Source organism: Miniopterus natalensis, chromosome 4, assembly GCF_054644295.1.
Source record: "Miniopterus natalensis isolate mMinNat1 chromosome 4, mMinNat1.hap1, whole genome shotgun sequence".
Lineage (NCBI taxonomy): Eukaryota > Metazoa > Chordata > Mammalia > Chiroptera > Miniopteridae > Miniopterus > Miniopterus natalensis.
In genome coordinates, this window is record NC_142084.1 from 44420949 (window position 1) to 44565127 (window position 144179).

Genomic DNA, 144179 nt, shown 5'->3' on the forward strand with positions numbered 1-144179 from the left:
TTCCATATTCAGCTGCAATCTCTGCTTTTTTCTTTCCACTTTCTACTGCGTTTATAATGTCGATCTTCTCTTCAATGGATAGACTTTTCTTTTTTTTCACTGTTGCAGGGAGAGTTGAGGCATCTACGGAAGCTTCTGCCATCTCAACCAGTGCTTATTCAGAGATTTCTCCTCTTCCTGGGGTCTGTTTCCTTAATTAAATGTCTTTTCCAGTGTGACACAAATTGTTGCTTTCTTTCCCACTTTATATGTTAAAAGTTGGTACGTGTATAATAGTCTTATTCCTCAGGAAATTGATGACTAAATATATATATTTAAAAGGATCTAAATAAGAAAAATGTTATATGTAGCTAGAATGGTTTAGAAAAGAAACCTCCTTCCCAGGACCTTATGTAGCTCAGTTTATAGTTTATTCAGAGTTCCAGAAGTCAAGCTAAAATAGAAATCTCATTATGTCAAACCTGTCCAGTCCTGTTGATATATTTTTGGAACTTCAATCCTTTAAGACGATCCATTTTATCCATTTGTACATTCAGCCTCCTATTAATTCTCCACAGAAGGCCTCAAGAGATAAGAACAAATAGCATTCAGAAATTTTCATGCAAAATGTTACCCATTAATTTTCAAGTCTCTTCAAGGTAGAGAAGAAAACAGTAGAATCCTTCTAGGGTTTGACAGTGTATCTTCTGCCTCTTGAAAATGTAAAAACAAACAAAACAGCATTTTTAGCAATGATATGTCAACTGAATATTAAAAAAATATTTATTCTAATTGGTTATGCCTTTAATAATAAAAAAGAATAGGAACATGTTTCTGAAAATACAATAACCAAAGCAGGAGAAATGCTTACCTTCTGAAGGGCCTCTGTAAAAAGCTCTCTGGCTCTGCTCTGTGCATTTGAATTTTCACTTGCCTTTGAATGCTTTGTAATATATACTTCTGAAATAAACCAGACAAATTTAATCTGTTTTGAAAACGTGGGCTTACCAAAATTAAAGAACTAAAAATGATGCTGGATATATCTTTGGTGGCTATTTTTTACATGAAGTCACAGACTGCCCCTCTGACTTCTCTAAAAGAAAACATAGACAGCAGTCACAAGGTCCAACTTTTAATAGCACATGAGAGACAGTGTCTCCTTTATAGGAATCTGGTAGAAAATGCTTCACTGAAAATTAAATCAAGTGATTTCATCACATAGTTTAAAAATCGAAATCTAATTCTATCTAAATGTGTAAAAACCTCCTAACTTTTGTATCAATTTGACACATTAGCTAGATGCACAGAAGCCAGCAATGCTTGACAAAATGCATAGGAATAGAAAAATTATTAAGAGTATATAAGAAAAAGACCTAGACTAAGAGAAAGTGTGACCCTGGGTTGTAGCCTCTCCACTTCCTTATCTGTAAAATAAAGGGCTTATCATAGTGTAAAGATACGGGCTTTGGTGCCAGACACACCTGAATTGACAAGTGACTGCCACTTAGTACTTATGTGATCTTGGGTACTTTACTTAAGTATTTGACCTCAATTTTCTTACTTGTAAAATAGAGGTTAACTATAGCACCTGCCTCATAGGATTATTGCACATTCAGTGGGATTCAATGAGCTAGTATAAAGCTCTTAGCAGAATAGTTCGCACCTTACAAGGTGTTCAATACATGCTTGGTGATGATCTCATCATTTTTCTCATCTCTCTAGTGTCTCTTTCGTTGTGTCAGTCTATAAACTTCAGAGATTTTATAATATAGGGGTAGGTAAAAGTAGGTTTACAGTTTCACATGGAAAAAGACAAATAATACAAATAAATAATATAATAATTAATAATAATACAAGAATAAACTGTAAACCTACTTTTGCCCACCTCTGTATATACGGAAAGCCAAGTTTCTTGAAACAAACAGTACTGAAGCTACAGGCTTTAGGCTAATCTGATGTGTGGCGTTACTGCTGTGTGAAATACTGTGGGTGCGCCATCCCTCTAGTTTTTCTCGCTGTCCTCCCAGGTTTCAAGATGACACTTGCATTTTTTTTTGGACAAAATTTTTTGAAAAAACTTTTTGTCAGAATTCCTTTGCCTTTCTTGTCCAAATCAAAGAAGTAATTTTTATCATAGGAATTACAACCAGTGAAGGAGTTTACTGTTGTTACTGCAAGAAAGATCTTGGTTATAATTATGATAGCCTAGGCTTTAGATTCCAAACTGCTTTACTTCCTATATTCCAAAAAAACTCAGCAGGAAAGTAAAACTGGATTTCAAAGCTCATACAGTTATAATGTGGTTGAGTACAGTCTGGAATCCAGGCTTTCTAATGTCAAGTCTACCATTCTTTTCACTATATTACAGTGTCCTTGAATCACACTGGTGTGGCCCCCTCTGATAACAATTACACATTCTATGCCCTCAGCACCAAGCCAAGTCAGTATTTCCAATGCCTATCCAAACCTAACAACAACAACAACAACAAAAGCAGTATCAGACCTCCATAGAAGAATAGGCCATTATGCATTCTGTGAATACAAGCAGCAACCAAAGGAGGGATAACCTTTCTAACTAAATAAGATTTGACCATTCAACTGAAAATAAAAATTTTGCTTATACATGGGATCTCCTGTATGTTTTTGTGCAATTTCCTATAAATCTACAATTATTTCAAAGTAAAAATTTAAAAATATCTTGCTCTTATTAGGAAGATACCAGCCTTCAAAAATTGAGATGGCAAGAATCAATTTTTAAGACACTACCAAGCAAAATGACTCTTTAATCTCCCAATTTCTCTCACTTCTTCCTTTCTTCTTTTCTTTTGTCCTTCTACCTTATTTCACTTGTCAGAAAAAAACCCTATTATCTCAAATCACAAGGATTACAGGAAAAGTAATTTGAATTTCCTTCCTTACCCCATCCTGAATAAAGCAATATAATATACATAATCAGAGATTACTGGTTATCTTGATCAAATTGAAAAGTGACATGTTTATTTAGGAAGATGTTAGTTATTTTTTCTGATAGGTAATAGTATATATTTCCTTCTAAAACAATAGCCAAAGTTACAATTTTCCCTGGTAAGATACACTATATCTTTATTCCTGAAATAACTGCATTTCAAATGCTGAATCAGACAAGCTAGACTTTTTCCCTAGACAAGAATAAGACACCTACTGCCTAATCAACAAAGCTGACACTTTCCCTTCTCCCACATTATTACGTCTGGGAGACTGGCAGCAGCTAATATTTCTCAGAAGTACTCATTCTCTCAGTTAAGCTCATTAATCATTCTACGCCTTGAAAATATTACAGCAGAGAAATGCTGTACTATGTGTTGGGGACTATTTTCTCTATGTGAACAATAAAGCCAACTAAAGAATAAAAATAGGTATTCACTAAAAAAGACTTACTAACTGAACCCCAAATAAAGAAACGTAAATCTTCTTTCAAAATAGGAGATACGTTTTGTTTTTGTTTTGCCTGTCAGAATGGTAGTATCTAGTGTTTGCCAGAATGCAGTAACATAGGTTATTAGGAGGCACATAAATTGGTATAAAGTTTATGGAGGGCAAATTAGCAATATGATACAAAAACCTTAAAAATGTGCATAACTTTTATTCAGCAAGTCCATACCTGGGATTTACTCTCCCCAAATAATTACAGATTTAAAAATAATCTAGCCTACAAATGTATTCATTTTCTATTGCTGCATAACAAAATTATCCCACATTTAGTGGCTTAAAACAACAGCCATTTATTATCTCACAAGTTCTGTAGGTCAGAGTCCAGGTGAGCTCTACTGGGTCCTCTGCTTAGGGTCTCATAAGGCAGAAATCAAGAGGCCAGTCATGTGGGACTCTTATCTGGAGGCTCTGGGGAAGAACTGGCTTCCAAGCTCATTCGGGTTATTTGCAGAATTCAACTCCTTGTGGGTGTAGGACTGAGGTCCTTGTTTTTTGTTAGCTGTCAACATGCTCTCAGCTCCTGGAGGCCTATGTCAGGTGCTTGCCTGTGGCCCTCTTCATTTCAGCAACAGAGGACCTTCCTCATGTCGAATCTCTCTCATGATTCCAATCTCTCTGACTTTGTCTGCTTCCACCAACAGGAGAAAACTCTCTGCTCTTAGAAGGCCCATGTAATCAGTTCAGGTCCACCCAGATTATTATCTCCCTTTTGATTAACTCAAACTCAACTGATTAGTAACCTTAATTACATCTGCAAAATCTTTTTTGCATATAACATATCATGGGAATGATATCCTATCATGTTCACAGGGGAGGGAATTATACAAGGTGATGATCATTGGAAATTATCTTAGAATTCAACCACACTATAATATTCCTCACTTTGTTTTATAATTATAGACAAGACTAAAAATAACCTGAATGTGCAACCAAAAGGATTAGATATAAGTAAATTAAGAAAAATCTATATGTTAAAATACTACTAACAGAGTTACTAAAGGAGAAAATTTAATGATATGAGGAAAATTTCATACTATATTAAGTAAAAAAAGCAAAATACAAAACTGTATGCCAGCAAATACAACATATACTGAAAGTTGCATGAGGCCAGAGGCTCATGGCTATTCCTACAGTGCTTAGTGATTAGCAAACAGAAGGTTCTCAATAATGATTTGTTAAATAAATGAAGAAAAAATATATATATAGTACGCATAAAAAAAAGATATTAACCAAAATGCTGAATGTTAACTCTAGGTAATGGAATTATAATAAGTTCAGGTTTTTTCTGTTTGTAGTTAAAACAAAGTCTACTCTTCTGTTCTACTCATTCTACTATTCATGGGCTCCTTTAAGTGTTCCATTAATCAGTAAATTCTAATAAAGAACTTGTTTCCAGAGAATTGTACCATGCAATCAGTAGCTATCTCTCCATGAAAAGGGAACTGCTAATAAGAGTGATAAAAGTATTACAACATTACCAGAATTCCCCTAGAAGAGATCTGAAGGTAGCACCTTCCCCGTTCTGTTGAGGAAATAATATTGATAAGCAGTATACAATATTCATCACCTAAAGCAAAGAGAAAAGGTCATATTCACACTTACTTCATTCAGAAAGGAATCATCATAATATCCTTTAACCTGTGCCTCCTTTCCTTCTGGTCAGTAAATGAAAGATAGGCTGCCAGACTTCCTCACAAGACAAATGAAAACATGGTGCCTGATTTTTTTGAAAGCTGAATAATAGCCAATAAAAGTGCAAAGATAAATAAGTAGAAAATCTCCCTGTCATAAGCATATATGGCAGGCAGCTATTTCCTTTTTCTTACCACTCCAAACATAATTACCAACTGAGAGAAAAGCAGTTATCATCCATGCTTCCTAAAAATGGACAAGTAGAATTCCCCAAGCCCTAGCAGAGGGGAGGGAGAGAGAGGAGGAGGGGGGGCAGGAGGAGGGTGGGAGAGACCGAGGGGAGAAAGGAAGTAAAAGGAAAGAAAGAAAAGGGAGGCAGGGAGTGGGGGAGGTAAGAAAGAAATATAGGAAGGAAGGAAAAAAGGAAGAAAGGAGGGAGGGGAGAAAGAGGGAGGAACAAATGTCTCCATCTAAGCAGGGTTAGGTTTGAAATAAGATCTTTCAGTTAGTATGAAAAATTTCCCCCAAATCCAAAGAATACCTGTTATTGCTCCCTTTACCCAAAGAAAGTGCATAGAATTTCACTGTTTTCCATCACCAGCTAAAGCGGCTACCAGTATTTTCTTCAAGCCAACTCGTATTCTGGTTTCCCTTGGGGCAGCAGAAATCACTGGGAAGATTAACCCTGTACATAGCCTTGCACACTATGCATGAGGACTAATCATGCAAAGCATCAGAATCACACTAGACTAAAAAGTAACTAACATGATTAACAGCCATCTCCACCAAGCAGAAGTCAGCGTTAGTTCCAAGTCCATCAGAGTCCCTATCAAAACCCTCAGCAGCTTCCAAGGACACCGTCCAGCTAAGGACAAATAACTAAAGCCAAGTGTCCACCTTTCTAATCTAAGAAAAACCTGAGTGTGACAGACTAATAGACTAACTGTAATGAAGCTCTATGTCCCCAAGCTCAAGACAGCTAGCAGGAGTCCTTAAGGCGGCAGCCGGCTCAGTTAAGCACACATCCTCCCAGCGCCACCTGCACTGCAGGCACCTCCTCCTAGGCCCGCTTTGGAACCCCAAGGACACTCGCACTCAGCTACTCAGTTCCATTCGGTTCCTGTACAATAAGCAGAAATGATTCTAATTGGGGCCCTTTTCCTATAATTGAGAAGACTAACAGGATGGCTTTGAACAGAAAAGCCCACAGTAACCTACAGAACTTAAGTTACAGTTGGAGTGAATTGGCATATATATTTATATATATTTGCTTTTTTAAGAACAGAGCCACTTCCGGTAAGGGCCCTTTCTATACAAATTGATGTTTTGGGATTTCAGTACTGTGTCTGTTAGAGGAAGATGTTCTGGGGAGCTCAGAAAATACTGTTATTTTACCCTCGAAGCATTTGTGGTGCCGTGGGTCTTTACTGATTCACGGATATGGGGAAGGTATCTGTACAGGGGTACGCTGCTCGCCGGAGCGCCCTAGAAAGTTGCAGGGGCAGAGCCTGCCTTTGGCTCCAGGTTACTGAACCTATCTTGCTAGCTGACGTGACCGGGAAAGGCGGGCGAGAAGCACGGGGTAAGGAGGGGTGAACCCCACGGGGCGCACTGCTGGTTTCCCTTCGCACTTCTACAGGCGAAATGGCCGTAAAAAGGAGCAGCCACGGCTGTGAACGGAAAAGCAGCCCCGAGCCGTGACGGGGAGCCGCGCGGATGAATCGCCCGTGTGTACAGCGTGGGAACGGGCCCCCGGCCAGCCCAGCACCGCCGCGCGCCAGACGCCCTCCGCGCGGGCCGGGGCCGGGCCGGGGCCGGGGCTGGGGCGGGGCCGGGGCCGGGGCGAGTGTCCGGCGAACAGTTCGGGGCCTCCAGCCGGGAAACGACGAAGGGCTCTGAGAAAAGGGGTTGTCCAGCGGCATCTGCAGACAGGGCGGTGATCGACTTAAGGAACGGCGCGAGCGAAGAAAGGAGAAATCGGTCGTAGGGATAAAGACAGAGGCGCGGGAAAGAGAAGCGTCGGGGACCCGCGGCCAGCGAGCGAGCAGAGCGCAATTCTAGTGGTCAGAGCGACGGAGCCGGCGACGGGGCTCCGCGTGCGGGCGTGGGCGGGCTGCTCTTCCCCGCGGGGGGCGTGAGTGACGTGGCGGGAGGGGCTCTCCCCGGCGCCGAGGGAGCTGGGGGGAGGCGCCCGCATCCCATCTGCTCCCTAACCCGCTATCCCCTCCACCCTCCCACCCGCCGCGGGACTGGAACAGCCTCCGTGCTCTCCCGCTTCTGAGAAAGAAGCTTGGGCTCTCCGGTGATCTGCGTGGCGGTGAGCTACGGCCACCTCCACCCTCCCGCCGCCGGCTCACCGTCTGTAGGGGGGACGCCTAACGCGTGAGGCTGGGGTGTGTGAGTGAGAAAGGGACGCTGAGGGCTCCTGGAGACCTCCGACCAGTCAAGATGAGGCTCGCGCGCCCTCCCGCAAGCTCCCAGCTCTGGCAGGTGCCTCGGAAGCCGGGCACACACCCCTCTGTGATCCCGCGGAAGCCAGAAAATTACCCGGGCAACCGCACCGGCGGAGCCCCGGATGTGGTTGCTAAGGCCGCAGCGGGAGGGGCGGGGCCAGCCTCTCCGGGAAAGGGGCGGAGGGGGCTTCGGGGGTGGTGCGCTGGCACCATAGAGACGTGGCTCGGCCGGGCGAGATTGAGAGAGAGAGGCCGTCCAGAGCCAAAGACAGCGCTGCTTCCGGTTTCCTCACTTCCGGCCCCGCTGCTCTTCTTGTTGGTGTCGAAGGCCGAACTGGCAGGTCCCGGGTCTGTTTCCTCGGCGGTTGGTCAGTGAGGGGCTGTGACAGCTGCATTAGCAGCCCGCCCCCGAGGAGCCGAGGTGCGTTGGGGGAGGAGAAGAAGGAAAAGGCCCAAGTTGCTTTTCCGCTCACTTTTTCCAAGTATTGAGACGATTCCAGAGAGCAGCTGCAGGGATCATCCTCGACGTGAGACCTGCCGGGCTCCCAGCGGACAGGTGAGGGCGGAGCTGGCCCACCTGGAAGGAGGCGGGGAAGGCTAGTCTGAGGGGTTGGCTGTGGCGGACACGTTGACTTTGGGGTTCCGGACTTTTTCACAAGGCACTTCTATCCTTAGTCTTTCCATATCTGCCCAAGTATTCGGCCTTTGGTTTCTTACCCTTCGTTCCTACTGACCCCCTGAGTGTGTCCCCCGAAACAGCCGGTGTAGAGGGAGGGCGGCCCTTCCAAGGTGGCACCTTCTTGGCATTGCATGCATTGCGTGGGAAAAGGGGTTGCAGGATCCAGGTCTTTCTCGATTGAGTCTCAGAGTTGGCCACCTTCAGGTTCGGTGTCCAGCCTTTACTTCGTTCCCCTCCCTGCATCCTCCACGTCCTCTCTCCCGCAGTGAGAGGCAGGGAGACAGTGATAGTCCCTCCGAGAGGTACTTTGGACAGTGGTGCAGAGGGAGGAGCCTTGCTTACGTGGGAACGTCCGAGGAATGCTGGAGTTTGGGAAGGAAGTTGTGCTGTCGTCTTCTCGGCCGTTCCACTTTGCCAAATTACTACTGTTTACGTGTCTAGGAAAAGGAAAGAGGTTTTTGTTTTGTTTTTTTAAAGAACAGTCTGTAGATGCTTTTTCCTTTTATTTTATTATTTCATCCTTTGCTTTGTTCTTATCTCTCTCTTGAGCCCTTTGATCTCAAAAAGTGTAATTTACACTTCTTGCAAATCCTTTAGCCACCCCCTTTGAGGATTTCTGTTCCCCCTCCCTTAGTTTTCTCCTAAAGTATATAATTTCTCTAACTCGGTTCTTATTTTATAAGGAAAATTGGAAGATTTGTAAGAATTTTCATAAACTTGTGCTTTCACCTTGCAAGGGTTTGTTCACCTTGCAAGGTGAAGTTAATTAACTTCATTGGCATGGAAACGTGCACCAGAATTGGTTACTTTAAATCAGTCCTGTGTTGAGGCTGCAGAAATTGGCCATTTAATTGCTGCTATCTCAGTGATTATAACACAATATGTTAGTACTGTTTTAGTTACACTTTTTTTCCCATTTGTCCTGTTTGTTTTCCTTGCTAGACATGGCCAACACCCTCTTCCTACTACTATGTCTCACACTCATTATCTGAGACAATAGAAAGTATTTCTAATCTTATTTTATTTTATGGATTAAAAATCTCTGCCTCACTTTCATTCTTTTTAAAATTATCTTAATCCTGGCTTAAGTCTTAGGATCCATCTTTTATGAGGTTTGTGACTCAGCTGCAACTCTGAAGTTATGTGCAAAGTTTTGTTTGAATGCATTTTGGGTAGGGGAGGGGGGAGAATCTTTTCTTTTTATCAAATTCTGAAAGGAGATAGAGAACCTCGGGATAGTGTATGTGTATGTGTATGTATATTAAAATATATATATGCACACATACATATATATATATGAAATGTATATATGAGATATATAACCTCCAGATATATAATCATGTCTTAGTGTCTTGTTGAAGTTAATATAAACTTTTTTTGTGGGGCTGTTATTTTTCAACTTGTAAATACTGTAGCTTGTTTGGGGAGAGTAGAGTGCTGAGATTCTAGCTGAAATCTCTCTACTTCAAAACGTCAGTGTTTCTAAATTCCTTCCTACACCTAGAGAAGGAAGGAAGACTGCTTACTTTATAGTTCCTGATTTGTGGTTTTGAGGTTTCTTTTTAGGGATAGCTGTTTGTGGCCAGTGCTGTGGAAATCCGTGGACTTATAAATTAATGTGTTTATTAGTTTTTAAATACATATTAAATATCACCAACCTACTAGGATGTTTCAATAGTATGGTCTATAACTTTCATTATGTTGCTGCTTATCTTAACATCCCCTTTCCCACTGTTCTATATTAGGTATATAATGATGTTCTCTCTTGTGAAGAAGTTAGTAACCTTCCAAACTTAATGTAAGTTTAGAGTGCATATTTGAACTTAATTGATTTGGTTGTGAAGTGTTTGTTGATCAAGGATTTAAGTTCTAAATGTTTGACACTTGTTTCATAGACTGTTAGAACTTGAAGAGACCTATACAGTTCATCATAGTCTATATACAGTAACCAGTTTCTTCTGCTCACAAAATAAAATAATTTTCCTTCTGTCTAACATCCTCACTTGGGGGGGAGCAGAAAACATAACTTTATGAAGAGTAAATTATTGCTAAATTAGTTTCCTTCTAATGTAATGACGAAGTCAGAAGATAGATTATATCTAACACCATAGCAACAATTAACATTCATTTACTTACTGTGTGCCAGGCATTATGCTAAGTGCTTTACATGATTATCTCATCTAATCCTCACAGCAACCTTATAAGGTAGCTAAAATTCCCATTTTTATAGATGAAGAAACTAAGTGATTACTAATGAAACCAAATGATTGACAGAAGCTAAAGTAATCTGTTCAGAGTCACACAAGTGGAGCCAGGATTGAACATAGATTGTCTTGCTCTAGTTTGTGAGTTCTTAGCTAGTGCTCTAGACTGCTTCTACCATGTATTCTTTACACCTTTTTTGGCCTTAGTTGGAAGTATCTCACCTGATTTTCTATCAGACATTAAGAAAAGAAGATCTTTTATTAATCTACAGTGGATGAACACCTGGTTGAATGTCATACCACAAAACAGGACAAAAAGAAATAAATTTGGAGTGTTATTTGGTAGACTTTTCCTGTGAGGACGGATATAAATCTCTCTGTGTATATATTATGATGTATGAGGAATAGAAAAATGTGAAAATAAAGATTTTAAGTAATAAATAAACTCAACATTGTGAGAGTCTAGAAGTGTAAATATATTCCAGAATGATAAATTTGGGATAGAGTAAGGAATGAGTTCAGGATGGAGGAAGGAGTAAATTCAACACAAAGTTTAAGGTAATATGGCTAGAGATGAAAAACTGTATGTACAGACTGGGAAGAGTAGTTCTACATAATATGAAAGATGATGACTTAGGGGCAATGACAGTCTAAAAGTCAGATATGCACCAGCATTGGTTCTAGGATGTATGAAAAATACTATGAAACAAAAGAATCTGAAAATATTCTTATCTTTGGTCTCTACTAGCTTTAGGCAGTCATAGAAGCCACTGAATAGCTCTTGCAGATTATCAGCCATTTTCTACAAGACAAAAGTATATGTTTTCTTTCCTTGATTCCTTTTCTCTTTCTCTCCTCTATCTTATTATGTATCCCTTTCTCCTCCATTACTTCTAGGCCTTTGTCTAGAATGGCTACAGGCAGGTGTTGCTGGAAATTGCTCAAATCTTTTGTGAAAATATAGCAATATCTTTGCCATATTCTTACCAAAGAATTTTTATTTTGTTTCATTTTTGTATGTCTATATAGCATTTGGCTAGCAGCTCCTTGATGGTCAGGCTGATCCTCTTTTATCTTTTGGGAAACTGTGACACACTGTCTTTGGAGCAGGATCATAAGAACAGCAGAGATTAGTGGTGAATCCTAAATCATCCAGGGGAGGGAGTAAATTGGCCAACTAATTTCTGCTAACATGAGATAGTGTTTTAGAGCAAGTTTTCCAGATTTTTCTGCATCGTGGCACACATGGAAAATGATTACAGTATATATTTATGACAAACTATAGCCAGGCCCTCCCTGGCTCCCTGAAGGCTGAGGGGGCGGGGAGAGTGGGTCAGTATTTCAGCACATCTGTAGTCCATTCTTGGCACACTGGTTGGAAGGAAAGCTTTGCCCTAGAAAAGAATATGTTACTCTTTGTTTAATACCTTCTGTTTATTTAGCATATAATGATTTACAAAGCACTTTCACATATATACTCATTTTTATTCCAGTTATGTCAAGTAGATAGAGCAGATAACATTACCATGTTAGAAATGAAGAAACTGAGATTTTAGATCAAGTGCTTTATATGAGGTCACATACCTAATAAGGGATGGGTCAGGAATTCAAATCCCAGGTGAAAAGAGTCCTTGGGGGCATGCAGTGGCATGTGACCTTCAGGATGGCCAGGACCCTATATGTTTTGTTTCAAAGTGCTACCTTCAGCATCTAGGGCAGCTCTAGGCACATAGAAGTCCATAATAGTTGTCATTTATTGAGGGCTACTCCGGCTAGGCGTTATGCTTTATAAATGCTACCTGTGTATTAGGAATTCTTATTTTCTGTTAACCAGTGAAGAAACAGGTATAGAAACCAGCAGGAATAATTAGTCCAAGATCACTCAAGAAGTAAAAGGAGAGCTTCAGGACTCTTTTCACTATAGTGACTAAATGATTTCAGGACATTGCAGGGTAGAGATTGGATTCTAATTAAAGTGTGTGACATTGGTGACAAGAGGGTGATGGTGAAAGGGAGATAGGCAATGGAACTGTTAAATGTTTATTTTTAGCAGTTTTGAGGGAGAGTTCTGGAGATGAAGCTGCCTAACAGGATTTCCAAGGTGTTTTAGAATGGGGAGGGGTAGAAGCAAAATGTGTTAAAACTCAGAGAGTAACTTGAATCAGTGGTGCTACAGGTACTACTAATACTCACAAAAGGGTTAAAAATGCAGATCCTCTTAATATATGGCTAATGTTATTTGTAGATTATTTCTTAAAGGTAGGTTTACAGATTATTTTTATCTTCCTCTTTTTGCATTTCACAATTTTTCTATATGACATATTAATTATACAAGTAATATATATTCTTGAAATAAAAATTCAAGTAATATAATAAGCAGATGGAATGAAAATTTCTACTTCTCTAATCCCTCTAGCCCCGACACCCAGTCTTAGTTAATTCACAAGGTAGTTGTTGGGGATTAGATGAACTACACAAGGAAGCACTAAACCCATGCTAATATCATGTAGCTATTTAAATTAGTTAAAAATAGGATTTTAAAAACTCAGTTCCTTGTCACACAAGGCACATTTCATGTGCTCAATAGCCACATGTGGCTCATGGCTACTTTATTGGACAGTGCAAATATAGATCATTTCCAATAACATGGGCCAGTCCTGCTAAAACTTTAAAATACTATACAATTAGTGACATAGTTACTATACTGTTGAACCAAGATTTAAAAAAAATACCTGTCTAGCAGTTTTTGTTTTAGCTGATAAAATATTGCCATGTTCTCTCTCAACTTTTTGTTTTAATACAGATGGTCGAAGTCTAATGTTTTCTTGGATATTTGGGGATTGTAGTTAACTGCTTTTCTAGGATGAAGATGTGAGCTTTTCCATGAACATGATGAGTGTTTTCTATTCCCTTTGAGCTCTAGACCTGTATATCTGGCTTTGTAGTTGGCACTTTCTTGAATATAGTAAAGGTATCTCAAATACAATATTTCCAAAACCAAACTGATTTCCCTCTTACTGCCCCCCCAAACTTTCTGTTTGTCCTCCTTTTCTGTTCCTTATTTCATTGAACAGACTCCACTATCTTTCCAGGTGTAAAATCCAGACAACTAGGAGTGATCCTTAATAACACTCTCACCCTGATATATCCAGTGTGTTAGATTTTATTAATCTCTTGAATCTGTCTCCTTCTTCCCATTTCTACTGCTGCCACTTCATTTTGTTACCATCATCTTGCCTGAAAGCCTCCAGTCCTGTCTACCTACTTCTGTTTGGGCGCTTTCTAATCCGTTATTCATCCTGAAGGCACAGTGACTTATTTCGAAACACACACCTGATTGGCACTCTCCACTCCTCTTTTTATGGCTTCCCATTGCTTCTAGGGTAAAATGAAACTCCTTAACAGTGCTTAGCCCTCTGAGCTTCATCTTTTACCATGTTCTGCCTTCCTTTTTTTTTCTTTCTTTCTTTTTTTTTATAATTTTTATTTTTGTTTAAAGTATTACAGATGTCCCTTTTTCTCCCCAATGACCCTTTCCCCCCGTTCCTTCCCCCTTCCCAGTCCCTCTCCCCTGCCTAACTTTCCACGCCAACCAAGCTGACTTTGTTTTAGCCCTTGTAACTGCCTTGCTCCTTACCTTTACAAGGCCTTTCCTTACACACGCTTTTCTCCCTGTCTGGACCACTCTTTCTTTACTTTACCTTCATGCCTCATCTGAAGTTTTGCTTCCGTAGGGAATACTGTAACCTTCTAGATTAGGTAGTAACATCATACATTTACCACAGTTGCAATTTACATTTATTTGTGTGATTATATGATTGTCTTTCTCTTCCACTGCCTCCAAACTCCATGAAAACAGGAACCACATCTTTTTTTTTCTTTTTTTAAAGATTTTGTATTGATTTTTAGAGAGAGAGGAAGGGAGAGGGGGAGAAAGAGAAAGAGAAACATCATTATGAGAATGAAACATTGATTGGCCGCTTCCTGCACGCCCCCCCACTGTTGATCTAGCCCCAAACCCTGGGCATATGCCTTGACCTGGCAGCGAACCAGCAACCTTTTTGTGCCCGGGACAGTGCCCAACCAACTGAGCCATACTGGCCAGGGTGGGACCATATCTTATTTATTTTTTATTTTTTAAAAATATATCTTTATTGACTTCAGGGAGAGGAAAGGAGAGGGAGAGAGAGATAGAAACATCAGTGATGAGAGAGTCATTGATCAGCTGCAGCCCACAACCTGGGCATGTGCCCTGACCGGGAATCGAACCCTGATCGCCTGGATCCTAGGTCGACGCTCAACTGCTGAGCCACGCCTGGCCGGGTCTTATTTTCTTTTTTGACTTAGAATTGAATCCCTAAGACCTAGCTCAGTGCCTGACACCTAAATATTGATTGAATTTCCAAGTTGATGTTACTAAAGATTTCAGTTCATGGATTTTTGCAATATAGGAATTTGAATATTAATATTTATAAATATAGTAGTTAATATAGTCATAGTTAAACTGCCAGTTATACTGGGTTTTTTCCCAAGTGTATGAAAGCAAATTAGTATTTTAATAATGTAAACTTATTAATTATTGAAAATTAATTATTATAAAATATAGCACAGTATTCTTAGATTATTTTATAATAAACTCATATTTTAGATCAGTTTTAGATTTACAGAATTATTACAGAAGTAGTATAGAGGTTCCTACATACACCATGCCCAGTTTCCCCTGTTAATAACATGTTACATTGGTATGGAACATTTGTCACAATTCATGAACCACTATTTATACATTATTATTCACTAACATGTGCTCAGATTACCTCAGTTTTTTCCTAATGTCCCTATTCTAGTATCCCATCCAGGATACCACATTACATTTAGTTGTTATGTGTCCTCTTGGTTTTAAGACGCCTGGTTTTTGATGAAAACTTGATAGTTTTGAGGACTGCAGGACAGGTATTATGTAGACTGTCCCTCATTTGGGATTTGTCTGATGTTTTTCTCATGATTAGACTGGGCAATGCGTTTTTGGAGGAAGACCACAGAAGTCAAGTGCCATTCTCATATCAAGAGTAAATACTGTTGCCTGGCCAGGCGTGGCTCAGCAGTTGAGCATCGACTTAGGATCCAGAAGATCACGTTTCGATCCTGGTCAGGGCACATGCCTGGGTTGCAGGCTCATCCCCAGTCGGGGGTGTGCAGGAGGCAGCCGATCAATGACGACTCTCTCATCATTGACGACTCTCTCTCTCCCTCTCCCTTCCCCAATCTGAAATCAATAAAAGATATATTTTAAATAAATAAATACTGTCAATATTTCTTAGCACTGTTGATGTTAACCTTGATCACCTGGCCTGAGATACTGTTTGTCAAGTTTGTCCTTTGTAAAGTTATTTTTTTCCTCTCCTCTTTTTGCATGTTGTGCTTTTATAAGAAAGTCACTATGGGAAATGCACATTAAGCAGTGGGGAGTTCTACCTCTTAACAGTGTAGTAGTATATAAACTTTTATGATTTTTTCTAGAGAGGAGATTTGCCTCTTTCCCCCCACTTATTAAATTATTCAGTCATTTATGTATATCAGTACTGACTCATGGATATTTATTTTGTACTTTGAGGTATAATCCAGTACTACTTTACTTATTTTGTTGCTCAAACTGTTCCAGCTTTGGCCACTGGGAGTTCTTTCAGTTGGTCCCTCTATTCCTTTGACATATCCCCATCATTGTGAGTTTTTGTTGTTGTTTTATTTTTTTTAAGCACCTTTTTACTTTCTGGCACTACAAGATGCTCCAGGCTCATCTTGTATATTTCCTGCTCCAGTCCGAGAATCAGCCAATTCTCCAAGGAGCGTTGCTCGTCCCCTTTATTGAAGAATGATATTAGAAACTAAAATCTGGGCACTGTATGTGCTTATTATTGTTGGGGTTACTTCTAAGGAAATCTAAACTAACTCATGTGTATACATATCTATAAATATTTCTATATGTAACTATATGTATATTAACCTATATTCTTAGATTATTTACCCTGAGCTTTTTTACATTGAAAAAAATTACCTGTGGATATTGAGGGGTTTATTTTAAATGGTTTTGGGAATTTAGTAACAGAATTAAAGCAGTTCTCCAGTTCACTTGGTTCTTGGTTGGCTTCACTGCTAATGTTCTGGAATTTAGCTAGCCATCTATGAAGAATGAGGCCACCGGACACTGAATAATTTAGAGTTCATTTGCAGCTAGCTTTCTTTCAGGGAGTAATTTAGTTTTAAGAGTCTTATCATTTTACTTCTCATTAGTTTCTTTGTAACACAATCTGAGTGGGAAAATAAAAAGACTTCTCCAAACAGTTAATTTATTAGTTACTTGGTTAAAAGGTGGTAATGATGGTAGGGATGGGAATGGTTGAATATTAGGTTAATTTTTAAATTGTTTCCCACTACTATATGTAATTGAGAATTATCTATATTTTGCTAAAGCTTTCTGCTTTTGAGCTATCTAGACTGATGTGTTTATCTTAATGAGCAACCTGAACTTAATTTATCACTATCTAAAAGGACTTATAGGTGTCTAGCCTTAGAATCAACCACTTCTGCTTAAAAGCTGTGGTCCCTTTTATTGGGTGAATGGTGTGTAGAGGCCAAGGTCTGAGCACCAGGTATATACATTGTTACTGGGTATCACTGCTTCTAGGCCCTCTCAGTGAACTAAGCTAGGAAGACTATACATACAAGTGTGTGTATTATACACATACACACACATTAAAAACCATGAGTTTAACAGATAATTGATTCCAGTGCAACACCACAGGTTTTATTTTAGCATTTCTCTTTTTTTTATTTATATATTTTTTTCTCCAACAGTGAGAAATCTAGTTCTCTGTATCTATATGCTATTTACTTATTTGTTTAATTTTATTATCCACATAACGTAATTGCAAAATTATTAATCTATATCCCTGTGAAAACTTTTACTAATTATATTAACAGTATTTATGTACAATTATGAATACAGTATATATTAATAGATATTTTAGATTCTGTTTTATATCTAAAATGATTTTATCAAATTATTTTTTAATCATTGAGGTACATATTCTTACAGTCTGCATATTTTTTCTGAATTTTTGGTTGTGTTCTCTTGTTATAATCCATAGATGCTCATATGTTTGTAGATAGTTTTGCAAAGCAAATTATGACTGAAGTAAATCAGTTATGTTGTGAAATATTTGTAAAGATATTGGTGAGGTGATACAGCTTTTAACTAAATCATTTAATGTGTTTAACACATTTAACTGTTAGGTATGTCTGACTGCAGCAGTGATACTACTACTCTTGGTGCATCTAAACCAGCCACAGAAGAAGTCAAGCCTAAATCTGAGGTGACTGGGTGGCATTTATACTGTTACTTAAAGTCAGCCCACCTCAATCAAAGTTTTAGACTGTCCAAACTGGCTTAGTTGGTCTAAACATGTGCCATTCTAAATAAACTCTTTTACACACATAGACACAGGAAAGGAGTAGGGGGGGGAGAGATTTCTTCATAATAGTAAGTTACCATTTGCTTTTCACATAAAAATGAACATAAAAGTTGGTGTCAAACTATAGTTTCTGGTTTAAATATGAAATGAGGTTTCTGTTGAAATAATAATAATTATAGGTTCACATTTGAGTTCATCTAATGTCATGTGCTATCTTTAGTTAGGTATGCATCAGAATTCAAATTTTGTTTGTTTGTTTTTTCAATACTGAGTTCTGGATTTCAGACTCACTAAACAATCTACAGTGATAAACATGGGGCCATGTGTATTTTTTTTTCTTTTGGAAGTTCTACAGATGATTTTAATATATACCACCTAAGGACCATTGTTCTGGTTCATTAGAATAAAGAAAAATATATTAAGAAGTTAATTTTATATTGAAATCAAGTCACCAGATATTTTTTGATTACCTAATACTAGTAATACCTCTCATATTTAAAGTGCTTAAAGATGTACAGAGTCGTACTTTCATATTGTCCATCTTGATCCTTAGGACAATTTGGTATAATTCATTTAGGTAAGTAGAGCAATTATTATTTTCCCCATTTATTTGTTGAATAAGTTTCAGAGAGGCAGTGACTGACTTTTAGGAATTGGCAAGGCTGGAACACAGCATGGGGTCTTCTGACTCTAGTTGCAGTGTTTCTGAACCAATTTGCCATCTGTACATGTGGCACAATGCTGTGCACAGTATTTCTTCAATCAAGCCAAGACACTGTGTGTCAGTGTGACAAGCTTTAATATAGGATTTAGAGCTAGATAATTTATTTTTAGTCCAAAAGTCAAAGATGAGTTCTGGTTGGCAAATTATGTATTAACTTTGAAGGATTCAGCATTCTTTGTGATTTAAAATAGCTTGGCTTTTACCTTTTGTCCAAGCAGTATTTAGTTCTGAGAAACTAGGGAATTATGTATACTGTATTTATCTTTACTCATGGATTTGATTTTTTGCTGGTCAGATCTCTGAGTCAGTATTGTTGAGTGATGATCAATGGAAGTTTAATGCATGTGAGCTATAGGAAAGATTAGTGGCTGTTCTGCAGGGTGGGGCAAAAGTAGGTTTACAGTTGTGAAGACTCAAAACACAGTTTATTCTTATATTATTATTTATTAATTATTCTATTATTTTCCATAGGAACAACTATAAACCTACTTTTGCCCCACCCTGTATTTATGGTTTACCACTGTGAGTTTTGTCTTTGTGAATGTCACTTGGATAGATGCTAAACTAGAAGTTTCCTGATGAATAGAGCGTTAAGCTTGGATGATGATGATCTGAAGGAAACTACTGCTAAGTGATTGTTGAAATTTGTCTGTAAATTAATGATAAAATTCACATTAGGCATTCCCTGTGTGTTTAGCCATACCCAAATGTGCAGCATCCATAGGGAATACTTTTTTTAAAAAAAGACCAGGTATACGAGTGTAGTATGAATTTATGCCCAAATTTAAAAGCATGATATGAGTTCACTGTTAAGTAGGAGTTAGGAATATTTTGTGACTTTAAAATTTTCCATTTATTAGTATTCTAACTTAAATCTGCTTTTTTCAAAATCCATAATAAAAACATTTTTGGGGGTCATATTTGCTTATAAGAATTATTATTTTAATGTATTATAGCTCTGTATATATTTTGTCTATTCTCTTAATTTTAAATGTTCTATACATCAGAATTTTTAGCAATTCAGACTAATCCTAGCAAGCTTTTCACATCACTGGTGGTCAATTTGATGAATGAATTAATTTTCACTTTACTAGTGTAAGTGATCTGGATATTGTATTTTTAGGAATAGAATAAGATGACTTGGGTGATAGTTTTCATTTTCTTAAAAGCAAAACAAAACAACAACAAGAACTCCAGCATTTTGAACTGAGCCAAAAACATTATCAACCCTAAACAAGAAGAGACTTAAAGTTCATCTAGGTTCTGTAAAGTGGATTGCCTTGCTTATGGTCACTTAGCTCGTTAATTGCAGAACCCAGGGTGGTTTCCTAACTCTCGCAGTCAAATGCTGTTTCCATTAAAATGTCTGTCTCATCAGTGACCATAAAAATGCTTTCTTCTTCTACATGTTGTGTTTTTGTTTTTTTATGAAATCAGGGTTTTTTTCTTTTTGAATTGAAAACAGAAAAAACATGATCTTGGCTTACTTTGCACTCCAGTCCAATTTTGATTAGAGCAGATACAGGTAGATTTTGTTCTTTGTATTTTTAATATTCAAACTTTATATCTTAAAATGTGTTTAAACTGCTGGTTCTATATCTGTAGAAGAAATAATATCCTAATAGGCACCATTCACTGAGAGCCTATTAGGTGCCAGGCTGGGTTTTACAAATATCTTATTTTTAATGCTATAGTAACCCTGTTTGCAGTTGAGGTTTTCTACCTCATTTTATAGATTAGACAAAAGAGACCTGGAAGGGTTAACATAGCTAATGAGGAAAAGAGCTGTGACTTGAACCCAGAGAAATTAGGAAAGATTAGTAAATGTAAGAAACTAATTAGAAAAGTTTATTTGAAGGTAGAAGTAAGGAAGTTTGGAAAACAAGCAAATAAGCTGTATTTTTAGCAAAAAAGAAAACAAGCAAATTAACTGTGTCAGGTACTTATTAGCATATCCTGAAATTATTGACTGAATTCTTCTTTTCTTTCTGCCCTTCAATATAGTAACACTAATACATATACCAATTTCTAATATCCAAGAAAACATACAAATATTTGCATCCTTCTTTTATGTAAGTAACTCAGATCTAAAAAGTGAATTAAGTACAGATCCTGCACTCAGGGTGCATGTTGATTAATATAGGAAGTTTTTAAATAAATAAAATGTAGAATAGTAATGCCTTTAGAGTGGTACAGATGAAGAATTGTAGCAGTTCAGAGGAGTATCAGCTAGGAACATCAGTTAAGGTGGCATTTAAACTGAGTCTTACAGTGTAGGTAGAATTTGAGCATGTGAGTGATGATGGTCACTGTATAAAGACATAGAAAAATGAAATTGAGACACATGTATAAGAAAATGTGAGTAGTTAAGTTGGGTTAGTAAGATACCTGAAGAAGTATAATTTGTAGAAAGATAGTTCAGGTCATGAAGGGATTTTGAGTGTCAGGAGGAGTTGGCTTTTGTTTTGTAAACATTGGGGAGGGACATAGACATGTTAAACATATGCATAAATTATTTTATGATATAATGTTAAGTAGTCCTTACTACTCTAAAACAAGATAAGGGCTAAAGAATATTGAAGGGTGCTGATTTACATCAATTGGTCGGGCTTCCCTTCTTAGATGATGTTTGAGCAGAAACCTGAATGACATGAGGGAGAGTCATATGAAAATCTGGGAGTAAGAACCTTCAAGAAAGAGGAAACAGTAAGGGCAAAAATAAGATGAGTGTGTTTGAGGAACAGTGGTGAGGGGTCTGTGACTGGAACTAAATGTCAGCGAGGAGAGAGTGGGAGGAAATGCCGGTCAAGGGGTAGGTAGCAGCTGAGACTGGCTTAACATGGAAGTGAAAATGACAGGCAGAAGATGAGAAAGTTGGGAGATTTGAAATGTCGTATTCAGGTAGCGCGTGGTTGAAAATATAAGAAATTAGGTGTTGACACTAATTAAAATATTAGTTAAGAAAAATTTGCAGCATAAGATAAAAGTTAAAGAGTAAATTAATTTCCAGGTACTTACCATCCAGATTTAATAATTATTTGGATTTTACATTTCCCTCATCCATTCATTTATAATAATACAGTAGGTTTGAAGGTCATCTTCCTTTTAAAACCGTAAATTGCCAAGATAGTTAGAACAAAGAAAAAAATGAACAGGCTACAAACAATAAAATTTGTAACCATATTTCCACTCTGTCTTGATATTGTTCTGTTTTAGAAAAGTATAGTTAGGGTACCTACCTGTAGTGACAAAGTTAGGAAGAGGAGCTGTACTGGTGAATACTAGTGTTGCTAGAACTACTACAATATTTGTCATCTTGGTCCTGAGCTGAAATTAATGTACTGTAATTATAACTTCTTCATATAGCATTTTCAGTTTTCCAGTTTCACATTTGATTCTTACAGTAGCTGTATGATATATAGGTGAGGTTAATAATCTTATTTTATAAATGAGGAAATTGCAACTTAGGGAAGTAAAGTAACTTCTATAAAGTTATAAAAAGGGGCAGAACTGGTCCTTAAGTTCAGATCTCCTGATACCTTGGTTAGTTTTCAGATTCCGTGTAGTAGGCTTGTTCACCTAATACTTTTGAACCATGTGGAATTAACCCTTTATAATAAATAACCGTTTTTAAAAGAAGGTCATATTTTACTAATACAAAGGCAGTTTCAAAGACTATTTGAATTATGAGTTCAATAGAATTGCTTTCTTTTTTTGTAGGCAAAGAAAAATCTAAATAATTTCATCTGACACAGAAAGCATTTATGCTTTTTGGTATTGGAACAAAATATGGCCTCTGTTAACATGCATAATTAGTCCACTAAGCACTGCGACCTTCATTGTCTGAAGCCATAACTATAACAGAGTTGAATATTTTTGGCTGCTTCTTTCACACTGATTACTTTCTATACTGCTCTTTTGTCTGGAATTGATTGAAATTAAGAATTTAGTTCTTTAAATTAGAAGAAAATGTTACTTCTATTTGATAGCAGAACAAAATACCAGTTAAATATATGTAGCCAGTGAACTGAGCACTGGAAACATTTCACTGTATTTTTTAATGAATTTTCAAATCACTTTAACATGGTAGATTTAAGAAACAATTGGAAAACCTTTAAGCTTATTATTATACCACTTTATTTTTGCTTGCTCAGTGGTAGATTAGATTAAAGAACAATGTTAAATTTGTGTTTTAGAAGACATAATGCCGTGTACAATTCCAGAAATCTAATTAAGACTAAGACACATTCTTTTACGTTCTTTCTAAAAAGTTTCTACCTTGTTTGTAAGCATTTTAGAATTGGGTTTTACCATTAATATTTCCATATGCCTTCTCTTGCATTATTAAGATAAATTTTTAGTCTTTGGTTAATGTTACATCTTTTATTTTCCATGGGGCTTTCACCTATAAATGCTGACTGTCAAATGTAAAGCCTTTTTAAATATTATGTCAAGGTATATTTTCAGGATTTGAAAAACATAAGTAGTGCCAGAAAAAATTACTTGAGCTTTTTCTTTTAGCCTAGGTCTTGGGCAACTACAGAAAAGGATCTAGACTAGGAGTTGAATTGACAGGGAGGAGTCACTGTGCATTCTGAGGGTGAAGATGAAGTTAATAGATATTTGGTTGCCTAATTGGCCAGTATGGAGAGACTTAGGGGGAGAGTGTGGTATGAGAAACAGCTGGAGAAGTAGGTAGGGGTCAGATTGTTAGCAGTTTAGGAGCCATGTGATAGCTATTGCAGTATTGAGAAAGTTGATTGATTATCTGGTATTTTGAGCTTTTACATAATAAGACACAGGCTCTGCCTTTCCCTAGCCTCATCTTGTGGGGGCTTTCCCCAGCACTAGAGGAGAGCTGTGGCTGGGCAGCCAAAAAAATAAGATAGATGTCATACTTGGCTAAAGCCTGACTTGGCAAACCAAAAAGAGGTTTGGTATTTTAAAAGACCTAGGATGAGGGCCACTGGATCTGAAGAACAGAGGGATTTTTTTTTTTTTAATTCTCTGCCATTCTTTAGATGCTCTCTTAAAGGCAAGTACTTGTGATTTTCAGACTTGGATCAAACAGGGAAGATATATGTAAGTGACACTTAGGAATCTGCAGTACTTTTTATAGTGAGGGGGTATTGGTCTAATTTATTTTTGTCAAGGAGACATATTTTGGAAAATGACAAACTTTGTTTGCTACTGAGTTACAGAGCTGCAAGTTAGTCCCTCTTTATATGTGATCAGGGCCATACGCCTCCCCTCACCAGACTAGTGTGGTCTCTGTGGGTGGATTTGGGGCTTGCAGAAAAAATAGATCCTCTGCCATTAAAGATGATAGAATGGAATTTTACCTTTAAAAAATATCAACAGTTTGTTGAGGTAAAATTTACATATAATACAGTCCAGTGAGTTTTGACAAATGCATAAACTTGGGAAACCAAAACCACAATCAAGATACAGAAGTTTTCATCATCCTAAAGTCTTCCGTATCGTTTGCAGTGAATCCTCCCTACCCAGCCCCTACCCAGGCAATAGCTGATCTGTCATGATAGATTAATTTTGTATGTTCTAGAGTTCTGTTTAAGTAGAATGATATAGCATATACTATTTTGTGTTGTGACTTTTTGTAGCTCAACAATGTTTTGAGATTAAGCAACAGTTATTGCATACATCAATAATTCATTATTTTTATGGCTGAGGAATATTCCATTACATGTATGTTGCACGGTTTTGTTTATCCATCAACCTGTTGGTGGACATTTTTTTAGTTTTGGGCTCTTATGAGTAAAGCTGCTATGAATATGCATATACAAGTCTCATCAGGACATTTGTTTTAATTTCTCTGGTGAATGCTTAGGTGTAGAATGGCTGAGTCATATTTACTTTTATAAGAAATTGTTAAACAGTTCTCCAAAGTGAAGTACTTTTTTACATTCCAGCAGTGTATGCAAGTTCCCAGTTACTCTTTACCAACGCTTGGTATTGTCAGTCTTTTTAAACTTTAGCCATTGTGGTGGGTATATAGTTGTACCTTATTGTGGTTTTAAATTGTATTTCCATGGTGATTAGTGATGTTGAATATCCTTTCATGTATTTACTTGCCATTCATATATTTTCTTTTGTGAAGTGCCTATTAAACTTTTGGCCATATTTTATTTGGGTTGTTTTCTTATTGTTGAATTATAAGACTTATTTATTTGGAACACCAGTCATTTGTTGGATATATTCATATATTACATCTCTTTTCTCCCAGTTTGTGGCTTGCCTTTTCATTTTTTAATAGTGTCTTTTGAAGAGAAGTTTCTAGTTTTGATGAAGTCCAAGTTATCAGTGTTTCTATTTTATTGTTTATGCTTTTGTGTCCTGTCTAAGAAATGTTTGCTTACCCCAAGGTACTAATAATCAAAGGCAGTCTTCATTTCTGTTACAGTGATTTTGATCTCTAACATTTCATTTTGGTTCTTTCTTAGGATTTCTATAACTCTGTTTACATTGCCCATCTGTTCATGCATGCTGTCTACTTTATCCTTTACAGCCCTTAGCATATTAATCAGAATTGTTTTAAATTCCCACATCCTTGCCATGTCTGGCTATGATGCTTGCTCTCTATCTTTAAATTGTGTTTGTTTTATTTTGTTGTTTTTTTTACTTTGGAAGACCTGGTAATTCTTTCTTGATAGCCAGTCATGATATATTGGGTAAAAGGAACTGCTCTAAATAGGCCTTCAGCAATGTGTTGATGAGGTGCAGGAGGAGGGAAGCATTCTCTAGTTTCAGTCTTTAGTGTGCTTGTGCCTCTGGTCTGGGAACTTCACAATTGTCCCTCAGTTTTTCTCTCCACTCTCTCTTAGGTGTGTTAGGATAGCCAGAATAGGCTGGATTTTGGTATTTCCCTTCCTCGGGTCAGTTAGGCACTGATTGTACCCAAGCAGGTTAGGTCCTGGTTTCTTCTGGGTAGGCCTTTTTAAGAACACAGTGCTCTGGTGTACTTCAAAATGGTTCCTTTTCTCCTGCCCCGCTGGAACAACGAGGGGATTTTTCTCCAGTATTTACTGTGATGACCTGATCCAGCTCCTGGAGGTAAAACTCACAGTATTGTGGGGCCCTCCTTATTCTCCCTGGAGTTTGTAACTCTAAGAGTCGTCCACACTGAACCTCCCACAATTCTTTAGGTTTCCCTATCCGAGCACTGGTTCCTGAGGGGCTTTCCACTGGTGAGTCTTCGCTCTGGTAAGCCATGCCCATCTGTCTCTCCAGTTTTGTGGGTATCACTTGGTCCCTATGTCCTCCCTTGCTTATGAATCCAAGAAGAATTGTTGATTTTTCAGTCTGTTCAGCTTTTTACTTGTTGTTAGAATGGAGTGGCAACTTCCAGCTCCTTACATTCAGGAATGGAAACTAGAAGTCTGCCCTCAAAGTCCAGGCTTAGTATTTCCCCACCCCAAGGTAACCACTATTCTGCCTATAGTCATAACTCATTGGTTTCTTTTTTAATTGAATCATATAGTAGGTACTCATTGACTCTGGCTTCATTTGTTCAACATTATGTCTGTGAGATATATTTTAATAAGCCTTTTTATGTTTTATAGAAGTAGAGACTAGATCACAAAGCAAAACTATTTGCATTAACACTTGCGTTTAGTAATATGACAGCCTGTAATAATCCCCTAAATTAATGCTCTTGGCAGTAGGTTCTCAGGCCTATGGATTAAAAATGCACACACATATTTTAGTAGTTTGATTTAACTTTGGCAATTCTGTACAGTGCAGCATCAGGAGTAGCAACTAGATTCAGGTCTGAGCTTTAGAGAATACATATTGTTAGGTGTTGATACTGTTGCTAACATACATCTCTGTCAAGGCCTTTCTCCTAGTGGGCACTATTGTTAAGTGTGTTTGAGGAGAGAGAGAGAGAGGCACCTGTTCTCTGTGAAAAGTGGAATAAATTGTTAACTTATTTACTCTGAAGTTTTTTATTTTTAAAATAAGGAAAAATAGATTATTTTAAAGATTCTTTACAGATGTGAAATTCTCATTTTAACTTGTAGCTACACATGTTTCTTTTAAATCACATATGATTAGAGCAAGAAAGTTTTTTACCAACCATAATTGATGTTCTATTAGTGATTAATCATATTTAGTCCCTGAAAGAAATTTATATTTTCTATGGTTATAAAATTAAGGAATGTATTTTTAAACATTATTTTACTTTTAGAACAGTAAAGTTGGAGTGTAAAACTTAATTCTCCTAGTATAGAGGTTTAAAATTTTTTGTTATATCAAGGAAATTCTTTGGACAAAAGCTGACTTAGAAACCCATTATATACAACAGGAAAAGTAGAGCTACTTCAGTTGAATTAATAATCAAGCTTGGCTTTCTGTGATGTTTTCCAGTTATAAGTGGTAGTCTATCATAACACTATTTACAAGGCAAGGATATTGCCCCCTGGTACTTGCAACAAGTAACTTATTTTTTTAATTAAGAAATTAAAGTTGAGTGCAGTTTTAAAAGCGAGTGCATTTTTATTGTATTAATACTATGTTTACTATATAAGTATTAGGTAAGTTGAAATTATTCTTAAAAATGCTATAATGATGGCTTTTAAGTGCCTGAAACGTGAATATAGTCATTTGAATTTTGCCTTTTATGATTTGGTGTTATTTATGACAATTTTTTTCTCCTTTTTTTAGGAGTCTACCATGGCTCAAGAATCTCCCAAAAATTCAGCAGCAGAAATTGCAGTGACTAGTAACGGAGAAGTTGATGACTCTCATGAACATGGCTTTAATAGGGTAAGAACACTTTTCTTTCTCTTAATACAAAGGATCATGGTAAGCCTTTAAATGATGAGACAAAAGTAATAGAGTTTAATATAGGAATATTTCTTAGATTAACAAAAATGCCAGTTATCTACTGTTATCATGTAGGGATGACTAGGTAGGTTTAATGGTAATTTGTCAAGATTAAGCCCCAGGCCAGTAAGCATTTAGGCTTTGATGTTATTATCAGTAATTCTGTTGCATGACCAGAACAAGAGTGTGTCTGACACTTCTGGCATATAACTTTATAAAACTACTTAATTTTTTTTGTTGTAAGAAAAAACTATTAACTATAGATTATCCTTTCAAACACCGCCACTGTCTAATTCTTTTTTATGTGTCCTTAGTACATAATTCTGAAGTAGACTACTTCTGACTTTGCTGTTTGCTTTCTAAAGTGAACTTTCTAAAACATACTTGACTCAGTGGAAAAATGAAACTATGAAACTGGGGTGCTTTTATTTTTGATCTGCCTCTCATTTGAAATAGAAATTTAATGCATTTTAATGGAAACACTATGGGTTTGGAGGTGATCTGGGCTCAAATTTCAACTATGCAGTTTCTTGTGTTGTAACCTTGGGCAAGCATTTAATCTCTTCTAGTTTTTGTTTTCTAATTTCTATAAATGAGAATCTTACTTTCCTGGGGATATTAATATTAAATGGGATAAAGTAGGTAATATGCTGAATATAGTCCTAGAAATGATAGTGATGATTACTATTTCTGGAGATACTTTCATTAAACATCCCTTCTTATGATATTTAGTACATGTGTACAACTTTAAATAACTTTTAAAATATAGTTTTTGTATTCTTGAAAATGGTTGAAAGATAAATCATTTTTACAGTCTAAGTAGGGCTCTCTTTACTTTACATATGTTTAAGAATAAAATAGTTTAACAGAAGATGATATTTTAGATCAGGATTTCTCAGTCTCAGCACTATTGACATTTTGGACCAGATAAATTCCTTGTTGTAGAGGGTTGACCTCTGCATGTAGGATGGTTAGCAGCAGCCCTGGCCTCTACGAGGTACCAGTAGCACCCTCCAGTGGTGACAAGCAAAAATGTCTCCAGACATTGCCAGATGTCCCCAGGAGTGGGGAGAAACTCTCCTCTGGTTGAGAACCACTCTTTTAGATAGATTGTTTCAATCGACTTCATTTTTTTTCGCCTCAGCAGTCCTTTGGAGGGAATGAATGTGTTCAGGCTTGAGGTTTATTTTAATTGCAAGTGCTTTAACTTGGTTTATAAGCACATAAGGCCCAATATAGAGTGACTCATAAGAAAGAGACCCTTAAATTTTGAACACACACAGGAAATTTTCGTTTCAGGTTTTAGTCTTCCTGGTGTTTGAAAACACTAAGACACACCTGCATAATAAGGAAACTCAAGTTACTATCATTAGACTCTACCTATTCCTTTACAAGCTTCTGTTAATTCAAATAACCTATTAATTCAAATGCCAAGATTTTAGTTAATGGTTGCTTCATCTTATTTTTAGTAACACCTCCTTTTGTAAATTTATGCTGCAAATACTTATTATATGCTGTATACCAGGTTCTGGGGATATAGCAGAGAATAAAAATACCTGCCCTTGGGGAATTGATATTCTAATATACAGTTTAATGAAAACTAAAGACCTTTGTTTAAGAAAAATGCAGTACACACAAAATACTGCATTATTTTGGAGATTCACCTGCCGTATTAGGCCTCTTCTTTTTCTTGTTGCTGCTGTGTATTTTTTGGTTTTGTTTTGTTTTGTTTTGTTTTTTTGAGCTTTAGCTTATACACACTTAAAAGCACAAATGTTAAATGTACAGCTCTGTGGAACCACCACCCACATCAAGATTTAGAACATTTCCAGGACCTGAGCTGGCCTTCTCTTGCCCTCTTATAGGCAATACACCTCACTCCTTCCTAGGGTAATCGATACTATTCTAACTTTACCATCATAGATTGCTTTTGACTGTTTCTGGACTGCATATAAATGGAATCATAATATGTGCCCTTTTTTTACTAGCTGTCACTCATTATTATGTCTGGGAAGTTTATCCATCTTGTTGCTTGAGGCAGTATTTAATTCCTTTTCATTGTAATATAAATTTCCACTGTGTTAGTATACCAAAATTTGTATATCCATTGTTCAGTTAATGGATACCTTAGTTGTTCGAGTCTGTGACTGACTATGAATAGAGCCGCTGTGTCCATTCTTGTGCAGGTCTTTTGGTGTACATGATCACCCATTTCTGTTGGGTATATACCTAAGAGTGGAATTGCCAGGTCATGAGTGTGTGATGTTTGGGTTTGGTAGATATTGTCAACTAATTTTCCAAAGTGGTTGAGCCAGTTGACAATCCGACTAGCAATGAGTGAGAGTTCTAGTTTTTCCACATCCTTACCAATTCTTGGTATTATCATACCTTTTAATTTTAGCAATTCTGATGGAAGTATAATGGTATCTCATTGTAGTTTTGATGTGCACTTCCCTGGTAACTTCCTGGTGATTAATGATGTTGAGCATATTTTCATATTCATATTGATCATTTGGATGTTATCTTTTATGAAGTGCCTTTTCAAGTCCTCTGGCCATTTTTCTATTAGGTGTGTGCCTTTTCTAATTCATTTGTACAAGTTCTTTATATATTCCAGGTGTAAGTCATTTGTTTGGATATGTGTGTTGTAAATATTTTCTTCCAGTCTGAAACTTGCTTTTGCATTCTATTAATGGTACTTTTGATGAACAAAAAGTTGTTAATTTTAATGAAGTCAATGTTTTATCAATGTTTCCTTTTAGTGGTTTTTGTGACCCTTTTAGGAAATCTTTGCCTACCCAGTATGATGAAGATACTCTGCTTTCTTCTCAAAGTTTTATCGTTTTGCTTCTTGCACTTAGATCTGTGGTTCATCTTGAATTAAAATTTGTGTATGGTGTGATGTAGGGGGGGGTTCAGGATTTTTTTTAATCATATAAATATCTAATTGGTAGTAACTGTTTATCGAAAATACTCCATTCTCCACTAGGGGGTTTTTACTGTTAATCAGGTACTCATTTACGTATGCGTCTGTTACTAGACTATTTTATTTCTTGGTCTTTTTCTCCATCCTTAACTGCATTATCTTTCTTTCTTACTTACTACTGTGATTAAGTCTGGAACAAATATTAGCATTAGCTTTGATACCTGGTACTTAATTCCTCTGCCTTTATTCTTTTTCACAATTGTCTTGTACCTTAAACTTATTTGTGAATTTTTAGTTAAGAACCTTTATTTACCTTTGGGTAACATTTTGGGTAACACTGAAAAAAGTTTTTGTTTTTTTTAATCCTTTCAAATTTTAACTTACGAATAGAGTCTTAATAGAGTAAAGTGCATTAAACCATAATATATCTATATGAATTCTTTGCTTATGCAGTGAAAGCTGTTTCACTTTATGCTTTTTAGGTTTACTCAATGGTTAATGTCAAATTCTCTTTTTGGAGATTCCCCTGCAATGTTATTTCACTTTCTATTGAAGGTAGAGAAGGAAAAAAGGAGATGTTGTCCCAGAGGCTTTCCCTAATTGAATGTAACTTTATCAGTGGGAAGGGCTCCTTAGAGGCAATAATCCACTTCAACCAGCACTTCGCCTCCCCAAAAGAATTTCAACATCATAAAATTTGTTTCTGTTTGTACATGCTCTTATGAAAAGTATATGCATGATGAGAGTTTCTTATGTGTTTAGTATGCTTTAATTAAAATAAAAATTGCCTGTGTGATCCCTTTTACCATGAGTGAAAAACAGTATTTCAAAAGCATATTTTGATTGTGTTGAATAAATTACACTCAGGATCTATTAGGAACATATAGGGTGGGGGAAAAATAGGTCTATAGTTGTTTGTATGAAAAATAATGTAGTAATTAATAAGTAATAATACTAGAAATAAACTCTGTTTTGAGTACTCAACACTGTAAACCTAATTTTGTCCCACTATTTACCTAAATTTTGGCACACTTTCTTTTCACTATTTTCTGAGCAATAAAAGGGAAATTGCATTTAATCTCAAATTCACATTTCTATTTTAATATAAATAAAAGTTCATAAAAGTGTTAAAATGTATTTCTTAGCATTAGACTATATTTTATAGACCAGGAAAGATCTCATGTAAAACTGGATCATAACCAGTTTTCTGAAGTATTTTATTTATATACATATTCTTTTTATACCTGCTTGTTGTCTGAAATTATAAAATGGCTTTTATTTAATGCATACTGCATAATGCTCTTTTTAAAATGCAGTCTTATAAAATTATGACCATAGCTTATTTAGTTGTTATAACTTGACTGGCCTGTTGGTGTCACTGTGGCACAGGCAGTGAAATTATAAATGTTTTTGTGTCTCATTGCAGATGTTTCATTTTTCATTTGATTCCCCTTCTTAGTCGGACCTCAGAGAGGCTCTGGTTAAATTCTTCACATTCATATAGAGACTTTAATGGAAGAACTTGCTGTAGGGATCCTCTGGCAGCAGTTTAACATATGTTAATGTTTTGAGGCTTATTACTCTCTTTATTAAGATGAGGTGCATAGGATAATGATCTTAGTATTATTGCAGTTTGATTACAGCGAAAATATTTTTACTTCTTTTTTTAAAAAAAATATATCTTTATTGATTTCAGAGAGAGGGAGGGAGAGAGAGAGCTAGAAACATCAATGATGAGAGAGTCATTGATCGGCTGCAGCCCGCAACCCGGGCATGTGCCCTGACCGGGAATCAAACCCTGATCGCCTGGATCCTAGGTCAACGCTTAACTGCTGAGCCATGCCCAGCCGGGCTATTTTTACTTCTTAATAAAAAGTAATTCATAGTTTTTTCAAAGATTAGTAAAGTTCTTGTCTAAGAATACAAATTGATCTTTGACTTGTAAACTGCATATTATTTGTAGTTTATCATTGTACTGCTCGTCAAAATATTAGATTAGAAATGTGCAGTTTGTGCAATAAAATAAAAGGAGAAGCAAATATTAGCTTCATTTGGTTGAAATTTCTTGTGCATTAAGTTATATTTGACAGATTTAGAGACATGACCTTAGTAAGTATAACTGACAGGAAACTTTTCTTGTGGTTGGCCCATGACTAAAATCCACAATTCAGATTTTTCCACCTATGGACTCTTTCCTCTAGAAAAATTTACATATACACAAGATATCAAATTTTGTATTCAATTTTAGGGAGTTTAGGACCTCCTAAACCCTGTATTTGGATCCTTAGTTTCCCTGGGTCTTAAAAACTCCTGGTCTACAAGTTTTGAGTTAAATCGCAGGATTTTAGTTGAGTGGGAGTAACTTAGAGATCCTCAAGTCTCACTATTCTATTTTAAACTGAGGAAAAGGGCCCTTGAGTTTGTGATGGAATTATTCATATTAACTAGCTGTACCAAAAGCTTGTGTGATTTGACTATAAGTACTGTGAGGGCAAGAACATTCCCATTCATTACCTTATCTCCAGGGCCTGGGAACAGTGCTGGGACACAGTAGATAACAGAGGCTTTCATTAAATGTCTGATGAATGAATGAGTGAACCAGAAACAGGTTTCTAGACTTACATTTAACAACAGGGAAGAGATATTGTACTCTTAGGCTTGATACATCTTGTGTCCTTAATTTCCTAGCTTGTATCATCTTTGCTGCTGCTGTTGGTGGTGTGGAAGTTTTGGTGTGTGGCATCTTTGTTGTTGGTGTTTTATTCTTAATGCTTTTGTTGAACTAAGTAGTTTCTTCATTCCCCTGTACTTATCAGTCTGAGTGAATATGTTCTAGCAGTCTGGAGAAGATATGGAAGGAATCTAAGAATAGAAATTGGACATATTTCATCCCCTTGCCGCAATGTCTTATCTGTCCATTTATTTATCTACTTTTCCCAAGAGACTGGAATCACCTTTAGAGCAGAGACAGCATAGCACACAACATATGGTTAACAGTAGTTGCTCAATAAATGAATGAATTCCAGTATAAGCACTTAAAATTTAACGTTTTCTACTTCCGTCATCCTACCCTAGAGTTTGAATAGAATGTGATGAGCCTGTCTCCATAATATATAGTAATATGGTGTAATATTTCTGCATTACATCAAAACATTTAGTAGCTCAGTCAATGGCAACATTGATTTGTTGGGGGTGTTTTCTGAAGGCCAGTTTTTACCAAATGTGCGTCTTGGACCCTTTTAGAGGTATGACAAGTGTTTTGCAAATGTTTTTCATTGTTTAAACCATGCAAACCTAGATTCATTTTAAATATTCACTTTTCAAGTGTAGAGTATATTCTTACTACTTTTACCACAAAATAAGTTTTAAAATATGTGTTTATTATAGATACATCTATTAAATTAACCCTGGGTTGGGATATCTGTTAAAAATTGTGAATAAATATAATTTTTAATGAAAGGCTGAAGCTTATCTATCTGAATTATAATCCATAAATTGTGCCTTTATTTAAAACAAATGCTATCATAAATAAGTTTTTGATCTCTAGGAGGACTTTTTGGAATGTAGATACATACAGGTTTTCTCAGTGATAGTCTTTGAGTGAATTCAGCATTTCCGTGATTCGAACTGGTACATAATTTCATCCTATCAAACTTTAGAGGGTAGACTGAGGGAATGCAGGGTAGGGTGAGGTGACAAGGCTAGGCAGTAAAACGCCACAAGATAGGGATACTATAAGTTCTTGGTAAATGTTTGTTGAAAGAATAAATGGGGACTGGGATAGAGAGAAACAAGATTAAGAGTGTGTGCATGTGTGTTGATAAAATGGAGAAAATAGATAAATCAGGGGATTTACTATCTTGATCAAGTGGAATAACAGATATAGAATGAGATTGTGATCATAAAGTTAGTTATTAGACTTGAGTCTCCAGAAGTGTTGCTTCCTGACTGATGACAAGGTCCAAAGAGTGGCCATGGGAGTTCCAGTTGCCTAAGTAGAATGGGGCATGAAAGGTAAGAGGTGTTAGAGATGAGAGGTTAATGAAATCTGAGACTGAAGTGTAGGTTGGGTTGTACTATAGTAGTCTAATATATCTTTTATCTGCCCTCAATTTTTGTTGGCTCCTTTTCAACTACAAATTACCAAACCTGAATCAAACTACCAACTTGAGGTTTTCTAGAAATATATGGGGGGGGGGAGGTATCATACACCTTTACAGATTGTTATTACTACAACCAGCCATTCTACATCAACATAGGTAGACAGGCTCATGCAATTCATTTTATTGCATTTTAAATATTTCATAATTTGTGTTAAAAATAATAAAGCAACAAACTATATACCATGCCATTAATAGGCTATGTTCTTGATGAATGATGAAAATTCAGCTTATTAGATACCTTATGTATCATTTTGGGAGGAATTGCAAACTGAACATAGAATCATTCCCTGAAAGTGTGCCCAATGACATGCAAAAGGTTCAAAACACCCAGGATAATGGTAAGAGGTGGGATAGAGCAGAAGACTTGGATATGCCTGAGCCCTCGATAAATGTTTGGCATTGACTGGAAAGACAGTAGAGGACAGTGTTCAGTGGTGAGGAGGGCAGTGCAGTTGGGTGGCCCACAAGGAGGTGGGGGCGTGGGCTGTATTGCACAAGGATAGGAAAGCAGTTCTCTACAACAGGTCTTCAAAATGTAGGCAAAGGATTCCCTGCATCAGAATCACAGGGCTTGCTTATTTGAAATTCTGACTCCTGGGCTCCACACTCCAACTTAATGAGAATCGGAACAGGCAGCTAAGAAGAATCTGCATTTTTAATAGGTTTCTCAGGTTATTCTTACCCAGACCTAAGTCTGAGAACTGGTAGTTTAGAAGTAGCTGAGAAAGCTCTGCTGACCCTGCCTTCTACCTCCTTGATAAGTAGTGTTGGAGGATAATCAGCTTTGACTCAAGATAGTGGTGGAGGGGAGGCAGAGAGGGCACTGTGAGGAGGTTTGCGGTATGTTGACGGTAGAACTGGACATGTGGAGGCCTGTTTGAATAATAGCTTTGTTTCCGGCAAATATTCCTTATAGGCAGCTAACCGTCATAACAGAGGGAAATGTTAAATGATCAAAATTCACAGAACATTTAACATAGAGTTTTCAATTTGTTTCTTTAACAGTTATATAAATGCTTTGGAAGATTTTATCCATTTTGAAGAATGAGATAAGATGTTTAAGTTGAGAAAATTTCTTAGTAAATGAAGTATTAGTAGTATAACTGCCAGATGCTAGAAATACTAAAGGGGAACAAGATGGATATGCAGCCTGGTCTTAGCGAATTTCCAGCCAGCAGGGAGAGTGGATGTAGGTAAGTTAATTTTAATACCACATGAGGTATAGTATGGGCTGGGAGCTGGCTGGAGTACAGAAAGGTCACCTAAGGAATTGCTGTCCAAGCGGAACTGTAAGGATGAGCTGGCCAGATGAAGAAAGGTGAAGAATGTGCTCATCAGAGGCAACTCTAAAGCCCTGAGAATGGTGTGAGACCATAAAATTGAAAATTCTCTTTTGCTGAAGTGGAGAATACAGAGGCAGATGTGTGAGAAGTGAGGCTAGAGAGGTAAGTAGGGACCAGGTCCTGAAAAACCTTAATACCATGTTCAGGAGTTTGGACTTTACCTAAAAGGCAATAGAGAACAGCCACTAAATGACATAAAAATGGATCTGTCTCAGTCCGATTTGCATTGTAGACAGTTGTCTCTGCCTACAGTTTGAAGAATGAATTTCAGGAGTGACAAGACTAGAAACAAGGGGGACAGATCAGTTAGGCCACCAAGGGAGGAAGGGAAGTAGTAAGACTTAGGACTTTGCTCCTGTAGAGAAACTAGAACCAGTAAAGAACACCAGGCCATTTTAAAGATGTAGATAGGAGGAAAACTGGGAGAGTGTAGTGGAAGGAAACTAAGGGAGAAGAGAGTTTATAGAATACTTGGGGAATCCTTACAGGTTGCTGGTAGTTACAGTATATGTTTTGAGAATTGTGCCTTTATTCAAGATTTCTCCTCACCCTAAGTAAAAGGGGAGGATTAATTAACAAATCTCTAGTTCTGCTTATCTCTTGTAGTGTTGTGCATAGTTTTAAGGAAATGTATTTTAAAGCAAATTTGCTGAACATTTTGTGTTCTTTATGTGTTGGTCTTGCACTAACTTTAGTTCAAAAGCAGATTACCATGCTAAATTATAAATTCTAAACTTAGATTTTTAACCTCATTCTTGTCTTACCTCAGTTAAAACAGGCGCAATGGAGGCAAATTATTTTGGTTGGAAACAAGCACCCCCTCACAGTTTTATGGCAGCTGTTATTACAAATGTTATTTTGTATCCTTTAAAAAATGACTTAAAATATACATGAAACTTATTTGCCAAAAGCATTATATTTTGTTTTAGCTTAATTATTTGAAAATTTATTTTTAAAAGCGATTAAATGCTGCAGCACTGTCCTCATAGCTTCAATAGGAAGTTAACTTCAGGTTTATTCCATTTTATTGTACAGTTGTTAAGCACAGCTTTGCAAAGTCTTAAACTTTTAGTTGAGTGTCAATGACATAAAAATGCAAATAAGGGATTTTATGTTGTTGGTTGTAAATGAGATCATTGTCTCTCAAATGTATCTCTCAAATGTATTCCAGAAACTATAGGAGTGAATGCAGTAGCAGATATTTAATATATTACTAAGCTAGACACAGCTTATAACTGAGATACTTTTAAAAAAAGTAAGAGCCATACTGGCGTTTGACTCAGTAGTTAGAGCATCAGCCCTCGAACTGAAGGGTCCCGGGTTTCATTCTGGCTAAGGGCACGTACCTCAGTTGCAGGCTTGATCCCCAGCCAGGTTGGGGCGCGTGCAGGAGGCAACCAATCGAAGTGTCTCTCTCACATCAATATTTCTCTCTCTCTCTCTCTCCCCCTCCTTCCCCGCTCTCCCCCTCCCCCCTCCCTCCCTTCCACTCTCTCTCAAAAGCAATGAAAAAAAATATCTTTGGGTGAAAATTAAAAAATAAATAAATAAAATAAGGGTTAATATAAAGGCACATTTAAAGTTTTTGTGAGCTATGAGGCTAAATTCTATTACTTAGAGACTATATCAAAAAACAGTCAACAAGTTCATAAAATACTGTTATATAACAAGTCATATATTCCTGTCACATAGCAAATATCATTTTGTGCTTCACTTAGTTGCCAGACCACTCTCAAAATGATAATTCTGTTCAGAATGTGAATGGACCCATTGGTACTATTTTTGGTTAGAATCCCATTAGTAACAGTTTAGGCATAGGAAGGCCTTAGTGCTTTTCAGATTTTGCATCTGTTTTACATAAAGAACACGGATGGGTGTTTTTTTCTGGAAGCACTTTTGTTTGTTGACTAAAGGACCACTGGGAGACCATTGGGCGAGATGTCATATCCTCAGACAACTGGAAGTTGTTTCTTCTGGAGGCTGTGTATGACAAGATGGAAGGTGTCTCTGTAACTTCTTGAAAACTCAGGTGATCAGAGATATCCATTATGTTTACTGTTTAACCTATTACTAATTCCCCTCTTTCCAACTACTGCTACTATTATGTCTCTTTTCTGGAAATTTACACATTTTTGTGACAGGACAGATGATTTAAATGAGTATTGTTCTCTCAGGTAGGTTCCAAGAACACAGTAAACACAACTGTCTTAGACCTAATGTGCCATTTGTATGTTGTTTGTGTTCAGAACTAGTAAGTTCAGTAAAATTTCAGGATGTAAAACTCAACTTTATTTCTATACACTAGGAATAAATAATCCAAAAATAAAATTAGGAAAACAATTACATTTATAATAGCATCAAAAATAAGAATATACTCAGGAATATGTGCAAGATTTTAGAACTGAAAACTATAGAACATTGTCCAAAGAATTAAAGAAAATCTAAATAAATGGATCAATATTCATGGATCAAAAGGCTTAATTTGTTAAGGTGGCTGTGCTCCCCAGATTGATCAGATTCAGCAGAATCTCTATTAAAATCCCAGCTGGCTTTCTATAGAAATTGACAAACTGATTATATGCAAATGCAGTGGATCCAGTATAGCCAAAATAATTTTGAAAAAGACCAGAGTTGTAGGTCTTACTACTTCTGATTTTGACACTTACTACAAAGCTACAGTAATCAAAACAGTATGGTACTGGCATAAAAAAGACATATAGATCAATAAAACAGAATTGAGAGTACAGAAATAGACCCTTACATTCATGGTCAGTTGAGCTTCAACAAGGTACCAAGACAGTTTTCAATGTGGAAAGAAATAGTCTTCAACAGTGGTGCTGGGACAACTTGCTATACACATGCCAAGAATGAAGATGGACCCAAATCTCACACCATACTCAAAAATTAACTCAAAATGGATCAAGGATTTAAATGGTAAGTGCTAAGTCTTTTAGAAGAAAAACGTAAATGTGAGTTTTAACAACCTTGGATTCGGCACAGTTTCTTGAATACGATACCAAAAGCATAAGCAACAGCAAACAAAAAAATAGATAAATTGGACTTTATCAACTTGTAAAACTATTGTACTTCTAAGAACAACAGAAAGAAGAAAGTGAAAAGGCAGCCCACAACTCAACAGTAAAATGACAAATGACCCAATTAAAACTAGGGCTGAAGATTTAAATAAACATTTCTCCCAAGAAGATATGTAAATGGCCAATAAGTTCATGAAAAGATGTTCAACATCATTAGTCATCAGGGAAATGCAAATCAACACTACATTGAGATACTACTTCATAGGATGGCTATAATAAAAACATATAATAGCCTGGCCAGTGGTGCTCAGTGGTTGAGCATTGACCTATGAACCAGGAGGTCATGGTTGTGTTCCCTATCAGGGCACATGGCCAGGTTGTGGGCTCGATCGCCAGTAGGGGGCTTGCAGGAGACAGCCGATCAATGACTCTCTCATCATTGATGTTTCTATCTCTCTCTCCCTCCCTCTCCCTTCCTCACTCTGAAAAAAAAAAAGAGATAAAAAGGGTTGGTGAAGATGTGGGGAAATTAGAACCCTTATACATTGCTTTTGGGAATGTAAAATGGTGCAGCTGTTTTGGAAAACAGACAATTCCTCAAAAGGTTAAACATAAAATTACCATATAACTCAGCCAAAAACATGTACTATATGCTAATGTTCTTAGCAACATCATTTGTAATAGTCAAAAAATGGAAACAGTCCAATGATGATCCATCAGTTGAATGGATAAACAAAATGTACTATATCCATACAATGGAATATTATTCTACCATAAAAAGAAATGAACTGCTGATATACAGGGTGGGGCAAACATAGGTTTACAGTTGTTCATATGGAAAAAATACAATACTTAATAATGGAAGAATAAATTCTGTCTTTTGCATACTCACAACTATAAGCCTACTTTTGCCCCACCCTGTGTGCTGCAATATGAATGAACCTTGAACGCAGTATGCAACAAGACACATACTATATGATTTCATTTATATGACTGTCCAGAGTAAACAAACCTATGGGAACAGGAAGTAGATTAGTGGTTCTCAGGGGCTAGGGAAGGGTAAGAATGGAAAGTAGCTTCTAATGGGTGCAGAGTTTCTTTTTGGGGTGATAAAAATGTTCTAAAATTAGTGGTGATGGCTATACAATTCTGTAAATAAATTTTATGGCATGTGAATTATATTTTGGTTAAGTGAATTCACAGAATGGTGAATACCATTCAATTAAGAAATGAAACATCACTGTTAAATTTTACTTCTTGGTTCTTTCCCCACATAGCCACATGGCTCACTCCATCACTTGTTTGTTTAGCATTCTGCTCACATTTTACCTCCTCGAAGAGACCTTCACAGAGTACCCCACCTAAAGTAGCACCCTTTGCCTATCACTCTGTATCTCTATTATCCTGCCTTTAAAAAAACAAAATGAACAACTTATTGAGTACTTACTACTTATTTTCAGCACTTTTATTACCTAATATATTATTATACAATTATTTGTTTACTATCAGTCTGCTCCCTCCACCCCCCATGTGAGTAACATGGGCAGAGACTGTTTCCTACACTGCTGCACCCGTAGTGTCTAAAGCAGTAACTGTCATGAAGTTGGTGCTAAATGTTGGTTCCATTTGTAAATAAATCCTTACGTTTCAGAGCTAAAGCAGTACTTTCTTCTTTCCTAGTTGGTTCTCATGGACTGAGTCCCTATTCTGAAGTCCTCTGATATTTACTTGTCTTTACTTTGGTACTAAGTTCAACTTTTACGTTAATGTTTGCATATCTTGTCTTTCCAATCAGGCAAGGACTGAATCTCTTTTTTTTTCTTTTCCCAGAAAGTCTAACATATAGTAAGAGTAAGCAAATACTCATCAAATTAAATTTGAAAATAAAGCTATTGCTATAGCAGCTTTTTAATCTAATGGTGTTGGGTCATAAGTCCTTTAGTTCACTCAACAAATTCATTTATTCAACAAATATTTATTGAACATCTGCTACATCTCAGGTATTATTTAAACTGATAACTATATAGCATAAACAAAATAGGCAACCTCCCTGCTCTCATGAAGCTTACAGTATAGTGAGGGGAGACAAACATTAACAAATATACACGTAATATATTACTTAGTGGTAACTGCTATGAGAAAAATAAAACTAGTTAAGCAGAGTAGGGAGTTCCAGTGTGACAGTTGTGGGAGTTGCTATTTTATACATTGTTGGAGGGAAGCATCTCTGGCAAAAGGAGCAATAGAGGAGCAAGTCCTGTGGATTTCTGGTAGAAGAGCATTCTAGAAAGAAAATACAAAGCAAGTACAAAGGCCCTGAAATAGAGGTAGGTTTATTGTTTTTGAAGAAACAGTGTGGCAGCAAGCCTGATAAGCTAGTAGAGATGAAGTCAAAGTATGTAATATCTTGAGAACATTTAATTGTCTGCATTTTGCTTCAAGCAAGATTAGGGGCTGTTAGAGAGTTTTGTATAGGGGATAAAACTGTGGTTGATGTGTAGAGTTAGAGGTATATGTCATAGACAGAAGCAGGAAGACCAGTTGGGAGGCTCTTGGAATAATCCAGGTGAAATATGATGCTAGCTTAAACCAGGGTGGAAACACCCCACTTTCTGAGGGTAGATCTAATGGCATCTGATGATGGTTTGGATGTGGGTGGGTATGAGAGAAAAAGATGAGTCAGTCCTAAGGTTTTTGGCTTAGATTTTGATAATAGAAATGCCATTAACTAAAAGGAGTGGAGGTGGAGAGAATTGGTTTGATCCTGGAAATACAGGGTGTCCCAAAAAAATGTATACACACTTAATGGCTGATAGCTCAATTGACATTTCTTTCTTTTCAGATTTAACCCATTGAAATGAATAATTATTCAAAGTGTATATACATCTTTGGGGGACACCCCACTTTCTGAGGGTAGATCTAATGGCATCTGATGATGGTTTGGATGTGGGTGGGTATGAGAGAAAAAGATGAGTCAGTCCTAAGATTTTGGGCTTAGATTTTGATAATAGAAATGCCATTAACTAAAAGGAGTAAAAACTATAGGTGATGTTATTGATTTACTTAATTTTTTTGTGCTTTGGGGGGTTGTTATTTAGTGTTTAATCAATCAGCTGGGGACATACTGAGTTTGAGAATTCCTATTTGAAACCCAAGTGGAAATGACAGGTATGTGGTTAAATATATTGGAGTTAAAGAGAGAGGCCCAGGTAAGACACATAAATTTGGTAGTTGTCAATGTATAGATGATTTTTAAAGCCAGAAGAATTGATATGATCACCCAAGAAATGAGTATAGGAGAAAAAGTCCTTTGATTGAACCCTGGGGCACACCAGAATTTGGAGGTTGGAGAGATGAGAAGGAATCAGCAAAGGAGACAATAGGACATATCAGATGACATCAGAGGAAGATCAGGAGTGCCCTGAATCTGGGGGATGCAAGTGTAACAAGGAGAGAACATCACCTGTGTGAGATGCTGTTTGGTAAATCACCTAAGATGAGAATTGATCTCATTAGTTATTTAGGGTCCACCATACCAATCAAGTAATTGCCTAGGCAAAATTAATGAGCTTCTCAAGAAAAACCTTCTCAACACTTGTCAGTTATGAGAGACTGTATCTGTTAAGCTTTGAATTTTACAAATTAGAAAACTCAAAATGTTAGTTCTGAGTTTTCAGAGTATAACTATACATTATATGTGGTGGGGTTGAGTATTACAAAAGGATTTTAAAGACATTTGTCTTTTAGTGCATCACTAACTTGTCATTGTTGAAAATCAGTAGGATCTATTCATAGAATCTGATTATGAAAATTAGATAATTCCTCATATTCAGGCCAAAGGAAAGAAAGGACTTTTAATTGGAAATTTATGTTTTCTGGCTTTCTCTCCCTCCCCTTTTTTTTTTGCTATAAGGCTGAATGTTGAATAATTGTATTTATTAGGTTAAGTTCCAATTATAAGCTAATTTGCTTAATGTAAATTTAAAGAGCAGGAAATTTCCTTTTTCTCACCCTCATTGAAGCCAGAGAAGCCATTTACTGAGCTAAGCTTGAAGTCAAAGGAAAATTAATATTGCAAGTGGATGATTTGTTTATGCTGATCTATTAGCCAGGCTCATTATGGTTATATTACACATCAGTCAATTTTTTAAGATTAAATATGGGTTTTTAGTCATCTTAATTCTGTTCTCTAAAATGATTTCCTGATGTATCAATAGATTAGAAATTTGAAAGCTGAATTTTAATATCTACCTGCTGCTCAGTTCTAGAATAATGAAAGTATTTTGTATTTAATATATACCGTACCTCTTAGTAGCTAATCTTGCCGAGTTTGCTGCTATTACGCATTATAGAATGCTGAGACAGCATAAGGGAATACTACAGTGTAGAGAGAAAATTAGTTTAAGATGTGATTAGGAGGGCACTGTTATCCTAAACTGTTAGTGTGATGTGAGACTTTTTACAAAGATTTTTTTTTTTATTCAAACGTTGCTAAGGATTTGAAGCGTTCGTTACCAGCTGGACTTGGTCTCTCAGAAACCCAAATTACATCTCATGGCTTTGACAGTACCAAAGAAGGGGCTATTGAAGCAGGAGCATATCAAGGTAAGATCCCATGTATTTTTAAAGATAGCTGGGGTGGAGGATGGGAGTTCATCAAATGCTACCTTTATTAATAAAGCATAAGAATTGAGCCCTTTAATTCAATGATAAAACACCAATCATAAGCATATTCCTTTTTCTCTTCAATCTAAATGATTTAGGAATTGTTTTAGTAGTCTTCATATAAATAGTTCAGTGTGCATAATGTCACTGATTATTATATAGGAATTGGTTTTAAAATACTGAAATAAAAACTCAAAAATTATATCAAAATGCAGCTTTAGGTGATTTTAGCTTATAACCACAAAATATATAGCTATTAGTCAATATTGATTTGTAAATACATATTTCCTATTTCAAAGAAATTAGGAGAATGCAACTTTTATTTTTCCAACTGTACATGCTATATAGGAGGCCTCCAAGAGCACCATCAGACTTAGTAATTTGCTAAGAGGGACTCACAGGACTCAGTATATAGTCATACTCGCTGCTATGATTATTTCAGTATAAGTATACCAAGCACAGTTAGCAAAGATAAAGGATGCCTGAGGTGAAGTCTGGGGGGAACTAGGCATAAGCTTGAGAGGGTCTTCTCCCAGTGCAGTCACACAGGACATACTTAATTCCCCCAGCAGAGCTGTGACACATGTGTGAAATATTGCTGCCAGGAAAGCTCATTAGAGACTCAGTGCCCAGGATTTTTATTGGGTTGCTCCATAGGCATCCTCTGCCTAGCATGTACCAAGATTCCAGACACCCAGAAGGAAAGCAGGTGTTTAGCATAGACCACATTGTTTGCATAAACAATTTAGGCACACTGAGCCTGTCTTACCATTCTGGGGATAAGAAGGAATCTTACCCAAATTTAAGCTCCCAGACACCATCTAAGGGCTAGTCTTAAACACTGGTCTTTTTAAGACTAAGCAGTTAGACTTGCTGTGTTAATTCTTCTGCACACATCCCATATATATATGTCTATTTTTAATATAAAGGACAAAATTGCCTCCTTTTTTAAAGCTCTTGCCTATAACAACCTTTTTAAAGTGTTTTTTCATTTTCACATGAGTGAAAGAAACTAAAACCAAATGTAAACATTTGGATGTAAAAAATGGATTTTCTTCACAGAGCTATAGTTAAATTAGTTGCTATAGGTTATGTTCAATGAAGTATATTAATTTTAATACTACATTATAATTTCACAAATGAAAAAAGATTATCTCCATCCCTTTGCATTCCTTACCTCTTGTAGTAATACTATTCTATATTTGAGTGCCTAAAATTATGAGTGCTTAAAGATATAAGGCTTAGTTTGTATAATGTGACACCACTATTTTTCGACCAATCACCAATTTCCAAATTTAAATGTAACATAGAATAAAAAAGTACTTTTACTATTAAGACATTTTAAGTATTTTCAATGTAATTATTTAGCTGACATTTATTTTAACCTTCTTCCCCTTTAGTGGAATAGTATTACACAATAATTGAGATCAACTGGCCATTAAAACTGTTCTGCATGAGCATGAAAATGCCAGTTATTTTCACTTACTTATAGATACATCCTAACTCTTCAAATTGGAATAAAAAATATGTTTCATGATAATGGCAGTAATTTATGTGTCTTTGAATTGACTTTATAAAACATTTTTTAACACAAACTGCATTGTTAATCAATGTATTAAAAAGATAATCATTCTGCCATACTCAGATTAGTTAGGCATTTATTGGAAAGTTGTAGTTGTTTTAAGTGACTTTGTTTTAAGACATGTATGGGTGAATTGGAATGCCCATGAGAAAAAGCAGTATGATTAAAATTTAGGAAATAGATCTTAGGGGAAAATATTAAAGGAGTTTGGACTGCATTAGCTCTCTGGAAAAATGACTGATTGATAACTTAATAATGACTCTATTATGTGAACAGTTACTGCAAGAAGAGTATTTAGCCATTTACTTTTCCATCTCTAGAGCAAATTTAGAAGACATTATACTTAAATTCAGCCTAACCAAAACAAATATTGAAATCTGCCTAAAACATATGTTGCAGAATTAATAATAGTAGAAATCATGAATAAACCAAAGGTCATAAGAGTGAAGTGTGTACTTGGTACCCAAGTTTTCTTTTAATGGGATTTTCATCATTGTATACATTTATTCATATTCCTAGATTTCTCGTGTTGAGATGAAACAAGCTAATACCCCAAATTTAGTCAATTAGCAAGATCCTAAAATTATTTTTATTGGATATAAGTGGATGATTTTAGTAATTAATTTAGTCTAAATTAGTGATTTAAAGAGTTTGAAAATGCAGAGAAGTGATAATTACCCTTGAAAATAAAGCAAAAACGGAAGTACCCAGTTACCTCAATAGTGTGTTTTTTGCTATTTTAGTTTAGAAAGTTCTGTATCATTTGTTACATATATTAAACACATCTCATGTTGTGTCGTAGGATTATTTCTTATGCAAGATTAATAAACAGTAATAACCAGAACGACAGAGCTCTGCTCCTGAGATCATCAAGAAACGGCACTACAGTAGTCATTTCTTATTTAGCGCTTCTATATAATAGAAAGCCTTGTGCCTTGGATAGTAGTGAGATAGTCTTTGTTTAAAATGGTGATTGGACTGGATAACCTATTCAAGTGCCTTCCAGCTCAACGAGTAACTTATGGATTGGTGTTTTCTGTATTGAATTTAATAAAGATATGGTTTGGATTCAGAACATCCGAGTCTCTAATAAGAAGCTATTTTAACCTCTCTGGGACTTGTTTCTCTTATAGTTTAATGTCAGACTGGTTGATTACCCTCATCTCTTCCAGTTTTAAATTTTGTGATTCAGCAGACTTAAAAAGACAGGTATCCATCACTTTGAAAGGTGGAACCAATGTATTTAGGTCTATTGCATGTTTAGATTTTAAATGTTAGATCCAGTCCAAATGATCCAGTCCAAATTAAGGTTTTCGTATTGTTAATTGCCAGGGCCTTATTAAGCCCTTATTAAGGGACAGAGCCTGAGATTTTTGCATTTCTAATGAGCTCCCAGGTGACATAATTGATAGTTCCTTGCATCCATACTATGAATAACAATGATCTACACTATATGACATTTGATTTATGATTTGGAAGTTTTAGCCATGATATTCTATGAAGGCTGTGATTCATTCACATTTCTATAAATTTAATTATAAATTTTATACAGTATTACATGCCCCTTGGATTTCTACTTAAAGAGCTTTCCTTCGTATGTAAGAGTAGCAAGTTATAAAATATTTACTTAAATCTGGCCAGAGTGGCTCAGCTGTTTGAGCTTTATCCTGTGCACTGAAAAGTTTGCCAGTTCAGTTCCCGGTTGGGGCACATACAGAAGGCAACCAGTCAGTGTCCCCCCCCCCGCCCTTTCTCGTCCCCCTCTCCCCCCCTTCTCTCTCTCTAAGCATGTCCCTCCGGTGAGGATTCAACAAAATAAATAAAATATTTTCTTAAGCCTTAAATCATTCAGCTATGGGACTTTAATCACATTCTAGTAGTTGATTTTAAAATAGCAGAGTCCAGGTAAAGTCCTGTTTAGATGTGATCTTACCAAGTTTCTTCTTATAGTTATATGTTTTGTTTGGTCTTAAGAGTTCAATGAAAAATTTATGCAACAAGAACTCAGCCTGGTAGCATCCATTTATTTAGTCCATTCCTGCAAGAAAACAAATATATCAATTCCTGTTTTTGATACTATTTTTTGAATATTTTAAAGGCAATGTCAGTAAATCTGTATTCAAAATGTACAACATGTGGAGGACGAAAAGGATTTTCACAGTTAAATGTCTACCCTTTCCAGGTTCCTCAGCACCACCACTGCCATCTGTTATGTCTCCTAGCAGGGTTGCAGCTAGCCAACTGGCTCCACAAGGAAGTGATTTAATTGTTCCCGCAGGTATTCACTGCACTGATTGGATAAAGCCCTTCTTGCTACTGCTGAAGCTAAACTAATTCACTCAATTTCATAATCACTTGCTTTATACTCTTAGGTGTGTGTTATTCTGACTTTTTTGGTGGCTGCTGCTTTTTTGTTTTTTTTAACAATAAGGGAAATGATCTTTCTAGCTATACCTATCTTTCTGGCTTTTAAAGGTTATTAACTATGTCTCAACCCTGAAATTTAATTCACTTTAAGATTTAAAAACATTGTAAATTTTGATTCATTTTAAATCATCCTTTCTTTGTTCTGGGAAATGTAGGTTTACTTTTTTGATCCTAGACTCTCAGCTTTGCAGCTCTGCTCTCTGTTTTCAGTTAAACAGGAAAGGAGCCTTCAACAGTTACGTTGTTCATTGTTTGGAATGAATCATGTGGAAAGGTCGTGTCTTCCTATTTTCAACCTCAGCTTACAGATAGTTTGCAGACTGTAACAAAATACTATGTAATTTACCAGTTATGCCCAATGAAAAATATATGGGAAAAATCCATTTCTTTGCATTGTATTTGCTCTGTACTTTAATATTACTGGACTATAAAAATAGGAAAAAACTGAACACCATATTATTTTTGATATGAAATGTTAATATTTTGTATTTTCTTTCTAGGAGAATTTTGTAAACTCTTAGATGTGTTTTATTTTATATATATCATTTTTTTATTTTAGATTACGGTAAAGCTGTAGTAAAAACTGGTCTGGCTATAGGAGTGAGAAAAGAAATTTTTGCTGACTTTCAAACCATTTTTAAACAACTTTTTCTCCTTTTAATTCATTGTTCTTTTAAAATTATTATAAAGGCCTTTCATACTGGTGATATTTTTAATGACTATTTGAAATTTCAATTGTATTTTTAAATCCTCCAAAATTATAGTAACATTCTATTGTTGTCTGGTTGTACGTAGTACAGTGAAAGCAGATCATTGTAAGGGATATATGGCCTTTCAGATTTTTACTGACACAGTTTTTTTTAGGGTCATTAGGTTATAAGGTTAATTGTGGAAATTTTATTTTTCTTGAAGTAAACAGCACATGTTTAGAAAAGAAGGCTGATTACAGCATTTTTTTTTTTTTTTTAAAAAAGACAAACCGCATGGGATTTGTGTTTAATAGAAATATTTTTTAAATAATAGGAAATTATCTTCAACAATTCAAGAAAGTTGTAGTCCTTCACTTTGTGGGAAACTTCTCATTTTTTAAATGCATGAGTAGTTTAATTTGAACAGCATCAGTGTTGTTTTCTTTCCCTACCCGTCTTTATCTGGTTTGTGTTTTTATCTGGTTTGTGTTTTTATCTTTTGTGTTTATGATCATGCAGGTGGCCAGAGAACACAGACAAAAAGTGGACCAGTTATTCTAGCAGATGAAATTAAAAATCCTGCAATGGAAAAGTTAGAACTTGTTAGAAAATGGAGCCTAAACACCTACAAGGTTTGTAGTTTTTTAATGTTTCTACCCTAACTGGCTCTAAGAATTTTTATTTGTATGTTATTCAAATTATTATTTTGCAATTATATGAACACATAGGAGAGCATAATGCCATCTAAACATAAAAATAGTTAGGAAATTAAGTATTTTGTTTTTTTATTGATCTTTATATAAGTGTAGTTTAAAAAGCCTATAGGAAAAGGGTAAAAAAAAAAAAAAGCTACTCAAATGCTTATTCATTGATAGATAAGACATAATTGAAGAAGAAATATATTGCCTTGGAATATATTTAGCTATAGAACTGCTATAGATATAATTGCCCCCACCTCCCTCTTTTTGATACTTTATAGCAGCAATTTTTAGCCTTTTTCATTTTATGGCACACATAAACTAATTGCTAAAATTCTGCTGCACACCAAAAAAATATATTTTTTGCTGATCTGGCAAAAAAAAAAAGTTTAATTTTGATTTGTTCCCACCAGATCGCTGTTGTCATTTTTTTTATTTGACAATCTAAGGGAAAAGAGGTCATTGCCCCTGACTAAATAATCTGTTATTTCATGTTTTAAAAATTCTTGCAGCGTGTACCGTGGCACACAGGAGGCCCTAGGCTACCTATCAAACTGTTAATAGGAGTTTTCTACTCTTTAGTGGAATTAAAGGAGGGAAGAAGAAATTCACCATTTCCCTCATTTTAATTTTTACAACAAATATTAATTCTAACCAAAACTTCGAAAGAGGTGATAAAAGAACAAACTTGCAATTTTGAAAATTTATTTACTACTTTTTAGAACTTTTTTCTTAACTTTAAATGATGAGGCGTATATTAACGCCTTTAGGTTATTCATAAAATATATTGTTGAATAGTGAAGTTGCTTATACTTTTTTATTTCTAACAAAAAATACTAGAAAATTTATTCTAGTATGCTCTGAAATTAAATATTTAAAAAAATTATAAGTTCCTTTATCATTATTTCTGAGGCAAAATGGAATAGCATAATTTAATACTATTTGAGCAAAAGTAAAAAAAGAATTCAAATCTCTAATCTCTCCTTTTTTCTCCTCCCCCCCTTCCTCCCCCTATATCTCTTTTGCCCAACCCCTCTTCTTTCCTCTTTTTTCTTCCTTCCTGCTATTCCTCCTACTCATACACATACACACAGTGATTTTAGGAGAAGATAGAAGGGGAAAAGCACATGAAACCAATGGGAGAGTATAATTTTGGTATTTTGTTCCTATAGTTATTAACAGTCCATTGCTGTTCTTAAATCAGTGCTAAGTATCTCAGTTGTCTTAAATAATCTACCAAGTGCATTAAGCTTAAAATATGATTTTGTGAGAGAGCTCATATGATAGTATATAAATCAGCTAGATAAGTCTTAAAAACTTCCTCTAATTAGTAATAGTTATTAGACATGTCTGGTAAATTTACTTTCTGAATCCTAATGAACTTGTAAAAGGGGACTGACAATTGTCAGTTTGTTAGGCTAGCTTGTGTGAAGCCAAAAATGGCATATGCCATATGCTCTAGCATTTGTACTTTGGATTGCTATATTGTTTTTTCTTTTGTTCTTTTTTTTCTTCCTAAACAAAGTGCATCTTTCCACTTTTAGTGCACTCGACAAATTATCTCTGAGAAGCTAGGCCGTGGATCAAGAACTGTGGACCTTGAACTTGAAGCTCAGATTGACATATTAAGAGATAACAAAAAAAAGTATGAAAATATTCTCAGACTGGCTCAGACATTGTCGACCCAGCTTTTCCAAATGGTGCATACCCAAAGGCAACTTGGAGATGCATTTGCTGACCTGAGTTTGAAGTCACTAGAACTCCATGTAAGATTATTTTACATAACTATTGGGGGGGGGGTGGCAATAGGAGTATTGTAAGAGATAATTTGTTACATTTCTGATTTGCTGAAGTCTTAATGAAATCGAAATCTTGAGGTGTTCAAGATATTTAATATAATTTTTGAGAAGGCCCAACTCACTTCTGTTAACATAGTGAAATAGTTATACTCTAGAGATGTCAGCTGGAGGCTTCAGGGGAAGGGAACCTGATTAGAGGAACGAAAAAGGAGTACTCAGCATGCCTGAGCCTAGAAGGAGTCATAGCTATATATAGCTGGGCATGGAGAAAAAGTAAACTTGGGCACCTATTGAAAACTCACTCTTACCTGCTCTCCAAATGTCTTAACAAATAGTAACTTGCTTGACTGAATTTGTGATATATTTTTACTGAATCATTAACATGAATTGTGAATTTTAGAATGAAATTATTTTTCTGCATATATCTCTGTTCAGCAAAACATTTCTAACAATTTCTTACAATATCTTAAGTGACTCCTTTTATGTCTTTTTTTTCTTACCTAAAGGTACAGAAATCCCCTGCATACAGACTTCTAACTTGAAGAGTTAGATAATGTAGAGTATTAAATCATTTGATAAAATCTGGAAACTTGAACAAAGAAAGCTGGCTAGAGATGGTGATATATATCATAATAGTGAAAAATATTGAGCTTCAATTCTGAGTCATTAGACAAAAAGAACTAATATTTAGAAAGAAGAGTAATCATAACAGCTTCGATTTTCAAGTGTCCACAATTTTAATGTAATGGACTGGATGCATTATGTTAATTTATTTAACAACACTGCAAGAAATCTATCCCCATTTTATAGATGAGGAAACTGAAGCCATGAGAGGTTTGGTAATTTTTATAAGATCACAAAACAAAAGGTAGAACTGGAATTTATATCCTGGTCTATATTTTTCCATGATCTCTTGCTATCTCTTTAAGTAGAATCAGATCTGTGACCCAGAGAGAAAGCCTCACAGTATAGAAAGAGGTAGCCAGGGTATAGGATCTAAGAAAGTGTTGTAGCAATTTTAGCAGTAATGCTATACTCAATAAACCCTATTAATTATAGTAGTTAACACAGATTGGGGCTTACTATATGTCAGATAGAGTAGTTCTAAGTGTCTTATATATGAATTAATTCAACTAATACTCAGTCTTAGCTAATAAGTACTTTTATTACATTTCTTTGTAGATGTGAAATCCTTTTTTTATAGAACTGAGAAGTTAATAATCCTCAGTATTAAAGTCCATTGGACCCAGTTTTAATTTTTGAGTTTTCCGTTTGAGCATTTCTAACTTTTGTTAACGACTAATATTTCATGACTTTTATTCTTTCTTCAAGATCTTCCAGTGAGGAAATTTACTTATTTTTTTAATAGAATAAAAGTTTTTTTATCTTGCAACTACTATACGGGTTCATTAGAAATCAGTGACACAACCTGGCCGGTGTGGTTCAGTGGTTGAGCTTCGACCCATAAATCAGGAGGTTGCCGTTTAGTTCCCTGTCAGGACACATGCCCAGGTTTCCAGCTCGATCCCCAGTAGGAGGCAGCTGATCAATGATTCTCTCTCATCTTTGATGTTTCTATCTCCCACTCCCTCTCTCAGAAATCAATAAAGATATATTTTGAAAAAAGAAAGAGATCAATGACACAGTATGTAATCTTAATGATCTTATCTTTCTGTATCTTAAAACATTTTGCTGTTTCATCATCATAGGAATTAATTTCATCATTACTCATCAGTTACTTCCAACGATGTTAAAACTGACTAAGATAATAAGAAAACAAAAGAAAGACACCATTGCCTAGAAGAATGATACAATAGTGAGAAAACTACTTTGTGTTGCTAAAAAGAAATCTGGAGAAACCATTCTGTGGCCTTTTTTTTTTAATGTTCATGCAATACAAGTGAGAATTTAGAATTTTCCATTTTCTTCCCATAATAGCAAAGAGAAGACAATACCAGAGGAATACATTTCACAATTATTAGACAAGTCAGAAGATGACCGCAAAGAGACAGCAGTGTTGACTCTAAACGATGATGGCAAAATAGATGATATAAGTGAAATCTTAGCCTATGAGCCTTCTGATGATATCCTAGAAAATCCATCCTAAATTCAAGAGTCAATGAGTAACAATGTATTATTAAGGACAAAAAGGAAATACGGTGTTAGTCAGGATTCTCCAGAGGAATAGAACCAGCAGAACATGTGGATATATTGAGATTTATCTTAAGAAACTGGTTCACGCCATTGTGAAGGCTCAGTTCATCCAAAATCTGCAGAGTAAACTGGCAGGCTGGAGACCCAAGGGAGAGCTGCAGTTTGAGTGCAAAGGCAGTCTGCTAGCAGAGTTCCTTCTTGCTCAGGGAGGTCAGTTCTATTAAGGTCTTCAGCTGATTGATGAGGCCCATTCACATTATGAAGGACAATCTACTTTACTTATAGTCCACTAATTTAAATATTAATCTTATCCAGAAACATCTTCAAAGAAACATCCAGAATAATGTTTGATCAAATATCTGGATGCCATGGCCTTGAAAAGTTGACACATAAAATTAACCATTGTAGATGTTTTTATCTAGTTAGTCATTCAGCAGGAATGACTCCATCTTGCAGTATTTTGGGACAAGAATCTGGACCATCCTGTTTTGCTAAAAGGACAGTATAGTCTTCTTTTATGATGTTTGTGCACCAAAATGTGCTTGATATGATTTGTTAGTGAACAAATAACGAAGGCAAGTGTGTATACAAAAGTGATTTGCAGTGTGGTGGTTGCCAGAGGAAAGGGCGTGGGGGCCAGGGTGAAGGGGGCCTAATATATGGTGACGGAAGATGCTTTGACTTTGGGTGGTGGGCATACAATGCAATATACAGATTTTGTATCATAGAAATGTACACTTGAAACCTATATGGTCTTATTAACCAATGTCACCCCAATAAATTTAATTTAAAAGTACTATATACTAAAAAAAAAAAAGTGATTTGAAGGAAATAGATAATTCATTGGCATAAACATTCTAATTAATGTCTATAAATATAAAAATAATGGTAAACTAGCCCTGACCAGATGGTGCAGTTGGTTGGAGCATCATCCCATACACCAAAAGGTTGTGGGTTCAATTCCCAGTCAGGGAACATACATAGGTTGCAGGTTCAATTCAGTCGAGGCATTTACAGGAGATAACTGACCTATGTTTCTCTCATACATCGATGCTTCTCTCTCCCTCTCCCTTCTTCTCTCTCTCTCTAAAAAAAAAAATTAATTTTAATTCAATTAAAAAACACATATCTTCACGTGAGGATTAAAAAAATAATAATGATAATGGTAAACTAGAACCTGTTGGGAGGTGTATTTGAAATCTGGAATCAATATTTACTGGATGGATGTTTTTTGTATCAGGGTTTTTCAGAGAAAACACACACACACAAAGAGGTTTATTTTAAGGAATTTCAGGGGTTGGTAAGTGTGAAATCCATAGGGTAGGCCAGCGGGCTGAAAACTCAAGCAGGATATCTATGTTACAGTCAGAAGGCAGAATTCCTTCTTCTCCAGGAAACCTCAATCTTTTGTTCTTAAAGCCTTCAACTGTTTGAATGAGGCCACCCACATTATGGAGGATAATCTCCTTTAAAGTCAACTTTAAATCACATCTCTTTTGTTTATCATTGTAAATGTTATTCACATCAACAAAATCTGTACCTTTATAGCAACATCTAGACTGGTGTTTGACCAAACAAATGGACATTGTAGCCTAAACAGGTTGACACATAAAATTAACCATCACAGTCCTCCCTTTCAGTGTAGCACTTATAGACATCTCCTTAGACTATACTTAATCTCCAAATAAAGACAATAATAAAGTCTTACCTACACCTAATGTGATACAACTATCCTGCATACTATCAAAGACACACTAACTCTTTCCCCAGAAGAGGAGGCAAAGTCCTTGGGTAACAGTCACTGTTTTCTTTGATACACTATAACTTAAATACTGGATGCTAAGGTAATATATACTTTGTGACATGATAAAGGGGTAAGAGGGAAGGAAAAACAAGAAGGAAAAAACAAAGGTATTTATACACACAAACATATTTATGACAAAATAAGGAAGAAATATGCATATAAAAATTATAGTCCTCATTTCTACAAATTGTCACGTGGCCATAGCTGCTTCTACTGCCCATTCCGTATTGCATTTGCTTTCAGCCAGCCGCTCAGCCTGCCATGGTTCTTTGCCTGGTGGGGTGACCCAAATCATTGATATTAGTCACAGGGCATGGGAGTACTAAGGGACGCCCTAAGGAATCACCTATATTCCAGACACAGTCTTCCTTACCTCCATTGCAGAGTAGCAGTTCATAGAAAATACTCAGCAGAGGGCCTGGCGCATAGTGGCACTGAATACAATGGGATGGCGGGATAGCTCTTGTTGGGATAACGGCATTTGGGAGTTGAGGAAGAATTTAAAGATTAGTCCAGTTTCTTCCTTTTTTAGAGAAACAACCAATACTTACCAGTAAAAAAGCAGATCTCCTAAAGGGGAAATGATATTTTATATTTTAACAAATACCTGTCCAAGTCTCTGTATTATTGTTTAAAACAACCCATTTGTTATCAATTGGGTAATAATTTATATTCCTAAAACTTGATGTTTTAGAATCAATCAGATGCTTCTATTATTTGGTCCTAACGTGTAAGTTTAATGGAAAGTGGTGATCATTTACATCTGGTAAGTTTGCATCTGGTAGATGTTGTAAATGATGTAGGAACTGCTAAAGAGTAAAAAAAATTCAAATGTTTTGAAACGTTGTCATCTCTCTATATAAAACAAGCAAATTTGTAGATCAGGGAATTGGATTAGCTTTCTTTCTTTGGTGGCAGATTAGAACCACAGCCCTGTTCTTGATGTATGTACCCTTTGATTATTTTGTTTAGTATTTGTAATTGCTAAAGCAGTTTACAGTAATGTGTAAAATGCCCGTCTCGACTGAGAATACTAGCATAACTTATCAACTAAATGAAGTTTAAGAACTATGTTTTATCATATTTTTGGTGCCAAAACATACATTTAATTATTTATGTATTTATTTATAATGCATATACATATGTATTGTTATTTCTTCCTAGTGTCCTAATTGTTTTATGTCTTTTACTGCTATGTCTCTTATAAAAATGCTTTTTTATTCTAGCCAGTTAAGTTTTTAAATTATACATTAATATCTTAAGTTTTATACACATTTTCGTTGCAAAATTATATGTGTGATTCATATTCATGAGGCAGAATAGTGTCAGTTTACTCTTCCTGTCTGCTTTGAACTTAGGCCTGTTTTTTCATCTGTAAATATAGGATCCCAATTCTGTATACCATTTCAGTCTGCTGCTGTTTCATCTTACTATATTCAAGGGTTTCTTTTGTTTGTTTGCTTTTAGTGAAAGCTCTATAACCCAGCCTTCTAGGTTATAGAGCTTTCTCAGTCCAGAGTAAAGAGTTACTGGACCTCTCTTAAATGGAAAATGCTTTTAGCATAATAAAGATAATTTTACTTTCCTGCTATTAATTATTGAATATTTTGTTTCCTAGAAATTTAATTATACCTATAGCACTAGCATTAAATTTGCATCTCCTAAGATTCAAGTTAATTTAATATTACATTCTCTTCAGCTAAATTAAAAAGTGATACATCTTACAATATGGTGAAATTTTTTATCTGGTCAGATGTGTTCCTGGTAATCTGTTAATTAATCAAAACTGGATTGCAAAGCTGTCTCTGCTGAAAATTTAGAGTTAGTCCTTGCCATATCTAAGGAGTCGTGTGTAATGTTGCTAGGCCAAGATTCAGTTTATTCAGAGAAATTAATTAAAACTGGTTTCGAGTGATCCTTCCTCAGCTGGATAGCTAGGTAGACCTAAGCCTGGGAGTCAACTGGTCACTAAGTTTACAAAGAAATGTGTATTATTAATATTTATACTTTGAGGAGATTTAGTCAAAACACAAAAACTGCAATCTATTTTATGTCTGAAAGTTTTAGCCAATTGTTACCTAATTTGGTTGTGAAAGTTATAGTTTCTCTGATTAATAATCTGCTATATTTTTCTTCCTAACAGCTGTGCTTACAGTATAATCGAAACAAAACGGAGAAATAAAAGTATTCTTTCTAGTACAAGTAGTTTAACTTTTTAAAATTATAATGCATATACATATGTATTGTTATTTCTGAACTGATGATGATTTTTGTTTACTAGACTTTTTTAATTATATAGCTAGTCATGATTTAGATTCCTATTTATTTAAACATTGAAAGAAAAATTCTATGGCTAAAGTTCTAAATCAAATATTTTCCCATTAGTGATATTTGAGGGGTTTTTTTTAGTGACATTTACTAATTTGTTACTAGATAAGTTGAGGTGACTTTCTGTTTTAGGAAGAATTTGGCTATAACGCAGATACCCAGAAGCTGCTGGCTAAAAACGGAGAGACTCTTCTTGGAGCCATTAATTTTTTCATCGCCAGTGTGAACACTTTGGTGAATAAAACAATTGAAGATACATTAATGACTGTGAAACAGTATGAAAGTGCCAGGTTGGTATAAATTTTCACTGTATTACCTGTTTTGCAGATGGTGTGCAATTCAGTTAAGGTTTTTGGTTACAAATAAGAGAAACCAACTCTGGCCAATAAGGGTAGTACATGGATGTATTAGGTTATAGGATAGCTGTGGAACTAACAAAAAGGCAGGGAACAGAAACCAAGATTATGCCTCAGAAGAATCTAGTTAGGACCCTGATGCTGGGTTCCCCTGCCACTTGGTACTGCACAGCTAACGTAAATAATTTCCAAAAGGCCCCTGAAAACTTTGCCTTGAGAGTGTCCAGTTAAATCTTGGTCATGTGCCCATACCCTGCCTGCTAGGGGACAAGGAGGCGAAGGATCTGCCGGCTCCAGCTTCCTGAGAAGGGGACAGGGCCTTGTGCTCCACACGCTGGATCCTAGGTGCCCTCTAGAGTCAGGCCGAAGCCGCCCTCTTCATGCTGTCGCCGCGGCTGCCCCCTCTAAGCGGTTCCCTGCTTCTGCAATAGCCAGACGCATCGTTTCAGTTGCTCTTGAATTCACAAGCTCATTTCTGCTTCAATGATTTTGTTCATGTTGTGGATATCAACTCCCTGACCTGCCATTTATCCAGATTATAACCAGCCTTCAAACTTTCGAATTTTACCTTTACATCAATTAAATATTTGCCTTATATTTCCATAACTGTTTATAATGCAGTATTTTCATACATCTTAGACAGACAGACACCCCCCCCACACACACACACACATGATTCTCCATCTCATTACCATCCTGTTAGGTAAACAAAGTATATTAATAAATACTTATAAATGTCTAAAAAGCAGCAGACCCATCATGATAGCATTTTTCAACCTTTGATTCCAGGCCAATTTCCCCCCCACACTCATTCCAGGCCCCTTGAAGTTTTTTTCTTCTGACCACTTGAAATCTTTATTTTCTGTTATACTTTTTGTAGCATAGTTGAAGTGCAAAGTCTACCTTCTAGAAGTTTAACTTTACTTTTTGGCCTCTTGCCCTAGTTTAATGATGTGAGAAATGCTTATGAAAACTCTAAATCCATCTGGTCTTTTTTTGCAATTCAGTGCTTGTTCTTAAGTATGTATTTTCTTATGCTTTACATAAGTTAAAAGCCCAGATCACTTGGAAAGTTAACTTTGATCTTTCTACAAGAATAGATGTGTCTATCCTATGCTATATTTGTAATTTTCAGTTTAGTATTAACATATGAGATTCTTAATGACTTGGAAATGAAGGTCAAGACAGAGAGCTATGGTTGTCTGGTGGGAGGAGGGCAGAGATGGGGCTCTTGTGCCATATTTAGGTTTTAGACTTGTCTTTTACTTTATTTTTTTAATTATTTACTAACATAGTATTAAAATCAGAAGGTGGAAAAGAAGAGGCAGAATCTATCAATAGGATATTCCTCAGTAACATTGAAGGAGCTTCTCAATAAGATATCCTTCAGTAGGAATCCCTTCAATAACATTTCTAGCAATTGGTTCTCCAATTTCTGTTTAAATCCTCTGGTGGCATTGACTGTATGTTTCAAAGGATTCATTTCTATAAATTCTATTTGGTTCTTTTCCAAACATGTCTGTTCCATCTTTATAAAGTCCTAACTTATTCATAACGAGTACTCTTCTTTTTATCTCTTTAATCATTTTAAGCATTCTTGTTTTAATATTTGTGGGTTTTGAAGTTTAAAATTCTTTTGTTACAAAAGTACCCCCAGTTAAGCACTACATGAATCTAGTTTCTGTTTCTCTACTTTATAATTGTCCACCTATTCTGAAATATATTTTAGTTACTAAAAAATATTTTTCAAAATACAAAATATGTTTTATTTTAAGTATGTGATATCTTTCTCTTCACCTTATTTCTAACATGTTTTTAAAAATATTAGCCCATACTAAACAAGAACAAATTTATTAGATAAGTCACTGTTCATACACAAACATTTTATATTTAATTTGCAGAGGAGAAAAATAAGCCTCTAGACATCGAATGATTCACTCATGTAGAGAGCTAATTTAAAGCCAAAATGAGAATCCATGAGCTCTCTACCTTCTACTTTTGATCATTAGGCCCCAAGCTTAAACTGGACTTTTTTAATCTCAATTTTTCACATCTTATTATAAAAAAATAATTTTCATCGTTTGAGAAATCTGACAAAGTACAATGTGACAGAAGATCTCAGTTTATGCAAAATATAGATTTGTTTGAAATTTGAACAAAATTATAAATCAAGTTATATGTACTTGGTAGCTGGTTATCAGGAAGCCTTTAGACATCCTCTGTGTGTGCTTTAAAAACTACCACAAATAATGACCTCACCCCATAATTTGTTCTTTTTATTGAAATTACAGTACATTATTTTATTCAAAAAGCTTAGCTTGGGGTTTGACTTTTCTGTGCTTCTTATGAAGTAGCTTAGGAATTGACTAGTTGTAACACTAAAGCGTTGCCTACTGAGGGATAACATTTAAAAAAGAGTCCCAGATTAAAAGTTTCTCAGTAGCTAAATATCTTCTCTGTCAAAACCAGAATTTACTGACTTTTAGGGCAAGGGTCAGTTATTTGATCTAGCACAAAAAGTGGCAATCTGGGCCAGTGTCCGGGTGGCCTTTTCATGCTCCCCATTATGCATTGTGTACAAGTATTTCCTAGCCCTCTGGTGCTTTGCGTATAGAAGACCTTTTAACAGCCCATTCAGCATTTCTCCATGGCAGCACCAACAAGGGAGTCAATTGTGGTTAAGACTTTTCAGATGCTGACACCTGTTCTCTAGAAGTTTTACATAAACCATAAAGTAACCAAGTATCACTAACTTTGTTGATATGGACTCAGTTCAGACTGGCAAACTTGAAGAGTTGCATTTTGAAAACTTAGTGTGCTTCTCTTTCTGGTTGTAATGAGCGCTGTTAGAGAAGCTCTTATGGAAAGTTTTACTTTGATACCATCTGCAAACTCTGGATGTAAAAATTAAAGGAATATAACTTTGTTATGTTTAAATTAATCACTACTGTTTTGAAATGTCCTCCAGGGCTACTGAAGGATATTTGTCTTCACATTAAACCACCACATATTACTATTTATTTTTGTTCTACTTTTTTCTTTTTTATTGTTTTTAATACCTTTGCTTCTGGCTATCTCACTTCTAATTTGGCCATAATAATAAGCTCTCTAAAGATATTACTTATTTACCTGGAGTCCTGAGTACTTTATATATATGAAGTTTTTGTGGAGATTATTATTCCCATTTATAGATGAAAAACTGAAGCAGAAAGAGATAAAATAACTAGCTGAAGACATTAGAACCAGCAAAGGACAGAGTGGCCATTCAGTTGGCTCGATAGAACCCATGGACTGTAAGCAACTTGTTACAAAGTCAGCCTTGCCTCCCAAGTCTTCAGTATCTGTCTCCTCCTTCTTAGCTCCAGTGCCATTGTCCTGATTCAGTGACTCATTTTTCTCTGGCCCATAGTCTTCTAATTGGTTTCCTTGCTTCTAGTTTCTTAGTTTTCACTCCAGTTCATCCTCTGTTTCGTACACTACCACTGTAACCATCTTTCTGTCCTGAACAAATTGAACACGTTCCTTTCTAGATCAGTTCTTCAGTGGCTTCCCATCACTTGTCCTACGGATTAAATCTGATCCCTTTAGCATGGCTTTAAAGTCCTGCTTAATCTCAATCCTGCCTACGAGTTTGACTTTAAATCCTTCCGTTGTGTTCCATCTTCAGGTTCTAACACACTGAATTACTTTCCAAAGAGGTCGTGGTATCTCAGAATGGACAAATACACCTTTGTCCATACTGTTCTCTTTCTGGAATGTTCTATCAATTTCCCTACCCAATCTACCTTGTAAGCTTTTACTGTCCTCTAAAATTTAATTCTAGTGTTTTAATTCCACTCTGAGATGCCTTTCAAATTTCTAATTATGTGTTTCTTCCTCTTGGTTTCCACGGTACCTTACCCTCTCTCTTGGCAATTTCCATTATATCATTTTGTTCTAGTTGTTTAAGAACTTCTCTCCCTGCAAACTGTAAGCTTCTCGAAGATAAACTTTTATCTGTTCATCTTCATAGCTCTACTTTCTAGCACAGTGCCTGGAACATAGAATGTGTTCACTTAATATCTGTTGAGTGAACCAATATATCAGTGAATGAATGAATGATCTTTTGGCTCTGAAAGATCGAGATTGTTAAATTTAGTACAAGTTAAGAATATGCCATGCCAGGCGTGGCTCAGCGGTTGAGCATCCAGGAGATCGCCTAGGATCCAGGAGATCGCCGTTCGATTCCCAGTAGGGCACATGCCCGGGTTGTGGGCTTGATCCCCAGGCAGGGGCGTGTGTGCAGGAGGCAACCAATCAATGAGGACTCTCTCATCATTGATGTTTCTATTTCTCTCTCCCTCTCCCTTCCTGTCTTTGAAATCAATAAAGACATATTTAAAAAGAAGAATAATATATTAGGCTCAGTATAGAAACTGATACATTCTTTCTCAAGTTATATGTACAATACACTATGTCATTTAAAATATTCTTAATTTTCAGAAACGGAGATCTGACTTATACTAGAGATAGATTTGAATAAAGAGCATTAGTTTTAGGGCATAAGTTTTGTGATACTGACTTTGACTAAATTAGAGGTCACTTTGCTTCTTCTTAGCTGAGTGCTGAGTAATCGAGACTGCTGGGTAAGTCACTGTTTAATAAGCAAGATAGTATTGTACTTACACAGGTGCTGTGGTAGAGGTATTATGAGGTGCTTGTGGGATCATGGAGTGATAGTGGGTGGGGTAACTATTTCACTTAGTGGTGGGAGAATATTAGGGGGAGGCATCTCAGGGAATGCAAGGTAGCAAGTGTTCTATGACAGATGCCATGTCACATTTTGAATACTAATGTTACAGACATCCATCTGGAGTTGCGCTATCTCATACGGTAGCCGCTAGTCATGTGTCTGCTGAGCACTTGAAATGTGATTAACCTGAATAAAGTGTTGATGGAAGTGTAAAATACACAATGGATTTCAAAGAATCAGTACCCCCCAAAAGTAAAATAGTTCAGTAACAGTTTTTTGATAAAATATATTATTTAAAAAATGGGTGAAATTAATTTTTATTATTTTAATGTGACTACTAGAAAACTAAGTTACATATGTGGCTTGCGTTATACTTCTATTGTGCATTGCTGACCTAGACTGTACTTTAAGGACTGATGAGCCCCAATATAAAGTCCATCATTGTTTTGCCTCATCAATATTAACCAAATCACATGGGGGACTGATCACTACTCTTATTCTTGTTAGCATTAGATTTTGACATCTGTCTTTTCAAACTGATTTTTACATTTTGAAAATTTTACTTGTCAGTTAATATTGTATTTTGGGAGGAATAGTTACTGAGATTAATAATCAGCTTGTTTCCCTCCATGCTTATATTAATAGTTCTTTGCATTAAAGAAATACATCATTTTAAAAGGATGAAGTATAAAGTATGTATGAGAATTATTGTCTATTAAGGCATAATTTGAGACTGTAATGTGTTCCTAGGTCCCCACTTGAACTGTTTCACTCTGTTATGCAGTGTGCTTAACTTACTCTCTCCTTTCCAGGATTGAATATGATGCATATCGCACTGATTTGGAAGAACTGAATCTTGGACCACGTGACGCAAACACTCTGCCAAAGATAGAGCATTCACAACATCTTTTCCAAGCACATAAGGAAAAATACGATAAAATGCGCAATGATGTTTCTATCAAGTTGAAATTTCTAGAAGAAAATAAGGTGAATTTATTCTTCCGAGATCTTTCTGTGGTCTTTTAAAAGTCACCTTAAAGAAAGATAAATAGAAAGTTTTTGCTTCTGTTAATTCTCTTTCATTACAGTTGCAAAATGGAATTTCATCTATAATGAGTGTTTGAGTTTTTAGAAGTACACAAAATATATTTACCTTTCTGTCGTAAAAGTCATCAACTCTGCTTTCCCAGTCTTTCATATATAACAATTGGCAAAGGATACTTGATGTTCAACCATTGATCTTCAGAGTAGTATTGGTGTCAAGTGCTTTATCAGCACTACGCTCTAACCAACTGAGCTAACCGGCCAGTCGTTGTGTCAAGTGCTTTAAAAAGTTATGTAACGATAGATTCTGCTCTGGATATTTTGAAACCTTTTTATTAGTGGTAAGTAAAGATTTCTAGAAGAGCAGAGCATTCTTCGATGGAACCAGTAAATGAGGAATTACTAAAAAGCCCAGCTATCGCTGCAGTTGACATACTCTAGAAGAAATTAGCCAAGAAATCAATTTTCCATGTTATTTTTATGTAACGTGAACACATCCAAGGACTAGGACAGTGAGAGCTGAGATGGACCTGCTATAGGCTTCACTTGGAGATGGATTCATATAATAGGCTCCTTAGTTTTGGTTTAAGTAAAGTATAGGTCCCATTTTAGCATTTCTTCCATTACATGCATACTCATTTTTGTGAGGGGAGTTGCAGTTCTGGAAATGAGAGAGTCAGTAGTGAGCATGGTACAGAGTAGGTATAGTAGCTCAGTCCTGTAGAGATGAGGTCTTACCATTGCACATCTGGTCCCCTTCCTATGCTTTTCACATCCTCTAAAGTCATGATAGGCTTTCAACTCTGCTTTCTTCTAGGTACCCTCTTAAAATTATTCTTCAGTTCTAATTGTCTGTTGATATGTTCTTTGCCTTAGCTTTTCCTTAGAAACTCTTCTGATTACTATAAAAGCTGCAGAATGACACATTTCCTTGAGACCTACCAAATCCAGCACTGTCACTCACCCTTTTTTAGCTGCAGTGGGTGAAAAATATTCATGTGAAAACATTACAGTGGCAGTAAAGGAAACTTTAGCAGTTATCAGACATTTTGCCTGGCATCATTCAAACAAGAGCACAGTGCTGCCTGTTAGCATTCATTAGTTGAGCACATGAGATGGCATCATATTAGTCATTCATATCTCTGTCCATATATAGATCAGTTACACTGTTTAATATTTTTATGAATAGGAATATATCAATACTCAGATACAGATGTATATTTTAAATATGAAAATATTTTTGACATATTGCCCTATAATGGATCAGCACTAGACAGTGTAGTGCTAAATGAAGTATACTAGAATTATATGGGCTCAATCCAGAGCTAATGTGAAGGGAAAGAATTTGGGGTTCAGGACTTCTGCAAATAGAGAAAATAATTTTAGGAAATTCACAAAATAATAATTACATTCCATTGGGATCTAATGGTATTGTGTGCTATTCTCTGGATAGTGAAATTATGGGTAATTTTTGTTTTCTATAAATGTTTTGCTATTTTTGACCATTTCTGTGAAAGGTTGTGTTGCCTTTGTTAAAAGGAGGGCAAGTCCCTGGTCGGGTGGTTCACTTGGTTGGAGCGTCATCCCATACACCGAAAGATCATGGGTTTGATTCATGGTCAGGGCATATACCCAGGTTGTGGGTTCTGTTTCCAGTCGGGGAGGGTGCAGAAAGCAACCAATTGATGTTGCTCTTTCTCTCTCTTTCCCTCTCTCCCTCTCCCCCATCCCCATCTCCATTCCCCTTTCTCTAAAACAAACAAACAAACAAAAAAACAAAAAAAAAAAGGAGGGAAAGTTATTTTGAAAGAATCAGTACCTTTAAACCAGCTATGCTTATATGGTTTTTGCAGAGTAAGTAAAAATGAGCAGACTACACAAGGATAGACAATGACTATTGACTGCTACTCCTCTTACTGTAACTGTTTTTGAAACTTGGCAGTAGATCCCAGATTTAAACATGAATCAGGGAATGCACTTTTTATTTGTCAGTTACTATGCATTTTACATATATTAGCTCACTTAATTCTCATAGGAACCTTCATTGCAGTAGCCATAAAAAGGAAAGAATACAAGACTGCATGATAGGCCCTGGCCCAGTAGCTTAGTTGCGTAGAGTGTCGTCCTAACACACCAAGGTGCGGGTTCAGTCCCCAGTCAGGGCACATACAATGAGTGCATGAATAAGTGGAACAGCAAGTCGATGTTTCTCTCTCTCTAAAAATCAGTAAATAGAAAGTTGTTTTAATTAAAAAAAAAAAAAGACTGCATGACAGGGATTGGGAAATCAACATAGGAAACTGGTTTGGCTTGAGGTTGTGAGGGAGGAGGTTTGGGAAATCGTTCTATTTAACCCTATGTTTAGTTTGAGATGATGATAAGATATTCAAGTGGAAACAATTGGTAGGAAGTTAATGTTGTGGGTTTAGAATTGGGATAAGCAGGGTCAGGGCTTCAGAGATAAAGGTTTGGAAGTCATTGCTTTGAAAATAATGTCATTGTCACACCTTCTCGTCTTTTGACCTTTCTTACTATAAAACAAGAAAATAAAATTGCCTTTATTCTCAAGGATTTTTTGTTTGTAGATAGCTTGGAGATATTCTTTGTTTTTGGCTTTCCACAACTGTTATCAAGCTAAGTTTCAATTTGAACTCAGTAATCAACTATGTCTAAAATAGAATCTATAAATAAGCTGATCTTTTTATCTTTTTTATTTAATTCTTCAAAACTATAAAGAGATAATGTTGGTCTCTGTTATTTTAAACAATAAAATAACTATAATTTGGATGAAGACAAATCCATGAGAAAACTTTCATTTTTTGTTATTGTTGTTGAGCAACTTTTACCCTTTTATTTGTATAGCTCTGGCAAACAGAGGAAAAAACCAAGCCTTTAGGCCAAAGAACTGTCTCTCATCCCTGTTTGCTTTCTTGGCAGTTTGAAATTCCTCAAATCTGGGGTTTTTTGTTCTTTTGTTAAACTACAGCCAAATTTGTACCTTAATATCTCTTTTAAAGTCATTTGCCAGGTAATCTACTTAGCACTTGAATTTTAACAAAATTTAATATACTCTATTTCTTAAATATTGTATATTGAATTTTTTAAAAACAAGTTATCTGAAATATCAGTGAGGGTGCTATTTTGTAACTTGATGATGTCCTAAAGGTAGTAATACTGCTTTTTTTAAAAGCTGTTTTTGCAGCTTTACGGAGGAGGCTGTGAGGGCTTTCTTTTGATTCTCATATCATGGCTATTGGAGTGTCTTCCCATAGCAACACTTCTAAAATGAGATGCCAAAAAACCAAACCCCTAGAATATGCATAAAGCAAAAAGCAAACAGGCATTGAGTAAAGGACTAAGAACCATTCCTATGACCATTGTAATAGATTTTAGTGGCCCAGCATTGTGAGAATGTTTTTGTTTGTTTTGTTCTTAGAACTTTTTAAAAAATTTTGAGAGGGATTGGGAGGGATTCTTAGCTATATTTTAGAAAGTTGAGGTGTTTATATACATTTAGTTGAACCTTCCTTCCCTGGTGAAACAAAGGGAATAGGTATGTAAAGTCCACACACTCATGTATGTGTGCATGCGTTAATACTGAGTGAAACATGCACATACCTATATTTATCATAGATTTCTAACTATTTTTAGAAATAGTTTTATCCTTAATGGAAAACATTGAATTCTACTGTTTTCAGTCTATACTCCATTCACCCATCCCCAATATATTGTGTTTCTCTTTAACCTAAACAGCCCTTCTTAATCTCTGATATTCTCTTCTTTGTTTACTAAACAACATTGAGTTGCACAGCATTAAGGACAGAGTTAACTAGGCTCTTCTAACGTTTCTCCTTTTATCAATATTTCTTTTCTCCTAGACCTTTAAATAATGTAACTTGAGCTATCTCGTGGATTAACACAGTTTATTTACCTTTGATTGTTCCTTTCAAGGTTCAAAACAAAGCATAGCTACTTTAGAAGAAGAAAAAAAAAAGACATTGCTGTTGCCTTATAGATTTTGTGAGAATAGGTACCGGGGCTTCTTTTACAGTGCTCATGATACCTAGCAATGGTGTTAAATGTGCAGTAGTCATTTAGCAAGTGCGTGTTTGCATTTCTTTCCAGAATGAGAGGTACACTGAAGGCAAGTGAGAGAGATGGAAGTAAGTGAGAGTCAGCTAGCATGGAGCAGAAGGGCAAATCCTCAGTACTTCACTCTGCTTCAGTGAGGGCAAAGCACACTCTCAGAAATGCTGCTGTTGTCTGCAGTGTGTACTGTTTGCATGGAAAAAGGAAACTGTTAGAGAAAAACTGCAGCTCATTGTGTGCAACTTACTTTTATTTTTTTAAAACAGCTTTTTTTATGGTTTGGAATCACATAGAACATAAAAAAGTAATTTAAGATTAGTGTTTCCCTTAAGGTGACTATAATTTAACTCTGGGGTGGTAAACCTCTTTTCAGGGTTATTAATGTATTAGGAAAAAAAGAAAACCCTGTCAGAGATTGAAGCAAGCATTTTAGGATATAAAGAAAAGGCAAGGATCCCATTAATTTTATTATAGTCTTACTTTAAGAAGGGCAAAATATACTTACTTCAGAGTAGTGCTAGTTAATTAGCTATAACCATATGCAGTGTTTATTTCCATGTATTATATATTTCAGTGACTTAAAGGATGATGGGGGCAGAGAAAGATGAACCAGACTTGGGGTCTGTCCTGGGCACATATGTGATTATCATAGTTATTTAATTTAAAACAACACACAAAAAATTGTTTTCTCAAAAATCATAGTCATTCTGATTCTTAGGTTGGTGAAAAACTGTTGTTTTCATTCACATCACATTTTACATATAATCATACAGTGATATTCCTGTATATTAGGATTTCTTTTCTAATATATTTCAGACTTATTTTATATGCATCTTATTATGAATTTAACTTTCAGAGAAAAATATGAATTAAAGTAGTGAGGCAGGAGAAAGGAGAATACATAGGAAATAAAACACAGCAAAGTAAACACACTCATGTAATATGGGACAGCTGTCTAGTTGTGGTGACTCACTGGCTTTATGGAAATATATATTGTAATAGGAAATATTCAAAGCCTAGTACATTCTTGAAAAATATGCTATAAATGTTTGGAAAAGCTTGGAGGGCAAAGATATTCTTTGGCAACTGATCGATGTCTCACATGGATGTTTCTCTTTCTCTCTCTCTCTCCCCTTCCCTTCCCTCATCCTCTTTCTTAAATCAATTTTAAAAAATAATTTTAAAAACCTTCTCTTTGAGAGCAAAATATATAAACCTTTGAATTTTAAAAAATAGGTATTTTTTGCCAAATTTTAAGGAGTATGTTAATCATTACTTAATATGTGCAAACACATACATTCTTGAAATCTCTTTTCCCCACTGTTTAAAAAAAGACCTCTAACTTCTTGCTCTTGATACTTTTAAAATATTCATTCCAATGACTTACTGTGTTCTATTACTGGAGGCATAAATAGTATTGCCTCTTGGTATTTGTTCATAGGTCAAATGAAATTAAGTTATGTAGGTAAAAAGAACCACACCTGATTCTAGATTTAAAAAATAATAATAATAAGCATTTATGGATTGAAATGTGTAAGTATAATAAGCAACCTTAACACTGTGCCAGATATGATTACCTACATTGGGTCCTGTGAAACATTCCCTTACCCTTCCAACTTTACTTTCAGACTTAATTCCTGAGTATATTTCATCATGTAATTTGATATAATTTCATGTTGTCACTGTCCTTTTTCCCATTCATTTAACAAACCTTTTTTCAGATACATACTGTGTGCCAGTGTCAGGGGGAAAATAACTTCCTCCCACCTTCTAAGTTCTCCTCACTAGTCTAATAATCAAATTAACTGAGACAGATTAACGAGAAAATGTCTGAAATTTATTATGGATGTGTGTGCATAAGAATATAAGACCCAAGGGCATTGGGCAGTTGAGGTTTATGGGCCATTTTGGACAAAGGAGAAGGGGAGCAAGAGGATTTCAAAGGGCAAACAGGAAGTTTAAGGGTAGATGAGAAGGAACAAACGTGGTAAACAAATTTTTACCTGGACCAGAAGCAGTGGGACATGGAGTCTAACTAACAAACGTCGCTATATTTCTCCCTGGCTGCCACAGCTAGTTTATACTGTGATGTTAAGGTGGTGCTCTCTTCCTTGAAGCAGGCTTTTCTATCTGAATTCTTTAGGCAGGTTAGGGAGAGGGTCAAAGTTTCTTTCTGAGTCTTTTGTTTCTTAATAACCAGCCTAAAAACAATATCCCAAAAGGCGTATTTGGGGGTGGCAAAACTTTAGTCCTGCCTCACCAGGAAGTGTTCTGGATATCAGTGAGCAAAGTAAAACAAATTCTACCTTTGAAGAGGTTGTGGGCTACTAAAAGGTACAACATTGGTCAAATCACATGAAAAACATATATATATGTGTGTGTGTGTAATTTTGACTGACCAGTGCTTTCAAGTACAGGTACATGGTCAGTTAAGAGTGGTCAGGACAAGCTTCCATGAGAAAATAATGTTGAGCACTAACTAGGTATAGTGAGAGGCAAAGAGTGTTCCAGGTAGAAAGAACAGCTTGTATAACAGCCCTCTGGTGTGTGGGGAGGGGGAGCACAGGGTGGTTATGTTCACAGAATGAATGTGACTAGAGCCTAGAGAGAAAACTGGGATGTAAGCAGGGGCCGGACCATGCTGTCCTTACAGACCTCGTTAAGGAAAAGTTCATTTTGATATCAGTGGGAAGCCATTGAAAGAATTCCTGGCAAATGATAGAACTGAAATACGGAGCATAGATTTGAAGCATAGATTTGAGTAGAACCAAAGAATGAATATAGTAGCTTAGAGGAGATGATGGAAGCTTGGATAAGGGTGATGGTGGTAGAAATGGACGGAACTGAAGGTTTCGAGAGAATTACTTTAAAAGTAAAACAAATACATGTAAAATACTGAAAATAGATTGATGTATAATTGGCACCTTTGACATTTTATTTCTTTATTTAGAAAATAGTCACTGATTGCTTTTTATGTGCCAGTCAGTGGGTTAGGTAGTAGCAGAAATATAATGGTCTTGCCAATACAGAGTTTATAGTCAAATAAGAGAAATAGGCATTAGCCAAATAATTACATAAATACAAGCTATGACGTTTGTGAAGGAAAATAGAAGGGATATGTGAGTATACAAAGGGGAGGTCTCGACTTGGTGTGGGGGTATAGAAGGCTAACTAGAGGAAGACATTGGAGCTTAGATCCAGAGGGATGGAAAGGAGTTAAATAAAGATGTGAGGAGGAAGGGGATTTTCTGTAGAAGGACTGGAGTATGCAAAAGCCAGCTTATGGTCAGTGAGGCCACAGCCTGAGGACTTGGGAGAGTAGCTGTGGATGAAGTAGCCCCAGGTAGGTGGGGTCTACACAAGAAAGAAATGACACGTGTACAAGGTTATTCATTGCTGCGTCACCTGAACTATCAAAAGATGAGAAACAGCCCAACAGTTCAGCAGGAAAGGACTAGTTGAATAAACTGTGGTTCATATATAATGGAATACTTTGCAGCTGTTTAAAAAAAAAAAAAAAGGATTGTTATTGATAGAAAGAGCCTCAGAGCATACTATTAAATGAAAAGAGTAAGGTGCAAAGCGGTGTTTACAGTACAATACCTTTTGTGTAAGAAAGGGAGAAAATAAGAATGTATAATTATATATCCTTGTGCTAGCATAAAGAAAAACCAGAAGAATTAACTAATTAAAACTGGTTACCATAAAAGGGGAACAGAGTAGTTGGAGACAGGAGTGAAAATGAGACTTTTTATTATATACTTTTTTTTTTAAATATGTCTTTATTGATTTCAGAGAGAGGAAGGGAGAGAGAGAGATAGAACCATCAATGATGAGAGAATCATTGATCAGCTGCCTCCTGCTCGCTCCCAATGGGGGATCGAGCCCGCAGCCCAGGCATGTGCCCTGACTGGGAATTGAACCATCACCTCCTGGATCCTAGGTCGATGCTCAGCCACTGAGCCATGTCCAGCCGGGCTATTACATACTTTTTATATCATTTAATATTTTGATCCTACCTATTCAAACAATAAGATTTAACTCTAAAAAGAAAAGAAAATGATATCTGGAAAATATTTGGTTTTTAAATAGTATGCTTTATCTTTTGTCAAAATGAGAATTTCTGTTTTTCAAACATAGTTTAATATTTATTTATATAGTCTATAATTTTCCTCTTAGCTTTAAAATCAAATGATTAATTATGTGTTGGAGAGAACAGAAAAACAGTTAACTTGCTAGGACATGAGTTCCCTCCATTCTTACGTGACAGATTTGAAATAGTGTGATATAGTACCTTTCATTTATGTCAGAAAATATTTCCACAGATGATATCATGTTTGCTGCTGTTAGTGGTTTGGCTTGCAGATCCCTTTAAAAACAATTTCTAAACCCATATAGAGGAGGAAAAATTTGCCCATGGTTTGCATTGCCTCCTTTCTCTTTTTAGAAAACAGGCAGAAATTAACTATCTTTATATAAGCCATGCAACCAAAAAGAATTGTGAGTTGTGGGTTGGCTTTGAAATTAACATCATCCAAGCCATAGTCATCGGAATCCTTTTGGTAATTTGCAGTTGTCAGCCAGCGTATGCAGGGGTGAGAGAGCATGCCTCACTAACTAATCCATGTAGTCTATCTCGGTTGTGCTAAGATTTCCAGCATGCAGTCGTTGGAAGGAGAGATATTTTGTAGACAAGATGTAAAAGCCTTCCATGAGAGATAGCTTTACCACCATGAAGTGCTGTTTTTATAGAATTGACTTGGTTTCCTGTGTATGTGTGTGTGTTTTCTGACCCTTTTTGGTCAGAAGTGATTAACTCATTTGGAAAATAGGATTTGGGTTTCGTTTTTGTTGTATGTTACAGGGGAGGGGATTATTCGGTCCTTTCACTTGGAGTAAACAAGGTTCACTCATGAAAATTTACTTCTGAACCATTACTGCTGTGATGTATCTGTTCTGTACACTGCTTGGGGCCTATGTACTCCTCGGATCCACATTCCACTTATTTTGCCAACCTTGGGTATCACCCAAATCAGTTTGTTGGGTTTTGTAATAAAGTGGAGTCTTTAAGTGATCAATGTAAAACTTGAATAGATCACTTAATAATCTGCATTGGTTTTGGTGAGTGGCGTTACTGCACTTTTTTTTTAGTTCTAAGTAGTTACAGTCTCTTCAATTTACTTAAAAGTAAAACCTCTAAGCCCGGCCGGGCGTGGCTCAGCAGTTGAGCATCGACCTAGGATCCAGGCGATCTGGGTTCGATTCCTGGTCAGGGCACATGCCTGGGTTGCGGGCTCTACCCCCAGTCAGGGGCGTGCAGGGGGCAGCTGATCAATGATTCTCTCATCATTGATGTTTCTATCTCTCTCCCTCTCCCTTCCTCTCTCTGAAATCAATAAAGATATATTTAAAAAAAACAACAAACAAACCTCTAATTAGTATTTCTGAATAAAATCTTGACCACTAGCAGTGTTTAAGAATTTGACTTTGCGTTGTTCTTTTTAACCTTTCCTTAAATTTCTCTCAGTAATGACTCAGCACTTTCATTTTATAGATATTCCTTCCGTGGCTTATCTAAACTTTGCTTTGTTAAATTAAAAAAATCATTTGATAACTAGGTTTCTTGTTTATTGCTCTTAAACTTTATAACATTCAGGTTTTCTGTTTTTATTTCTGTCTTTAAGTTTTTAAAAGATACTTTTCTAAAATTCCATGCATTTTTTTAAGGTGCTTGTTTTGGGCTATTATAATGCCTAATCCTAAAAATTATTGTATAAAGGTATTATGACAAACTCCCTGTCAACAAGCAACTTACAGTCTAATGGAGAGCATTTAGTAAAATCTGTTATATCTGAGTTAAGCATGAAAAAGAGAAAGTACAGAATTTGATGAAGAAAAGCATTAGTGTGGGCTGGAAGTGCCTGCTAGGCTAGGTGGTAGGATGACTTAAGAAGGACCACACAGGAATGAGTAACATGAGCATTGGTGGGTAAAGGCCAGAAAAAAAATTCTTGAAGAAACTCTGGGTCATATGTTTAAATGATTTATAAACTTTGTTAAATTTTCTGTTCTCATCTTAAAGCAGAGCATAGGATTACTGTTAAAGGATTTTTTTAAAGAAAAATAATGGCTTTATCATAAATTTTAATAAAGCTTTTTGATTAAGTTTACAAAAAGTTGTTAGGTGCATTGGATCAGAATGTTGTAAGTTGTATAAGAGATGGGGTCCTTAATCTTAAAATAAAAAGTTAGTTTTCCAAGGTGTAATACAGAAAACCATAACTTTGAAGGAAAACTATTTTATGAATATAAAAATGAGTATGAGTAGGCCTTTGGTTTAACTATAGGTCCCTGTTGCCCAATGTCCAAAGGCCAGTGAGAACAGGTTCACCTAATTGATGAAAGGAAATAGCTGGCTTCTTAACTACTCTTCTGTACCTAAATTAATTCTGAACCAGGATCTCAGATGCTAACTTGAATGATACTTAATATCTCCTCTAGCAACTGTGTGTTACTGTAGTGCCAGGGCCATCTCCACTTAAAGCACATCACACTGTGCTGTGAATGCCTGTTAGTCTGTTTCTTCCACTGGATGTAAGCTCCATGGATGCATCTGTAGAGCACTTACTTCTTACAGTAAGTGAATTGGTAGACACTGATCTTTGAGTAATGTGTACATGGAGGAAGCTCTCTAGAACTTTTATATTTTATATATATATATACATATAGATTAGATAAACATATATATTTATATATGTCTAATATGTGATCTAAATGATCATGTACTAGTGTACAGATGGTGATGCTGAGGTTCAGAGAGGTTAAGTATCTTGCCCAAAGTCTCACAGCCAGACCAAATCTAGGTCTGTTTGACTCCACAGCTCTGCTTTTAGTTAAGTGAAATGAAGCTACAATGTCGCTCCAGTAAGGTTCTTAAAATAGCAGAGAAAAGAAGATGGGAGATAACAGAAGCCATACTGGTCATGTGTGTACTTGGATCTCCTGGAAAAAGAAGGGAGGAAGGGGAGGAGCGAACACTGTAGACCATAGAACAGAAGGGCAATGGAAAATGTTGCTACGGCAGAAGAAATGCACTGAGAACTTTACTATACCATTGTATAAAGATTTATAAGACATTACCACAGTTGTGTGACCTGGCGTTACTGGGGTTTACAGATTATGTTTTATCAGGTACCTTCTTTTCAAAAGAAGATTTCCCCTCCTTGTAGGATGCTTTTTTTTTTAGTCTGCTTGTCAGTGACTTGTTGAAACCTGTCCCAGTGAGTCAGAAAAATAAAATCTGTTCTTCCACCTTTACTTGTAGTTCACATTTGTCTTTCCTTCTCTCACTCCCTTCCCAATGCCCATGCCCTTATTTTTGATAGTGCCTCTTCCTCAGCTGGTAGTTGCTTTGACAGCACAGGCTTTTCCAAATCTATTACAAAGTAATAAAATCACAAACCTAATTAAAGACCAAGACAGGTATACTTTCCTGCTTGTTACTCTTCTGGCCTCTTACTTACTGAAAAAAGATCAGTGATGGGCAGAGAAAGCACATAATTACACATTTTTAAATAGTTGGGGGTTGAGAGGAGTCAATACATATTAGTAGTTGGAGACAGCTTACTAAAGAATGACTTTGTTTCAGCTTTTCCTCACAGCTACTACCCCAATATTGTTGTACATGTAATATAAACCCCTATTTCATCAAATTATTGGAGGAGCCAATAATCAATTTAGAAGAACTTAACAATTATAAATATATTATAACTAATAACTTTTAACTAGAAATTGCTTCTTTTTTTCAATTACTTCAGCATCTCTGATAAGAAGGTATGTAATAAATTTGATTTGGGGGAAAAAAGTTCATTTTTATGGTTTTGATGCCTACAAAGTAACACTTCAGGTTTTTCAGTCAGTAACTTTGTAAATGGTATTTATCTTCTATTGATACATGCTGTGTGGGCAGGAGACAGTTTTCAGTATAATCTGCTTGGCATCATCTATCAGTCCTGCTCTTAAATTTCTCTTACCCAGTTTCTATTTTAAACCCCAGCTTGTCTCTGCCTTAGTAGGCAGTGTTGAAGTTTGTTTTGCCCTTTAACAATTAAAGTATTGTATGCTGTATTTTAGGTCATTCACCAGATGTTGCTATAGTGGTTTTGCTTATGTCTGATCTGGTTGCTCATTGTTTGGCAGATCTCTATGAAAGTTCTTTGTAACTGAGTTCACAATGATTTAGTGTGTTTCTAAATTACTGTAATTGTTTCTGATGTTAGGTTTTGAAAATTTGTCAAATTTTTCGTCATCCCGTTTCTGCCTGGAATTGTTACCTCTATCTTCTTGTGCTCCTATTTGAAATCCCTGTTTTTCTGTTGCATTTTGTTTATCCTTATAACCACTTTAAATCTTTTCTAGCTTAGGACAAACATCAATAAGTATTTCATTATAGATTTTTCTTGCTCTGTAATTATGAAAAGATCATATGAAAGTTTAATATTGCATTAATCTTCACAATTTTAGAGAGAATTCACTTTTCCTTCATCTGCTCCAACCCTCGTGTTAGATCCTTGTCCTGAGGATGTTTAAATGCAACTTCAGGGCCAGAGACAAAATCAGGAAGGAGACTAAAGTATGTCTTTTCTACATTTCTACCCCTCTTTTAAGTGCTCTGGCATATCTCTTTTTGTTTGTTTCAAACTTTGTTGAAAAGCTTTCCAAAATGTTTATTGCCTCTGAATAGAGGCAGGTCAGACTAGGTGAAAGAACGTGGGCCGGCTTGGAATTAGACATTCCTGCGTTCCCCAAATGCCAGCCCATCTGCTTCCTCGCTGTCTAACCTCGGGCAAGTTACTTAACTCTCTGAGGCTGCTTTTTTAAACTAACATGGAGAGAATAAAAGATGACAGAGTAGATGTAAGGTTAACATATTATCTGTCACGTAGAAAGTGCCTCACAAAAGTTAATGTCACGAACCATGTCAAACAATAGTCTCCCCAAAATACTTGGCTGCTTCTTCGATTCTGTATGCTCATCACTTCTCATGATCTGAGAGTATAAGCACAGAAGTAAATTTAGAAGGTGTAGGTACCCTGGCATATTTCCCCAAATTTTCTGGCTTTTTGCCACTCTCCTAAAGGTAGGGCTGACCTCCCCACTCAACGTCCTTCTTCCCTAAGCCGGTTCTGTTTGAGAAACCAGAATCTTTCCTAAATTGACCTTTATAAGACCAAATAGCCTAGTAAAGCAAACCTGATAAACAAGCCAAATAACTTAAAATAATATTTTTAAGTCTTGTTAAAACTGCTTATATGTAGTGGCAGCGACATAGTCATTACCAAGGTTGCAAAATTTAGTTCTCTTTAAAATTGTAACTGCTTCTCTAATATTATTTAATTCTTCCCTTTAATTGGTAATGATTTATATTTATTTACTAACCAAAACATTCTGAGGATTCCTTGTAGCGTATCAGTCTGAACTGCACTGAAGACATTATGTGAATATGTGTCAGCGTAAATTAGTTGATCAAAAATAGCCAGAAAAGAAAATATTTTTAAAATTCATTTCATTTAGAAAGTATATTCACATTGAAGATTAGTTTATTAGTTTAATTTCCCTTTGTTTTTTATTTAGTAATAGTTTGATTGGATAAAAGAGTCAATAGCACTCATTTAAATTTGTATCTGATTTTGAAGACATACCACCAAAACTGAAACTTGTACAAGGATAACATTTACATAATTAGTGCTAATAGATAAGTGAGATAAGTCACCTCTTTTGGTATAAAATAGTTTCTAAGATTAAAGTGACAATGAAACTTTATACTTTATTTCCATAATTTTAACTGAAAATCTGTGAATCCCCAAAGACTCTCTCTATTCAAGGGAACTGCTCTGAAGTGTGTGTATACTTTTAAAGGCTTTGTACATCAACCTTCTCACAATTACTGGGGCGATGTTTTTGTGAAAACGGGTATTGTATCATTTTGTTGTGAAAACTAGCAGTCAGTCCTAAAAGCACCCTCTTTCCTTGGTTTTCCATGGATTAAGTTTCATTGGGGGTAGGGGACCATTTAAAACACAGCTAATATGCCCAATCTGAGGCTTGGTTAATGAGCTCCCAAGCCTTCCTCAGCTACAAGAAAAGGTGTTTCTCCATGTTGGGTTTGTCAGCTGCCCCAGGGGCTGGGGAACCTGACTTGTGTTGACATTTGTAGGGTTAGCTAAAGCTTGTCTGAAGTCCTTCCTATTTTCCCTTTGATTATAACATTCTAGACTGTGATAGCAGCTCTCCAGGGATCCAGTATATGAATCAAATCCTGTACTCTGCTTTTATTGTTTCTTCTGATTCTAAAACATGGAGATTAAAATTCAAGTAAAAAATTTTTTGTGACCCAAAGAGCAATAACGTAATTAGGTAGAACCTATTTCTGAACATTAGAATTTCACACTAAACGTACAGAAGACCCTGAGTTGCTCTGTAATTCCCGAGCCAAGAATCATCTAAAATAGGAAAACAGGAAAGGCCAAGTAATGGTGGAGCGAGGTTGAAAATTACTTTGCAATGCAGGTAGGCTACTAGTGGGAAAGCCTTTAAAAAATACCTCTAAATAGGGAAGAGGAATTGATGGGATGGTTCATAAACTGATATATAAACTTTCAGATATATTAAATCTCTAAAAGAGGAGCTAGTCTCTGTCCTTAGAAATAAATAGGAATAATGTTTTCCTTTGAGTTTCCAGATATATATGTATACCTCTATTTAGAAAGCAGTTACTTTTCTCAGAAAATCTTAGTAGACAGGAACAAAAGAAATTTTCTTAATTCAATTTCCTCATTATGCAAGTGAGAAGAGATTTCACACAGTAAACTTGGGGTAGAAATGGGACTAGAGGCCCATTTCCCCAGTTCTTTTATTCTCCTTCAGCTGTATCCACTTCCTGCTGCAGTTAACAAGAGCCTCTGCTGGCAAAGAAAAAGGTTATCTACCTAACAGACAGAGGAAAGGGCAAGTTAATAAATGGCTTATTTGTAATAAATTTGCTTTGTTCCTGATCTAGAAAATGTCATTTTAGAGAAGGAAACTTAAGTGTGGTTTGCAAAAATTCGAAATGCAGCACATATCATCAGTTCATGAGAATTTTAACATATATTCATATATTTTTATACTAATCCTTTTTTGTTTATGTGTTACAGATATCTTATACCATTTGTAACTTGTGATTTTACCCTCTTTACAATGGCTTTTGACAATAAAGGTCTTAAACTAGTTTATCAATCTTTCCTTTGTTAGTGCCCTTTTTGCCCTATTTAAGAAATAATTTCAAACCCAAGGTTGTAAGATTTTTGGCTTTATTTTCTTCTAAAAGGTTTAGATATTTTTATTTTTCACAATTGCAAATTCACCTGTAGCTTATTTGTTTATATTTTATTTATATCATGTGAATCAGGAATCCAGTTTTCTCTCCAGGTGGTGGATAGCCAGTTTTCCAGGCACCATTCCCACAGCTTTATTGATGTGTAATTGACTTAAATAACTGCATGTGTTTAAGGTGCACAGTTTGACAAGTTGTGATATATATAGACACCTGTGAAACCACCACCAAAACAAAATAGTATGCTCATTACCCCCAAAAGTTTTCTCAGCCCTTTTGTAATCCAAACCCTCATTACCAGGCAACCACCTATTTGCGTCCTGTTACTATAGATTAGTTTGCATGTTATAAATTTTATGTAAAGGGAATCAAACAGTTTATATTCTTTGCTTTCTGATTTCTTTCACTGAGCATAATGTTTTGCAATTCATTCATTTTGTGTGTACTCTTTTAAAAGTCTTTGCCAAACCCAAGATCATTAAGATTTTCTCCTGTGTGTTTTCCTAGAAGTTTTATAGGTTTTTAGCTTTGACACTTAGGCCTTTGATCCATTTCAGTCTAAATTCTGGAGATGTAGTGAGGTGTTTTAAGAGTCAATGTTTACTTTTCATGTCTCAGTCCTTGGACCTCTTTCCTGTCTACCCACTCTCCTGATGAGCTTATCTAGTCATGGGGGTTTGCATATCAACTGTATGTTGATGTACTATATGGACTCCCAATTTACATTTCCATCCTAGACTACTATCCTCAGTCTCAGAAATGCAGCTACCTCGTCAACGTTTTCATGGCTATGCCTGAAAGGCATCTGAAACAGCTCTCACCCACCTTTCCCCTCTTCCTCTGCTTCCTCTTTTTATTTTGTTGAGGTAAACTTGCATCGGTTTCTGCTTTTGAAAGGGAAATAATTCTATTTCTTCTTTTGTGCTCACACTTCTCAAGCACTCGGGACACCAGATGTGTGGCTTTTTTCCCCACACTGACCAATTCTCTGATTCTCTGGGCGCCGGCTGGGTGTCCTACAATTTAATTCAGTTCTGACACTGTGGACACCACTACCACCACCACCTTCAGACACCAATCGAAAGTCCAGGTTGTCACTTGTTCTTCTGACCAACTGGCTATAAATCAAAGGTTCCCACAATCCCTCCTCAGGTTCGATCATTTGCTAGAGTGGCTCACAGACCTCAGGACAACAGTTTTACTACTAGATTACCAGTTTATTACAAATATTAAAGGGTCAGATGGACAGCTAGATGAAGAAGTAGAGGGTGAGGTCTGAAAGGGTCTGAGCACAAGAGCTCCGTCCAAATGGTGTTGGGGACATGCCACCCTCCTGGCATGTGAATGTGTTCACCAACCCAGATACTCAAAACCCCTCCAAACCCTGTACTTCAGGAAATTTTATGGAGGTTTCATTACTTGGGCATGATTGATTAAGGCATTGTCCATTGATAGTTAGTTCAGCCTGTAGCCGCTCTAACCTCTAGCCTTCTAATCACAGTTTAGTTCCCCTGGCAACCAGCCCTCATCCTGTGGTTATCTTGGGGCTTTCCAAAAATCTCATTAACATAAAGTGGGGTATGGTTGAAAGGGCTCATTATAAATAACAAAAAATATTCCTTTCATCTTTTTGCTCTGGAGTTGTTTCAGAAATAGGGCAAGAGACCAGGTATCATAACAAAAGATGTTCCCATTCTGTTGTCATTTAGGAAATTACAAGGGTTCTTAGGAGCTATGTTCCAGGAATGAGAATGAAGGTTGGGTGTATTGTCCTTATTATGAATCACAGTGTTACAGTCTTCCCACAAATTCCAGATCAGTGGGTTCTAAATAAACAAATTTTTATTTTACTAAGACACGTAGTGTTGTTGGAAGATTTGACTGTCAAATAGGTAAACTTGGGATTCCACTGAAATTGAATGAGTACTATTCTTTGTCAGACAGTGTGCTGGGTAGTGTCTCATTTCCTTTACCTCTTACAACAGCGCGACAGATTCAGTTTGGTAATGGCATCCCTGATAAACTGATAAAGACCTTGGCCAATGAAGTTAGAAGTAACCTGTGCCTGGTATCACAAAGACACTAGAAAGTGATACAACTAAGATTGGCACACATGTGTGCCATGCTCCTGGCTCCAAAGCTCTTTCTGGTCCTTTCTGTAGAGGAAGAGTATAAAGATGGGGATATTTTACTAATGACCCAGGCAAATCACAGCTACAGACTTGGGGAGGCTGTGACCAGTATCAAACTATGCCTGACGCAAGTCTTCCGAGAAAGTTGGAAGTACAGGTTTTCAAAGATACTACTACATTTACTCCAAAACCGCAGTTAGATCTTGGGGCTGGTTATAGCAGCTTTGCCTCTTATTTGAATCTCTGTTGCCTACCTCCTTTCTCTCTGCGTTTCTATCACACATCACAACCCGCCAACCCCTCCCCTCCCCAGCACAGGCGTTTCTGCATTTACTGTGTCACCCAGCTTAGCCTTTCCCTTTCCAGGCCCGTCCTCCACCTTTTGATTTTCCTCTTTTTCACCATGTTGTCTAGAACCCTGTTCGTTGCTGGGAAACTGCATTCTTCACTCTTTCATAGATGTGCCACTTACCTTTTGCTGCATATAAAACATCCAAAGCTTAGTAGCCTAGAACAACAGTGACTTGTTATTTGCCACAACTCTGGGGGTTGGGTAGTGGGTTCTTCTGGTTTCACTTCCAATTGGAATGACTGGTCCTCTCTCCCTGTGGGCTTTCATCCCCAAGGAGGCCAGCCTGGCATCCTCACAAGGTGGTGGCAGTAGCCCAGGAGGGCAAGCACTCTCTCCTCAGGCCTCATTTTCTAATGTTGCATGGCCAAGCTCACTTTTATTTGTTAAAAGACAAAATTAACTGATTAAATTTGGAGATTTGATGGGCTTTACTAAGCAATTAATAAATCGGGCAGCAGCATCCCATCTAGCAGCTAGAAGGGCGCTCCAATGGAGTTGTACAAAATGGAAGGTTTTTATAGGCAGAGTTTGGGACTAAGAAATTAAGAGGGGACTATTTCTGACAAAGACACTTACCCTTAGGGGAAGGTGGGGATCTTACCAGCCAGACTACCTCACTAGTGTGGATCAGGAAATTTCCACGCTGATTTGTTTAAAATTTCATCGCAGCACCCTGGCTGGCTGGTTCAGTGGTTATAACATCGGCCCATGGACCTAAGAGTCGAGGGTTTAATTCCTGGTCAAGGGCACGTACTTGGGTTGCAGGGTACGTGTGTGAGGGAGGCAACCAACTGATGTGTCTCTCTCACGTTGATGTTTTTCTCTCTCCCTCCCTCCCTCCTTCCCTCTTCCTTTCCCTCTCCCTCTCCCTCTCCCTCTCAAAAAAAATCAATGGGAAAACCATCTTCAGCTGAGGATTTAAAAAAAAAAAATTCCATCCTGGAGAGGCTGAAACTACAGTTAAGTTAGGTTTTACATCTAGGTTTGGTGTCCTGGGCTTTTAGCACAAGTGACAGCCACCTTGGGCCTGTGGTTTTTCTTTTTAAGAGACTGTAGAACAGTCCTCAAGGGTATGGATTTTAAGAGGGGTGATTCTCTGGGGCCATTGTTATAACAGTTATAATAGTCCACTCTAATAGAATACTTCACCCATCTCCTAAATTCCCATCCAGAAACCTACTTTTCCTCTGATTGTACTGTTTCCTTAATACATGTCCCGAGGTTGAGGCTCACCATCCTTTGACATCCATACTTGGTGTAGAGTATATATCATATAGTAATTTATATATACTTTTCCCTCTTCAATATTTGATTTTGAATGTTCTTAATTTGAGAGGATATTTAATGATATTTTTTCATTAATGCCCTCGATAATGTTTGAAAACAGTCAACAGAGTACAGGCCTGCCTCCGAGATAATGCAGGTTCGGTTACATACCACTGCAATAAGCAGGTCGTAATCTTTTTGCTGGTGGACGGTCTTGCCTTCAGTTTGTAAAAAGGGCAATAATCTGTGAAGTGCAGTAAAGCTGACCACAATAAAACAAGGTATGCCTGTACATGTTTAGCTCCTTAAACTGATCTAGCCCATGTAGGGAAATTAAAAAGTCATCAAAGGCTCAGACCCTGCTGAACGGTGTACAGTTGGTATGTGTGAACTATTTTGCATTATTAAAACATCTTTCCCTGAGGAGAGAGACACTATGTGTGACATGTAATAAGTCACCTTGCAGTTCATTGTCATTGGTGTTAATGCTTTGTCTTGTACTCTGCCCTGTTCACAGGTTAAAGTATTGCACAACCAGCTGGTCCTTTTCCACAACGCCATTGCCGCCTACTTTGCAGGAAACCAGAAGCAGCTTGAACAGACCCTTAAACAGTTCCATATCAAGTTGAAAACGCCTGGAGTGGATGCCCCATCTTGGCTTGAAGAACAGTAAAATCACTCCTGGAAACAAAACAAAAAACAAAACACGAAAGGAAAGGAAAGCTACATGGTTATGTTTCTAAACAAAGCTAATAAGAATGAAGTAGAGTTGGGCAAAGAGAGATGGGGCGACAACCATTGTAGAGATTCTCACACAAATAGCTTTAATTTTTCCCTTTTTCATACTTTAACAATTGAACTGTTAAATTTGACGGGAAGGTGGGTGGTTTTAACGTAAACATAATTTCTATAACCTGAACACAGTAATTTTCCTTTTTGAGAAGTCCTTTTGTACTGTAAGGGTTGATGGCTATTTCTGTAGTTTGAAAACATCTAATATAGATTTGCACTGACCAGATCAAAATCAAGGGTTTTGGTCCTGGGAATGAGGGCCAGTTGTAACTTTTCCAAAGGGAGGTTTACATGATTTGTATCAACATCAGATATTTTATATATGGATATATTAACCATCTTTAGGAGATTCATTTTCATGTATTGTCTTAAAGAAAGAAGAGACTATTTTGCAGAGTAAAATTATTTGGTGTTCCTGCAGCATCCACAATAGGCAGCCGCTCTAATGAATGATTGATTGGCTTGTGGAGTTTTGGCAAATACCTTCGTAGAAATGAATCTGTACCATTGTAATTTTGTTTAGACTTTTTTTTTAAGACGCAGGAATCACACTGTCATTTCTATGAGGCTTTTGAGCTTATGAATATGCATCATCCAAAGTCATAGGGTGGTTATGTTAGCAGTCTTATGATTCATAATGAAATCTGCTTAAGATAATTTTTTTTGGACAGGTGGACTTGGGAATAGAAATTCTTGATGGTTTCTAGAGTAGAAATCTGTGCTCAGAAAGCTAGTTTTTGGGTAAAATCCCTTTTGACAGAAGTGAATTCCTAGACAGCTTTCATTGACTTGCATATGTAACAAACCAGTTAAGCCTTAAATCACAGATATGTGCCTTCTCAGATACAGTAATTCTTATTCAACCAATGTACAGAATTCATAAGGAAACCCCTTTCAGATAATGTTTGACCTGCCTGTTCCTTGTAAAGGAGCACTGTGTATAAATGTTGGGTTTCTTTGTACTTACTCGTTAAACCACATTTAGGGTTTAAGGTGAAATCAACTTTTGAATATACTGTTTGGTTTTTCTTCATTCCTCTTACGGAATGGGAAGACAGGAGCTTTTTTCATTTGAGAAATGGAAAGGCAGTATGGGACAGTGTGGTGGTGACCAGAAGGGGAGACTAGAAAGGCCAGCGCTGTTTTAGTTGCTCAGCACTGTTGGTTTTGTGTTATGTGGTTGGCCCGTCCACTGTGTGGTTCAATCAGTAATGTAATCCTTTTTCAGTATAAGTTCTCTTGATTTTTGTCATAGACCTAAATTAATATTTTGAGAGGTATTCCTTCACCTGTTCTTTTGTGTTGAAATGAAGTACTTAAAATTACTGTTATACATGAACTTTGTGGACTGTAAGATTTGTTATATATGTTCAAATGCCTTTTAGCTGGCTTTTTAAATAATATGCCTGTTTTCAGTGCTTATACAATGTAATGTGATTGTAAATCCTAACCCTATTTTAAATCACTCCCCCTGTGTATTTGTACTCGGAGAGCCTTATTTTATTCTTCCAGCAGAATTACTACTTGTGACGGTTCCTTTACATTCCCCAGAACGTGCCTCTGCTGTGAATTTTGTATTCTTATTAAAGTGTTTGCTGCAGTACCTGTTTCTCTGGCTCGTCATCATTTAAATAAGAAGCAACTATTTGGAAATTCTAAGGACATAGTATTTGATGTTTCTGTTACTTATAATTGTTTTATCTCAGTAAGTTATTGTTTTACTTCAGTTGGAATCTCTTTAGGGAGAACATGCCCACTCTTCATACATTTCAGTAACAATTAGAGTAGCTAAGGAATTAAGTAGTTTCATAGATTGATTTTTTTTTCCAGAATAAACTAAAGATATTAGTGATTCAGAGACATGGGTACATGGGCAAAAGAAATAAGTTAATTAACATATTAGCCACTTGGTTAAGTAATTCTTATTCATTGTAGAAAAAAATTAGACGTTAATTTTTTTAAAAAGATAAAATCACTTGCCAAGTTAACAAGTACTGCATGGAACCACCTAACTCCCCTGAAGTTAGATGTTTTAGTTAACAGTTATTTATATTATAAACTCTAGTTTGAATGTCCTTTAGCATTCGTGCATTAATCTTTACTCTTACCTGGTTACTCCCTTGGGCTGCATGCTTAGAAGTGAAAATGGGTTCTCAAAATATATACACACTTTTAAGACTTTGTTATGTATTGCCAGTTGGCTTTCAAGTAGGATTTTGCCAATTTACACCTCCAAGAGCATATGCAGGTCCCTGTTTAGCATATTTGTAAAGCCAGTATGCATAAAAGGGCATAATGCATGTAATCAGCATAACAGCACTTTATAAATGTTTTAAGTGGCAAGGGAAAAGTGGCCAGGAAAATAAAGGCTGAACAATCAGGATTTGGGAAATTGTGGGGTATGGGGCAGAGAAATAGGTGACTTTTCTCTTATTAAAATAGAAATTTTTCAAGAAAAAAATGCACCAAAGAACAGACTTGTCCTTTAATTCTTCATCCTGCTAAAAATAAACTGGTATATTAAAAATTTTAAGAATTTACTTGAGCAACAATTGATTCAAATCAGGCAGCGCCAAACCTGAAGTGGTTAGGAGCCCTCCGTGTACAGGAGCTTACTTTTATAGAGAAGAGGCGAAAGCAAAGCAAAGCAATTCTTTGATTGGCTATAGCTTAGGTGGTTGCCTTATGTGGGAAAGCCCAAATTGGCTGCTTGTGATTGGTTGTCCTTAGGTTTCCGTTTCTTAATCTTGAAGCATTTCAGGCTATTAAGGTATTAAAACCACCTCAATCTAATGGCTTCCTTGTTTAATTAATCCCACAGCTTACAAATTTTAGGGCTCAGGAAGGACCTGGGCTTGAGGGGCAACTTAGCTGAAATCTAGACTTTAAGAACCATCTTTTCCATATTCAAAGTACACTGATATTAACTGAAGCTTATCCCTTAGAGCAGTGATTTTCAACCCGTGTGCCCTAAGAATGTTTAAAACATGCAACACCTGACTATCGAGTCAGGGGCACTGACCTCTTTTCCCTTAGATTGTCAAATTAAAAAAATGACAACAGCCAACACAACAATAGCTGTCCAATGTGAATGATTCAAAATTATACCCTTTTTTTTTTGTCAGACTAGCAAAAAATACACTTTTTGGCATGCCACAGAATTTTAGTAATTAATGCATGCCATGAGATGAAAAAGGTTGAAAATCGCTGCCATAGAGTGTGAAATAGAAGGTTCCTTAGAGATTATCTGTTTAATGCCCTTTTTTATGGATGAAGACACGAAGGCCCCAAAATATATTAGACTGATTTAGCCTAAACCCCCATTTCCAAGTGTAATGCCAGAGGAGCATTTGCAACTAAATATATGAATTTCCCCTCTAAGTCCTGCCATTTCAACTGCATAATTAAAACAATGTCAGAAGTGTTGATTCTTCTAAAGTATAATGTGTATTCAGTGTCTTCTAAATTAAAAAAATAATAATCCATTCACCCCCAAATGGCACATTTGCTACATTTCAAAATATACATGATGTTTACCCTTTCTTTTCTTTTTCTTTAATATATCCTTATTGATTTCAGAGAGAGGAAGGGAGAGGGAGAAGGAGAGAGAGATAGAAACATCAATGATGAGAGTCATTGATCACCTGCCTCCTGCACGCCCCGACTGGGGGTCGAGCTGGCAACTAGGGCACGTGCCCTGACTGGGAATCGAACTGCGATCCCCTGGATCCTAGGTCAATGCTCAAACTGCTGAGCCACGCTGGCCAGGCCTGCATTTTTTTATTCAAACAGTCTTTGGTGGAGTCTTTATGATTTTTTTACATATAAGATTATTTCATCTGCAAAGAGCTCGTTTTACTTGTTCCTTTTTGATTTTCATGCTTTTTTTTCTTTTTCCATGCCTGATTGCTCTCACTAGGACTTCCAGGATTGTGTTGAGTAGGAGAGGTGGGGTGGTTACCCTGGTCTTGTTCCTGACCTTAGAAGAATAGCTTTCAGCTTTTCTTCATTGAGCATGATGTTGGCTGTGGGCTTTCACATAAGACATTTATTATGTTGAGGTATATTCTTTCTATCCACAATTTGTTGAGAGTTTTATCATGAAAGGATATTGAATTTTGTCAAATGTTTTTTCCTCCATCTTTTGAGATAATCATTTTTTTTCTTTTATTCCATTATTGTGATTTATTTCATTTATTGACGTGTGTATCTTGAACTATCCTTACACTCCAGGAAAGAATTCCATTTGATCATGGTGTACGATCCTTTTAATGTACTATTAAATTTGGTTTGCTAGTAAAACAAAAAAAAAAAGGAAGAAGAAGAAAAAGAAATCATGTGAAGCTGAAAAGTGCTATATAAAGTAAAATTATGTATATTGCAAAGCTAAATATAAGTGTCCTTTAATCAAGGGACTTTTGGTTTTAAGAAGAATGAATCTATCTCAGCCTTCAGCCTTCCCTGGAGATGGACTGAATGTGTAAAAAATAAAAGCAAACTCTTTAAATTGCTAATTAAGTGCAACATTTTCCGATCAAAAGGCTAGTAATATTTAGCACTAGTTCAAAGCTTTTCCAAGGGCCACAGGTCCTTTACTCTTTTTACAATATGGCAAGACCTATTAAAATAGAATGACAGTGCAAACAAATTTCCTCTTTTGAGGGCTTTCATTAAATCCTGCTCTGTGCTCCCACTTGAAGGGTTCCTGCTGCTCAGCAGGTTTCCTGGCATCAACGGGCCTTTACAATAAATTGCCAAGTGGTCCTCCGAATGTACAGCAAGCTTTTTGTGAAATAAAGGTTGACTCTTGGTTATATCAATTGAGAACTATTTGTTATTTTGGTGTTAACTCTGATATGGAAAAAGGAGACTGTGCATATGAGGAAGGGAAATGAAACCCAGTCTGAAAGATGTGCCTCCATTTCTGGGCCATTCATTGAGTATATACTCCATTTCAGAGTTGGGAATTTTGATATTTTTACAAATGAAACTTTCACAAATAAAACCACAAGTTTGTTTTATTTGGGCCTAACCCAGGCTTTGCCATAAGCATCCTCTGTCAAAAGTTGTGACCCTTCTGCAACTATGGTTTATCATGGATTGTTGACGAAAGATGGATGAGATACCATTTTGTTGATCTGAGACGAGTGACTTTCCGTGACTTAGATTTTCTTATTGCTTGCTTTTGGTACAGGTGTGCGTGTGAAATGGACACCTTGCTGGCATGGGGGCGCACCAGGAAGAAAAATGTAAACCACGTTAGTCTTCAACATGTCTTGGAGCTTTGGTTATTGAAGTTCAACTGAAAAAACAAACAAAAAAGCAAACCCTACCCCTGGCCAGTGTGGCTCAATTGGTTGAGTGTCGTCCCATGCACCGAAAGGTTGCCAGGTCGGCTCCCAGTCTGGGCACATGCCCAGGTTGCAGGTTTGATCGTGGTCCCCGGTCAGGGTGTATGCAGGAGGCAACTGATCAATGATTTTTTTCCCTCTCTCTCTTCATCTCTCTCCCTCTCTCTAAAATCAATAAAAAAATATTTTTTTTAAAAAAGCAAACTCTCACTGTAAACTAAATTCTTTTTTTCAGATGGGAAGTATAATGGGGTAGGGAGAGGGAACTAACTTTAACCTGGTTGGCCTCACTGAAAAGTTTTAAAATTAAGTTTTGAGAATAATGAATAAAGTACTCAAATTATTTATATATGTGATTTATTTTTATCATTCCCTAAGTGATTTCTAATTCTATATTAGGAAGCTTAGGAGAAACTCCAGGTGAAGGGGCCTGATGTCTGCAATTTACTTTTAAATGGTTCGGCGAAAATAGGCACATTCATACATACATGCAGAGAAAGCTGGCAGAGGGAAAGAAAAGGGAGAGGACAATGTCTTAAAGCAAAGGTGGCAATATGTTCACAATTATTGAAATAGGAGGATGGGTGTGTGGGGTTTCAATGCACTGGTCTTTTAACTTTGAAAATTTTCTTAATAATTTTTTAAAAAGAGAAAAACAAAGATATTTGATCCAGGAATGCAGGTAGGATCCTGCTAAGTTTTCCTTCTTGCTCCAGGGTAGCAATCGAGCTTTTTTAGTACAGCCAATGGCACCACGGGCTTCACTCCTGCAGGTATCAGAACCCCTCCTCGAGCGCAGGAAACAAATTGGTTTCTACTTGGAAACAAACACAGAGATTCAGGAAAGTGTCAAGTTGAACCACTTTCTGTTTTTCAGTAAAGATTACAGAAACGGGGCAACTGAAGCAACAGAAAGAGCTCAGGATATGAGACTAGTTAGAAAAAGTCATGTGGGAAAACATGTATTCACTAAACTGGATTTTTTCCTCTCCTTTCCCCCTCAACTTTTTAAATGGCTATTGAAACTATAAGAGGAGTTAAGCCCAAACATAAAACACTAACTTTATTTTAGCTTACATACCAGTGGTTTCATCTATCTCAATTTTCCCCCTCTTCTCATACATAAGCATATATTACCATTCTGTATTCTAGATTTCTCAAACCTTAGCTGCTTATTGCCTCATTTATAATAACTTAGAGTGCTTAAAATATATTTGTACACTGGTAATTTTTAATAATTGCTATTCTCAATATAAAAAGGTATTTTATGAGTTGGCCAAATTTTCCTTAATTCACACTTCTTAACAAATTAGTTTAAATCTTTGAAGAATTCCCCAAATAAATAATGAATGTTTACATTGTCTCAAATTCTCTGTTTCCTGTTCCCTCACCCCTACCTTAGGTCAGAAAAAGGAAAACCTAGTGGATTAAAATTTTCTAACTACATCAATAATAAAAGCAGCAAAAAAGCCCAGAGCGTGTTTTGAGAATTGAGTTTTTACTATGGCAATGGTTACCATATAATCACTGATACTACTATCAAGTGACTTGAAAAAAAATCTAAGTTTAAACGGTCATAAGTATTTGCTGAATGACTGGTCAGCTTATCCGTGTTGACTTTCATCACCTGATTCCACTACACCCTCAAGAGGTTCAGGTAGTCCCTGAAGTGGGTCTAACAGTTTCTTCTTAGATTGGTGTTGGCCACTGGAGAAAGCCAGGCCCTTTTTTTTTTTCCCAATTACAGTTGACGTTCAATATTATATTAGTTTCGGGTATAGAGCATAGTGGTTAGATATTTATATAACATAAATGATCCCCCCGATAGGTCTTACACCCACCCAACTGACATTATAAATAATTATTACAAATTATTTACTATATTCTCTAAACTGTCCTTTACATCCCTGTGAGTATTTTGTTACTTCTAATTTATACTTCTTAATCCCTTCACCTTTTTCACCCAGCCCCCAAATGCCTTCCATCTGGCAACAATCAGTGTGTTCTCTGTATCTATGAGTTTATTTCTGTTTTGTTTGTTGGTTTATTTAGTTTTTTAGATTCCACATATAAGTGAAATCATATGGAATTTGTCTTTCTCTGTCTGACTTATTTCACGTCACATAATTCTAGGTCCATCCATGTTGTCCCAAATGGTAAGATTTTATTCTTTTTTATGGCCGAGTAATATTCCATGGTATGTATGTACCACATCTTCTCTCCATCCATTCCTCTTTTGATTGAGGCATTTAATCCATTTACATCTAAACTATTATTGATAGGTATGTAGTTATTGCCATTTTATTGTTTCCTGATTGCTTTTGTAGTTCTCAGTTCCTTTCTCATTCTCTTGCTCTCTTCTCTTGTATATTGATGACTTTCTATAATGTTGTGTTTAGAATCCTTTCTCTTTATTTCTTGTGTATCTTGTAAATTTTTGGTTGTGGTTACCATGTGCTTCATATATACCAAATCATGTTTATAGCAGTCTATTTTAAGTTGATAGTCACTTAACAGAGAAGAACAGACCTTTAATTCATCACTTAGATTTCCTATGGTATGGCCTTTTAAAAAGTAATGTCTTTTCTGTAATCTAAACTCTATTTCTCTAAAAAGGCTCACTATATTTTCTTTGAAGTTTAGTTAACATTTTTGCCAATTAAACCAGCCGTGATCAAATAAATTAGTTAGAAATTGCAAATGAACATTGTAAGCCTAATGATTTTTTTTAACATAGACCATTCCTAAACTTATAAGGGAAAGTAGAGTATATTAAAGCTTCAGAGCAGGCTGTGGTCCTAACTTGCCTCTTTGTCCTTTAAAAAAAATGCAGTGACATAATAAGAGACTGTTGTGCCGTCTGTGGGTTTTCGAGCTTCTGGAGTCACTATGGGTGCTCATGACTAGAGCAATGACAACAAGTCTTCTTTTCCCCAAGACACAAGTAGCTTCAGTTCAAGCCCCTCCAGGCTTCCTTGTCAGTGACCTCCACACTGACCTTGACTTATTCTAGGAAGACCTCTGCCTGTTTAGCCCTTTTAACTCATTTTTATGTGAATTTCTCTTCACTAGTGGAGAACTGAGACCACCCAATTAAGAAAACCTCATTCATAATTCGTTTAATTTCCAATGTGCCGACTTCTCATTATTTTAGTATCTTTTTTCCCTTACAGTAGCCCCTTTGGCATCTTGTCCACCTAGCCTATGGAAGCAGTTACCCAGGCAGTGACAGAGCCAGATGACTGTCTGGCCAAGCGCATGCTTAGCCTTTGAGATCAGGAATCCTCATTCCTCCAGTGTAGCCCTAAAAGAAGTAGAGGGTCCAGGCTCTATGCTTCGGTTCTCAATCCTCTGGATCAAGTTCCAGAAGAGGGAACTCAACCCCAATCACTCTTCCTTCCAAACTGGGTCAAAGCTGAAGGTGTTTTCAGGCCAGCACAGGGCCGCATTGCTTTGGGTGGAGGACTGGCATTTCTTCAGAAATGATTCACTCAACTGGCCTGTGCACGCCTGCATGTCTTCAGTTCACCGTAAATGTTATGCTATCTGGCCGTTCTCACGTGCTCTTAGGTCCTGCTCCAAAGAGCCTGACTCTCATCTGGATTCCCTCCTGGAATACAGAAGCCTCTTGAGGGCAGAACTGTTTTGAACATTTCTGCAGCCCTTCCTGTGTGTAAAGGCATTCAGTTATGTCAATAATGGTGGTTATCATTGCTCGAGCCTCTAGCTCTGAAGGACTAGAGGTCCACTGGTGTCACTCACTGGTGATGAGGCCCAGCTTAAGTTGGCTGACACAGTGAGTAACCGACCATTGTCTGAGCCCTGAGAGATGTGATGGTGAGTAAGACAGCGCTGCCCTCAAACTTTTTGGTTTAATTGGAAGAAAGCTATGCAAATCCTGCAAATGAAGGGTTGAGGGGAGGGGAGGGACCAGTATGCGGGACATGCTCTTAGTGGTTGAGTGTGCAGGCAGCCAGCCTTAGGCTCCAGATTGGAATGTCTTGTGCCTGTGTGTGGGGCTGCGATGCAGAAGGTTGCATTTTACCACCCTACCAGGGCACCTCCATCCATGGAAATGGTCCTATCCATGTTGTCCAACAGTCACATAAGCCAAATCTTAAATATAGTACAATATTATTTCTTTGTAGGCTTTGAATCTTAATTTATCTTTTTCCTTGCCAGCAATCTAATGGAATGTTTGATTCCTTTTTACCCAGTAGCACTAGCTAGTTGGACAAAGAAGCAGAATTTGTCCATAGCTTCTAGGTCATCAGGGGAGAATTACTGGTCAGAAGATTTAGCAGTTTAATATATGACCTTAGTTTCCCCTGGAGGTCAACCTGGGTTCTCCCATTTTTGAAAAGGAAAAGAAATGAGTCACCTAGCTGCTCGAATGTGTGGGTTATAACTAGGCACACAAGGACAGGGCGGGGGGGGGGTGTTTCACGCTCACCCAGGGGAGCCTTAAAATCTGCAAAAGTGGCTTTCTGGAATTTGAAAACAATTCCCATAAAGTCTTTTATTGCAGTTTTGATTATTGCTGCCTGTTGAAATCAGCTTATTTTGACAAGGAAGACACACTATGCAAAAAAATAAAAAATCTTTGTTGGTTATCACAAGAATTTTGGCTAAAGTAGAATAACATGTGACTTTTGTTAAAAATCTGGGATGTTAATAAAATTGGGGGGGGGCGAGTCATAATCTCCATGACTCCCCCTTTGACCCTGTCCCTCCTCCAGCCTTCTGAATTAACCCCCCTGATTTCTTTATGGTGCCTCTATCCAGCCTGTCACACAGGACAAAGGTCTTGGAACCATCAAGAGACTTCTGTAGACCCTGTACCATGAACACAGGGATCACAAGGGGCCCCCTTTTTATGATGCTCCTGTGCAGTGGGGCTGCTGGCGTAGAATTCCTTCCTCTGCCCTCCCCTCCCGGAGACAAGGTTTAACCTGACTGTGCCCAGCAGGCAAGTAGGCGCCCTTGGAAATTGGTCTCCTCATTGAGATGAACTGAAAAGAGCACATGCTCGTAAAGGAAAGAAAGCAAAGCTAGAAAATAGGTTCAAATCTTTGATAAGGGGGGAATGAGGGGGGAATAAAATGTGTGAACACCTCACATTTTCTCTGCTTCCCCTTACTTATACTCCTCTTAAATTACCAGTGATGTGACTTTGTGACCCCAAACTTGGGGTAAACAAGAATCCACAGTGACAGGGCGTTCAGTTTCCCTGGGAAGAGAAATTGCCTCTCTTTTTCCTTCCTTCTTTCTCTCTTTCTTCTTTCTTTCTTTCTTTCTTTCTTTCTTTCTTTCTTTCTTTCTTTCTTTCTTTCTTTCTTTCTTTCTTTCTTTCTTTCTTTCACCATTTCTAGCATAAAAATAATTCCATTGTACAAAAAGAATAATAATTCCAGTGTAAATTAAAGTCCTGTGGTTAACTGTGTGTTTGCCCTGCGACCCCTCCTTCCCTGTGTAAAACAGACACCCAGAGTGAACTGCCTATCAATCACCTCACAGAAGCACCAGGACACAATTCAAGACTCAGAAACTCAGAAATTCATTTACCTGTACCTTCAACAAAAAGGTGTGGTAGGGAGCAAGCCCAGGATTTTACTTAGAAAACCAGCAACATTTCAAGAAAAATTTAAAGTAGGCATTTGCTCTTTTCTCTTGCCTAGTCCTGAGAAATCACAAGCAATAGAAAAATACTTTGTACATATAAATGTTAACCTCTTTTAGGACTTAATATACAATTTAACACAAAAAGGTGATCATAGGCACAAAAAACACTAGATAAAAGGAACTTAGATATGTGAAGGGGAAAGTTTTTCATCCACTTTAAACTGCAAATGGCTGAATGGTTAATATCACCTCTCTGAGCCAGATTAAATACAGGAGCCTCTTTTTCTCTGGAGGAGCCAGCAAGGAAGAAGTGAAAATGAAGAGAAGTCCTGGGTTTAACCCCAGCATACCCCCTTTGGGTTTCACCTGGCCAGGCCCACAAAGGGATATAGCCATGAGCTAATTGTGAGCTGATCCCCTTCATAGCCAAGGCTAGGCAAAATCTGAATAATGGCATTTCTACCAAAAGGCTTACCCTCTTCACTTTCTCCAAAAATGGTCTATTTTAATTATTTCTATAAATTTGGCTTGAGAAATATTAAGAAGCTAATTTTCATGGGTTTGTTTTATTATTTGCTATCATATCCAAAGCATTTACCATCTTATTAAAAGTAGCTTAGTGCAAAGGGGGTGTTCATAACTGGGCCACTAAACTAAGTACAAACTCAGTTTCCATTGGGGAGTACAAAGGGCTTTACAAAGTGTTAAGTCACCAACATGTCCTTTCACCTATTTTTATGTGCTCTGAAAGTCTTGTTCAGGACATGCACATAGTATTTCCCCAGGGAAACACACACACACACACACACACACACACACACACACACTGCACCACACATACCAATATTGTTGATTCATTTGGGTTTCTGTTTGCAGATTGCCTATACTCCATGTGCTATGATTTCAAATTACTGTTTGCTTTTCTAACTTAGAAGGGCAAACAATCTGAAAACACTTAAAATCCATAACAAACGAAATTGGCATCTGACATACTCTTTAACTTACTCCCTTTTATTGAGACTCACACACTTTTTTTTTTTTACATATATTTTTGATGATGGGTAGTAGAAAGAAATGATACACTTTTATGTTATATTTTAAAGTTGTTTTTCTCCTCAAAATTTCAATAACAGCCAGACCCTGCATTTATAATGAACACCAATCAGTTTTCCAAGCACTGTACCAATTGTAAACTAAAAAAAGGCCTAGCCAGGAAGGTTTTCTCAGTGAAAACTCAGTGCTAAATGCGATGTGGATTTGAACTGCGTGAGGCTCCACTTAACAAGTGGATTCCCACCCCACCCCACCCCCAGTAAGTACTGCAAATGTATTTTCTCTTCCTTACGACTTTAATAATAACATTTGCTTTCCTCTAGCGTACTTTACTATAAAAATACAGTATATAATACATAGAGCACACAAAATATTTTTTATTTTACTGTTTCTCCCTCTTAATGATCAGGGCCTGGTCATTTTTTACTATATTTAAAGGCAACTTACTATTTAAATTTCTTAGCCTGAAAACTAAAACATCATCTTGTCAGTTCCAAGTTGTTCAGAAAATTATAGTAACACTGTCTGCATTTTGTCAGTAAGATGTTTGATGCAAATTTGCATTCATAGTGACAGTAATGATTCTACTGATTTTATTTATTCTATAGTTTCCACACTTTGAAGGAAACAAGGTCCAGCAGTTCCTCACAGAAATGATTGTTACTAGAAGGACTGGTGAACCTTCGCAAGTCTGTTTAACTACAGAGTTGGTAATGTGGTTCTTTTGGAGTTTCCAATTTTAAGAGCCAAGACACAGCCTATACTCTAAATCTGTTTTAAGAAGAATAAAGACTAGTAAATCTCAGTCCATGTGAGGGAGACAGAGAGAGATTTAACCATCAGTTTGATGCCTCAGTCCTCTGCCGGAGTGACTCACTTCAGTGTGTCCACTGTGGTTCCTGAGCGGGCCCATGAAGCCAGCTCATGAATTACACTTACTCCTTAAGCAAATAAGCCTATTTTAGAACGATAAGCCTGTTATTCTTTGGAATGGATACTGAAATTTGACTCATTTCTGTTTGAGGCTTTGCTTAGTGGCTCCTAATGGCAGATACAAAATACTTGATGTGGGAAACTGAGAACTTCTCAGGGCTGAGGAGGTGAAGCTAGAAGAAAGAAAATGAATTGGCCAAAGGAAATGGAGCAATCTGGAAAGGACAGCCTGGGAGAGGGAAGAGCAAGGTGCAGGCAGAGATTTCTTCCACAGGGCTTGGAGCTGGCACCTGCGAGGCCTGTTGCCTGAGCCGCAACTAACAGTCCCTGTGAGGTTTGGCTGGCTTGGAAAAGTGCAAGCTGGCCACACTGACCATGGCTCAAGAGCCCTATAGTAGCAGCAGTGGCCACCTCCAAGCCATAGATTCCAGGGGCTGGCTGACTTTGGGTGCACTTGGCCGCAGAAGTCTTTCCAGCCTTCCTCCCAGGCAGAGCAGCTAGTACATTTCTGGGAAACAAACGAACACTGCTCTGAACTTCCAAGCACAAACTTGGGTGAATTGAGGGTGTGGTTAACAATCCCCATATTAATGGATGAAAAATAAATTGCCCTCTAGAGTTTTAGCCTTAGATCAATCCATTGAGACACTAAGTCTATTTGAGAATTGTGTTCTGCTTTATTCAAGGACTTCTCAGCCACCTGAATTGGCACAACATAGAAAATGAGAGTCAAAAGAAGCATGACACATTCAGGGTTGACAGACATGTTGCTAGAATAACGCTTCCAACTATCGGAGATGAAGGTAGGATGCTGCCCGAGTGTCAGAGTGAAGAAGACCACTTTTTCCTGTAGGCACATAGGTGAACCTGTAGAAGGGGTTTGATCAGGTAGGTAATGAGATGAAATTGCATTTTAAATAACACTGACCTGACAGCAGTCAGGGAGAACAGAAGGAGGAAGAAAGCTGAAGCAGTGGATGCAGGAGTCCAGTTCAACTTTTCTAAGCTAGAAAATACAGAATGTAGGGTTTCTAGGGTTGCTGTGAGAACCACGGGTGATGACTGACACAGGGCCAACAGCGAATAAATATCAGTTTCCCCTTCCTCTAATGGGGGCTAGTGTGGTAGCGACGGATATAAAGTACAGATGTACGAGATATTATTTGAGGAAGAGCACAATTTTAGCAAATACTTGAATATAAGGAATTTAGAAGAGAAAAGGAGCCAGGGGAAAACTGGGTTTTCGAATTTCAAAACTCAGATCTTAAGTAAGGGGTGCAGGCAGGAAGAGTTTTCATTTTGAGTAAAAACGATTGGTTGATTTTGGACACTGAATTTGGATTTGAGATATTATAGGAACAATAGATTCAAGAGTCCCTGACATAGAAGTGAAATCAGAAGTGGATTTGCCTTGGAGCTCAAGTTTTCATGCCCCTCACTTTCCCTGGACTCATACGTAGTGTTGGGTTTGTAAGCTTTTTTTTTTTTTTTTTCTTTAAAAAGCTCCATTAAGAGTTATACAAGCTTCAGGCCCCACAAAACCTGGACCGGTCCAGGTTGAAGTCAGAAGGCAGTACCACGGGATAATGGGAGATAAAGGGTTAGAAGAATCATTACTGTCCTCAAAGGGTGAGACAGGTCAGCAGAGGAGACCAGAGGCATCGAGGAGGCCTGTAGGCCAGGATGCTGCAGGGAGATCAAAGGAACGCTGGCTGAGGATGGGTCAGTGGACTTGACCTCTTAAAAAAGTGACTGATTTTAGCACACACTCAGTATGGGGTTGGGGGGCTCAGGTTGGAGGAGAGCTTGAGGAGTCAGAAGTGTGCAGTGGGTGTAGACGCCTCATCTGAGGAGGCAGACATAAAAGATGTCATTCCACTCCTTACTTTTCATATCCTGTCATTTAACTTTTGCCTCTACAGTCAGTTTTCTTTTCGGATTAATATTAACTCCCTGAGCACGGGGCTGTCTTTCTCTTTTATTTCATTGCCCACTCCTGGAGATTTTCTGTGGTTTTAGTTGGATCTATTTCTCTTCATGGTTAGTGTAAGGCTGGTTAACTACTAAGACTGTTGGCTGGGATGGATTTTGTTTTGGGAAATTTTTTTTTTTCTCTGTTTGTTTTGGTTTTTACACTAATAGCTTCTCTTTTTCTATCCATAGGGAGGTCAGAAATTCTGTCCTGGGAGTTCAGGGGCTGAGGACCAGGGTGGAGAGGTGAGGTCATCAGGCTGCTGAAAAGCACTGCTCTGTTATCTGGGCTGGCGAGTCAAAGGTAGTGATGACCTCATCCCCACTAAGGGCGCCTCCACACCCCTGCAGCTGATTTCTGATCAGCCGGTTTGCCCAGGAAAGGTTTTCTTGGACGACTCCTTTCCCACTGCCTGGCGTCACAAGTCACTTTGAAAAAAAGAAGCAATTACACTGTTGCCCCCGTTTCCTCCTGCCTGTGAGGATCCTTTCCCAGACACTGTCTGTTCCTACAGTCAGACTTAAATATGACTAAAAGGTTCCTGTTATGGTCACCATTGAGGATTAAAATAAATAAATAAATTTACAGGTTGGCAGCTCCCGGAGAGGAGCTGACCTTGGGAAGCTGGGCCCGGCTGGGACTCGGCTACGGGCTGGGGCAGTCCACGCAAGTGCTGCCTAGTGCTCCAGGAGAAACAAGTGTGGGCAGAGGATGGCCCGGTGCATATTTGGGTGTGTGCTCGGAGTGTGTGAGTGTGCGCGCGTGTGCACTGGGGAGGTGCGGGGGAGGCTGCCGCAGAGGCTCCTTTGTGGAAGGCTCCTGCCAGGTCAGAAATCAGCTTGGCACCTCCCCGCTGCTGGTTCCACGAGGACTCCTGGCTCTTCGGTACAGTCCGTCCGTATCTGTCCCTCGCCGCACCTACTTCCTCCGGGCCAGCCTTGGGGTGCGGGGAGCAGCGTGCCGGGAAGTGGCTTCCCGGCCGCGGGGCCCCGCGCAGGTGAAGGTGAGCACAGCCGCGCGGACCTCGGCGTCGGGGGGAGGGGAAGGGGCCGCGCAGGAAAGGACGTGCTAGCCCGGCGGCGGGCGCTAGGAGCAGCCGCGTCCAGCTTTGTTACCTGAGGCACCGGCTGCGCCCCGCCCCGCTCGTCCTGCCTCCTCGCGCTCCTGGGCTGCAGGCGCTGCAGCGACCGGAGCCGAGGCGGCGGCGCTGGGAGCTGGGAGCCCGGAGCGCCGGACGCGGGTGAGTGTGCGCCGCGCCGCCGGGGCAGAGGCGACCCCAGCTCCGGGGCCACTGGGACCCGGCGACTCCTGGCTCGGGAGGGCCGGGGGCGATCAGCCAGGACCCCGGGCTGGGGTGCCGGTCCCTGCTGCCTTCGACCCTCACTTGGAAGGCTGGGGACGTTTGAGCTCCCTCCACACCCACCCCGGTGACTTTGGTGGCTGCGCTTCCCGGGCCGCTGAGGACAGAGATCGGTCCCTGGAGGCGGATCTGGACCCGCGTTCGGAGAACGAGCTGGGTCTCGGGACACCTCCGGGTTGGACCTGGGTCGGCTGATTTAACTTTAGCTGCTGAGACTTTTGGATAAACTGCGCCCCTACTAGGAACCCGCCCGCCCTAGGGCGCACAGCTGGGGGGGGGGGTGCCGAGCCGGGTGCCTGGCCGGCGGGGACCCTGGACTCGCCCCTCGTGACAGTGGGTGCGGGTTGGCGAGGACCGAGGACGAGGCGGCTGTCGCTCCTGCACCCTCGGCCCAGCCGTGCGAAGTTCAGGCTGGAGGTGCGCCCTGCGCTCGTGGAAGTTTGGGGAGGAAGCGGGTGGGCTGGCGGGTGACCTCCAGCCGCCGCGCCGCCCCGGCGGGGGGACCGCGGGCTCCGGGTTTAATCCTCTGACCAAACACCAGGAGTCTCCCTCCGCGGCTTTCTCGCCGGCTCTTCCCGCGGAGCCGCAGTGCGGCGGCGGGGCGCTCTCCCCGGCGCCCCGGACCCCGACCCGGGACGTGGGGCGGTGTCGCCGCGGAGGCGCGAGGAGGGGTCGGAGCCGGTGCCCGCGAGCCCGGGGGCCTCCGCTTTGGAGGGGAGCGCGGGCACCGCCCCTAGTCAGCCCCCTCCCCCAGCCTCGGGACGCTTTGTGCCGCCGAGGGGGCGGGCGAGGGGAGGGGTCGGCAGGGGCGGGAAGGCTCCGAAGCCCCGGCCCCGGGGCGGGGGCGGGGCCTGGCGACCCCTCCGCGCCTCCCGGACCCACCCGCAGGAGCGGCGCCGCGAGGGGCGGAGTGGAGCGGTGGCTGCTCCCATTGGTGTGCCCGCGATACGGCCCACGCTCCGGAGGCAGAGGACCCGGCCCGCCCGGCGTCGGCGCCGCAGTCCCCGCGGTCCCCGCGCGGCAGGCGGCGCCCCCCTCCGAGCGCGCGCCCCCCCCCCGGGCCGCAGCGAGCCTCCGCCGCGCGGGGAGCGTCTGTCCGCGCCCCGCCGGGTTACCCCGCCCTCCGGCCGCTGCGGTCCAGATAAGGACACCGTGCGGTTCGCGGGGACGTCCCCCTGGAGTCGCTCCTGCAGCCGCGGACTCGGAGCGGGGCGCCCTGGGGATTACGGCGGCCGCGTGGCGCCCTCGGAGCCCTCGGTGCGGCCCGGCCGGTGGCGTTTGGGTGAGTGCGGGGCCGGGGTGGGGGCTCCGGGACGGGGCGCGCCGCTCGCCAAAGCGGAGACTTCGGAAACTGCTAGGTATCCAGACTTGTTGAAGGAAATGGTGCCCCCGGTGTCCCCAGGGTCGAGTTTCTCTAGGACCTAGTCAGTTTCAAACAGCTGTTTGCGCAGAAACTGGCGGGCGGCCCGTGACCCCTCTGCGGATCCGCGGCTGCCTGCCTGGAAGGGGAGCCTGCGCGTCCTTCCATCCTCTAGGGCATCCTTCAGCGCGCTCGCTTTTTCCTCGGTTTGGGGGCATTGAGAGAAACTGAAAATGCTCCTTCAAACGCCGGCGTCCTTTCTCCGCTCTCGGGGTGGTGCGCTCCCGGTATCTGTGAAATGTTTATGTTGTGCTGCGGATGAAACGCGCTGGCTGGAGACAGCCTCCGTGGCCAGCTCTGGTTAGACTGTGCGGTTGACATTCTGTGTTTCATAAGGGTATTGAAAGATAGGCGGTGGGGGAGGAGCCTTTTTCCAATGAGTTCGTGGAGAGCAAAATTCCCTATTTTAGAATTGCCTGTACTCTCCCCAGCCTTTCTTTTCCCCCAGATAAAACAGGGCCGTGAGTTCCTCTGCCTCTTCTCTCCAAACTCAGCTTGCTCTGCCCCTGTTTGTCGTCAGAAGGGTATGGGCCAGCCCTTCCTGCTCCCACCTCATCTGTGACACATGTCGGGAATCAAGGGGAAAGGTTTTTCTGGTGTGGATTTTCCTGGACGTTTACTTTTGATGATTGTTGACCTAGGGGGGTGAGTGACCAACTGAGCGACAAGCCCCACCAAACCCTCTTTCAGGAAAGCTCTGAACTGACTTTCGGGAGCATGTTTTCCTCCTAAATATACAGAAATAAAGCATACATACTCTCTTTTCTTCACTCCCACTCACCCCCTTCAAGAGAATAGAGCTCTCTGGCTGTGCTTTGGACACCAAGAGCAAGTAATGTGGCTGTTTAGGGCAGGAGAGTTTAGGAAGGGGCCAGAGGGCTTCTTTGGAGATCCCATGAACATTCTCATTCTAAGACTTTTTGCTTGCTGATCAGCTAAAGGCTAAGAACATGGTTGCAGTGTCCCCTTATTAAAAGTTCACATGCTAAAAGATGCTCAGCAGAGCTACAGTCTCCCCAGGAGCATCTATCACTCAGACACATCTGTGCTGGCTCATGATTAGCACTCAGGGGACTTAGAGAGAAGTTGTCATATTCAGAGCCTTACCACCACAGCTCTTCATTTTACTCAGGGGACATTTGTCAGTCTGAGCAGCCACCCTCTTTGCTGCTGAGGTCCCCAACCTGTAGATGAGATGTTTAATACAAACCTGTCTTTGTCTGCCCAGGGGAGATTGATGGATTCTTGACATTTTCCAGACAAAGCCAAGGCTATTTCTGTTGTTCCTACTGGCAATTGACAGCTGTGAGAAGCAGCCAGTGTCTTTAGGTCACCTGTGTTCTCCTTGTATACTTGGAGAGTATGTTTGCGTCTTTACCAAAGGTAGTGCCAATAGTAAATTAAACGTTCTTTGTGTGTCCTCTTGTTTTAATGTCTCCCGAGACTGTGGAAAGAGTTAGAATGTCTGTCTGCACTCTCTTTTCCCTACCTCTGCCTGACATGAGAAGCCCTGGCCGGGGAGGAAGCCCTATTGAATCCCTACTGACGCCAGTGGTAAAAGCATTAGCATCTTGGCTAATCATTGCTGGACAATGTATTCCCCACGCCCGGGAAGGGCCGGAAGCTGTTGGGGGCCCAAGATTCCTGTATGTTGCCCTGGGAAAAAATTAGCCAGACAACATAGTAGGAACAATGTTGTAAATTTTCTTTTGTTCCTTTAAATTTTTCAAATAACATTCTTTCTCAAGATGGGGCAGTGGTTAGAATCATGCCAATGCATAGCTAACGTGCGTTACTTATTACTCTGACAAGCTTTCTTGGTACTTCCCCTGTGTAACGTGTGATACTCAAAATGACTTGCATCCTTTGGAGCTTTGGTATTGAAAGATAGTGCTGTTGCACAACTTCTGAGTATATAGTCTTTCTCACTATTAGTATCTTTCCATTTGCTTCGTAAGGTTTAATGGCACATCTGTGCATATATTTACTCAGCACTGAATGAGTTATTGCTTTCTAGGATGGAGGCTTTTTTGGGTTATCACCATTGTTAGCAGGGATAATCTATAAACATGTCAGCCTCTCTGGAATGGAAGGATTAGCAACTCTTCTCTACATAATTAGTGAATTGGAGGATTAGAACTCTTCTATACATGAGATGTTTCATGTACAGAAGTATTTTAAAACATGTAAGGATAAACTGCCAAGATTACCTGTGCAGTCTTGAAAAAAGACTTCAAATATAACTATAAACTGTAATTGACAATGAGTCATTTTCTTTAGGGGTGCCAGCTATGAAAACAGCCTAGTTATGCCCCTAATGATAATTATGAAAACTCCTTTTAAAAGCCAGTTGTATCTCAAGTGAGCTGCAAGTTGGCTTGGATAACTATTTTCAGTTTTACTTTCTAAAGTAGTATCCAGTGGTGATGGATACACAACATTGTAAATGTACTTAATGTCACTGATGTAACTTAAAACTGGTAAAAAAAAAAAGTTATCCAATTAATAACTGGAAATGCTATTTTCTATCCATATGTAATTTTCAGAACTTAAATATTCAAACATTTCATAAAAACATCCATTTTTGATATAGATAACTTAATATACAAATCACTGAGTATTAAAAAGGGACAAATCTCAGAAACCTAGCAACTAAGAAAGCAGAGAATGGAAATTTTAAAGGTTTCTAGCAGCCTGAGCATTTTATCTATAAACCCAATACTTATTTTAAAGCACCTGTAAAGCCTGGGAAAATAAAGAGAAATCACATGTACATATGACACCAGTGGTTTTTAGTAATAGCTAATTATGTGCAGGCATCTTGGTAGGGACTGTACCTGTATTTGTTCATATAGTCTTATACAAGCCAGTGAAATGGTATATCCTTATGTTATGGAGAGGCTGTTGAAACATTGGATAAAGGACCTGCCTCACCTCAGGTTGCACACCTAAGGATCTGAGGAAAAGCAGTCCATTTCTGGAATCTCCATTCTTATTCCCAAGGCAATCTTGCCCTTTTTTTTTTTAAGGTTTTTAAAAATTTATTTTTAGAGAGGGAGAGAAAGAAACATCAATGTGAGACGGAAACATTGATTGGCTGCCTCCTGGACACTTTGAGCAGAAACCTCTGGGCAGGGCTGCAGTCCTGCCTTTGATATATGTAAAACATTTCATAATATTTGAATTAGTGATATGAGACAGTTTGCTCCTGTGTAACCCAGTATTATTTGACCAATGTGTGTGTCTGAGTGTGAGCTTTGATAGTGATGCTGTAAAAGGAAAATTACACTCAGAAGTCCAGTCTAAAAAAGCCCTTCCATTTGGCCCTTTGTGACCTGGAGGAAACAGGCTCCCTTTCACGTACCCACAGTGTCGGGTGCTCGCTCCGTAGCCTGCACGGGTTCCCTTCTTCCACATCTCCACTTGCCTGTCCTTGTATCTGAAGAAACACAGATGTTTTGACCCCTGTTTTCACATCAGGTCCATAACAACCCAACAGCAAAAACAAACATTTCAAGATCAGTAAAAATATAAGCCATTAAAATAAGTCAGTAACTGGATAAGGGATCGACGGGGCAGGTGTGACGTGGGCAGCATTTCCTTGTGTGTTTCTCTTTGCTAATAGTGTCACGGAAGAAGCAGAAGAGACAGGTGAGAGGTTCTGGTGGTTTCCAGAGAGTGGCTTAACTAGAATCCAAAGTGATAGCATCGGAAGCGATGGTAGAGGTCATGTAATGTATCCCAACCTCCTAATTTTACAAATGAGAAACTGAAGTCCAGTGAGGCGAAGTGACTGGTCTGAAATGGTAAATAGTAAAGCTTGATTTAGAGCTGGAACCTTTCGTCTTCGTGTCTAGTGTTCCTTTTTCTGTGTTCGGGGAAGCCATGTCACCAAGTGGAGCAGGGACGTGATGGCTCTGACTCCGGTGGGATGAGTTTGGCCATTCCTTTATCATCTCCAAATCTTTACCTGTTATGTGCAAGGTGGACGGTGCCAGCTGATTGGTAGGGGACATACTCCTACTGGAGAAAGGTGGGGTCACTAATGCCTAACACTTCAGTCATTTGTGTAATTCCCCTAAGGATTGGGTATCCATCATCCAAAGACACTGAGCCAGGTAATGAACAAGTAGTTTATTCATAAAGTGAGAATACTTGCTAAACCTATAGTGGGTTCGCAGCAAATATGTGTTTTATTGATTAACGGAAGGTTTCCAAGTTGGATATATTGCTGCGGTTTTGGCAACATTTCCAGGTAGTAAAATTCGGTTCACATTTAGAAGAGTATTAGTCCCTTTTCATACTCTCTGGGATGTGTTGCCCCTCATTGACTTTCATATCCAGTTTCTCTAGGAGGGCTGACACGAGCCTCTGACGGGAATAGCTCACATTGGAATGTTTTACTGGACCGATTTTAAAGTTGTTTTATCTTCGTAGGTTTGGAAGATGACACACAACACCAGTACCTTTTTCTCTGGCAGCAGACTAGTGGGTGAAAAAGTATGACACAAGTCTGAGGTTTGTGTCTGCTTCCCCAAGGTCAAGAAATTATCTCCTTGGAAGGCAACAATACTATGCATGTTATGAATTGTGTCTCCTTGGTCGGTGATAAAGAAAATGGGACTATCGCCACAGCAGCTGGATTCATGATTGAGCAAACACCACCCCCTCCTCCTCCTCCGCCCCCTCCACCTCCACCATGCCCCTATTCAGAGGAAGGGTTTCCTTCCTCTCCTCCCCCTCCCCCCCCACAGCCACTCCCTGGGGGGCCTCCGGTCCCTCCTCCCCCTCCAGGACTGCCCCCAGCTTCTCACTTGAACGGCTACAGCCACGTTGGTAAGAAAAAGCGGATGAGAAGCTTTTTTTGGAAAACCATTCCAGAGGAGCAAGTACGTGGCAAAACCAACATCTGGACCCTGGCAGCCAGGCAGCAGCATCACTACCAAATTGATACGAAGACCATCGAGGAGCTCTTCGGGCAGCAGGAGGATGCCACCAAGCCTTCCCTTTCCAGGAGAGGAGGGCCTTTAAATTCGTCCTTCAAGGAAGCAAGGGAGGAGGTAAGAATGGGACATTGTTTTGAGTTTGGGGGTGTACGTACGTTTCAAAACTTACTAGAAAAACTAAGAAATAACATAATGCAAGGGAATGTGCTTTGGGAATGATAGAAAGGGCCTTAGATGATGAACTTGAGCTGAGTAGTAACAAGGTGGAGGGAGCTTGCATGCCGGGCCCTCCCAGGCATCTCGGTGGAGTATGACCTCATGCAGAGAACATGCTCTATGGGGCCATCGTCTTTGGCCTCTCAGCTCTGCCCTGTCTCTGCACATCTGTGGTTTTCCCTGATGGAGCACTTCTGCTGGAGTCCAGGATTATTCGTCTCCAGTGAAACAAGTTAAAAAAAACACACCACTAAGTTTCTGAACTTGGTCATCTGTGATGAACTGGAGCTTTCTAAGACAAAATGCCTTTTGTTAAATAGCATCATTAACTAATACACATCCTTAGGATTTTATCCTTAGTTTTTCCTCCACTTTTCTTTGCACAGTGTTGGGCAATGGCCTTTACTCCTTTGATCTCTGAATTGAGTTATAGCCATTGTGAAACAGAGATGTCCAGAGAGCCAAAGCATAAAGCTATTTTCAGATAGACTTTCTAGGAAACATATTTCCAGTTAACACTCGGCGTTACTTTGAGAAAAAAATAAAGCTAACGAGTTATAAAAAATTAACTTGAAAGCATGGCCTCCGAGGTACAGGTCACTATATATTATAGAAACTGAGTCCAAAATTGCATTTGTATGTACTCTCTGTGTAGAAACATGAGAGTAAAAACTTTAAAGTCTCTACTTGCTAGAAGAAATAATTAGGAAACCAGGAATTAAAAAGAAAGAATGTTGCCCACCAAAAAAGAAAAAAAGGCAACAGAAATGCATCATTTTTTAATCTGTTGTAAGGGAGCTGCGAAAATAGGTCAGAGATGGAGCTGGTGAGATAAGAGTAGGCAGGGCTCTGGAATGAAGTAGCAGCTCCCTGCATTATTGAATTCTCAAGCTGACAATATTGACCTCTTTTCTGTCTGGCTCAGGAACATGTCAGCTTCTGTCCACAAATTTGCTTGGGGGCCTTGAAGCTGGTGGCATGTTGCCCTGTTGAAATAGCCAAGAGTCTATTTATTATGAAATGTGGAGAATACTGGGATTAGAATTCACTGTAAACTGTGACATAAATTTGAGAGGACATCTTCAGGAACATCCTTAGTGCTGAACACAGGCTTTCCCTGCTCTTTGCTTTATGCAAAGTTCTTTTACTGCTTAGCAGATCCTTTCAGTATTGGAAGAAGCAAGAAGTCATTTCCTAAGTACCCCAGCTTTCACCCCAGCTGCCAGCAGAGGTTTCTTATTGTACAATAGGTCATTTCTCACCAGTTTCTGAGCTCTACTTACTGAATTGCAAGAATTTTGAAGGAAAGAGTGGGTGGGCCCATGTGAGAAAAAGTGATGTCTCAGAAAAGCACCTGTAGCAAACAGAAGGGGGTTCGGCTCACCGTGCCTCTGGGGAGGCGGTCGGCCCTTGTAAATTGGGGACATTTATTTCGCCAAATGCTAGTTCAAGGGGCTATGAGGTACTTGGTGCTTTATGTTTGTGAGTTGAAGAGAGGTGAAGGACCTCTCAGAGAGGGAGGGAAGTGGCAGGGAGTTGCGACATCTTTTCCCAACTTGGCAGAAGCAGAAATGTCCATTTCTAGGCCAGATCTAAAATTCAGGGGGAAGAAAGAATCTCCTCACCTCCCTCCCCGCCCCCCCGTATCCTAGGTACATCTTTAACTTAAAAAAACTGAAACTGAAATTATTTTGTTTATTTATTTATTTATTTATTTATGTTTTATTTATTTTTATTGAATTTATTAGGCGACATTGGTTAATAAAATTATATAGATTTCAGGTGTCCAGTTCTATAATACATCATCTGTATACTGTATTGTGTGTTCACCACCCCAAGTCAAGTCTCCTTCCATCACCATTTATCCCCCTATCTCCTCTTCTACCTCCCCCCACCTCCCTTTCCCTCGGGTAATCGCCATACTATTGTCTGTCTATGAATAATTATTTTTTAATTGTGATAAAATATACATCTTAACCATTTTTAAGTGTACAGTGCAGTGGCACTGGAACATCCACACTGTTGTACAACCACCATCCCCATCCACCCAGAGAAGTCTCATCTTGCAAACTGAAACTCCCAGCCCCTGGCAGCTACCCTTCCACTTTCTGTGCGTACTTCATTTGACTCCTGTGGGTACTTCATATAAGTGCGATCACACCGTGTACGTCTTTTTGTGACTGGATCATTTCACTTTGCCTGCTGTCCTCAAGGTTCCTCCATGCTGTAGATGTCAGAATTTTAAGGCTGAGCAATATTCCATTGTATGCATTCACCACATTTGTTTATCCAGTTACCCATTGAGGGACACTTGGTTGCTTCCACCTTTTGGCTATTGTGAATAGTGCCGTTGTGAGCATGGGTTTGCAGATAACTTTACTGTTAACTAACTTGTAGTTCCTAATCTGAGAGACAGCACACTAGAAAGAAAAATTCAGTCATCATCACTATGTGAGCAAATGGTCTAACTCTTCAGTTCTTCAGTACTCAGGTAGGGCAAGTAGTCTAGGTAGATGGATGGATTTAAATGCGTATTACATAATATTGTCACATAACAGGATTATCCAGAATTATTTTCAATTTTCCATGCTATCTCCAATATGGCTAGAAATATTACATGTACTTTTATTTTCAATAAAGAATAAGGATGTACATTTTTCTTCCCTCATTAGATTTTCTTCTAAAGCAGTTATGGCTCACACAGGGGTAGTCTGACAAGGACCGTGATAAATCTCCCAGTTCACTCTGCCGTAGGTGAAGCCCAGGGCTGAGTAGTAGTCCTCACCGCCTGTCTGTGTGGACGGGAGAATGCCCTCCAAGGCCTGTTGGGCAGACAGACCCATCCCCAGCCTGGAAACATGGCATCCAGCTCTTACCACACAGGCCATAATGCTGGAGGCTCAAACGTGCCAAGGATCAGATTATGTCCTCTGGAAATGTAATAATATGGGGCAGAAACGGCCTGCCGTTATGTGGTTGGCTCCTACTTTAAAGGGCTCATGAAGCATTACAAATAAGTTCCATTATGCTCCAAAGGGAGAAGTTGCTAGAAGATAGAGAAGTGCTGGGTTTGGAAATTGCAGAATTTAGGAAGAACACTTCAGATAGTAAACTGGGACATTTAATAAGGGGGAGCGGTTATGAAGTATTACTATCCTTGTATCTTTGTTACCTAAAAAATTAACTTGAAGAAGCTACAGATATTACAATAATAATTAAACTGTAATAAAGTAATTAGAAATAACAGATTTATACAGCTGGTGATAATAAAAAGAAGATTCAGCTCAAACAACACTTTTTCCCCCCTCAAATCCCCTGATCTCGCCCCTGAGAAGTTCCTCGTTCAGCTACTGCAGGTGCTCCTCAGCCCCCTCAGAGCCCCACACTTGTTGTTGGGTCTGTACTTGTCTCTCTCTAGAACCTGAAATCTCCTAAGGGAAGGGACAGTCTTAGCCATTTTTTAACCAAATGGCTAAGGTAACTGAGCTGACATAACTGAACCAAGGGAGCAAAGGGACTGTCTTACAAGGTGTCAGTCAATATGATAGATCAAAGTTGGGATTCACAAAGAAACCACAATAAGATGAACAAGGTCTGGGGGTCTAATGTAAAACATGGTGACTGCAGTTGATAACACCGTATTGTATAACTGAAATTTACTAAGAGACTAGAACTTAAATTTTCTCACCAATAAAAGAGAAAAAGATAAATATGTGAGGTGATGGATGTGTTCCTTAGCTAGGTGGGGGAAGCCTAACTAAAACCGCTTCTTAGAAAAAGAGGAATGGAGAGAGAGGAAAGAAGGATGGAAGGAAGGTTGGTTTCTCAAAGTTTATGAAGCGTAATGCTTTATTCTCCCACCCTGTAACTCAGGTATCAGCCATTCTTTCTCAGCTTTTGTTATGATCCCAGTATGTGGTAGAATTCTGGGACACGCTCAATCCAGAGCTCTAGAACCAGGTAGTAGTGTTTGAAATATATTTGAAAGGGGAAAAAAAGCAAAGCTTCCACTGGGTTTTTATTCCGCACCCCCCCCAGCAAAGTTGGGGAGGAACATTACCCACTTGACAGCCAAACAAAAATAAAAAGGAAAATGAAAAACCATTAAAACCCAAAAGCTGAATCCATATTGGAGGATTCAGAAAGATTTTTTTTTTTCAATTTTGCTTTTCAGAATTTGACATAGGATTGAAATAACCAAAAGTGATTTAAAATTTCCTTCTTCCACCTGAAGACATTACACTAAGTGAAATAAGCCAGCCTCAAAGGGACAGATAGTATATGATTCCATTTACATGGGGTACCCAGAGTAGTCAAATTCCTTGGGATAGAAAGTGGAAGGGGGGTTGCTAAGGGTGGCGGAGGGGAGTGGGGAGTTAGGATTTAATGGGTCCAGAGTTCAGTTTTGCAAGTTGAAGAGATCTGTGGATGGACAGATGGTGATGATGGTTCCACAACAGTGTGAATGTACTTCATGCCACTGGGCTGTACACTCAAAAATGGTTAAGATGCTAAACATTGTTATGTGTACTTCGTTACAGCTAACAAACATTTCTTCTTCCTTTAGACCGCAGGGATGGGGAACCTTTTTTCTGCCATGGGCCATTTGGATATTTATAACATCATTAGTGGGCCATACAGAAACATCAACTTAAAAATGAACTGTGAAAAAAGCGCCTAGATTTATTGAATTTTGAGTCCCACCTGTGGTTGCCTTGGCAGAGCCAGACCAAATGATTTCGGCCTGGGAGCCGGACATTCCCCACCCGTTTTAGAGAGTATTGGAGGCAGATTTTGTAGTGGGATGACATGAGGTGAAAGTACATGCATTGTAGTAGAGGAAACTAGGAGAGCTTGCTCAGAGGTGTCAACAAGAGGAGTGGGGTAGCCATGCACATCATTTGTTGAGTACACAGTACTTACCCTGGTCTCAGTGCCTCCGAGGGTGTTAAAACAACCCCAGCTACCCTGGCCAACTTTGGGGAGACTGCTACTAGAGCAAGTCCCCCTCACATCCAGGTGGGACATCCTCCGGATGGGATGAGTTGAACACGTCACCTCCTGTTGGCCAGGGATGATGTAACTCCTGGACGCCCACTGGCTGTACCTGCTGTTGACTTTAGCAGAGTCCTGCCTCCATGTGCTGCTGTGTCCAGAAAAGCAGATACAGAGTGATTGGAACTGGTGGGGAGAGAGGGAGCAATCGATTCTTCCCTCTTCTTGGGGCAGTTTGTCTTAGCCTGTGGAGCCTGACAGCGGCCCACGTGTAGAGTTCACGGCTCTGAATGATTCCAAACCCCAGCATTCATTTCTGAATTGCCCAGCTTTTTGAGCTGGCGAGCATTTGGGAAGTAAGATAAGCTAATTTACATGTGTAGTGATAACCCTCATTGAAGGACTTTAACAAACACTTTTATAACACTGCTTTGGAAGGATCGAGTGAGATAACCTGTAAGAGAGACTGCTCACACTCTAGGCAAATCTGAGGACGCCCAGAGGGGCGGTCCCCGGAATGTTATCAGTTGTCTGGTTTTCCTGTGTTTTTGAAGAGGTGCCGGGCTGTTTCCCCTGGCAGGTGCTCAGTCGTGGCCAGCCCAGGTTTTTCCTTAAGAATATTGCTGAATTCTCTTGGCGACATACAACTCTGGGGTCACCAGGGGACTTGGTCAGTCCCATGGATGGCTTTCTTCAGATCTGCTCCCGTTTCTGATGAAATATCCCAGTGCTAATACCTGACTGGTGGGGGAACATTGGCATCTTCTCTTTATTCCTGTATCTCAGTGATACTAAAACTCACCAGAACTAGAGTGAAAAGGAACCAGATACACCCAGGCTAGCATTTCAGTTCTAGTATTGCTTTGGAGAAGTTATTAAAACAACATTTCTGAGGCTCAGTTTCCTTAAATGGCAAATGGTAGTAATGAGAACAATGTCTCCATCACTTTTCCAGCAACAGGAGCTGTGGATCTCTGCCAAGTGTCCAGAGTCCCAGAGGGCTGAAGGATGGGGATGATGTGGGTGGAGTTTGGGGCATTGGGGACTCAGAAGGGTGCCACCATCAGGGGTTAAATATAGCAGGAGGTGGTAATTTAATGAGAGAAATATAAAAGAAGGTATTTCCCCACTCTGAGAAGTGAGTGCAGAGAAAGTTTTCTGTATATAGCTATATCAATATACATGTTCGTTCTTGTTAATTTATGAATTATAATAAACACATAGTTATCTGCTGTAATAACTTTAGATTCCTCCTTTTGGTATGAACTTTCCTCTTTAAGGGGTGATAACTTTGACAGGTTTCCCCCCACTCTTTCTTTTCTCCCTTCCCTTCCCTCCCTTCACCCCGAACTTGGACTGCAACCCCAGGGTAGGATTCCAATGAGAAGCCGGCCCTTTTAACTTGGGAGTTTATTTTATGGTTGGCAGGTGATTGTGTTAACATGAAATAAACCCCTAGGATAGTAAATAATGTGATTGTTTAAGAGTAGTCTTCAAACGAAGGCAACCATACTCCTGTAAAAATTTAACCTTATAGCCAGGAAGTGCCATTAACTTTGGTTAACAGTCCTGCTAGTCTTGCTGTTTCCTATAAACTTAGAAGCAGGCCCAGAGATCAGGAATTTAATCTGAAACCTGATTCTCTTTTGTTTGCAATGAATCACATACATTTGGAAAGGAAAAGCATTATAACAACATTCCTATTTTAGTCAGTCTCCCTTTACCAAAAAACAAATGGAAAAAAGTTCAGCAGTTTTAAGGCTATCTTTCCTCCCACATCCTGCATATTTACTTCCAGAGAAAGACATGGCTTTGGTATTTCATCCCCTGGCCAAAAAAAAGTTCTAATTTCTAGTCTGATAGAACTCTTCCAAATTATTAATTTTGAACAGCTAAAACCTATTGCAGCCAAAATCTGGGTTTTGATGGTATCCTGGAATAGCCACCATATTCTATTACATCCAAGATGCCATATATTGTAAGACACATCCTGATTCCAGAGATGTTAAAATGCAAAAAAAAATTAATGTTTTTGATTTGGTGAAATACAGCACAAGTTTCCCTTTTTAAATTCTGAGTAATAAAATGTAGGGCACTTTCTTACCTCCTCCTAAAAGGGCTGTTGGACATACACAGGGTGTCCCAAAAAATGTATATACACTAACAGCTGATACCTCAATTCTGAAAGTGAAATGTATTTTAATAAACACTGCCTTTAAAATTATTCAAAGTGTGTGTATACGTTTTCTTGACACACCCTATATATTCCTTTTCAGTGAAAAGGAATTTTTCTTTTAGAAAAAATTAAGAATTTTGTTATATTTCTTTTACATCCCTGAATCAGGGCTGAGACTCACTCTGAAATCACTTCAGAGTTATTTTTTACTTTCTCAGTTCAAAGCTCTTGATTCTTCTATGCTAAGACATTTTTTTCCAAATTAAAGCTTTTAAATGTGGACTATATTATCTTAAGAGGAAACTGCTATATTTAAAAAATTAAATATATAATTTAATAAAATTATATAATAAAATAGATAATGCATATTTATTACAGTTATCATTGCAGAAAGTTTGGGGAGATGATAATATTTTACTATTTGTAAAACTCTATTAGGCATATCAGTTAATCACCAGATTTACATATTGGCAATTATTCTCCTATAAATTGGAATTATATTTTGATATGTTTTAATTTTTTTGTTTCCTCTAACTCTTCTTATTTGTTCTTGAATAATCTTATGTGTCCCTTTTCTTTTTTCCAGATTACTGTCTTGGATTCGAAACGGAGCATGAACATTGGAATATTTCTTAAGCAATTTAAGAAGTAAGATTTTTGCACGTGATTGAAACTTTAGTCATAGCCATGCTGTCAGCCTCAGAGTCCGTGGGTGTGAGCTCAAATGCAGATTCTAATACAAGTGAAAGTCATTCCTCACGCCTTCAAATCCTTCTCATACACATGGCTTTGATGAGTCCGCAAGTGCCACTTTCTGCCGTTTTTCTTCATGAAAACCCAGGCCGGTGGCTTGAAACACAGGGAGAATTGCCCCAGGGTGTCTAGTCAAGCCTATCATGTCAGGGAATTTATAAATTCATCCACAGTGTTGCCCCTTGGGTGGAGGTTGGACTGGTGAGTCCAGTAGTGGTGAAGTTCACGTGTTCTAGGGTGGAAAGGAGAGGTCTCTACAGGAGTTTCATGAGACCCAAGGGGATGGGATTTTTCCTCCCAAAGAAGACCCTAGTGGTCATTGCCACTTTGAACTCTCTGGAATGCCCAGGGGTGGTTTTCTGGGTGAAGGGGCCTCTGAGTGGTGGTTCAGGATCCCCACTTTTCCTGGCAGTGGGTCTGTGGCGATCACTCACACAAACCTGCCTGTTAGACTGGGAAGAAGGTGGGGTGGAAAGGAGGGTGGAGGTGATTTGTTTTAATTTCCACTGGCTTGTGTTTCTTTGGCACTCCAGCAAAATTGAAATGGAATCTGATTGTCTTTTCAAGGTCTCCTCAGTCCATTGTAGAAGATATTCATCAAGGAAAGAGTGAGCATTATGGATCAGAGACATTACGAGAATTTCTTAAACTTTTGCCAGAGTCAGAGGAGGTAAGGAATTTAGTGTGTGAGTTTTAGATGTTCGGAGTGATGATAAAAGCTTAATGTTTGTAGGAAAGTCAAAAGTCACCTAAGAAGGGAACTCTCCTACCCAGAGCCAGAGTTTTCTCACATAAAATTAAGAAAGCGACCCAGTAGAGAGAGTATGGGCTCTGGAGTTAGAGTATCTAGTTAGGGTTTAAGTTAGAGCTCTACCCTTTATTGAGAAACTTGGGCAAGTTTCTTAACTCCTATGAACTTTAGTTTTCTCACCTGTAAAGTGAGGATATGCTTACCTCATTGGATAGTCAAGATACTTAAACTGTAGTTGTGCATCTAACATGGTACTTGGCACATGGAAGCTTAATACATTTTATTCCATTTTCCATCATCTGGCGGTGATCTTTGCCCAGGATGAACCTGGATTGTTTTATAATATGTATACTTAAAAACAATAAAGACAGAGAACACCACTCTTGGATAAAGATGCTCTAAAATTTGGGGACGTGGGTAAATTGTTAATGAATGTTGTCTGTATAACTGACTAAAAGGTGGAGATTGCTATGATGGCAATGTAGTACCACAATACAAAGTTACTGATTTTTTTTTTTTTTTGGACTGAATTAACTGAATTTTTGAATGGTTAGGAGCTTGATAGAAAAAAACAGAAAAATAATTTTGTAAAACCTTCCAAAATTGTAATATTGCCCTTTATTTCTGAAGAAGTGACCTTTGGAAAAATTTTGTAAGAAATTACATGAATATCTGTGCTTATAAGCATTTGAATTTAGTCTTATAAAGTAAAAATTATGTTACCCTTGTACACATACTGCTAGTTCCTCCTTTTCCCATCCCACTTCTCTTCCCACACAGGATTGGTGGAACTTGACTTTAGTACTATTAATAACAATAAGAGAAATATATTTATACTTTTTACATCAGTGATAAACTCACAGTGATAAACTCGAGGGTCGTAGTGCATAACTAGATATTCTAGGTACATCTGATAGTCTCAGCCTGTCTCTACCGTGGGTTTTTTGTTTGCAAATTAAATGTAACTTATCTTAGCCAAGATTAATTAATAGCATTTATTAATGTTAATAAAAGGGTCTTAAAGTATTGAGGAAAAGGAACATTAAATCATCATTTACCCAGATCTTATTTACTGAACACTCTTTAATTTTTCTTTTATGTAAAGAATGGGAGTTCCCAAATTTTTAAATTAGGGTAAGTATGACTGGATTAATTTGGATTTTAAAAAAGATGCAGTTTTTCTCAAAATCTTATTTCTGCTTGGGCTTTTTGCATGACCCCTCCTCCGGACTGCCTGGCACCCACTCCTAAGCGTTTTTATAAGTGAGGGTCAAATTTGATGGCTCAGGTGAACGTGCTGTGAAAAGCTCTAGATTTCTCATTAAACAGAAGTCAGGCCTGAGGGAGGCTGCTGGCTACATGCTGTGAAGAGGTGGGAGATTAAATACGGTTTTCTTAATACCTTCATTTCTAATTTAAAATTCAAAGGTTTTTTTCGGGAATGCAAAGGCTGTGGAAGACTCAGGGATTTTTCAAAGAAGCAACGTAGCTGTCAAACTGCTCATATTTTTGAGTTGTGTGTGGGATGATTCAAAGGGAAGGAAGTTAAGGGCAGGATGAGTAAAACCCACCCAAGGCTTCCCTGAGTCCCAGGCGCGCTCACCCCTGGCAAGCGGGGGATCCCGCTCTCCCTGCCCTGAGCCGGGCCCTGGTTTCCCCATCACCCGCTGCTGCAGGGTCATTCTCAGCCTGAATATCTGACACGCTTGGTCACGGTCCTCCTTGTTTACGTTACAGACTCTGGGCTTCAGCTCACCACACCCTCCAAACTCAACTGGGAGCTTCCCTCAGCAGGAACACCCTGGCAGTCCTCAGGGCCACTTGGCGCCCCTCCCTAACGCACTCCGGGGCATCTGTGCTGGTAGAGGGAGGCCCTGTGAAAGCCAAAGCCACCTCGTGGCCCATGCCCACTGCAAGGACAGATTGGCTCTTTCGTGAGTGCTGTGTGGCCTCTGGCACCACCCAGACCTAGGGCCAACCCTAGAGTCTTTGATGGAGGGTGGAGGGTGGAGATGAGGCCAAGGAGGAGATAGGGCCAAGTGAGAGAGGGTTAGGAATGTGGCAGAAATACACTAATAAATGCATAAGTGTACGAATGACCGCATATTGCTGAGCCTGTGGGATAACGTTCTGTGCTCATTTTTAGCACAAGAAGGGTCTAAACGTTTGTTGAGTGGTCCCCCATGTTCCAGGCACTGGACAGGGCAGAATTCAACCAAGTGAGATCCTATATTTCAAGTGCTTGGCCAAGTGTCCAGCACACAGACAGTCAGTAAATCATTGCTCTGATTATTTTGTGTACCATTTTGACTTAATCCTCAGTGACGTAAGAGAGTCCTCATTTTACAAGTGAGAAACTGAGGCTCACCTGAGTTAAGTAGAACGTGTGGAGTGTCGCATGATGGACAGGCCCTGGAGGAAGGTGGACTTGAACCCTGGTTGGTCTGACCCCAGAGCACTTCCTTCTGCTGCGCTTGGAGGAAGGAAGGAAGGGCAGAGGTTCTCAAAATCTCAGAAGGTTCTCAGAGAACCTCCCAGGCTTTTCATCACCTCCGCTATCACAGTACCAGTGTGAGTGTCACTCGAATAATACTGTGATCTTATCAGCTGGCGGAAAAATATGAACGGAAAGAGCCCTTTTCTCCTCTGCATTCTCAGCTGACAAGCCAACCCAAGGTTAATTTGTGTTCAGGATTCCTCTGCCCTTCACCACAAATCTTTTGTCTGGTATGTGTGTTTAACTTGTGTGGTTAAAACCGGCAGAGGAAGAAGGTAGACCCAGCAAGGGAAGAAACGGACTGTGCTCTGGGTCCAGCCACGTATTCCTGCGCCTTGAGGGGAGGCTGGGGTAGGAGCCAAGCGGGCGGTGCAGGAGACCCCCGCCCAGCTGGCAAGCCCTTCCCTCTGATGGGGCTGGTACCCTGTCATCATCTCAGGGTCAGGCATGCAGGGCTGGAAGGTGATAGAAGTGTTCGGTTCTCTCTGGGGGCCTCCTCTGACACTTTATCACCTCATTCCTACCTTTTTTGTTTACTCTGCCCCTGGGAGGGGAATGACAGTGGGGGAGCCCCAGAATCTTCTGTTGGACTGTGGGTGGGAAATCCTGCTGTTTTAAGGCCATGTGAGTGGAATTAGATGGGATGAAGGAGGCCTGCCTGGGGAATGTGTGAGTCTTAAGCATGCAGTTTGCTATTAGGACAGAACCAGGCACAGCCAGGTCATAATGAGAGTCACTTGGCTCAGCTAGCAACATCATGCCTAACAATGTTTGATAAATGCTTTTTGATGATGATGAGAATGCATAATAATTATAGGGTTGGTTCACCTCTCTTTTTCACCTTTCTACCGCTGTGAAGGTACAGTAATCCCTCTTAATGAACATAAATCCCATTTTGAAATGGAATTAAGAATTGTATACACAGTATTTAAATCAAATACTATCTTTTCATCACCATTCTCTTGAAATCTAAACATTTTTAGCTCTTTACATAAGGGAAAGAGATTAATCTTTGTTCAGTTACAGTTTAGCTCATGTCTAATAGAAATATCTACCAAGATTACTTAGCATGACCTGTTCTTATGCTTTAGACAGAAAACTGCTGTTATTTTCAGCAGTTTTGCACACACTACATATAAGGCCTTAGAAAAGGTACAACCTCACTCTGCCCCTGCCCAAATATAGTGAATTGTGAGACCAGTTCAGAAGGGATCAGAATTCATCCCATAGCTTTCTCAGTTCAGAAACAAGGCTCTGATTTGGGGCTTAGCTAAACCAGAGGTTCCATCTGCCCTTTAATTTAGTGAAGCTAAAAATGGTAAAAATCACATTGGGACCCTAAAGGTAGGGGAAATAATGCAATTCTATAAATGGTGATTTTCTGTCCATTGGAAGAAAAAGTTGTCTGAAGGACCAAACCCAATACTAGGCTGTACATCTGCACTGTTACATTTCATATCTGCAGGGAATTGGTGTAGGTATTTCAGTTTGTGGATCTTTGCAAATACTCTCCCCTCTGTGTTTTTGAATGCCATTCTCTATTTTTCAAGAAGCTTAAAAATCATGTTATTTTTATGGGCAGCCAACATAACCCAGGGGGTGGAAGAGAAAGCTTTCTGAAGAATAATAAAAGGTGATAAGTGCTCCTCGGTTTTGATTAGCTGCAAGGCTAGGCTGTCTAGGTCCCAAGGCTCTACCTGCCATAAAGTGTTTTCGTTGGAAGACTTAGTGGACAGGGAAGTGTTTCAGCCATCGGGTTGGTCCAGTTTTCTGTGGGGAAGGCATGACTTGCTCTCTGGTATAGCAGAGAACTTTCTCTCCGCCTCCATCCCCACCCGCTTAGCTCTTTGGCTACATTCCTATGTCAGAGCTCTTAGTCTTTCCTATATTTGAAGGGATATGTGTGTGTTTAATAACTTTTAGCTTAATTTTTTTACAAGAAAATACATGTTCAGTGTAGACATTTTAGAAAGTAAAAATAAGCAGCAGAAGAAAATATAATCCCTGGGATCCTGTCACCTGGTGTAGGTGGGGCCTGTAGTCTTTCTCCTGTGTATGTAGTTGGTGCATGGAGGATGGCGGGTAGTCAACGCTTTTTAAAAATATATATATAGAAAAGGGGTCCCATTGTGCATACTCTTTTATTACCTGATCTCTTTCATAGGGAGATGTTTTGACATTGATCTTTCTGTTGAGTCATTTCCCTGTTTATCTTTCCGCTGGAGAGGCAGAGTACACTCACCGCATCATACAATAGTCCCTTCCTATAAAGCTAATATATGTGAAGGAGACTTGACCACAGAAAGATCTGACTTAGACCTTACCCAGTCTAAGTATTTGATATCCAAAATACTAAAAAATATTAAGATTTTGTCACTTATGACTTAAGGACTATATTATAATGACTACCCAGTCTCTTCTTTCTTCTCCTAAGCAATGATGTCCCTTCCAGGTTATAACTTACAGAAGATTTTCACCCTTAGAACGACCCTTTTTCAGTCGCCCTTTAGAAACCTCCGTGAGGATTCCAGCTCTCTGGTTTGAACGGGACTGCCTACACCCACAGAAGTCACCCGGCCCTTCTCTTTCTAATTTGTTTTGTCTGTTTGGTGTTTCTGCTTTTAAAAAGCAGAGTAGTCGATGTGATGATTTCCTTTTCTGTCTTTTCTTAGGTCTTCACTTTTGCTAGTTTGAAGTTAGCACTGACATCCTATTTGCTTACAGGGATTCTAGGATGCAATGTAAAAATCATGTTCCATTTTAATCATAAGTTATGTTTTTCTCTACCCCCTTTTCCCATTTGTCTTTTAGATAAAGAAATTAATAACATTTAGTGGCGATGTGTCCAAGCTGTCGCTGGCAGACTCCTTTCTGCACTGCTTAATTCAGGTGCCAAAGTAAGGATCACTGATCGTTGTTCTTTATAGAGGAAGGTTTTAAATGAGTGACCTCAGATTCCACAGTCTGACTTTTTACTTTCCAGCTATTCGCTTCGGATTGAAGCCATGGTGCTAAAGAAGGAGTTTCTACCTTCCTGTTCGTCTCTGTACACGGATATAACAATTTTAAGAACCGCTATAAAAGGTAAGTGAATGCATGATGCTTCACGTGATTGGTTCTTACTAATTTGGTAACAGTTTATTTTAAGAAACAATTCAATTAAAATTAGAAATGCAAAGTCCCATTTCTAATATACCCGAAAAAGGGAAGAGTTGTTACCGGGGATGGCATTGAAGGTTCATCTACGTTTATTCCCCTAATTAGTTAAATTAATTGACTAATCCATTGATTAATTGGCATATCATACAAGAAGGTTTCTTTCACCTCAAGCTTCAGAGTGAACCTTGTTGCTTGAAGCTCACCCCTGTCCCTCTCACAGGTTAGCTTTCTGTGTGTACGTGCCTTTAAATGACCGAGATACCTTCAGTTGTTAAACCAGTTCGCAAACTGAGATTAATCAGAAGGTGCACAAGCTATGGACCATCTGCATCTCTCCTCCCATGCCCTGGACTCTGTTGGTGTCTAGGACCCTGCTTTCCAGAAGCAGACCACCTTTCCTCCTGACTCCTCCCGGACATAGCCGGTGTGGCTCTTTTGCCAGGGTTCCTGGTGTCTCTGCCCCGACGGGCCTCCCCTCCCAATTCTAACAGCGGGTGGGCTAACTACTTTTGAGAGGGGTGAGCTGGCCATTTCCATTGCTTTGAACAACTTGCTAAATTTTTGCCTACCCAGCTTGGATAGACTCCTCAGAGTTGCTCCGATGTCACTCCATAGGGGCGGAGCTTGGCTTTCTGCCGTGGGTGGCGGTGGGAGGGAAGGCCCGGCCCGTCTGTGTCTGCCTCCTTCCCACCTCTGGGGCACACTCTGGTCTTCCCTCACCCTCACATTGTCCAGCATCATCAGCGCCACCCTGATTCCCTCTCACTCATTTTCTGAATTTCTAGTTATTGTGCAGAACTATTTGTTTCTATTTGTTTTTCCTGGTTAGTTGCTCCAGCCTGTGTTGAGATAAAGTTTTTCCCTTCAGCCCATCATAATTTCTTCATTTTAGAGAGGAGACTAAGAATGAAGAATTTTTCATCTTTCAATCTAGAGGCCTTTTAAATTTTCTTGCTATACCATGGCTATTGCAGCAACTTTAGGAAGGCTATTCCTCCTGTTCAAATAGAGATGGGAGAGTATGTTTTCATATTGAGCAGGGCAAATTTGTGGGCACGGCGCAAACATTTCTTATCTAGCTCCCCTTCAAAAGCTGGCCTCCATAGATAGCAGTGTAGGCGGTAATCCAAATGTAATTTTTTGAAAGTAACACCAGACTTAATGGAGAATATTAACTTAAAAATATCATAGGTAACATTCTATTATCTATATATCCTGCCATTTAAGTCATCAAACTTTTTTAGCCATCCAAATACATTAACAATTTTTAATAGTATTTATTTATGTAGGTGAGTGTATAAAAGATTCTGTGGTTAAAGAACTAGTTTACCACTATGTTACAATGATAAGTTTCTTTTTAAATCTTTAAGCCAATCCAAATGAAATGTATAGTTTTGAATAAAATAGGAAGATTCTCTGGGGGCCCAGGCCCTGCAGGTTGATGCTTTGCAACTTATTTACATGTCATGCCAGCCTGTTTACTTTTTAGCTCATCGACTAAGCAAAACGTTGCTCACTATTAGTTTTCCGTTCCATAAATATAGTCTCAAAGGCTAGTGGATATAAAGGAAAAAAATAACTGCTGAGAGAAAATTTATTCCTACAACACAGTGTACTGCTTTTTGTAAGGCTTTCGCATTTTCCACTTGAAAAATTTTCTAATTGAAGTATTTTTCGATGGTTTTTCTCTTTTTGTTAATCCTTACTCAAGGGTTTTTTTTTTTAGAAAGAGTGGAAGGGGTTGAGGGGTTGAGAGTGGTGGGGGAGGAGAGAGAGAGAAAGAGAGAGAGTAACATTGAGGAGAGAAACACATCAACTGGTTGCCTCCCACAGGTGCCCCCACCCCGGCTGGGGATCGAACTGCAACTGAGGTGAACGTGCCCTAGACTGGGAATTGAACCCAAGACCCTTTGGTGCGCGGGCCAATGTTCTAACCACTGAGAAGGCCGGCCAGGGCTTTTATGATGTTCAAGTGTTACACATATTTGATTCCCAGTTCAACACTAGGACATGGTTTTCCAATAGCAAATGCTGAATTAAATATACCATAAGCTGTGCTGCTTTATTTGATTTTCTCAGTCTTTGTATGCGGTTCAAGGTCAGAGCTTGCTTCAGACACCCTTGACCTTGACTGTGGTAGCTGGTGGCTGTCTTTTCTGCATTTAAGCTGGAGGCTTCTCTAAGGCACTGTAGTGTGTTCTTTTTGACAGAGCTGATGTCGTGTGAGGAGCTACATTCAATATTACACTTGGTGCTACAGGCAGGAAATATCATGAATGCAGTAAGTAAAATTAAAAAAAATTAAAATGTTGTGTTTCCAACTTTATTGGTCTGTCTAAAAATATAACTATGTTTTTTTCTTTTGATTTGTCTTCCTTAGGGAGGGTATGCCGGCAATGCAGTAGGATTTAAACTGTCTTCCCTGCTCAAATTGGCAGACACAAAAGCAAACAAACCTGGGATGAACCTTCTGCACTTTGTTGCACAGGTATGGGAGTGTTAATATGGAGAGAGAATGTGTGTGAATCCCATGCAGGCCATGAAGTTTTTCCCAGGTGTGAAGTGGCATCAGAATCAGGAAAGGGCGCGGTGGGTTCCAAGAAGGTTCTCTGTGCAGAAGCACTATCTGCAAATTAGTGAGCTGAACTGCACCTTGGGTTAGAGGACTGGAGGAGGGGGGTGGAGGGGTCGGGGGGAGTAAGGCAAAGGGTTGACAAAGACAGATTATGAAGGATTCAGATCCTAAAGCTGGGGAATTTGGATTTCTTGCTTTATCAGTGGGAAGCCAACTGAAGAGTGTGTGCTGTATGGCATGACTCAGTTTTTTGTTTTTGTTTTTAGGAAAATAAGGCAATGTGGAGGATGGCTTGGAGTGGACAGAGAACTAGAAATAGGGTTACCTCTTGGTGGCAGTTGGCATTAATTCATTGTTTGATGAGAGTTGAGAATCAGAGTAATGGCCATAGGGATAGAGTATAGAAGCCTGGCTGTTGAATTGCCTAGATTTTTGACCAGTGATGCATAAAGAGTGAGAGAGTCAGAGCAATTAAAAAGATCACTTCCACTTTTTCCCTTTGTGAAGTGTGGCTTAGAGTGCCTTGCCGTGAGCCCAGGGATTGGACTCTGAACCCTGTCCGTCACTTCCGTTTTTTTTTTTAAATTGATTTTAGAGGAAGGGAGAGAGAGAAAAAAGCATAGATGTGAGAGAGAAACATCAGTCAATTGCCTATGGAACGTGCCCTGACTGGGGGATCAACCCCAAAACCTAGGTATGTGCCCTGACAGGGAATCGAACCCGCGGTGCCTGGGAGGATGCTCCAACCACCTGAGCCGTCACTTCCAGTTTTGGCTGGGTCTGTGTGATGCCAAAGGAACTAGTTACAAAGTGAAAAATCAGCCAAGGACAATTATCTCTTTGTTGTTAAATTATCTCAAGTAACGAATTGTTCTGGTTTGTTTTTCCTTCATTGGATCGCCTTGTTGTTTTGACAGCAAATACAAAGACGTAGCTTTAGCCTGGGTAGGAAGCTCTGTCACGTGCTTGTTTCAAGTGTGAGCTTCAGAGCGGGGCAGAGCTGAGAGATTTTGATTTGTCATTTTTGAGCTGTAATCCCTCAGACAAGTTATTAAACCTAAGACCCTGAATCTCTTCATCCAGTGATGGGGATAGTGATACCTCAAAGCCAGGTGACTGAGAGGGCTAACAGTGATCATTTCATAAAGCGCTTAGCTTAATATTTAGCATATAGCAAGCTCTCCATCAATAATACATTCGATTATTTCTATAGTCTTCAGAAGATGGAGGCCATATTGACCTTAGGACTAATTTGGAAGTTAATTTTCAGGACATTAAAACCAGAAAATATGTTCCCCCTCCCATGTGCCCTGCAGGGAGGGAGTGTTCCTGCAGCCCTTTTAGATCCATGTAGCCAGGTGTGCTCTGTGTACCTTGGTCCCTGCCCATGTGGGGAAGTTTCCAGAATTGGTACTTGGTCCCTTTATACCTGCCTCCCTTGTAACCTGTGAACAGGTGAAGACTCCAGCATCTCCATGGCTTGTACACCTTCTGATTAAACTCAGGTTGCAAACTGGTTTAACAGCTGAGGTATCTCGGTCATTTAAAGGCTCACTCATTGGCATGGGTGGTATTTAAACAGGATAAATTGGATTCTCTGAGAAACAATGGGCCCTGCTAAGCCACCACCTACTTCCACTGAGTTTTCCAGCACATTAATTGTATTTCATGTCAGCATTAGTTGCTCTGGGAAGTTAAAATATTTCTTGACAGCCTTGGCATTCTGGTAGATCTTACTAAGAACATCAGAGTTCTTGTCTCCATGAATAGCCTTGAACATATCAAGGGTGAAAATGGGAACAGTGGTTTTAAGGTTCCTTTAAGCCTCGAGAAAAGGATTTCCTTCCAGTTCTATCTATATAGTGAGAGAAAATTCTGGTTTTGTTTCAGGAAGCCCAAAAGAACGATGCCGTTCTTCTAAACTTTTCTGAAAAATTACATCATGTTCAGGAGGCTGCTAGGTAAGCAAGGAAGACTGAAAGTGAATTGTGAAGATTTAAGGGTTGTTTTTTAACTACCTTCTTATGAAAACTGATGACTAGTTTATAACTTCTGGATGCAGGTGTGAACTTCAAAAAGTTTTGTCTTATTGAACTTTCAGACCTTCCTTTCATTTGCTTACAGCAACGTGGGTATACACCTTTGGAATTTGGGGGTTTTGAAAAATTAATCCTTACTTTTAATCTAAAAAAGATCTATTGCCATCTATTCTAATGAATATCATCAGTGTAAAAAAAACACAGATTAAGAACTTCAAATCCCTCCACACCCAAAAGATAGAGCTCAGAAAACACAGCCTACTACCTTGGGAGCCGGTACATTATCAGTCAAACTTGCAGGGCCATACATCACTGTTTCCTGGTAGAATCTAACATGGTACATTTATTTTCTATTACATTAGAAGTTGGAACCATACCAAGGGCTGTGAAAGGATTTTGTTTTAAATTAGTCACTCAGCTTTACAGAGAAAGTTTCTGTCAAGCATAAAGCTCTATTTACAACACTTTAATTTGCTTCTGATCCTAATATAGACGTACACTTTAATGTAGCTCTGATCTGTGTCTATGTGCTATCTTGAGTTCTGTGTTTTCAAATTTACAATACACATCCCTGCATCAAAGCAGTAAATTTAAAAAACAAAACAAAACACTAGCTTTTGGGGGCATAAAAATAGTTCTGATTTGTATCAATTGCTGATTTCCATGGTGTAAATACTGCTAGCATGGCTGATTCAAGCTACCACTGTGGTGTTACTGAAGCGGAGTTGGGAAGAGATACCTGTACCCACCGTCACCTCCTGTGCTTTGGCTCCGGCACACCACTTCATCAGCCTCGTTCGTGGGGTTATACTGCATATATTCATTATCCAAGGGACTGTATCCAGTTAGAACACGAACCACATGCTTAAGCACATGAACCATGGCTTTTCAAGCCGAGCCCTGTCATTGGCCAGTGTCTCAGTGTTATGACTACGAACATCTAACCGCAGACTACATCTTTCCCAAAGTGAGATTATTAGTCCAAAGGTGTGGCCAGTTCATAGTTCGTGTTTACGGATCACTGGATTATTCTCCCAAAAGAAGGAGCATCTTTCTTATAAGATATAAGCTGTTTTGGTTTTGATTCAGTAATAGAAATTTGTGTGGGAATATTTTTTTCCTCTGACTAGTATAGAAATGTTAATAAGAGAGAAAGAACCATTATATTTTTTTTTAAATCCTCACCCAAGGGGAGATATATATTTTTTTTAATTGCTTTTGGGGAGAGGAAAGGATAGAGAGAGAAACATCAATGTGAGACAGAAACATCGACCGGTTGCCTCCCATACAGGCTGACCAGGGATCGAACTGGCAACCTAGGTATGCGCCCTGACCGGGATTCGAACCTACAACCTTTTGGTGTATGGGACGATGCTCTAACCAATTGAGCCACCTGGTCAGGGCAACCATTCATTACATTTTTGAACTGAAATTTTTGGTCAGAGTTAGATGGGGAAGTTTAGCTAGCTATTGTCTTGGGAAAAACGCAATCAGTAAGACCTGTTTACTTGAAATGGAAGGTGAAGTACAAACAGATCATGGGTGGGTGTCAGTGACCACGGACGGCGGAAGACTTTATTGCACAGAGAAGAGTTAGAACTGACAGTGGCGGCCTGAAAGCATCCTGACGCGAATTTGCTACTAGGTCTCCCCCTGGATCTTAGGGCTCATCTGTTCACTATGCTGGGTGACGAAAACAGCATTTATGCTGTACTGATCTGGATTTGATATAAATAACAAAAGCCTTTGCAGAATTGTTAGTTTTCTGTGAAATAGAGCGCTTTCCCCGGCTGTCCGCGGCGAGCGACGTGTCTGTGCAGTGTGTCCGCATTACCCTTGACGTCAAGGTTGTCAGCGCACACTGCCTTGCTTTTCCTGACTTAGAGCTTTTGTATTTATGTTTAGTGGCCGGAGGAAAGTGTATCTGCGTCCTGCTAGCTTTTAATTTTTAATGCTTACTGCATAGAAGTGTTCCAACAGGTCCCATGGTTTTGGTTATCTGACCAGCAAGAACGCAGTTACATACATCACAGCCTGCCCTCTGAACCAGTGGGTGTATTTAGGAAGGAATCTCCTCTTAAAAAACAACAGAGGCAGACTGACAGCTGTCAGAGCAGAGGGGGTGGAGGCAACCGGATGGAAGAAGGGGAAGGGATTAGTCAAAGAACATATATGCATAACCCACAGACACAGACAACACTGTGGTGGCGGCCAGAGGGAGGCGGGGTGCGGGCTGGGTGGAGGTGGGCAAAAGTGGGGGGAAATGGGGACATCTGTAATAGTGTCAATAATAAAAATAAAGTAAAAAATAAATAAGTAAATAAATAAAAAACAGAGGAGGAAACCCTAAATATGGGGATAGGTCAGTGTAATCGCAATGGCTCCATCCCCTTCTGGTTTTTTTTACAAATTTCTTTAATGTCTTAGCTTAATAGAATGTAGTTGGACCTTTATAACCACTTCTGCATTCAAACTGATATTTGATAGTTTGTGTTTTGATTTTTTTTTTTACATTCCCTATTATTTTGTAATAGCTTCAGGTGTATCTCCCCTCCTGTTTTTAAGTTTGACGGACAGTTGGACTTGTTTGATGTACCCACTTGACACGTGGCTTCCCTGTTGCCAGCTGCCCACTGTCCCCTTTCGTCTCCTAGATTATCTCTGGATAACACCGAGGCAGAGCTGCACTCGCTCTTCGTCAGGACGAGATCGCTGAAGGAAAACATCCGGCGGGATGATGAACTTTGTCAGCAGATGGAAGATTTCCTTCAGGTCTGTGGGTGATTTGAGTCAGTCCCTCTAATTTCATCCTCCTGCGGCTCCCCGAGGCTGCTTAGATTTGCATGGGTGTGTCTGGGGAAGCAGCAGCAGGTTCCCATTCATATTTTTCCCCGAGCCAGTAAAAGGAACTTCTTATGTCAGTGCCCATTCTTTGCTGGATTGATTTTGAGCAGATCTTGAATACAGTCTAAACTTACTAAGGTAATGGTTAGGGAGCAGGGCCTCCCTTTATCGCTGCTCGGTGTGCATGGTTGTGCCGCACTGTAGTGAACTGGTATCTGTTTATGGGGCTTACTTTCCCTGGTAACTCAAGTTGTGGTTCTAAATCATGGTTTAGGAGTTCCCGACCCCCAGTCCAACTTGTGGACCCCAGAACCCAAGGTCCACAGCAATCGCCAAGGTATCTGAGAACCTGGGCTCTTGTTCCTTTGCTTGTTTTTATTAAAGTCACAGGCTTCGTTTTGGCATGTTTTATCATGACAGTGGGAGAACACGATAGCTGTGCCTATCACCACCCGAAATACATCAGCCCAACAGGGTGTGTCGGGAGCTGCTCCGACTAACAACAGAATACAGCAGAGTGGACGTGTTTGTGACAGCTCACTGTGACTCACTAATCACATAGTCTGACATACTTCTTTTATCTTCCTTATTAAAAAAAAAAAAAAAAAAAAAGTGGCACCTTCTCATGCTTTCAATCTTCAGGGAAATGGTGTGCCACCTTAAACGTCAGCGCTTTGAGGTTGGCGAGGTGGAATCTGTGTGGCAGGGCTGCCCTTGGCACCAGGAAGGAACACTGTGCTCCCAGAGCTGTTCCAGCGAGGCCTTTACTCATTCACTCGTAATTAAGCTACAAATATTACGAGCTTCAGCTTCCATCAGTAAGCATTTGATTTTGTTGGGCTCTGTTGGGATTTTGTTTTTATTATTAAACATGTGGTCTGTGTTTTCTTTGAAATATAACCAGACTGTGATTTTCCCCTTAAAGTGCCCACATTTTTCTCAAAGTGTAAGAACAGAGCAAACACCAGCACAGACACACCTAACAGTGGGTAGGAAGACACTCAGCAGTGAGCACATACAGACAAATGAAGCCAATCCAGAAAGTCAAGAAGGCCCATCACGCACTACATGAGAACCCTGGTTGCCTCATTCCCCAGTTCTTATTTTAGACATTAGCATCATGTGCTGCCTGGCCAGAGTGGCTCAGTTGGTTGAGGATTGTCCTGTGCGCCGAAAGGTTGCCGGTTCTGTCCCCAGTCAGGGCACATATGGAAGGCAGCTGATCGATGTTTCTCTCTCACATCTGTGTTTCTCTCTGTCTCCCTCTCCCTCTCTCTCTTTCTCCCTTCCCCTCTCTAAGCATGTCCTCAGGTGAGGATTAAAAAATAAAATAAAATAGCCCTGGCCAGTGTTACTCAGTGGTTAGAGTGCCAGCCCACACACTGCAGGGTCAAGGTTTCAATTCCCATTCAAGGGCACCTCCCTGGGTTGCAGGTTCAATCCCTAGTCCTAGTCAGGGCACGTGTGGGAGGCAACCAATCAATGTATCTCTCTCACATCGATGTTTCTCTCCCTCTCTTCCCCCTCCCTCCCTTCCACCCTCTCTAAAAAATATCCTCATGTGACGATTAACAAAATAAATACATACATACATACATGTTGGTGTTGTATGCTAAGTAGCTGAACAGAAAGGTTTTAGATGAAAAGTAGTTCTGTCTTAACTGCACCCGAGACTGCTCTTCAAAGGCAACCTTGTTTGAACTCTAAACACTTCTTTCTGGTAGTCATTTTTATTTCTGTAAATAAAACATTACACCCAGCTATTTAGTTTTCTTTTCAAATGCAATTTCTTTAAATAGGAGGGATACATTTGTTTAAGGTAGGTTAGGGTCAGGTCAGGAATGGCTCTGAATGCCAGCCTGAAAACTTTGGATGTTGTGTTCTAAGCCGTGGGGAACCACGGAAGGCTTTGGAGCAGAAAAGGGACAGGAACATGATTTTGCAGATCTACTTCATTCTTTTGACCTTTTGGGCAAGAAGTACCAAGTAAACTGGTTTGGAACTTTGGTCAGTAGCAGGCAAGTTAGAGATGGAAGTTGAATTTGCTACAGTTGCTAACTGGTTGTTACTCAGGTTTTGCCAGTGTAGCTTTGCACTTTTTTGTTCATGGCCCTAATCATGTGGGCAGGGTTCAGAAAATAATGACTCCCAGCTTGGTGACCTGTCAGATCCATATTTGGAATGTTTCACTTTCCCAAGTCCTGAGGGCGACGGCAGTGCACTTAAGTCATTCCTTCCCCTTGTCCTCTCAGTCCCCTCGGTCTCGAACGATGAGACCTATGAGGTGGAGTAAGCGCCTAGGTAGATCCTCATCAAGAGCCCTATATTTCTGCGGTTGAGCTGTTCTTGGCTGGAATCCACCTTTCCTTCGGTGGAAGAATGACAGGCATGGATTTATCCTTTCATTAATACCCTTCTCTCCATAAAGAAAAATACATTGTGAATGCACACACTGCCTTGGGCTACTGACTCAGAGGGTTACTTTCTCTGGTATTTGGTTTCCTAAATAGTTTTGGTTTTCTGCAACCTCTTGAGTGTGTTTGGTGTAAGAAGAGGGCTTGTAAGGAGGGGGGGAGTGTGTTGGAGTGCGTGGGAGGGGATGCGTCTTCTTGGAATCTCTCTTTAGGTTCCCAAGCTCTCCAAGCATGTCCAAGCAGTGCTTCCACTCCTCGAGGGTGGGCAGCTGGTAACTTCACCCTTTCCTAGACACGTTCCCCCACTCAAAGAAGTTTCCCAAATACAAGTCTTCATCAAAACATGATACGTGTGATTTCATAAAGTAATACACCCTGTATTACTCATATAATTCTTCATATAAGCCTGGTAACCCAGTGGAGAAGAAAGCAGCATGAGCCTTCAGTGTGGTCCCCGTATTCAGTGTCCATGAGGTTCGCCCCGCGGACCACGCCGCTTCCTCATTTCAGCTCAACATTAGCTGTCCCTGAACCGCTGTCAGGGAAGGGTGCTTGTGCCCCTGGGCCCCGGTGGATCACATCCTGAACTGGTTGGAGCTCATTCGAGGAAAGCAAGCTTCTTTCACGCCCACTTCTTGGTTGAGGTAGTACTTGAACCTGTAGAGGCCCCGTAGACTTTGTCCTAGAAGGATTAGGAGAAAAATGAGGCAGTAAAGAGGGTGGGTTTGTACAGGGCAGGAATTCCTAACCATTGCTACCTATTAGAATTTCCTGGGAAGTTTTAATAAGATATGAATGCTGGGTCCACCCCACAGCTACTAAATGACATGGACTGTAGACACAGCAGCCCAGCTGATTCAGAGAAGCAGCTCTGGAGAGGAAGCCCTGGCTGGGCCCTTGGTCCAGACATGAGGGCTTCAGTCCCAAGCAGCAATCCTGACCCTGACATAGCTCATTTGGGATTAAATTTAAACTCCCTGTCAACAGCACAACTCATCATTAGAACAAGTGACTTCTAGGACCCTAAAGTAAACTCTTAGCCAGCATAACACACAGTTTTAAAAGAAGGAAGAACATATAGAATATAATTATTTTTATTAATATTGATAAAACCAACCAACTATACCTATGTGACTTTTTAGTGACATTGAAGGTGAACATTTCGTCAGTGGCATTTTACAAGCTGAGGCTCTTCGATCTCTCTGTTTCTCCCAGGCCTCACACAGGAGTGCACCTTGTTTCCCCAAAGGTTTTGTTTGCGTTGAACTATTTTCCTTTTGGCTCTGAGCGCATTGGACTTGCAATAAACCTTCCCTTTTCCGAGACCTGAAACTGCACCCAGGAACACACCTTCCCTGGGCACCAGCCTGTCCGCTGACTGTTTACTTCAGCGTGTGCTTGTGTGTTTTCCTGCAGTTTGCTGTAGAAAAGCTGACCGAACTGGAATGCTGGAAGCAAGAGCTCCAGGAGGAGGCCCACGCCCTTATCGATTTTTTCTGCGAAGACAAAGAAACCATGAAACTGGACGAATGCCTTCAGATATTTCGAGACTTTTGTACCAAATTCAGCAAAGCGGTTAAGGTATGACAGATGGCACCTCTGTTTTCTGAATTGTTTGGCTTTTTATACTTCTTCTAGACCAAACCAGCCTTCTGCCTTTGGCAGAAAGATGGTTATTTCTGGGCTTTCAGGAAGGTCAGGCCCAGGCGGCATCACCAGGCTTTCAGTTGGGATTAGTGGGAAGTGGTTCTGCCATCCCAGCCCCGAGTGTGTCCATATCACCAGGTGTCCAGCATTTGGCTGTGTCTGCAACTCTGAGGCTCATACCAACACTTGCTCTAATGCCCTGAAAACATATTGTTGGTAAAGTCTATTTATGATGGCAGCCACAATATTATAAAATCTCTTCAAAGATCTTGAATGTCTTTCTCACCGCCTCCTCAGGAGAAAATAATCTCTTCCAGGAGACCTTTGTTGCAGTGGGATGACCAGAGGCCCTCTCTCCCTGTTTTGGGCACTGTAGCCATCGCCAGGGGTTGGCACCATGGGCACCATGTTGTCCTCGGCCAGAGCAGACTTGGGAATTCTCAGATATCTAGGGAGCTTGCGCTGCCCTCTGAGCACACCTTGCCCTTCAACCATCAATTCCGATCATCTCTGAGTTAATTGCAGAAGCCAGAAAACTCTCGGGGCTGCTTGGCTTTGCAAATAAAACTTTCATTTCAATTAAAAACAAAACAACTCACCTCCCTTCCTTTTCAGTGGCGATGAGGAACCTAATACCTGTGTATTATCTCTTCCTCTATATTTCAAAAGCAGATTTGTCCATAGGTGAATTTCTTTAGGGACTGGTCAGATTTCTCTCCAGCTGTAAGTGAGTAGTCCAGAGTCTCTTCATTTCTCGGTTCCTCCTTCCTCTGTCCAGCTAAGAGAAGGAGGTTCAACCTGAGACCACGTTTACTCTCCCTTGTCCAAGCAGTGAGCTCAGCAGGGGTAGAGGTGGTGGGTGGTAGATGCCAAACTGGCTCTTTCTGAGGCCCTCACTCCCAGTCAGAAGTCTGTAGGCTCTCCAGGCCACCTGTGTGATGCTCTCAGCCCAGCCACCCTGAGAGCCAAGACCTGGCCCCCTCCCCAGCACAGGCAGCCAGCCAGAGCCAGAGCCTCACAGAAATGTGGACAGGAATGTCCACTATTTGAGAAAATTGACTTTCAAGTAAAAAGTGCTACGGATAACAGATTTGGGTTGTGAGATCCACATATTTCTATGACACGAATATATTTAAAGTGCACAGCCAGGCTATAAAGTGTACTTGGTTGTGTGCATTTGTTCTGGTTCCAGAGGGCTGGCTACTTGGAGCAGGGTGGAAGGTGGAGGATTTGTAAGGCAAACCCTCCTCTCTGATTGTGGGAAGGACATGGGGCATGAGGGACAGAGCCACCCTAGCATTTCTGCTAGTTTGTTTGTTTGTTTGTTTGTTTGTTTGTTTGTTTGTTTGTTTGTTTTACCAGGGAGCAGCCAGAGAACAGAGATTTGAAAGGCCTTTCTTGATATCTTGGGTGTACATTTATGTATCCATATCCTTGTTAGGTAGGATGTGCTGCGCAGGAGTGTGTGTGTGTGTGTGTGTGTGTGTGTGTGTGTGTGTGTATCTGTGCAAGGACCAAACTGGATTTCCTCAGAGTTGAGGTCACAGGCATATATGGAATCATAGAGGGGACAATGCATTGACTGGAAAGCTGGAAGTTGGGGCCAGGGATCTGATAATAACCTCAGACTTTTTGAGGCCAAGCATAGTGTGCTCCTCTGATCATTCCCACATAGCTTTGGAAGAACCTAGCCTCCTGCCACACACACGTGCAAGTGCACACAGTCTCTCTCAGTGATGCCCATGACCCAGGTCTCCCTTCCACACATGTTTGTATCTCCCACTGGGGTCTCAGGGTAGGTGGCTCTGGAATTGCACATGGGTCCCACCTGTCTGATGCATCGTCCGGCTTTTCTCCACCCCTCATTCAGGACAACCACAACCGGGAGGTACAGGAGCTGAGGCAGCTGCAGCGGCTTAAGGAGCTGGAGCAGAAGCGGCGTTCCTGGGCGGCTGGGGAGCTGGTGGGATTCGGCCGGAGCAGCAGTGAGAATGACGTACAGCAGCTGAGCAAGAAGGGTGCAGAGGACCTGCCCTCCTTCCTGCACCGCAGGCCCGTCAGCCCCTCCTACCGACGCCCCAGCACCCGCCGCTCCCGCCGCTCCCTGGGCACCTCTGCTGATCAGGAGCTGCTGACCTTCCTGGAGAGCTCCATGGGCAGCCCCGAGGAGGCCAACAAATTCAACAGCTTGCCCTGGAGCAGCCCCCGGCAGGCCCGGCCCACGATGGCCTGGATGGAATCTGGGAAGCCAAGGGACCAGAACTCAAACCGCACACGCAGACTTCAGGCCTCGGAGGGCCCGGAGCAAGCCCCCGACCCACCCTCAGCTTCATGTGGACAGCTCCTAGTCCCTCAGATCGAGGAACCTGCACCAGTTTTGCTCCGAACTAGGCGCAGTGGGCTCAGCATGCTCCAAAAGAGGAACAGTGAGCCTGTGGGCCTAGCGCCTGCCTGGTCCCCTCCACTCTCGCCATTGGCTCTGGGAATTAAGGAGCATGAGCTGGTCACCGGGCTGACTCAGTTCGACCTCCAAGGTCCCAAGGATCAAGAGGAGACCCCCCAGCTGAGCCTGACCAACTTAAGCCCAGGGGAGCTGGCGTCTCCAGGAGATGGGAGCCTGCAGCCCCTTGGCACTGGCACTGGTGCTGGCAATGATAGCCTCATGTCTGTGGGCACAGGTGCCCAGGGGAGTCCCAGCCCAGCCCTGGAGGGTGACGGGGCTGCCCCTGATGAGCCCAGCATCAACCCTGAGAACAAAGATCCTGGGCCTCTGTTCAACATCTCAGATACCACTGACTGCTCGCTGACCTTGGACTGCTCAGAGGAAACTGACTCCATGCCTGGCGGTAGGGAGCTGGAGGAGGCCAGAGAAGGGCATGGCTCTGTGTCCCCTGGGGCAGGGGAGACAGATGGTAGCCAAGTGTCTTCTAACCCTCTCTCCAGCCCCCCTGGGGAGACTCCTGTTCCCACCTCTGGGAAGAGTGGGTCCACTTGCAAAGGTGGCCTTTCCAGGGATAGACCCTCCAAAGGGAAGGATGTGATAACATCAAAAAGAAACTCCCTCAAAGAGGCGTCCCAGGGAGCCCCCAAGCCTGGGACTGTCACTAGAGGCCAGGGGGCAGCACCCAAGCCCGTGCGGACCTTGACCTCCTCAGAGAGCGAGAGCATGCGCAAAGTCGTGCCCATCTCCAGGGCCAGCAGGGGCTCTGCTGGCTGGAAGCAGCCCCCTCGGGAGCCCCCCAGCGGCACAGATGAGCCGTGGTCACGCCAGAACTCTGTGAAGGGCACCTCGGACACGTCGCCCAAGAGGTCCTTGAAGGGGGCTGGGGTGACCGAGGTGACCGAGGAGCAGAGGCCACCACGAGGGAGGGTTGGCTCCTGTGGCACCCGGCCAGGGAAGGAGCCTGCCCTGCAGGCCAGGGGCTCCCTCAAGAAACCTAGCGCCAAGCCGCTCCGGAATGTCCCCAGACAGAAACCTGAGGAAAACAAGATCTGCCGCTCCAACTCCCAGGGCCCCCAGAGCCCAGAAGAAGAGCCTAAGGCCCCTCCACAGACCCCCAGCAACCCCCGTGTTTCATCCCACCTCCCGAGCTTTGCCCGAAACACAGTGGCCTCCTCATCTCGGTTGATGAGATCAGATTCTGTCCCTGTGACCAAGCCCCCTGGCCTCACTCGGGCAGTCTCCCAGCGGCAGCTGAGGATGAAGGGTGGCCCTGAGGATGCAGTCCCCAAGGACAGCGGCACCCTGCGGCGGGCCAATAGCACCCGGGCTCCCAAAAAGTATTCCGAGTCTGCTGAGGGTCCCAGTGCCAATACAGAGGCCTCGCTGAAGGGCAGAGGGACTGGGGAAAGGGCCTCCTTCAAACAAAAAGACTCCAGTCGGACCACACTGGGGAAAATCCTTACTCCTTTGTGGAAGTGATGGTGCCTGTCCTCCTTCACCTCCTGAGGTTACTATGAGGACTGACCACTGTGAAAGGCCAACACTGAATGTTCCCCATCAAGCGAATCACTGGTGCCGCCTGCTAACGCTCATGTCCTTGAAGGTACAGTCTGGGAGGCCGGTGGGCTGCGACCTGCTGCGGTGACTCCTGCTGTCGGGTCCTGATTCACCCTCATCATGGGCCGGCACCTTCTGCACACATCCGAGGTGTGCTTGAGCATCCCCTTTACCCCAAAACAAGGACTCGGGCGTGTAAGATGACATTCTTATGTAAGGAGTAAAAAAGGAATTTTGGCCAGTTTTTATATATCTAAGGTGTATTTTTCAGTATAAAAAATTCAATGTCTTAGTTGGTTCCTTTGGCAGAGTGAATGCCTCCTAGAAAAAGACAGAAGAAAACCCGCTTTGTATGAAGATACTTTTATCTTCCTGTGTTCCCTGGCCTCGGGTTCTACCTGCCACCCACCGTCCATTGCTGGCAACTGGACTTCTCCATAAGCCCTTGGTGTCTTATGGTTGGCACCTGTCCTTGGAGACTATTCCTTGCTCACCTCTCCCTGTGTGACTTGCGGTGAGGGTTTGCATGTGAGCAGGAGGGAAAGTGAGACTGGTGGACCGAGATCAGTGCTCCTGTGTGCTCAGTGTGGTGTGGGCACCGTGGGCAGTGGGATGTGCACTTTGGGGGCCTGTGGCTGCAGAGCCTCCCTGCAGAGCGGTGGCAGCCCCTGGGAGAATGCTGGATCTTTCAGAATTTAGAAGTGCCATATTTTAATGGAAAGTCATCAGGGGCTGTTCAGCTGATTACACCTCTCCCATTCCACGTTTTCCCATTTGTGTTTCTGTTGTACAACTGAGTGAAGGCTGCTACAACTTTTGTTTGCTCTAGTTACAGGTGAAAAAAAACCCTTTCTGTCTCCCAGTCTTCCTTCTCCCTCTTCTTGCCTGCTCCAGCCCTTCCTTCTCTGATGTAGCCTGGTGTCTGTCTGTCTGTCTCTCAACAGTGATACTTTTAAATGTTAACGTCTATTCTTTGGTGGTTTTGAAATACTGGAAAAAACATAAAGTTTTTAAAAACAAACTAAAAATGAAATTAGAAGAATTTATATCATTAGGAAAAATTTGGGAAAAAAGGCTTTTATTTAAAAAAAGGAGGGTGGGAAACATACTTGTTCTACCCGGTGCCCACTTCACTGTTTCCCTCTGAGACTACTTGGGAAATGGGAGAATTTTTGAAACTTTTTTGTTTTTTAAAAATTGCTCCCCTTTTTTTCCACTTTTGGTCGCTTATTAGTGAAACCTCATTTCAGATCCAACAGTGGTAGACGGATTTAGGCAAATAAGATGTATTACAGTCTCCCTTCTGTACAATTTTGTCTTCCAACTAAATTAATTGGAAACTCAACTTCTATAAGTCAGCTAAATTGCAAGGGTAAACTTTATGGTAGAAGTAAGGCACCTGACCACAAAACCTCTTATAAAAATAGCCCTGAGTAGGTATTTCCAGGGCTCCACAGAGATGGTTTTATGCTGTTTTTGACCTGTTTTTCATCATAAAGCCTGAGAAAGCATATATTTAACCATGCAGACAACAGTGTTCAAAGCATAGGGCCCGTGGGTGGATGGGAAATGGATGTGGATTTGTGGATAGTGGCGGGGCCAGGACTTCTAGATGGGATCCTAGGGACCAGTGTTTGAGTCCCTGTTTCCACCGCTGATATTACATTAACTTGGCCAAGTCACTCCCTCTCCCTAAGTCTGTTTCCCAGTCTGCAGAAGCAGGGGCATGGCCTCCGTGATGGTCTCCAGGGTTCCTTCTCGCTCCAACAGTCTGAGTCATGAACAACCAATGACCCATCTCTGCTCTGGGATCAGCTTCTCAGAACCAACCCCCAGTATCTCCACAGCAGAGGCCTCCCGTAAAGGCCTGCTCAAAACACCTCCAGAATGAGTTGTTGCTTTGAAATCCAATAGGCCGAGTTTCCTGAGAAGTGGTGTTTTATTTTACTTAGCCCTGTGGACAACTTCTGTGTTTGCATCTGTGTGAGCAGGTGAAGATTCTATTACCTTTTATCGGTAGTAACCTTGGAATAATTTAAGTATATAATGGAGAAATGTAAATAAGTTTCTATATAAAATTGTTTAAGATGAACTGAATGTATTTAAAGGTCCATTTATATGTTCTTTTACGTAATACGTAGTTGAATAAAGTTCTTGTTTATGGGATTGTGTTTTTTCCGTGATGTGTGTGTATGTGTGAGATCCTGTCAGGAGAGGAAGGCAGGATGCAGGAGGAAAAGAAAGGATGGAATACAAGTCTTGTTCTCAAAGGGTTCAAGAGCCAAATTAGGTTGTTGCTGTGTCTTCATAGTAGCACAGAACCTGCACTTAATCAAGGGCCTTGCGCCAGACCTGTGGGAAAGCAGGCATGCGTCTGATATGCAGGCCACTGGTGGAATGTTCAGCACCTCGTACATGCTCACATTTATTCCACGTTTGGGGCCAAGCTTTGTGTAATCTCCATGGGGCCGGCAAGTCTGGATCTGCTGCTGTGTGTCCTCGTGTGTTTTGGCTCAAGACACTATTGGGAAATCACAGCTCACCTCTGAGCTGTCTCAGGAATGAGCAGAGAGGGAGGAAGGTGGAGTTTTATTTCAAATGCAGGGTTGATGCTTCTTTGAAAGGAAACCTTGGGGTTTCATACCAGGTTTTATTCCTGGCTACTCTCCTGCTTTGTCTGGAAATGGTTAGAGGAATAACTCTGGGTCAGGCACCCATGAGTGAGAGTGTGGATGACGTCCTTGTGAGTTGCTACTTGCCCTGTGACATTTAGAACCTGGTTTTGCCTGTTAAGCCTTTTTGTTTTCACAGTGGGCCCCAAGTAGTTTCCTTTTCACCCTCTCATGAAATGCCTTCACAAGGACACTGTGTTGCAGTCCTTCCCCCAAAGATAGGTATTGAGTTCAAAGGGACCACAGTTTTCTAACTGTTCATTCCAGATTTTGAACATTCATGTATAGCGGTGAGAGGCTGTGGAATAGTTTGGTAAACTCTTAATTCAACCTTCCGAGTTGTGCAAATCACCAACTTCTGCCTCTAAGCATGCGGAACCTCCCCCTCTCCTCCCATCTGTCAATGATGACATTTTGCAATTTCACAGAATTTTCTATTGAAACTTAAACTTTATTATTAATTCTTTATGAGACTCTTGCTTTATGAGCCAGTCTTGCCAAAAAAAGAGATTTTTGTTGTTGATATGTGTCCCCAAACACATGAAGCATCAAATTTGACTAAGGGACATTGCATTTGGTCAATAAGCATTTCTTTAAATCAACTGTGCCTTGAGTACAAACAAAATGGGAGACAGTGGGTCAGTGAGTCACACTACTCGGCATCTGATGGGGTAATAGTGCTTAGCTGGGACTGAATCTGTGGCAGGGTTGCAAACAATCCAGAGCAACCTCTCCCTGAGGAGTTTTTCATCTGCAAACATCTAGGAAAATGTCCTGGAGCTCACTGGATCACCTCAGTGAAGATAAAAGCAACATTGCTGCAGCTGAAGATAATGCTTTTCTGCCTTCCAGGCCAGAGCTCTGCAAGGAGGCATTTGGCTTCCTGGTTGGTAGGTAGGAAAATTGGGCCCCAAGCAGCCCTCACAATCTGCTCCTTCATGGGCCCTTGACTAAGGGCCCACCTGTCAGCCTGTGGAACAAAGATGGCTGAGTTTTTTAATGAGGGCACGCTTGAGGTCTCTATGGGTGCATTCATACCCAACCTTCAGAGTCAGGGCTTAGGCTTCGCCCCAACCTCCTCAGAGACATTCAAAGGCTGATTCATGCTAGCTGTCCTTAACTCACAGGCAGCTGATGTTCTCTAAATTTGCTCACAATTAGATACGAGTTCAGAACCACTTTTGCAAATCAATGATGTCTTGCGTTAGAGGTAGTTTCCAGAACGGCCTATTGGAAACCTATTTAATCCATCCATGGGTGGACTGTGGCAGTGGGTTTCCATAGAAGAGAAGCTCACTTGTAGCAGTGTTTCTAGAGGGAAATACCAGGGTGCCAGGAGCATCCCGCCCTTACATGAGGACATCAGGTAGGGGCTACAGCACTGAAACTGAGCACCAGTAATATTCACTGTCCACGTCTAATAAGAAAAGCCTCGCCACTCTTGGGGTCAGACAAGGAGCTCCCATCACTAGGCCAACTCCAGTGTATATAGGCCGTGTCTCTACCAGAGACTACCTGTTGTCTGTTCTTCCTCACAGAGGGCACACTGGGCCAATAGAAAGGTGTGCGCCCTCGGCTTTCAGCTTTCCAGGAGGAAGGCTGGGTCAGTCACACTCCCTTAGCCTCCTAATAGCCAGTGGGAAGACGGCAGGGCTGTGGGGATGCTGTCTATGGGGCCAGGGCCATGGCCTCATGAGCCAGGGCCAGCTGGGAGCTGGGACAGTGGGCCACGTCAGTGGGAGCTGAACATTTGCTGCAGGTGGTGAGCTCTCCGAGGTGCCCCCTGACTTCTGACAGAAGGGGCACATACTTTCCCAGAGTGGGGTGTGCCCCAGTATATAGCAGAATCACCAGCAACTGTGGGTGATTCCCAGTCCCATCCCAAACCTATACCACATCAGAATCTGGTAGGGCCCCCAAATTTGCATTTTAAGTAACTCCCCAGTGGTTCATTTTTTACCTTGCTGTTAAGAACCAGCGGGCTGGAGCAAGGCCAGAGGCTGGGGTTCTGATGTGGGGTTAATGAGCTGTTCTCAGGCCTGAGCCCCTCTCCAAGCCTGTTGGGCAACACAGGTGTGTTTCTTCCTGGGCAACTGACTCTGACCTCAGTGCCCAGTTAGAGGGAGAGCCGCCTCATTGGAACCTGAGCAGGTGGTCTAACACGCCTCTTGAAACAGAAGCGCCTCCAGTTCATATGCTCGGTCACTCCTTGGGGCCTGTAATTCTTGGCAATGCAGCATCAGAGCTTTTGGGACAATGGCACCAGGGAACATAGGAAGTGACACTTCATGAGTCGTGCAGTGGCTGCCCTTCAGGAAGATTGTAATTCAGTATCTATGAAGCAATTTGCTAATAAGCGCTGAACAATGTCACACCCATTTGGGTGTCCACGGTGAGATTCTGTCAGCAAAGCTGCTCTTTGGAGCCCTGTTCCCTGGGCCTCTTGGGTTCTGGAGGTTTCCACAGCCTCCCTGAGAATGGCTTCAGCTCAGTTCTCGGGAGCGTTGCCTAGCTGCTGCGGTTGCTGGTCCCCGCGCGCCCCGGGCAGGCGCACCGCGCTGACCTCCGGCCGAGGGAGGGGGCGGGGCAGCTCTCCAGGGTGCTGACTCGGCGGCGGGAGGAGCGCGCTCGCGGCGCGCGGGAAATGCGGGCTGCAGAGGCCCGCGGGAGGCCCGCCCACCCCACGCTCTCGCACAGTGTGGAAGTGTTTCCAGGAAGGAGGCCTGGGCCCCGGTGCTTTCCAAAGCTGTCAGCACAGACTCACTTACTTTTCACCACTTCGGGCCATAAACTGCTCCGCATCAGACCCAGAAAGTTGCTGAGGGAATATGGACAAGTCTTACCACTCCAGGGACAACCACCTTTCCAGTTTGGACAGGTGCATGACAGGGGTTCGAGCTGCATTTGGATTCAAACGATGGTTGGGCTTTGGAAGTTGCCCCGACAGAAAGAACAGTGCCTTCATTCAGCTGTGGCTGAACGGAGACGTCAGCCTCGCTGGTCGGCTGTGTTTTCCTCTTTCCCAGGGCACCAGTGGCTCCCACCAGCTGACTCATCCCCAGAGAGCAGAGAGAAGAGGAGGGCTGCCTCCAGGGCAGGCTTCTTGCCACTGACGTGAGACAAAGAGCAGAATGGCCTCCCCACCCCCACAGGGCCTCCTACTCCCAAGTTCAGGTTTGACTCCAATACAATAGAAAAAAGAGTCACTAGATAAACACCTAGACAAGATGCCCAATGCTCTCAGCTCTTTCCCAAGTCCCTGCTTTCCTCAACCAGCTCATAATGGGTTGAACTCTGGCCAGTTATTTTCTCCCAAGAAGCTGATGGCTTTGCAGACAGTTACTCAGCACACACCCACCATCCCAGTGACCCAGAACTTGTCACTCCCACTTTTCAGTGGAGGGATTCATTCTGGGAGAGGCCAAAGGGAAGCATGTAAGCCGGTGGTCTCCCATGGCTACCAAAGCACCATTTTGGCCACATTCATGGAGCAATAGCACCCAGCATGAGGCCAGCTGGTCAGGCCACATCTGTCCAGTCCTCTGCCCCAGACACCTTGCAGGACAAGACTTGATGAGCTGGAGCATGACAGAAAAGAACCACCCAGACAGCCAGTCTGGGTACCAGGCTGAGGATGAGCAGCTTGAGGATGAGGCCCCCAGGCGGTTTAAACTGTAAAAGGACAATAAAATCTGGTGATGGGATTAATCTTACTCTGTGTTGTTCCAAACAAAATGGAAATAAATCACCAGGGACTGGAGGAGTTCATTCCAAAGCTACTTGTCCATCTCCCTGGGCTGGGGTGTCTCCAAGTCCCTTCACCTGGAGGGCTCTGAACCTGTGAAATGACTTCCCAGGTCCTTTGCAAATCATTTTATATCCCTGACATATTCCAAGGGATGTTGGGGAAATGGATGGGCTGGTGTCTGGCCTCCACTGGCAGCTAGGCCACTTCCTGCTCTGCCATCTATTAGCTGTGTGACTTTGGGCTTAACATTTCTGCTTGGGAATCATACCCCTGTGTAACTTCCTAGCAGTCCTGAGGGTCACATGACCAAATATGTTAAGATAGTGTAAAAATTTGCCATTTATCACTATTCTAAGTCAGAGCCCCGCCTGGCAACTTCTCAGAACAGTGGATCCTCACCTGGACTCCAGCCCTATCTGGCTGTGTGACCTTGGACAGGTCACTGAACCCAGTTTTGTCTCTATTTCTGCTTCCTTTTCTTGCAGAGTAAGAAAGGCAGGGCTCCATGACAACTGACAGCACATAAATAGCCAGGTTGTGTCTAATTTATTGGATCTATAAAATGCATTTGCTTCCAGGACTCATGATCTCATCCTCAAGGCCAAAGTCTGCAGAGGGTTCCCTCTCACCCCAGCTCCCGACTTCCCTTCTCCGGGAAAATGTTTGCTCAACATGTATGTGAAGGGAAGGTACTCTCTACACAGCAGCAGGCTGTAGGTTCAGGGAAAGGCCAAAGGAACACACTGTACCCGGAGTTTCCTTCAAGGTCAACAGAGCCCCGCACAAGAAAGAGGAGAGGAAGGCTCCGTCTCCACAGTCCAGTATCCTCCTTCCTGACTCCCCCATGGGACCACCTGCTTCCCTGTGGTCACCTGAGGTGGGAGGAGGTGTCTTCTGCCCACATAAAACCTGCCACCCTGGCTGCAAGGAAGGCAAGGCAGAAAAAAGAGGCCACCAGATGCTGAGAACAGAGCGGAGACCTGCCTGGGTGGGCCTGGGCCAGCTATACACCCTTTTACATGTCCGTTTCCTCATTCCTTCAGGGCAGGTTGGGCTCCAGGCCCTCCAAGTTGCTATCAGGGCTGAGGTTATTTGGTTCTAATAGTTCGGTTCTTGGTGAGAGTGTTAGGGATGCTGAGGCCACGTCATAGTTCACCCCTTCTGCTCCATTCACTCATATCTTACACCAGCGACCTCACCTATCTTTTCAGAAGGGCCTCAAAGAGCCCGCCCATCACTGGGCTTTGGGGTTGCCCTGCAGGGTCTTTCTGAGGACCTGTAAAGACTGATGGGTGAGAGCGTGGGCTTTGGAGCCAGACAGACCTGTTCAAATCCCAGCTCTGCTAACTGGGTCACCTCGTAAAGTCACTTCTTATCTGAGTCTCAGTTTCTCATCTGTAAAATGGGGTAAATTATGCCTACTTTTGGGGGTTGTTATTAAAATGAGAGATATGTTCTGGTGCATAGAAGGTGCTCAATTAATGGTAATTGGATTTATGAGGAAAGTCTGTTCTGTGAATATTTCCTGTGACAATTGGCTGGGGCTCTGTTTTTTGATGGGCACATGTGAGAAAAATGGTGGGTAGTCAAACAGGTTTATACCTGTCTTCCATCACAGTGTGATCATCACAACATGATAAGCCACAAGATAAAAGAACTATGGTTTATCAGATGGCTCCAAAGGAATTTCTAAAAGAGAAACTCTAGAGTGATGTGAGCATTCCAGATCATTGAGCCTCACATGTGGCTACAATGTTTGGCTATTTCCCACAAGCCAATACATTGTTAAGGCTCTGGGGTTGGTCACCATTGAGGCCTCTTGGAGGACGGT

At 39.8% G+C, this 144179-nt stretch overlaps 3 protein-coding genes across 5 annotated transcripts in view; 2 read left to right on the forward strand and 1 right to left on the reverse strand.

Annotated features, from left to right (window-relative positions):
* TIGD4 (tigger transposable element derived 4) overlaps positions 1–520 on the reverse strand; it is a 3303-nt gene extending 2783 nt beyond the window's left edge. Inside the window, exon 1 of the mRNA XM_016197787.2 lies at positions 1–520. This exon is cut by the window's left edge and continues 2783 nt beyond it. Coding sequence (XP_016053273.1) covers positions 1–142 — 142 coding nt within the window. The 5' untranslated portion in view covers positions 143–520.
* A 7487-nt stretch (positions 521–8007) lies between these two features.
* ARFIP1 (ARF interacting protein 1) lies at positions 8008–84808 on the forward strand. 3 transcript variants are annotated; one of them, XM_016197783.2, is made up of 9 exons: positions 8008–8091; positions 27294–27395; positions 43419–43527; positions 47352–47447; positions 48805–48917; positions 50528–50749; positions 57201–57358; positions 62969–63143; positions 82931–84808. In XM_016197783.2, the coding sequence occupies exons 2-9, from the start codon at positions 27303–27305 to the stop codon at positions 83084–83086; spliced, it is 1122 nt and encodes a 373-aa protein (XP_016053269.1). In that variant the 5' UTR covers positions 8008–8091; positions 27294–27302; the 3' UTR covers positions 83087–84808. The 3 variants fall into 3 exon arrangements, with proteins under 3 accessions (XP_016053269.1, XP_016053270.1, XP_087672636.1); XM_087816510.1 differs by lacking the exon at positions 8008–8091 and adding an exon at positions 17696–17788; XM_016197784.2 differs by lacking the exon at positions 47352–47447.
* A 19832-nt stretch (positions 84809–104640) lies between these two features.
* Positions 104641–138094, forward strand: FHDC1 (FH2 domain containing 1). Its single transcript, XM_016197782.2, has 11 exons — positions 104641–105976; positions 113836–113897; positions 114570–114672; positions 120062–120147; positions 120234–120334; positions 122620–122690; positions 122790–122897; positions 124875–124945; positions 127678–127795; positions 131698–131862; positions 133799–138094. Exons 1-11 carry the CDS (start codon positions 105491–105493, stop codon positions 135848–135850), a joined length of 3423 nt encoding a protein of 1140 aa, XP_016053268.2. The 5' UTR covers positions 104641–105490; the 3' UTR covers positions 135851–138094.
* The last annotated feature ends 6085 nt before the right edge of the window (positions 138095–144179 follow it).

Coding starts and splice junctions, on each gene's coding strand:
- ARFIP1 (XM_087816510.1), top strand. CDS start 17,711: ATGTCTGACTGCAGCAGTGATACTACTACTCTTGGTGCATCTAAACCA. Junction 17,789..27,293: donor AAGTCAAGCCTAAATCTGAG/GTGACTGGGTGG, acceptor TCCTTTTTTTAG/GAGTCTACCATGGCTCAAGA. Junction 43,528..47,351: donor TGAAGCAGGAGCATATCAAG/GTAAGATCCCAT, acceptor TACCCTTTCCAG/GTTCCTCAGCACCACCACTG.
- FHDC1 (XM_016197782.2), top strand. CDS start 105,491: ATGCATGTTATGAATTGTGTCTCCTTGGTCGGTGATAAAGAAAATGGG. Junction 105,977..113,835: donor TCAAGGAAGCAAGGGAGGAG/GTAAGAATGGGA, acceptor TCTTTTTTCCAG/ATTACTGTCTTGGATTCGAA. Junction 127,796..131,697: donor AGATGGAAGATTTCCTTCAG/GTCTGTGGGTGA, acceptor GTTTTCCTGCAG/TTTGCTGTAGAAAAGCTGAC.